This window comes from Coregonus lavaretus (genome assembly GCF_964263955.1).
Source record: "Coregonus lavaretus genome assembly, chromosome: 8".
NCBI lineage: Eukaryota > Metazoa > Chordata > Actinopteri > Salmoniformes > Salmonidae > Coregonus > Coregonus lavaretus.
This window is the reverse complement of record NC_139995.1, coordinates 1108993-1253171: the sequence shown is the minus strand read 5'-3', so window position 1 is coordinate 1253171 and position 144179 is coordinate 1108993. Positions and strand designations below refer to the sequence as shown.

Genomic DNA, 144179 nt, shown 5'->3' with positions numbered 1-144179 from the left:
TCATCACACACTCATGTTTGACTTAGATTCTTCCGTGCAATAATTACAGAGATAGTATACAATGCTTCACATCCATGTACATTATGCTTCACATAATTGTAGCTTATGGGTTTTAAGTGGTATTAAACCTTTTTTCTTTTAAGAAAATGAACATACAAGCAGTAAATCAGCATGGCAATTAAGTTTCATGAACTCATTCCGATGTGTTTTGAATCATTCATCACCCTCATTGTATATCTCTGTTGTAATTCCTTGAGGAACATACCAAGGTTTCCTGTCTGCTCTATGGGATGACTGATGAGGAATTCATCCCAATCCTTTTTATCATTAATTTAACGACACAATACCAGACATAATTCATCATCCCAATTCCCTCTGGTTTTGCAACTGGATGCCAAGATTGGTGGAAATATGTCAATGTTTGTTTACTGGAAACTGATATATGGTTCATTTTACAAATCCAATGTGAAAGCTCTTTGTTTGGCCACACCAGAATTTTCACAAACTAGACACACGCACGCACACACACACACAAGAACTCATTTATCATGGTATCTTTCTGGATTGGGGGTGGGTATATGCATTCTGGCCAAAAAAGAAATCTTGACTGAAAAATTATTAGCCTACAGTGAGGGAAAAAAGTATTTGATCCCCTGCTGATTTTGTACGTTTGCCCACTGACAAAGAAATGATCAGTCTATAATTTTAATGGTAGGTTTATTTGAACAGTGAGAGACAGAATAACAACAAAAAAATCTAGAAAAATGCATGTCAAATGTTATAAATTGATTTGCATTTTAATGAGGGAAATAAGTATTTGACCCCCTCTCAATCAGAAAGATTTCTGGCTCCCGGGTGTCTTTTATACAGGTAACGAGCTGAGATTAGGAGCACACTCTTAAAGGGAGTGCTCCTAATCTCAGTTTGTTACCTTTATAAAAGACACCTCTCCACAGAAGCAATCAATCAATCAGATTCCAAACTCTCCACCATGGCCAAGACCAAAGAGCTCTCCAAGGATGTCAGGGACAAGATTGTAGACCTACACAAGGCTGGAATGGGCTACAAGACCATCGCCAAGCAGCTTGGTGAGAAGGTGACAACAGTTGGTGTGATTATTCGCAAATGGAAGAAACACAAAATAACTGTCATTCTCCCTCGGCCTGGGGCTCCATGCAAGATCTCACCTCGTGGAGTTGCAATGATCATGAGAACGGTGAGGAATCAGCCCAGAACTACAAGGGAGGATCTTGTCAATGATCTCAAGGCAGCTGGGACCATAGTCACCAAGAAAACAATTGGTAACACACTACGCCGTGAAGGACTGAAATCCTGCAGCGCCTGCAAGGTCCCCCTGCTCAAGAAAGCACATTTACATGCCCATCTGAAGTTTGCCAATGAACATCTGAATGATTCAGAGGAGAACTGGGTGAAAGTGTTGTGGTCAGATGAGACCAAAATGGAGCTCTTTGGCATCAACTCAACTCGCCGTGTTTGGAGGAGGAGGAATGCTGCCTATGACCCCAAGAACACCATCCCCACCGTCAAACATGGAGGTGGAAACATTATGCTTTGGGGGTGTTTTTCTGCTAAGGGGACAGGACAACTTCACCGCAACAAAGGGACGATGGACGGGGCCATGTACCATCAAATCTTGGGTGAGAACCTCCTTCCGTCAGCCAGGGCATTGAAAATGGGTCGTGGATGGGTATTCCAGCATGACAATGACCCAAAACACACGGCCAAGGCAACAAAGGAATGGCTCAAGAAGAAGCACATTAAGGTCCTGGAGTGGCCTAGCCAGTCTCCAGACCTTAATCCCATAGAAAATCTGTGGAGGGAGCTGAAGGTTCGAGTTGCCAAACGTCAGCCTCGAAACCTTAATGACTTGGAGAAGATCTGCAAAGAGGAGTGGGACAAAATCCCTCCTGAGATGTGTGCAAACCTGGTGGCCAACTACAAGAAACGTCTGACCTCTGTGATTGCCAACACGGGTTTTTCCACCAAGTACTGTTTTTCCACCAAGTCATGTTTTGCAGAGGGGTCAAATACTTATTTCCCTCATTAAAATGCAAATCAATTTATAACATTTTTGACATGCGTTTTTCTGGATTTTTTTGTTGTTATTCTGTCTCTCACTGTTCAAATAAACCTACCATTAAAATTATAGACTGATCATTTCTTTGTCAGTGGGCAAACGTACAAAATCAGCAGGGGATCAAATACTTTTTTCCCTCACTGTAAGTGTTGATCAAGTCTGTTTTTCTTATGGTCAATGCCAAACTTAAATGTGCCAGAGTAAGTCAAGGCTGCATGGATCTGGAGGGAAAGAAAGAGTAGGATGAGAGTCATGTGATGTGACTGAGAGACGTGTTGCATCGACACAGACGTGGCTGTACATGTTGCCGTCTCTCCACACAAAAGAACAACAAATCTTACCCATAACCACTTCCATCTTATCATCTTCCACTAGCTGATGGCAAATCCTAAAACTGCTCCATCTCTCCACCAAAACACCTTGACACCGTGGGCAGTTAAGTTTGAACCTCATATGTTTTATGTTGTTATGTGTCTTGTATATACCAATTCGGCACCACACAGAAAGTTCCCTCAGGGAATTTGAATTGAAACACTTTGACTAACGCAAGGGCCTTCTTTGTTCCCCCATTCCTCCTGTCTGTCAGTTCCTAAGGTGCCCAGGCACATACTGGCTCTCTGTACCCCACCCCCACCTCCTCTTCACCCAGCTTATCATACAGTCTTCACAGCTGGTGTCTTTCACAAAAACACAGCCATTGCTGTAGATATTTTACCCAATTGCACAATTCTAAACCAAATTAGAACAGACAAGTGATTACTGATTAAAAGTAATCGTTAATTTCTTTTTCATGAATAAATAATTATTGTTTTGACCAGAAACTTCATAAATTCATACATTCATACTTATCCCATTTTAAGAGCAATATTTTGTATTCATCACCACTTATTAATAATAATCATCTTTCTCTGCGGTCTCAATATTTGTTTAGTGTCAGTCTTTCCTTAGAAATTTGTTCAGAGGCACTGCTAATGACTATCGAAGCAATGCATTCAGTGACCAGGTTGATGACATTGACAAAATGTAAGAACCAAATGACTATGACTGGAGCCCCATTTATACCTGGTTCTAACTTGATTGTGCCCACATTTTTAGACAGGTGTAGACAATCAAAAGACACATTGTGATATGATTGTGATCAGTTCTTCCTGCCTACCTCTGGAGGTAGTCAGGCACACATTGTGTCTGGATATCTTACAAGTGTAGACGGATTTGGACAGTGAAACCATTTAAATCATAATTATTCCGCCCTCTAAAATCATTGACAGGTGGCACCATTGACTTATGGCATCAATATGTGTCAAAATAGATATTATTTTGAAAGAATATCTGTGAAATTATTTGCATACAGGGAGGGACCAGGAAATCGGGTCACAATGCGGACACATTGGACGGATAAGAGACACATTTTAATACCATGTGTAGACGCATGTCTGAAAATGTGGCCACAATCAGAATGTGGACAAGATCTGGACAGAGGACACATATTAGAACCGGGTATGAATGAGGCTTGGGACTGGGAAGTGCATTAGTCTTTTGAAAGTGAACTAAAGTGGACAAAAAAAATCTCTGCTCCACCTCTTTGGATAGAAAAAAAGAGCCTCTTACATACTGACATGCCCCCTCACGTCATAATCTAAACCATCTTGTGCAGATTACACTCCCCCACAGTGCAAGGAATGGGAAATACAGCCAGACTGGAGCTACAGCCAGGACTCCCATTCTCAGGCTTCAAACAAGGTAACCATGCCTCTCTTTTTCTCTCGTTCTCAAACTAAAAGAGCAGTTATTTTTCTTTCTTTTGGCATTCTATACATATATTCATATTGATTAGAATTAATCATACTTTCACATTGTCTCTCTCACTCAGACAAACTGACTAAAAAGCATGTCTGTTCATTTTGAACATGAGTAATTTCCTGTGTATTGCTCTCTTCTTGGAAAAAACAGCCAAACCACCCAAAGTTTCATTATAGAAGTACACTGAGGTTTTGGTCCAGGTGCTATTTCTTGCTAAGGGGCAAAGACAAAATCTCTATTAGATGGTGCATTTTCAACCATTTCCATTTCTGTTATGGTGAAGCTGGCATTTTGATTGTAATATGATTCATATTATTAGGACTTATTTGGATTTTTCAAAATACTCAATACCAGATGTTTTTTTGTGTCAATTCAATTCAAAAGTCTCCTTGTGTGACTAAGTTACTCAACACAGAAAACAGACAATGATTATCATCATATTCGTTCACTATATCATTGTCAATCAAAACAGGGGCCAAGTGTGGACGCGACATAACAGTGTTATCCCTAGGTAGTCATTTATCTCATTTGAACGTTTTCAAAGTGTCCCATCCAATGTTAAAATTGTGCTTTATTTGTTTTAAGAGAAAAAAGTATTTGTGAAAAGGCAGGGGTCCAAAAATATAATTTGGACAGCAAAAAGGACAATGCTAGTGGGATTTGAGTTCTATTAGATTTTTTTATTTCTAATCATAAAGCTCTGAGAAAGAACATTTCATTGAAAACATCCTGTTAACCAGTGTGTAACAGCTGTATGCAAATCAAAGTTAAACACAAAGAACAGTATATGATGTCCCAAAAAATGTAATACAAAACCCTATGTGCCCCAAACTCTATGGCATGGTACTACATTACAGAGAAGATGTACAATGTTTTGCAAAAGTATTCATCCCCCTTGGCGTTTTTCCTATTTTGTTGCATTACAACCTGTAATTTAAATTTATTTTTATTTGGATTTCATGTACCATGGACATTGGTGAAGTGAAATGAAAAAAATTACTTGTTTATATTGTGCATATGTATTCACCCCCTTTGCTATGAAGACCCTAAATAAGATATGGTGCAACCAATTACCTTCAGATATCACATAATTTGTAAAATAAAGTCTGCCAGTGTGCAATCTAAGTGTCACATGATCTGTCACATGATCTCAGTATATATACACCTGTTCTGAAAGGCCCCTGCGTCTGCAAAACCACTAAGCAAGGGGCACCACCAAGCAAGCGGCACCATGAAGACCAAGGAGATCTCCAAACAGGTCAGGGACAAAGTTGTGGAGAAGTACAGATCAGGGTTGGGTTATAAAAAATATCAGAAACTTTGAACATCCCACGGAGCACCATTAAATCCATTATTAAAAAATTGAAAGAATATGGCACCACAACAAACCTGCCAAGAGAGGGCCGCCCACCAAAACTCACGGACCACGCAAGGAGGGCATTAATCAGAGAGGCAACAAAGAGACCAAAGATAACCCTTAAGGAGCTGCAAAGCTCCACAGCTGAGATTGGAGTATCTGTCCATAGGACCACTTTAAGATGTACACTCCACAGAGCTGGGCTTTATGGAAGAGTGGCCAGAAAAAAGCCATTGCTTAAAGAAAAAAATAAGCAAACACGTTTGGTGTTCGCCAAAAGGCATGTGGGAGACTCCCCAAACATATGGAAGAAGGTACTCTGGTCAGATAAGACAAAAATTGAGCTTTTTGGCCATCATGGAAAACACTATGTCTGGAGCAAACCCAACACTCTCATCACCGCGAGAACACCATCCCCATCATGAAGCATGGTGGTGGCAGCATCATGCTGTGGGGATGATTTTAATCTGCAGGGACTGGGAAACTGGTCAGAATTGAAGGAATGATGGATGGCGCTAAATAAAGGGAAATTCTTGAGGGAAATCTGTTTCAGTCTTCCAGAGATTTGAGACTGGGACGGAGGTTCACCTTCCAGCAAGACAATGACCCTAAGCATACTGCTAAAGCAACACTCAAGTGGTTTAAGGGGAAACATTTAAATGTCTTGGAAATCCAATTGAGAATCTGTAGTATGACTTAAAAATTGATGTACACCAGCGGAACCCATCCAACTTGAAGGAGCTGGAGCAGTTTTGCCTTGAAGAATGAGCAAATATCCCAGTGGCTAGATGTGCCAAGCTTATAGAGACATACCCCAAGAGACTTGCAGCTGTAATTGCTGCAAAAGGTGTTTCTACAAAGTATTGACTTTGGGGGGTAAATAGTTATTCACACTCAAAGTTTGTTTCACCCTAGAAAATATTTTGCATCTTCAAAGTGGTAGGCAAGTAGTGTAAATCAAATGATACAAACCCCCAAGAAATCCATTTTAATTACAGGTTGTAAGGCAACAAAATAGGAAAAATGCCAAGGGGGGTGAATACAAGCCACTGTATATGGCCGGACGTTTCACTGTATTTTTTAAAATTTGTATCATGTTAAATATTAGCCAATGTCATTTATACCCACTTGGGCCTACATTTATAACTGTCACTGACTTTAGTGTTAGTTTCCTTACATTTTGCATAATTCCATTAGCCTACATCGTTAGTTTACGTTTCTTTCCTCTGTCACGTTCATGTGGTTGTTCCTGAGGATCGCTAGCAATAGTGGATCATATTAGGCTAACGTATTACAAGTTGTGCAATGATTTGGGACATGTAGCCTATTAGAATCATTATGGAACGCAGACCATACATAGCAGTTGTCACGGCTGTCAGTGAGATGCGGTTGAAGAAGTCAGGCGCAGGACACGGAACTCTCGGAAACATACTTTAATCCGATATTGAAAAGATGAACACAGAATAACTCCACACAGGGAGGAAAATACCCGCTCACAAACGACATACGTGAAGGGAAACAATCACACACAAGATAACGATGGAGACAGGGGTAATTATAGGGCAACAATCAAACATAATGATGAACAGGTGTAAACAATACAGACAAGACTAGACAGACACCGATAACATCGATCGGCAGTAGCTAGTACTCCGGGGACGACGAACGCCGAAGCCTGCCCGAGCAAGGAGGAGGAGCAGCCTCGGCAGAATCCGTGACAGTACCCCCCCTTGACGCGCGGCTCCAGCCGTGCGCCGACCCCGGCCTCGGGGACAGCCAGGAGGACGCGGAGCAGGGCGAGTCGGATGACTCCGGTGGAACTCTGTCAACAGGGAGGGATCTAGGATGTCCCTCCTAGGGACCCAGCACCGTTCCTCCGGACCGTACCCCTCCCACTCCACGAGATACTGCAGACCCCCCATCCGACGCCTCGAATCCACGATGGACCGGACTGAGTACGCCGGAGCCCCTTCGATGTCTAGTGGGGGCGGAGGGGCCTCTCGTATCTCATTCTCCTGGAGTGGACCAGCTACCACCGGCCTGAGGAGAGACACATGGAACGAGGGGTTAATGCGATAATTAATAGGCAGTTTTAACCTATAACATACCTCGTTCAATCTCCTCAGGACTTTAAATGGCCCCACAAACCGCCGACCCAGCTTCCGGCAGGGCAGGTGAAGGGGCAGGTCTCGGGTCGAGAGCCAGACCCGATATCCCGGTGCATAAACCGGACCCTCACTGCGGTGGCGATCGGCGCTCGCCTTTTGCCGTCTGATGGCCCGCTGCAGATGGACATGCGCAGCGTTCCATGTCTCCTCCGAGCGTCGAAACCATTCACTGTCACGGTTTCGGCCGAGGCGGCCCCTCCTCCTTGTTCGGGCAGGTTTTGGCGGTCGTCGTCTCCGGAGTACTAGCTGCCACCGTTCTATGTTTCATGTTTGATTGGTTTTGTCTGTTTGTCACACCTGTTTTGTGTTATGTCTCATTAAGCACCCTATTTAGTTCCTTGTTGTGAATTTAGGTGTTGTGTGTAATTGTTCCCGTTGTCGTGTTGTTGCGCTACCCGTTTCGGTGCGCTATTTGTAGCTTTCCTCCTTGTTTATTTTAGGAGAGGATTTTCGCACATGTTTTGTGCGCTCGTTTGTTTACGCCTGTGTGCGCTTTTCTCGCCTCCGGGCTGTTTGGATTGTATTTTTGTGTGCTCTACTAAAAGTCTTTGTTGGACTTAACTTCTGCGTCCTGCGCCTGATTCCACACCACACCAATTTACAGTAACACCTGACAGAATTACACACCATCGCATGGAATCAGCAGGAGCACCCACCGACATCATGGAGGAGCGTCTCCGTGGTCAAGACGATCGGATTAACCAGATCGGGCACGCCCTGGACCGGGTGATGAACATTCTCCATCGATGGGAGACCAGCGATGTACCCACACCTCCACCTACCGCACCATCACCATCGGTCAGCCCGCCCGTCCAACAACCGGAACCCAGTGGGATTCGGCTCTCGCTCCCGAGGGCGTACGATGGCACCGCTGCCGGGTGTCAGGGGTTCCTGTTACAGGTGGAACTCTACCTTGCCACCGTACACCCGGCGCCCTCGGGACACGAGAGCGTTTCCGCCCTCATCTCCTGTCTCACCGGCAAGGCGTTGGAGTGGGCCAACGCCGAATGGAGGAGAATAGACGCCGCCACTGTCACCTATGCAGAGTTCTCCCGCCGCTTCCGTGCGGTCTTCGACCATCCACCAGAAGGGAAGGCGGCGGGGGAGCGTCTATTCTACCTCCGGCAGGGGATGAGGAGCGCTCAAGAGTTTGCGCTGGAGTTCCGGACTCTAGCGGCAGATGCAGGGTGGAATGAGCGGGCCCTCATAGACCACTTTAGATGCAGCCTTCGGGAGGACGTCCGCAGAGAGTTAGCGTGCAGGGATACTACACTATCATTTGACCAGTTGGTGGACATGGCCATTCGGCTGGACACCCTGCTCGCGACCCGCGGACGTCCCAGGTGGGGGTCGCCCATTCCACCCTCCAGCGCCTCCGAGCCGAGCCCGATGGAGCTCGGAGGTGCTGGCGCTAGAGGGGGGAGAAGAAGGAGCCCGAGGGGGGCGGTCTCCTGCACCAACTGTGGCCGCGGAGGGCACACCGCGGCTAGGTGCTGGGGAGGGTCCCCTGGTGAGGGAAACGGCAGGTCACACATTGGGGAGTCCTCCCAGGTGAGTAGGCGCCCTACTTACCCAGAGCTTTCTGTCGTACACATAACTATACCTGTTTGTTTTCCACAGGTTGCACCTCGTTCCCAGCATAAGGCGCTAGTCGATTCAGGCGCAGCTGGGAATTTTGTAGATCGTAAATTCTGTGTTGAGTTAGGGATTCCCCTCCTTCCGGTTGATAAGCCTTTCCCTGTACATGCCCTAGATAGTCGTCCGTTGGGATCTGGGTTGATTAGGGAGGTCACGGCGCCACTTAGGATGAAGACGCAGGGGGGTCATGATCTGATCGACTCTCCTGCGTATCCGGTGGTACTGGGGCTTCCCTGGTTGATTACCCATGATCCTACGATTTCGTGGCGAGAGAAGGCTCTTAAAGGGTGGTCTGCTCAGTGTGAGGGGCTATGTCTGGGTGTTTCCGTAGGGGCGACTTCGGTGGAGAGTCCGAACCAGATGCCAGCACTGCACATTCCGCCTGAGTATGAGGATTTGGCACTCGAGTTTAGTAAGACTAGAGCGGCACGGTTGCCGCCTCATAGACAGGGGGATTGTGCGATAGACCTCCAGGCAGGAGCTGCGCTCCCGCGGAGCCATGTGTATCCTTTGTCACAGGAGGAGAAAGGGGCAATGGAGACATACATTGCCGAGTCTCTGAGACAGGGATACATACGGCCCTCCACTTCTCCCGCGTCCTCAAGCTTCTTTTTTGTGAGGAAAAAGGATGGAGGTTTGCGTCCGTGTATTGATTACCGCGGTCTCAATCAGGTGACTGTGAAATATAGTTATCCACTCCCGCTGATTGCGACCATGACGGAGTCCTTACACGGGGCACGGTTCTTCACAAAATTGGACCTCAGGAGCGCATATAACTTGGTGCGCATTAGGGAGGGCGATGAGTGGAAGACAGCATTTAGTACTACCTCCGGCCATTGCGAGTATCTCGTCATGCCATATGGTTTAATGAATGCTCCATCAGTCTTCCAATCTTTTGGAGATGAGATTTTCCGGGACATGCAGGCGCAGGGAGTAGTGGTGTACATAGATGATATTCTAGTATACAGTTCTACTCGGGCCGAGCATGTAGCCCTGGTGCGCAGGGTATTGAGGAGATTGTTGGAGCATGACCTGTATGTCAAAGCCGAGAAATGTCTGTTCTTTCAGGAGTCAGTCTCCTTTTTGGGTTATCAGTTGTCTGCGTCAGGGGTGAGAATAGAGGTTGACCGTGTGTCTGCCGTGCGTAATTGGCAAACCCCAACTACGGTTAAAGAGGTGCAGCGGTTCTTGGGTTTTGCAAATGACTACCGGAGGTTTATCCGGGGTTTTGGACAGGTGGCAGCTCCCATAACGTCTCTTCTGAAGGGGGGTCCTGTGCGCTTGCGGTGGTCGGCTGAGGCGGACAGGGCTTTTGGGAGACTGAAGGACCTGTTTACCTCGGCTCCAGTGCTGGCGCACCCGGATCCCACTTTACCCTTCCAAGTAGAGGTAGACACGTCTGAGGCCGGTATCGGGGCAGTTCTTTCACAACGGTCCGGCACACCACCTAAACTCCGCCCCTGTGCTTTTTATTCTAAGAAGCTCAGTCCGGCGGAGCGGAATTATGACGTAGGGGACAGGGAGCTGTTAGCCGTAGTACAGGCCCTAAAGGTGTGGAGGCATTGGCTTGAGGGGGCTCAACACCCTTTCCTCATTCTGACTGACCACCGTAACCTGGAATACATTCGGGCAGCTAGGAGACTGAATCCTCGCCAGGCTCGATGGACTATGTTTCTCGCCCGGTTTGTGTTCAAGATCACTTACATCCCTGGGTCCCAGAACGGGAAGGCAGATGCCCTGTCTCGGCGGTATGACACGGAGGAGAGGTGCGTGGAACCCACTCCCATACTACCGGAGTCTTGTCTGGTTGCACCGGTGGTATGGGAGGTCGATGCGGAGATCGAGCGGGCATTACGCACCGACCCTAGCCCTCCACAGTGTCCGGTGGGTCGGACGTACGTCCCGCTCGAGGTCCGGGATCGGCTGATTTATTGGGCTCACACGTCACCCTCCTCTGGACATCCAGGTATTGGCCGGACAGTGCACTGCCTTAGTACAAAGTACTGGTGGCCAACGTTAGCCAGGGATGTGAGGATTTATGTCTCCTCCTGCTCAGTGTGTGCCCAGTGTAAGGCGCCCAGACACTTGCCCAGGGGTAAATTACAACCCCTGCCCGTTCCACAACGACCCTGGTCTCACCTCTCGGTGGATTTTGTTACCGACCTTCCCTCCTCACAAGGGAATACCACCATCCTGGTCGTTGTGGATCGGTTCTCGAAGGCCTGTCGTCTCCTTCCCATGCCGGGTCTTCCTACTGCCCTACAGACCGCTGAGGCTCTATTTACTCACGTCTTCCGGCATTACGGGGTACCCGAGGATATAGTGTCTGATCGAGGCCCCCAGTTTACCTCCAGAGTCTGGAGAGCCTTTATGGAACGGTTGGGGGTTTCGGTGAGCCTTACCTCGGGTTACCACCCGGAGAGTAATGGGCAGGTCGAACGAGTCAACCAGGATGTGGGTAGGTTTCTGAGGTCATATTGTCAGGGCCGGCCGGAGGAGTGGGCGAGATATGTGCCCTGGGCCGAGATGGCACAGAACTCTCTCCGCCACTCCTCCACTAAACTAACCCCTTTCCAGTGTGTGTTAGGGTACCAGCCGGTTCTGGCACCTTGGCATGAGAGCCAGATCGAGGCCCCTGCTGTGGATGAGTGGGTACGGCGCTCGGAGGAGACGTGGAACGCTGCACACGTCCATCTGCAGCGAGCCATCCGTCGACAGAAGACGAGCGCCGACCTCCACCGCAGTGAGGGGCCAGTGTACGCACCTGGAGATCGAGTCTGGCTCTCAACCAGAAACCTGCCCCTCCGCCTGCCCTGCCGGAAGCTGGGTCGGCGGTTTGTGGGGCCTTTTAAAGTCCTGAGGAGATTGAACGAGGTGTGTTACCGGTTACAACTGCCCATTGATTACAATAATATTAACCCCTCGTTCCATGTGTCTCTCCTCAGGCCGGTGGTAGCTGGTCCACTCCAGGACTTTGAGATAGAAGAGACTCCTCCGCCCCCGTTGGACATCGAGGGGGCTCCGGCGTACACTGTTCGGACCATCCTGGATTCGAGACGCCGGATGGGGGGTCTCCAATATCTCGTGGAGTGGGAGGGGTACGGCCCGGAGGAGCGGTGCTGGGTGCCGAGGAGGGACATTCTGGACCCGTCCCTTCTGACCGAATTCCATCGTGGTCATCCTACGCGCCCTGCTCCGCGTCCTCCTGGTCGTCCCCGAGGCCGGGGGCGGCGCACGGCTGGAGCCGCGCGTCAAGGGGTGGGGTACTGTCACGGTTTCGGCCGAGGCGGCCCCTCCTCCTTGTTCGGGCAGGTTTCGGCGGTCGTCGTCTCCGGAGTACTAGCTGCCACCGTTCTATGTTTCATGTTTGATTGGTTTTGTCTGTTTGTCACACCTGTTTTGTGTTATGTCTCATTAAGCACCCTATTTAGTTCCTTGTTGTGAATTTAGGTGTTGTGTGTAATTGTTCCCGTTGTCGTGTTGTTGCGCTACCCGTTTCGGTGCGCTATTTGTAGCTTTCCTCCTTGTTTATTTTAGGAGAGGATTTTCGCACATGTTTTGTGCGCTCGTTTGTTTACGCCTGTGTGCGCTTTTCTCGCCTCCGGGCTGTTTGGATTGTATTTTTGTGTGCTCTACTAAAAGTCTTTGTTGGACTTAACTTCTGCGTCCTGCGCCTCATTCCACACCACACCAATTTACAGCAACACCTGACATTCATCCACCGCAGGGGCCTCGATCTGGCTCTGATGCCAGGGTGCCAGAACCGGCTGATAGCCCAACACACACTGGAAAGGCGTAAGATTAGTGGAGGAGTGGCGGAGTGAGTTTTGGGCTATCTCTGCCCAGGGAATATACCCCGACCACTTCTCCTGCCGGTCCTGGCAATAGGACCTCAGAAACCTACCCACATCTTGGTTTACTCTCTCCACCTGCCCATTACTCTCAGGGTGAAAACCCGAGGTAAGGCTGATCGAGACCCCTAAACGTTCCAGAAACGCCCTCCACACTCTAGAGGTGAACTGGGGACCCCGATCAGACACTATATCCTCAGGCACCCCGTAGTGCCGGAAAACGTGAGTAAACAGGGCCTCGGCTGTTTGTAGGGCTGTAGGAAGACCTGGCATAGGGATGAGACGGCAGGCCTTAGAAAACCGATCCACAACGACCAAGATCGTGGTATTCCCCTGGGAGGGGGGAAGGTCCGTGACAAAATCCACCGACAGGTGAGACCACGGCCATTGTGGAACGGGTAGGGGTTGTAACTTCCCTCTGGGCAGGTGTCTAGGCGCCTTACATTGGGCGCACACCGAGCAGGAAGAAACGTAAACCCTCACGTCCCTGGCTAAGGTGGGCCACCAGTACTTCCCGCTAAGACAGTGCACCGTCCGACCAATACCAGGATGACCAGAGGAGGGTGACGTGTGAGCCCAATAAATCAGTCGGTCACGGACCTCGAGCGGCACGTACCTCCGTCCCTGGGGACACTCTGGGGGAGTAGGGTCGGTACGTAACGCCCGCTCGATTTCCGTGTCGACCTCCCACACCACCGGTGCCACTAGACAAGACTCCGGTAGTATGGGAGTGGGCTCAATGGACCTCTCCTCTGTGTCATATCGTCGGGACAGGGCGTCTGCCTTAGCGTTCTGTGACCCTGGGATATAAGTGATCTTAAATACAAACCGGGCAAGAAACATGGCCCACCTAGCCTGACGAGGGTTCAGTCTCTTCGCTGCCCGGATGTACTCCAGGTTACGATGGTCAGTCAGAATGAGAAAAGGGTGGTTAGCCCCCTCAAGCCAATGTCTCCACAACTTCAGGGCGTGGACCACCGCTAGCAGCTCCCTGTTAACCACGTCATAATTGCGTTCCGCCGGACTGAGCTTCTTGGAATAGAAAGCACAGGGGCGGAGTTTTGGAGGCGTGCCCGAGCGCTGAGACAGTATAGCACCAATCCCCGCCTCGGACGCATCCACCTCCACTTGGAACGCCAAAGAGGGATCCGGATGTGCCAGCACCAGAGCCGAGGTGAACAGGTCCTTCAAATGACTAAACGCCCTGTCCGCCTCAGCCAACCACTGCAAACGCACCGGGCCCCCCTTTAGCAGGGAGGTAATGGGAGCTGCTACCTGTCCAAAACCCCGGATAAACCTCCGGTAGTAATTGGCAAAACCCAAAAAACGCTGCACCTCCTTTACCGTAGTGGGAGTCTGCCAATTACGCACGACTGAAACGCGGTCAACCTCCATCTCCACCCCTGACGCAGACAACCGGTGCCCCAGGAAGGAGATGGACTCCTGGAAAAACAGACATTTCTCTGCCTTCACATACAGGTCATGCTCCAACAGTCTACCCAGCACCCGACGTACCAGGGACACATGCTCGGTACGTGTAGCGGAGTATATCAGAATGTCATCAATATACACCACTACCCCCTGTCCATGCAAATCCCGGAAAATCTCGTCCACAAATGATTGGAAGACTGAAGGAGCATTCATTAGACCGTATGGCATGACGAGGTACTCATAGTGACCCGAGGTGGTACTGAATGCTGTCTTCCACTCATCTCCTTCCCGAATGCGCACCAGGTTGTAAGCGCTCCTGAGATCCAATTTTGTGAAGAAGCGCGCCCCGTGTAATGACTCCGTCATACTAGCAATCAGAGGGAGAGGATAGCTGTATTTAATAGTGATCTGATTGAGACCACGGTAATCAATACACGGGCGTAAACCCCCATCCTTCTTCTTCACAAAAAAGAAACTCGAGGACGCAGGGGAAGTGGACGGCCGTATGTATCCCTGTCTCAAGGATTCGGTGATGTATGTCTCCATAGCGGCCGTCTCCTCCTGAGACAGAGGATACACATGACTAAGAGGGAGCGCAGCGCCAACCTGGAGGTCTATCGCACAATCCCCCTGACGATGAGGTGGTAATTGAGTCGCCTTCTTCTTACAGAAGGCGCGTGCCAAATCGGCATACTCAGGAGGAATGTGCATTTTGGGCAATTGGTTCGGACTTTCCACCGTAGTTGCCCCTACGGAAACACCTACACACCGCCCCACACACTGATCAGACCATCCCTTGAGAGCCCTCTGTTGCCATGAAATGTTGGGGTCATGAGATGTTAACCAGGGAAGCCCCAACACCACAGGAAATGCAGGAGAGTCAATTAAATACAACTGTATAGTCTCCTCATGACCCTTCTGCATCTTCATCTTCAGTGGCGCTGTGACCTCCCTAATCAGGCCGGCTATCCAGGGCATGGATAGGGAAGGGCACATCGACTGGTAATATAGGGATTCCTAACTTATAAGAGAAATGGCGATCGATAAAATTCCCAGCTGCGCCTGAATCGACTAGCGCCTTATGCTGGGAGTAAGAAGAAACCTCTGGAAACATAACTTGAATACACATATGAACAACAGAGAGCTCTGGGTGAGTTGGGGCCTTACTCACCTGGAATGACTCATCAGTGCGTTGCCTGCTGCCTCGATTCCGAGGAGACCCTCCCCAGCACCGAACCGCCGTGTGTCCTCGGCGGCCACAGTTGGTGCAGGGGACAGCCCCTCTCCTGGCCTCCCTACTACCAGCACCCCCGAGCTCCATAGGGCTCGGCTCGGAAGTGCTGGGGGATGGAATGGACGGCCCCAGCTCCGGACGTCCGCGGGTAGCCAACAGGGTATCCAGGCGAATCGACATGTCCACCAGCTGATCGAAGCTTAGGTTGGTGTCCCTGCAGGCCAACTCTCGACGAACGTCCTCTCTTAAGCTACACCTGTAGTGGTCGATGAGGGCCCTCTCATTCCATCCCGAATTGGCAGCCAGAGTCCGGAAGTCCAGTGCGAATTCCTGCGCGCTCCTCCTCCCCTGTCTGAGGTGGAACAGACGCTCACCCGCCGCCTTCCCCTCCGGGGGATGATCGAACACCGCCCTGAAGCGGTGGGTGAACTCCGCATAGTTCACAGTAGCGGCGTCTATTCCTCCCCACTCGGCGTTGGCCCACTCCAGTGCCTTGCCGGTCAGACAGGAGATGAGGGCGGACACGTTCTCGTATCCCGAGGGTGCCGGGTGAATGGTTGCCAGGTAAAGTTCCACTTGGAGCAGGAAACCCTGACACCAGGCTGCGGTGCCATCATAAGCCCTCGGGAGCGAGAGCCGAATCCCACTGGACTCCTGATGTGAGACGATAGGAGTGGCCGATGGTGGTGGTATCGTTGGAGGAGGTGTGGGCAAACCTCCTCTCTCCCATCGTCCCAAGGTGTTCATCACCCTATCCATGGCGGCACCAAGATCTTGAAGTATAGCTGCCTGTTGTAGGACGCGCTCCTCGAGTGATCCGGTCGGTGCCGTCGCTCCTGCTGACTCCATGTTGTGGTGTGTGATTCTGTCACGGCTGTCAGTGAGATGCGGTTGAAGAAGTCAGGCGCAGGACACGGAACTCTCGGAAACATACTTTAATCCGATATTGAAAAGATGAACACAGAATAACTCCACACAGGGAGGAAAATACCCGCTCACAAACGACATACGTGAAGGGAAACAATCACACACAAGATAACGATGGAGACAGGGGTAATTATAGGGCAACAATCAAACATAATGATGAACAGGTGTAAACAATACAGACAAGACTAGACAGACACCGATAACATCGATCGGCAGTAGCTAGTACTCCGGGGACGACGAACGCCGAAGCCTGCCCGAGCAAGGAGGAGGAGCAGCCTCGGCAGAATCCGTGACAGCAGTTTAAACCTGGAGCCTGGCGCACGGTTCACACGACTGGACCGTTGTCATCACAGTTCCATGATTAGTGAAGATTATTTGGGTAGATTTATAGGACTACTGTTCAACCCCTATTGTACACTTTTCTCACCTTTCATTATTTCATGAATTAAACAATTGAATATGGCAACTTTCAAGATGAATCAAACCACTGTACTTTTGATTCACCAATATATTTTGTGCGTAAAGGCTCTCCAAACGTATTTTTCTTATTATTCATAAATACTTTCCTAACCCTAAATAATGTACAAGATCAGAGTATTTTTTAATCTACCAATTGGTGCTGAAAAGGAGACGAATATGCTCGTATTTACATGGCTTTCTTTCATTGATCCCTAATGTTCTGAACCGTTCTCTCCATATATTCTAGGGAGTCTGTCGAGAAAATTGTAATTAAAGGTATACCAAACTTAAAGTAATGTTTTTACATAAATGTACTGAAAACCCTATTGAATGAAAACTCCACAAGAAAATCTGTTGGCCAGCAAGTGGGAGGGTTTTCAGTGGTTTAAACAAATGTATGCTGCGTGCGCAAGGGTACCACACCTGCAAAGCCCATTATGTACTTGCATAAGGTAAGTCTGAATACCAACTACTAAGAGGTGTGTAGGAAACGCGTACGTAGGAAATGTGTACATTTCCTAAGTCTGAATCGGGCCACCTGGGCCATCTAAATATATGCATATATTAAAATACTCTGATATACACACAAAAAAAATTTATGCACGCACGACTGTAAGTCTCTTTGGATAAAAGCGTCTGCTAAATGGCATATTATTTATTTATTATTTATTTTATTTAGGCACATTTTGGGTTAGGAAAGTATGATTCATAAAAAACAGGGTTTGCGAGCCTTTACCACAAAATATATTGATGAATAAAAAATACAGTGGTTTGATTCACCCTGAAAGTTGCTATATTAAAGTTCAATGCATGAAATATTTGAAGGTGGAAAAAAGTGTACAATAGGGGTTGAACAATAGTCCTATAAATCTACCCTAATTCTCGCTAATCATGGAACTGTGCAACGGTCCAGTCGTGGTGAACCGTGCGCCAGGCTCCAGGTTTAAACTGCTACGTGTCTTCTGAGTTCCATAATGATTCAAATAGGCAACATGTCCCAAATGATTGTACAACGTCAGCCTAATATGATCCACTATTGCTAGCATCCCTCAGGAACAACTACACGGACGTGACAGAGGAAAGAAAGGTAAATGGAATGGAATGGAATAATGCAATGTAAAATATAATAAGCACGGGTTTCCAAATTTCATCCCTGCAAATTATGAGGGCATACAATTCAAATTATGAATAACGGCACAGCTATTTATAGTCTACTTCACTGTGGAAAAGGGGCTGCAATACGTCATGTTGATATGATTTTCAGTTTGCCTCCATATGACTGGTTTCACATTCCTCTCCAGGGATCATTAGGAAAAATCATCTAAAACAATTGCTATGTGTATTTACAATACCCTTCTCCAAACAGATTACTCATTTACCTCTTATCCATTTGGACCCAGCAGGTTCGCTTGACCTTATTCATGGTTTCCTCACGCGTATAGGTGGCGGAATGAAGTCAAGGTCAGAATATTGTGTATCTGTAGACACACCTCGGCCACAATAATAATTTCTTAACTCTCCACCCCAAACTAATAAGCGGGTGAATAGCATGCTATTTGCATTTTCTATAGATGGTTAAAGGACAAGTTTGGTATTTATATTTTATATTTCTTGTTTTACATTGAAATTAGTCTACGGACCACGAGAAACTGTAACCCGCTGTTAGAATTTGTTCCAATAGCCACTGCTAACCTGAGCTATGACCAGCTCCATTGCTTACATAGTGTAGGTGTGCAAAACGAGCAGAATGAAATGTTGACCCTTTTTTTGTGAACATTAAATTGCATTTCTCATTGTATTGATTGGTATGGGTGTGGCTAATTGTTCCAGAAGCCCATTAGGCAATTTATACCCTCCCGGTAGCAGCTATATGCTTTTTACTGTAAGTCTGCAGTATTAAAAGAAACCAAATGTTTTATTTTAAATTACCCTAAGATCGGTCAATGAATCTATGTAAAGATGATAAAGCCTTTACATTTGTGCTTCATGACATACAGTACCAGTCAAAAGTTTGGAAACACCTATTCATTGCAGGGTTTTTCGTTATTTTTACTATTTTCTACTAGGATAATAGTGAAGACATCAAAACTATGAAATTACACATATAGAATCATGTAGTAACCAAAAAAGTGTTTTATATTTAAGATTCTTCAAATAGCCACCCTTTGCCTTGATGACAGCTTTGCACACTCTTGGCATTCTCTCAACCGGCTTCACCTGGAATGCTTTTCCAACAGTCTTGAAGGAGTTCCCACATATGCTGAGCACTTGTTGGCTGCTTTTCCTTCACTCTGCGGTCCGACTCATTCCAAACCATCTCAATTTGGTTGAGGTCGGGGGATTGTGGAGGCCAAGTCATCTGATGCAGCACTCCATCACTCTCCTTCTTGGTCAAATAGCCCTTACACAGCCTGGAGGTGGGTTGGGTCATTGTCCTGTTGAAAAACACATGATAGTCCCACTAAGCCCAAACCAGATGGGATGTCGTATCACTGCAGAATGCTGTGGTAGCCATGCTGGTTAAGTGTGCCTTGAATTCTAAATAAATCACAGACAGTGTCACCAGCAAAGCACCCCCACACCATAACACCTCCTCCTCCATGCTTTATGGTGGGAAATACACATGCGGAGATCATCCGTTCACCCCCACGCGTCTCACGAAGCCAAGTCTATTCTTCTTATTGGTGTCCTTTAGTAGTGGTTTCTTTGCAGTAATTCGACCATGAAGGCCTGATTCACACAGTCTCCTCTGAACAGTTGATGTTGAGATGTGTCTGTTACTTGAACTCTGTGAAGCATTTACTTGGGCTGCAATTTCTGAGGCTGGTAACTCTAATGAACTTATCCTCTGCAGCAGAGGTAACTCTGGGTCTTCCATTCCTGTGGCAATCCTCATGAGAGCCAGTTTCATCATAGCGCTTGATGGTTTTTGCGACTGCACTTGAAGAAACGTTCAAAGTTCTTGAAATGTTCCGTATTGACTGACCTTCATGTCTTAAAGTAATAATGGACTGTTGTTTCTCTTTGCTTATTTGAGCTGTTCTTGCCATAATATGGACTTGGTCTTTTACCAAATAGGGCTATCTTCTGTATACCAACCCTACCTTGTCACAACACAACTGATTGGCTCAAACGCATTAAGAAGGAAAGCAATTCCACAAATTAACTTTTAGAAGGCACACCTGTTAATTTAAATGCATTCCAGGTGACTATCTTATGAAGCTGGTTGAGAGTATGCCAAGAGAGTGCAAAGCTGTCATCAAGGCAAAGGGTGGCTATTTGAAGAATCTCAAATATAAAATATATTTTGATTTGTTTAACACTTTTTTGGTTACTACATGATTCCATATGTGTTATTTCATAGTTTTGATATCTTCACTATTATTCTACAATGTAAAAAAAAATTAAAAATGAAGAAAAACCCTTAAATGAGTAGGTGTGTCCAAACTTTTGACTGGTAGTGTAGGTATAAGCTAATCACGGTTGACTCAAAAGCCATTCCAATTGCCCATTGTAACACAATGTATAGTAGGATACTAACTACAAGGGTCTTTAAATCCCGCCCAAAATGTGGAAGATGTGATACACTTTGTTGTGTAACCTACCTACCATGAAAAGAGTATAGACAAAGTTACAATGTATCAACTTTGAGTTGCACTAGCTGTGCCACTAGAGATCCTGGTTTGAATCTAGGCTCTGTCGTAGACGGCTGCGACCGGGAGACCCATGGGGTGGCGCACAATTGGCCCAGCGTCATCCAGGGTAGGGGAGGGAATGGCCGGCAGGGATGTAGCTCAGTTGGTTGGGTTCAATTCCCACGGGGGGGCCAGTATGAAAAAATGAAAAAATGATGTATGCACTCACAAACTGTAAGTAAGAGCGTCTGCTAAATGACAAAAATTTATAAATGTAAATGTATTTGGGGAGTTTCTCCCATTCTTCTCTGCAGATCCTCTCAAGCTCTGTCACATTGGATGGGGAGCATCGCTGCACAGCTATTTTCAGGTCTCTCCAGAGATGTTCGATTGGGTTCAAGTCCAGGCTCTGGCTGGGTCACTCAAGGACATTCAGAAACTTGTCCCGAAGCCACTCCTGCGTTGTCTTAGCTGTGTGCTTAGGGTCATTGTCCTGTTGGAAGGTGAACCTTCGCCCCAGTCTGAGGTCCTGAGCGCTCTGGAGCAGGTGTCGTATCGAGTGAGTGGTGGCAATTATTGCTGATAAACAAAGGAGTCCGCTCATACTGAATCCCTGATCATAAGTTTATTCAGATCACAAGCTTTAGCATGAGTGACAGATGTCATGACATCCGGAGAACGGCGCCTCAGATTGGAATGGCCGTTCTGCCCTTTCTGTGTCTAGCCCCTATTTATAAACAATGCAAAAAGATGGGTGGCTCCCTCTTCTGGCCAATCACCAGTCTCCCCTGTCTACAACACTCTTCCTGTCTGTTGTATGTGGCGTTACACTAAAACATTCCCTCTTGATACTAAAATCAACATTCTTTCAGTTCCACTTAAAAACATTTAACAACAGCATAATCCCAATACACGACACAGGTTTTCATCAAGGACCTCTCTGTACTTTGCTCCGTTCAACTTTCCCTCGATCCTGACTAGTCTCCCAGTCCCTGCTGATGAAAAACATCCCCACAGCATGATGCTGCCACCACCATGTTGTCATGTGCCTTTTACTGAGGAGTGGCTTCCGTCTGGCCACTACCATAAAGGCCTGATTGGTGGAGTGTTGCAGAGATGGTTGTCCTTCTGGAAGGTTCTCCCATCTCCCCAGAGGAACTCACCTCCCTGATCAAGGCCCTTCTCTCCTAATTGCTCAGTGTCACGATCGTCAGGGAGAGACCAAGGCGCAGCGTTGAATGCGAACATTATATATTTATTTAGAATGATCACACGATCAAAACAACAACGATAACGTGACGTCTACAGTATAACACAAACCAAATCAGAACAAGAAACCACAAACACAAAGTGAAAGACAGACAGTTAAATATGGCTCCCAATCAGAGACAACCAGCTGACACTCGTTGCCTCTGATTGGGAGTCACTCAGGCCAACATAGATAGACAACGACTAGAACCTAAACAAAATAAACACCCTGGCTCAACATACGAGAGTCCCCAGAGCCAGGGCGTGACAGTACCCCCCCCCCCAAAGGCGCGGACTCCGACCGCGCCAACCAACCACAACAGGGGAGGGACCGGGTGGGCACTCCGCCTCGGCGGCGGATCCGGCTCCGGACATGACCCAGGCACGGGTTGTGCTGGACTGACGACGCGCACCCCTGGCTTGGTGCGTGGAGGAGGAACGGGCCTTACCAGGCTGACGACGCACACCGTAGGCTTGGTGCGTGGAGCAGGGACAGGCCGGACTGGGCTGACGAAGCACACCACTGACTTGGTGCGGGGAGCAGGAACGGGCCGAGCCGGGCTGACGAAGCGCACCACTACTTGGTGCGGGGAGCAGGAATGGGCCGGACCGGGCTGACGAAGCGCACCCCTGACTTGGTGCGGGGAGCAGGAATGGGCCGGACCGGGCTGACGAAGCGCACCCCTGACTTGGTGCGGGGAGCAGGAATGGGCCGGACCGGGCTGACGACGCACACCACTGACTTGGTGCGGGGAGCAGGAATGGGCCGGACCGGGCTGACGACGCACACCACTGACTTGGTGCGGGGAGCAGGAATGGGCCGGACCGGGCTGACGACGCGCACCACTGACTTGGTGCGGGGAGCAGGAACGGGCCGCGCCGGGCTGACGAAACGCACCACTGACTTGGTGGGAGTGGCAGGAACAGGCCGGACCGTACTGGGAACACACACCACTGGCCCTACGTGGGGATCAGGAACAGGCCGGACCGGACTGGCAACACACGCCAGTACCTCTCGCCGTGCCTCTACAACCTCCTTCCCCCTGGTGACCAGTGACTCCCGTAACCTGGCGGCCTCCTCTGCCAACCCGCTGGACCGCTCTATCGCGGCCTCCTGCTGCCCCGACGTCGTGAGCCCCCCCCTAAAAAATTTCTGGGGGTCTCTCCTCCCCGTGGGCCAGGCCTCCATCGTTCTCGCCCAACTCTCGCTCCTCTGTCTCCAACTCCCGCCATTCAGCTCCTCAATGGGCTTGACCCAGTCGAAGCTCTTCCTCAACTGGTCCCAAGTCCACCCTCTCTGCTCCTCACTAGGCTTGACCCAGTCGAGGTTGCCACGGAGATCTGCTAGCGATGGCTCCTGGACACGCTGCTTGGTCTGGTTTTGGTGGTTTCTTCTGTCACGTTCGTCTAAGGAGGGAGAGGACCAAGGCGCAGCGTTGAATGCGAACATTATATATTTATTTAGAATGATCACACGATCAAAACAACAACGATAACGTGACGTCTACAGTATAACACAAACCAAATCAGAACAAGAAACCACAAACACAAAGTGAAAGACAGACAGTTAAATATGACTCCCAATCAGAGACAACCAGCTGACACTTGTTGCCTCTGATTGGGAGTCACTCAGGCCAACATAGATAGACAACGACTAGAACCTAAACAAAATAAACACCCTGGCTCAACATACGAGAGTCCCCAGAGCCAGGGCGTGACACTCAGTTTGGCGGCCAGCTAAACAGGATGCACCTGAGCTCAATTTCGAGTGTCATAGCAAAGGTTCTGAATACTTATGTAAATAAAGTATTTCTGTTAAAAATATATATACATTTGCAAAAATGTCTAAAAACCTGTTTTCGCTTTGTCATTATGGGGTATTGTGTGTAAATTGATGAGGAAAAACAATTATTTAATCAATTTTAGAATATGGCTGTAACGTAACAAAATATGGAAAAGGGGAAATGGTCTGAATACTTTCCGAATGCACTGTAGTCTGCAAAGTAGGTATGCCCTTGCAGATTAACGCTAATCAGAACTGTATAAAGTATTTTAAATATAATAGTACAGTGTAGTACAGTGCCTTCAGAAAGTGACTTTAAAATGGATTACATTTAGATTATTTGTCACTGGCCTACACACAATACTCCATAATGTCAAAGTGTAATTACGTTTTCATTTTTTATGAAAAATGAAAAGCTAAAGTGTCTGGAGTCAATAAGTATTCAACCCCTTTGTTATGGCAATTCTAAATATGTTCAGGAGTAAAATTTTGCTTAACAAGTCATAATAAGTTGCATGTGTTTAACATGATGTTTGAATGACTACCTCATCTCTGTACCCCACACATACAATTATCTGTAAGGTCGCTCAGTCGAGCAGTGAATTTCAAACACTCTGCGGTGATGCCCTGTGTGTATCCCTATGTGGGTGTTTTCTCTCTTGCCCTGTCATTGTAATTCAGGGTTACCTGCCTTCATTTGATTGAATAATTAATGTGAAGTGTCTGGGCCTGGGCCTACCGGTTGAGCCTGGGCCATTTGTTCTGCTGTTCTGAGGATAAGATGCAGGGATGTTTGGTCTGCAGCAGGACCAGAGAGGCAGACAGACAAGCAGGCAGGGATACACCGATATGATCTCATCTCATCTAACAGAACTCTTCCACAGCATCAGCTGATCCCTGGGAATTCTCCCTCCAACCCCTCCTCTCTCGGATCCTTTAACCACTGTGGCTTTAGCTTGGCAGCCAGGTGGGGAGTCTCTGTTGTTAATATCCAGAGGCAGCAGCAGCCCAGTGAGGGAAGTCAGCAGGCTTGCTTATTTCAATGCAAGTGATTCTGCATCCCTGATATCACTGAGTCTGGCCCCAAAGGAAGGGGGGGGAGGGTTTCTATGTGTGTTTCCTGACGGCTGTAGCTACAGTTTATGCAGGCAGTGTATCTATGGGAGATGCATTAATGCAGAGCCAGCGTGTGACTTTATTTATTAACTTTTGTGTTGCAGAATGGACTCAGTCGTGTTCCTGAGAGAGGCTACAGTTGTTCTGGCTTTCCACTCCTTCGATGGTAGTGTTGTGCTCTGAGAACTCAAGGTGAAGAAAAAAAGGCTGCACGTTAACAGTTCTGTTGGATTTCCTCTTTCTGTGCCACACACATGAAGAGGGGTGCTAACAACAGAAGGTTCACAGCCAGTAGGGTGACTCTGTTACATTTGTGCAAGCTTTGTTATCGATCGTGCTGATATGAAGTGGAGTTAGTACTGAGCGCCTATATTAAGTGCAAATACTGTAAATACCAGATGGCCATCCACACAGTATAATTTTGATGGATGTTTTCAAGATACTGTATGAATTTTGCCCTACATCGATGGGCAGTTTATCAAAAGCTGCTGTCTTTCTGTTCAGTATGTGGCTCTTGGAGTATTGGTTTCTCTCCCAATCTCCTATATGTTACGTAAGCAGCTTGGTTGAGTATGAAAATGTATGCACTCACTAACTGTAAGTCGCTCTGGATAAGAGCGTCTGCTAAATGACTAAAATGTAAATGTAAAATGGTTGACGTTTATTTAGTTTCCGAATCATTGCGTTGATGCTGATATCTGTGTATGTTTGTGTCTTCTAGAAGCAGGAAGCTATGCAGCGTGCGCAGACCAGAGCTCTGGAGAGAAACATGGAGGTTGAACCAATGAGAGGCCTTCTTTAGGCTGGTTAGGAAGGCTATTTCCTTCCTCTTTTTCTTTCCTCGCCGATTGCCTTGAACAGAGCAAGGCAGTCTCCCTCGTAAGCGGCAGACAAAAGTATTTGGTCGAATGTTTTCCTGGGACTTATTCTCCTCGATCAAATGGGACGCATCAGGCCAGGGTCACAATCCAGCTAACACCCTCTTTCCATTATAAACTCAGGTATCAACCAATTCTTCTGCATGTTTGTGTTACCTGTGATTTTAGGAAGTGTGCCATCTCTCTGGCTGGAACAGCAGGGAGATAAAACATTAGGAAGTAGTTGCTGAATGTTTCTGGTTCTTACGCTTGAATCCGGAAGCACTAAGGATATAAAGTCAAGGAGCCAAGACAATACCACTGGACTGCCTAAGTTGGGTTGCACCACTGGAACTCCTGGTGCCGACGCCTGTTGTCTTATCACTGGACTGCCTTTTACCCAGGGCACTGACTGTACCTCAAAACATCCAGTCATGCTCTTCAAGAGGAAGTTGTGCCTGTTTTCTCTGTTTGGTGGGATTCTCTTTGTCATGATCACCATTCAGAAGAACAACATCCTGTCTATGACTTTGATGAAGACCCATGCCACCTCCAGGACTGTTCCAGGGCCCGCTGTTAACCGAACATGGGCAACACACAGTGCCACGGTGCCCAGTCCGGACAGGATATGTGAGTGCCCGTCCTGCATAGCGGACATGGAGGTTTCTGCGTGGTTCGCTCAGCACTATGACCCCCAGCAGCAGCCCTTCCTCACAGACAGAGACAACAACATGGACCCCCTGGCCCTGAAGTGGTGGCTGGTAAGACCATTACTATTGATGAGAATACTGTGGCCATGTATGTGGCCAAATACTGTCAGCTTATTGTTAAAGGTGTATGATTATACAGCAAAAATTCTGTATATTGTAACAAAAATTACAGAAAGGAATCTCTGACACTTTCCCAAATAATATGTCTGTACATTATTAGTAGTACATCAGTACAATGTAACACATTTCTACTTAGTAATAATAATAATAATGTAGTATTACATTGTATTACTATATATGTGACCAACCAGCTCGATTCGGTCTTTTGTAGCAAAATTTGAAATTGTGTTTTTTACATTGGATAAAAGTAGAGACTCATAGCTAGAAAATAGTATATCATAGGCTATAACTAGCAAAGCAAATGGCTCTGAGATATGAATAATATTACTACACAGATCATACACGTAAGGTTAGCTAGCGAGCCAGCCAGCTAACGTTAGCTAGCTAGCTAACAGTACACTTTAACTTGAAATGAAAACGACTTTCTGATAAAATTAGAAACGTGTAATATCTGAAAATGTAGCTATCTAAACTATCTAATCCGAACTCATCTCTCGGCATGTCCAGCCCACTCATTATCTCAGCCAATCATGGTTAGCGGGAAGGTTGCTGTCTTTTTCTGTGGTTAAAACAACTAGGCTCGTAATTTAACAATTGTATTCGTATTTACAGATGGCATACAAGTTTGTTATTAAGGCACATGAAAGTTCACATGTTCCAGAAGGCATTTCTGTCAAAAAACGCATTTTGATTTTTAAAAAAAGTTTACGTTCAAATTTGTATTTGTGTTTATTAGGGATCCCCATTAGCTCCTGTGAAGTAGTGATGCGTGACAGACACCTAGTTTCCTGAAACGAGTCACTTTTTTTTTTGCGAGTTAATATTTGACGGAAGGACCTTTGGCAACAATTACAGCTGTGAATCATTTTCAATATGATTTTACCAACTTTGCACAACTCTTAAGGCAACATATATACATCGTTTTTGTCAAAATTGCTCAAGTTCAGTAAATTTGGTTGGGAATCATTGATGGACAGCAATATTTAAACTTTGTTTTTAAGCAGATTTAAGTCAGGACTCAGACTGCACCATTCAGGAACACTTGAGTGTTCTTGAATGGTCCAGTCTCAGTCCTGACTCTTGCAAAGCCATTCTGGTGTGTATTTTCATCATGTTCTGGGTATGCTTGTCATCGGCATGGACTGGGGAGTTTGTCAGGATCAAAAGAAATATGAAAGGAGCAAAGCCCAGGTAAAAAGTTAGAGGAAAACCTGACTCAGTCTTCTGAAAACCTAACCATGGGATACAGTTGTATTTTTCAGAGTGACAATTAGACTAATTGGAATGCCAAAGACACAGCAGAATGGCTTTCTAATAGGTGTTGAGTGTTCCTAAGTGGTCTAGTCTCAGTCCTGGCATGAAAATCAGAGACAAAGTTTGAATATTGCTGTCAATAAATGATTCCCAACCAAATGTACTGAGCTTGAGCAATTTTGACAAAAACAATGGAAAGTATTCATATCCCTTGACTTATTCCACATTGCAGCCTGAATTATAAAAATGGATACAATCGATTTTTTTTCTCACCCATCTACACACTATACCCCATAATGACAAAGTGAAAACAAGTTTTTAGAACTTGTAGCAATTTAAAAAATAAATAAATACAGAAATATCTAATTTACATACAGTGGGGAGAACAAGTATTTGATACACAGCCGATTTTGCAGGTTTTCCTACTTACAAAGCATGTAGAGGTCTGTAATTTTTATCATAGGTACACTTCCAGAAAATCACATTGTATGATTTTTAAGTAATTAATTTGCATTTTATTGCATGACATAAGTATTTGATACATCAGAAAAGGGGGCGGCAGGGGCGGCAGGTGGCTTAGTGGGTAAGAGCGTTGTGCCAGTAACCGAAAGGTCGCTGGTTCTAATCCCCGAGCCGACAAGGTGAAAAATCTGTCGATGTGCCCTTGAGCAAGGCACTTAACCCTAATTGCTCCTGTAAGTCGCTCTGGATAAGAGCGTCTGCTAAATGACTCAAATGTAAATGTAAATGTAAAAGCAGAACTTAATATTTGGTACAGAAACCTTTGTTTGCAATTACAGAGATCATACGTTTCCTGTAGGTCTTGACCAGGTTTGCACACACTGCAGCAGGGATTTTGGCCCACTCCTTCATACAGACCTTCTCCAGATCCTTCAGGTTTCAGGGCTGTCGCTGGGCAATATGGACTTTCAGCTCCCTCCAAAGATGTTCTATTGGGTTCAGGTCTGGAGACTGGCTAGGCCACTCCAGGACCTTGAGATGCTTCTTACGGAGCCACTCCTTAGTTGCCCTGGCTGTGTGTTTCGGGTTGTTGTCATGCTGGAAGACCCAGCCACGACCCATCTTCAATGCTCTTACTGAGGGAAGGAGGTTGTTGGCCAAGATCTCGTGATACATGGCCCCATCCATCCTCCCCTCAATACGGTGCAGTCGTCCTGTCCCCTTTGCAGAAAAGCATCCCCAAAGAATGATGTTTCCACCTCCATGCTTCACGGTTGGGATGGTGTTCTTGGGGTTGTACTCATCCTTCTTCTTCCTCCAAACACGGCGAGTGGAGTTTAGACCAAAAAGCTCTATTTTTGTCTCATCAGACCACATGACCTTCTCCCATTCCTCCTCTGGATCATCCAGATGGTCATTGGCAAACTTCAGACGGGCCTGGACATGCGCTGGCTTGAGCAGGGGGACCTTGTGTGCACTGCAGGATTTTAATCCATGATGGCGTAGTGTGTTACTAATGGTTTTCTTTGAGACTGTGGTCCCAGCTCTCTTCAGGTCATTGACCAGGTCCTGCCGTGTAGTTCTGGGCTGATCCCTCACCTTCCTCATGATCATTGATGCCCCACGAGGTGAGATCTTGCATGGAGCCCCAGACCGAGGGTGATTGACCGTCATCTTGAACTTCTTCCATTTTCTAATATTTGCGCCAACAGTTGTTGCCTTCTCACCAAGCTGCTTGCCTATTGTCCTGTAGCCCATCCCAGCATTGTGCAGGTCTACAATTTTATCCCTGATGTCCTTACACAGCTCTCTGATCTTGGCCATTGTGGAGAGGTTGGAGTCTGTTTGATTGAGTGTGTGGACAGGTGTCTTTTATACAGGTAACGAGTTCAAACAGGTGCAGTAATGAGTGGAGAACAGGAGGGCTTCTTAAAGAAAAACTAACAGGTCTGTGAGAGCCGGAATTCTTACTGGTTGGTAGGTGATCAAATACTTATGTCATGCAATAAAATGCAAATTAATTACTTAAAAATCATACAATGTGATATTCTGGATTTTTGTTTTAGATTCCGTCTCTCACAGTTGAAGTGTACCTATGATAACAATTACAGACCTCTACATGCTTTGTAAGTAGGAAAACCTGCAAAATCGTCAGTGTATCAAATACTTGTTCTCCCCACTGTAAGTATTCAAGGGGAGTCAATCCATGTTAGAATCAACCTTGGCTGTGATTACAGCTGTGAGTCTTCCTGGGTAAGTCTAAGAGCTTTGCACACCTGGACTGTACAATATTTGCACATTATTCGTTTAAAAATTCTTCAAGCTCTGTCAAGTTGGTTGTTGATCATTACTAAACAGCCATTTTTAAGTCTTTCCATAGATTTTCAAGCTGATTTACATTACCAGTCAAAACTTTGGACACACCTACTCATTCAAGGTGTTTTTTTTTATTTTTTAAACTATTTTCTACATTGTAGAATAATAGTGAAGACATCAAAACTATGAAATAACACATATGGAATAATGTAGTAACACAAAAAGTGTTAAACAAATCAAAATATATTTTATATTTGAAATTATTCAAATAGCCACCCTTTGCCTTGATGACAGCTTTGCACACGCTTGGCATTCTCTCAACCAGCTTCACCTGGAATGCTTTTCTAACAGTCTTGAAGGAGTTCCCACATATGCTGAGCACTTGTTGGCTGCTTTTCCTTCACCCTGCCGTCCGACTCATCCCAAACCATCTCAATTGGGTTGAGGTCGGGGGATTGTGGAGGCCAAGTCATCTGATGCAGCACTCCATCACTCTCCTTCTTGTTAAAATAGCCCTTACACAGCCTAGAGGCCTGAAGAATGTAAGAATGCTGTTCATTGACTATAGCTCAGCATTCAACACCATAGTACCCTCCAAGCTCATCATTAAGCTCGAGGCCCTGGGTCTGAACCCCGCCCTGTGCAACTGGGTCCTGGACTTCCTGATGGGCCGCCCCCAGGTGGTGAAGGTAGGAAACAACATCTCCACTTCGCTGATCCTCAACACTGGGGCCCCACAAGGGTGCGTGCTTAGCCCCCTCCTGTACTCCCTGTTCATCCATGACTGCGTGGCCAAGCACGCCTCCAACTCAATCACCAAGTTTGCAGACGACACAACAGTAGTAGGCTTGATTACCAACAATGACGAGACCGCCTACAGGGAGGAGGTGAGGGCTCTGGGAGTGTGGTGCCAGGAAAATAACCTCTCACTCAACATTAACAAAACAAAGGAGATGATCGTGGACTTCAGGAAACAGCAGAGGGTGCACCCCCCTATCCTCATCGAATGGACCGCAGTGGAGAAGGTGGAAAGCTTCAAGTTCCTTGACGTACACATCACCGACAAACTGAAATTGTCCACCCACGCAGACAGTGAAGAAGGCGCAACAGAGCCTCTTCAACCTCAGGAGGCTGAAGAAATTTGGCTTAGCACCTAAAACCCTCACAAACCTTTACAGATGCACAATTGAGAGCATCCTGTCGGGCTGTATCACCGCCTGGTACGGCAACTGCACCGCCCGCAACCGCAGGGCTCTCCAGAGGGTGGTGCGGTCTGCGGAACGCATTACCGGGGGCAAACTACCCGCCCTCCAAGACACATACAGCACCCGATGTCACAGGAAGGCCAAAAAGATCATCAAGGACATCAACCACCCAAGCCACTGCCTGTTCACCGCGCTATCACCGCGCTATCATCCAGAAGATGATACACATTAGAGGCTGCTGCTCCCTATTGAAATCACTGGCCACTTTAAGAAATGGAACACTAGTCACTTTAATAATGTTTACATATCTTGCACTACTCATCTCATATGTATATACTGCATTATATTCTATAATATTCTACTGTATCTTAGTCCATGCCGCTCTGTCATTGCTTGTCCATATATGTATATATTCTTAAATCCCATTCCTTACTAGTTTTGTGTGTATTAGGTATATGTTGTGAAATTGTTTGATACTACTTGTTAGATATTACTGCACTGTCGGAGCTAGAAGCACAAGCATTTCGCTACACCTGCTATAACATCTGCTAAACACGTGTATGTGACAAATAAAATAAAATTTGATTTGATTTGATTTGGTCATTGTCCTGTTGAAAAACAAATGATAGTCCCACTAAGCCCAAACCAGATGGGATGGCGTATCGCTGCAGAATGCTGTGGTAGCCATGCTGGTTAAGTGTGCCTTGAATTCTAAATAAATCACAGACAGTGTCAACAGCAAGCACCCCCACACCATAACACCTCCTCCTCCATGCTTTACGGTGGGAAATACACATGCAGAGATCATCCGTACACCCACACCACGTCTCACAAAGCCACGGCGGTTGGAACCAAAAATCTCCAGTTTGGACTCCAGACCAAAGGACACATTTCCACCGGTCTAATGTCTATTGCTCGTGTTTCTTGGCCCAAGCAGGTCTCTTCTTCTTATGGGTGTCCTAGTAGTGGTTTCTTTGCAGCAATTCAACCATGAAGGCCTGATTCACACAGTACCCTCTGAACAGTTGATGTTGAGATGTGTCTGTGACTTGAACTCTGTGAAGCATTTATTTCCTAGGCTGGTAACTCTAATGAACGTATCCTCTGCAGCAGAGTTAACTCTGGGTCTTCCATTCCTGTGGCGGTCCTCATGAGAGCCAGTTTTATCATAGCGCTTGATGGTTTTTGTGACTGCACTTGAAGAAACCTTCAAAGTTCTTGACATTTTCCGTATTGACTGACCTTCATGTCTTAAAGTAATGATGGACTTTTGTTTCTCTTTGCTTATTTGAGCTGTTCTTGCCATAATATGGACTTGGTCTTTTACCAAATAGGGCTATCTTCTGTATACCCCCCCTCTACCTTGTCACAACACAACTGATTGGCTCAAACACATTAAGAAGGAAATAAATTCCACAAATTAACTTTTAAGAAGGCATACCTGTTAATTGAAATGCGTTCCAGGTGACTACCTCATGAAGCTGGTTGAGAGAATGCCAAGAGTGTGCAAAGCTGTCATCAAGGCAAAGGGTGGCTATTTGAAGAAACCTAAATATAAAATATATTTTGATTGATTTAACACTTTTTTGGTTACTACATTATTCCATGTGTTATTTCATAGTTCTGATATCTTCACTATTATTCTACAATGTAGAAAATAGTAAAAATAAAGAAAAACCCTTGAATGAGTAGGTGTGTCCAAACCTTTGACTGGTACTGTATGTCAAACCTGTAACTATGCCACTCAGGAACATTCAATGTCTTCTTGATAAGCAACTCCAGTGTATAATTGTGTTTTGGGTTATTGTCCTGCTGAAAGGTGAATTTGTCTCCAAGTGTCTGTTGGAAAGCAGACTGAACCAGGTTTCCTCTAGGATTTTGACTGTGCTTAGCTATATTATGTTCACTCTGTCATTTAGGTTAGTATTTTGGAGTAACTACAATGTTGTTGATCCATCCTCCGTTTTCTCCTATCACATCCATTAAACTCTGTAACTGTTTTAATGTCACCATTGGCCTCATGGTGAAATCCCTGAGCGGTTTCCTTCCTCTCCGGCAACTCAGTTAGGAAGGACGCCTGTGTCTTTGTAGTGACTGGGTGTATTGATACACTATCCAAAGTGTAATTAATAACTTCACCATGCTTAAAGGGATATTCTGCTTCTTCTTTTTTTTTACCCATCTACCAATAGGTGCTCTTCTTTGCGAAGTATTGGAAAACCTCCCTGGTCTTTGTGGTTGATTCTGTGTTTGAAATTCACTGCTCGACTGAGAGACCTTACAGATAATTGTATGTGTGGGGTACAGATATGAGGTAGTCATTCAAAAATCATGTTAAACACTATTATTGCACACAGAGTGAGTCCATGCCACTTCGTATGTGACTTGTTAAGCACATTTTTACTCCTGAACTTATTTAGGCTTGCCATGACAAAGGGGTTGAATTTTTATTGGCTCAAGACATTTTAGCTTTTCATTTGTATTATTCCACTTTGACATTATGGGTTATTGTCTGTAAACCAGTGACACAACATCTCAATTTAATCCATTTTAAATTCAGGCTGTAACACAACAAAATGTGGAAAAAGTATATACTTTCTGCCCTAAGAGTTGTGCGAAGTTGGTAGAATCTTATTTCAAATTATTCACAGCGGTAATAGCTGAAAATAGTGCTTCCACTAAGTATTAACTCTGGGATGTGAAGACATCCACAATCAAGACATATTAGTTTTTAGATTTTGTATTCATTTAAAAAATGTTCAATAACTTTAATTCACTTTGAAAATGTGGAGTAGGTTGTGTAGGAAAAAATATCAAATGTAAATTATGAAGACTATGCAAGGGGTGAGTAGACTTTCACTAGGCACTGTATATGGATGTGTAATGTGTGTATTCCCAGATATACTCGCCAGTCATCATTTTATTCCTATGAGGGATTTAGGGCTCTATTCAATCTTTATCGCTGAAGCGTTAGAAATTTAAAGGCAATTTCCAATTGAGCCGACATATGCAGCGTTTACCGTGAATGCAGTCTTCGCTAATGCTGAACATTGCCTTTAAATGTCAATCACGCTGTAATGCTGAACTTCCGTGATATGGATTGAATAGAGCCCTTAGTAGTCCTACTCTCTTGTCTCTCATGCATGCTGCAAATATCAAAGTTTGAAGTCAAAAAATAATTGTGGCAAATGGAGAATATCTCAAAAAGACAGCTTCTGTGGTGCACAGCAAAAACTAAACGTGCTCTGTTTCTACCATCATTTCCTGGCCAAATGTCATTAAAACCTACTGCGGTGGATTTCTTGCACTGTAATCGTCAGGGTGATTACTTTCCAAAATAAACTCCCTGAAGGAGAATTCTGCCTCAGTTAGCCTTTCTCCAGTCTGAGCCTTTGTTTCAATACGTTTTAATTTAACGTAATTAGAGGCTTTTGAGGTTTCGCAAGCAACACTGTAAGTGGGCTAAGATAAGCTTGGCAGTGTGGCACTTAAATGCAGTGGTCAGGACACACACACACACACCGACTGTTAATAAGATTACCACAAAGAGGCTGGCTGGTAATGAAGGGGCACATTTAACACATGGCCTCCCTCTGGAGCTGCCAACATTAGAATCTATTTAGGCTGGTGATTCCCTGAGTACTGAATATTAAAAGGACCCTTGTATATTGCCCTGTTTTTGTTTGTTGGTAGTCAAAGGTGAGCGCAGGCATTATTCCTGTGAGATATTGTTGTTCCACATCTAAAGTGAGTTTTTAACATTCCCGTCAGGCTTTGCAGCAGTCCACCGATGAGCGTACGATATACGAGGTGATCCAGAAGATGTTCCAGGTCATCACTCCCCCTGCCATGGATGTACAACCCAAACAAGCTCAATGCAGGAAGTGTGCAGTGGTGGGGAACTCAGGAAACCTGCTGGGCTCTCAATATGGCTCCTTGATAGACTCCCATAACAGTGTCATAAGGTATGTCCCAGAGAAAACATGGCCCAACGCAGACAACACAAACAATCAAACAGTCAAAACAACCATTAACAGACATAACAACGGCAGTACATAGTCCAAACAACCATGATTATCACCAACATAGTCTAAAAAGCGAGAGCAGGCATTACACAACCCCATCGCTGCCATGATCCAAACAACCTACAGCCATTCACATTGGCAGGATTAGGCAATAGTGAGCTTGATGAACCGCAGTGACCAGGCTTCAGTTCCAGACACGCATCAAACCACCTGACCCAATTACCTCATCCCCTGAAACCAGTGAGGTATGCCAAATGAGCTCAATCAAGACCATAATTAGTTAACTATTGGTTAAGTCAGGTGGTTGACTGACTGTCTGGAATGAATGCACACATACACTACCGGTCAAACGTTTTAGAACACCTATTCATTCAAGGGTTTTTCTTCATTTTTACTATTTTCTACATTGTAGAATAATAGTGAAGACATCAAAACTATGAAATAACACACATGGAATCATGTAGTAACCAAAAAAGTGTTAATCAAATCAAAATATATTTTATATTTGAGATTCTTCAAATAGCCACCCTTTGCTTTGATGACAGCTTTGCACACCATTGGCATTCTCTCAACCAGCTTCATGAGGTAGTCACCTGGAATGCATTTCAATTAACAGGTGTGCCTTCTTAAAAGTTAATTTGTGTGTATACAGAAGATGGTATTTTACCAAATAGGGCTAAGTCCATATTATGGCAAGAACAGCTTAAATAAGCAAAGAGAAATGACAGTCCATCATTACTTTAAGACATGAAGGTCAGTCAATTTGGTGCATTTCAAGAACTTTGAAAGTTTCTTCAAGTGCAGACGCAAAAAACATCAAGCGCTATGATGAAACTGGCTCTCATGAGCACCGCCACAGGAATGGAAGAGGATAAGTTCATTAGAGTTAGCAGCCTCAGAAATTGCATCCCAAATAAATGCTTCACAGAGTTCAAGTAACAGACACATCTCAACATCAATTGTTCAGAGGAGACTGTGTGAATCAGGCCTTCATGGTCGAATTGCTACAAAGAAACCACTACTAAAGGAAACCAATAAGAAGAAGAGACTTGCTTGGGCCAAGAAACATGAGCAATGGACATTAGACCGGTGGAAATTAGTGCTTTGGTCTGGAGTCCAAATTTGTGAGACGCGGTGTGGGTGAACGGATGATCGCCGCATTTGTATTTCCCAACATAAAGCATGGAGGAGGAGGTGTTATGGTGTGTGGGTACTTTGCTGGTGACACTGTCTGTGATTTATTTAGAATTCAAGGCACACTTAACCAACATGGCTACCACAGCATTCTGCAGCGATACGCCATCCCATCTGGTTTGGCTTAGTGGGACTATCATTTGTTTTTCAACAGGACAATGACCCAACACACCTCCAGGCTGTGTAAGGGCTATTTGACCAAGAAGGAGAGTGATGGAGTGATGCATCAGATGACCTGGCCTCCACAATCCCCCGACCTCAACCAAATTGAGATGGTTTGGGATGAGTCGGACCGCAAAGTGAAGGAAAAGCAGCCAACAAGTGCTCAGCATATGTGGGAACTCCTTCAAGACTATTGGAAAAGCATTCCAGGTGAAGCTGGTTGAGAGAATGCCAAGAGTGTTCAAGGCAATCATCAAGGCAAAGGGTGGCTATTTGAAGAATCTCAAATATAAAATATATTTGGATTTGTTTAACACTTTTTTGGTTACTACATTATTCCATATGTGTTATTTGATAGTTTTGATGTCTTCACCATTATTCTACAATGTAGAAAATAGTAACACCCTGGAATGAGTAGGTGTGTCCAAACTTTTGACCGGTAGTGTAGACTACAGCCCAGTAGCTGCAGGGTTACCATGTTAAATCTAATACAGTGTCTGATTGTTAACTCACACGCCATACATGACATGCCTGTGAACTGAAGCAATGTTCTCGCTTTGCTGTCAAGGATGAATAAAGCCACCACAGCAGGGTTTGAGGTGGATGTGGGCAACAGAACGACACACCACTTCATGTACCCTGAGAGTGCAGTGGACATCGCCCCTGGGGTCCACCTCGTCCTGCTTCCCTTTAAACTCCGCGATCTACAGTGGGTGGCCAGCGCCCTGTCAACGGGAGAGATCAAAACGTAGGTCCACTCTATGCCAATTCCAAGCTTTTTACTGTCACTCCACAACATGCAGTAGCTGCATTTGTGCACTCAACTGACTATTGCATGGTATGCATCTGACTGACTAAAACAGATGGCATAGTTAATTGTTGACCTTGACCTTGTCCTAGGGCTCTATTCAATCAGACCCGCTTAAGCCAACATTTACATAGCAGTTGTTTTGCCGGTGTCTGAGGTGGAACTGCTTTAGAGCTATCAAATCCACAAAGCGGACATTGCCTTTGGCTGCACGGATTCGCATTAAGAGAAATCCCATGCAGTCTTGTTGACAAGTTCGAACACTGGAATGTGAGCTGTAATCGACACCTCAACTAGGCTGATATGAATCCTCATAATTTAGTTGAATGTCATTATTTCTATATAGTCTACACTACCTCATTCTGAACTTCTAACGTGAGTGGGACAGGTGTGGCTTCGTGACAATGATCAAGACCAGCTGCTCACCAATTTGACAGCTCCAACGCAGTCACACCTCCGACACCACCAAAACATCAGCTAAAGTATGCGGGTGTAGGCTATCACCGGTTAACACTTGATCTGATTGAATCTAGGCCCTAGTCTGTTTTTTAATGTGACAGTTGTCTTTTCTGTGTACATTTTTACTGTTCCGTTTCTATCGTGACAAATGTTTGTCATTGTAGATGAGAACTGGTTCTCAACTCACCTACCTGGTTTAATAAAGGTAAAATAAAATAAAACAATTGTATTGTTGTTTTTCTTTCATGTTTCTTCAGAACATACATGAGGGTGAAAGATCGAGTACAGGCTGACAAGGACAAGGTAGGTCTTGACATTTAGTTGAGGACAAAAATACAGGTTGCAAAGTAGTTGGGAAGAGATTTTTGATGATTTATGAACTGATACACAAAACAACACTTGATTCAAAACTTAGAGTTTTTCAATTTAAATTATTATACAAAATTCTTGCACAAACAGAATGTTATGTATATGAGGCATACAACCATCTCAGCTCTGCATATGTTGCTTGCTATGAAGAGACAGAATCATTAGATCACTTATTTTGGTATTGCCCCTATGTAGCTTGTTTCTGGTCACAGGTTCAGGAATGGCTGAAAAATTAACCCTACAAATAGCACTGTTGGGAAATTTGGAAAACCTTAGTCAATCAATCAACAATATAATAATACTTTTGGTAAAAATATTTACAGTACCAGTCAAAAGTTTGGACACACCTACTCATTCAAGGGTTTTTCTTTATTTTTACTATTTTCTACATTGATGAAGACATCAAAACTATGAAATAACACACATGGAATCATGTAGTAAGCAAAAAAGTGTTAAACAAATCAAAATATATTTTATGTTTTAGATTCTTCAAAGTAGCCACCCTTTGCCTTGATGATAGCTTTGCACACTCTTGGCATTCTCGCAACCAGCTTCACCTGGAATGCTTTTCCAACAGTCTTGAAGGAGTTCCCACATATGCTGAGCACTTGTTGGCTGCTTTTCCTTCACTCTGCGGTCCAACTCCTCCCAAACCATCTCAATTGGGTTGAGGTCGGGTGATTGTGGAGGCCAGGTCATCTGATGCAGCCCTCCATCACTCTCCTTCTTGGTCAAATAGCCCTTACACAGCCTGGAGGTGTGTTGGGTCATTATCCTGTTGAAAAACAAATGATATCCCATCTGGTTTGCGCTTAGTGGGACTGGCGTATCGCCACAGAATGCTGTGGTAGCCATGCTGGTTAAGTGTGCCTTGAATTCTAAATAAATCACAGACAGTGTCACCAGCAAAGCACCCACCCACCTCCTCCTCCATGCTTCACGGTGGGAACCACACATACGTTCACCTACTCTGCGTCTCACAAAGACATGGCGATTGGAACCAAAAATCTCAAATTAGGACTCATCAGACCAAAGGACAGATTTCCACCGGTCTAATGTCCATTGCTCGTGTTTCTTGGCCCAAGCAAGTCTCTTCTTCTTATTGGTGTCCTCTGAACAGTTGATGTTGAGATGTGTCTGTTACTTGAACTCTGTGAAGCATTTATTTGGGCTGCAATTTCTGAGGCTGGTAACTCTAATGAACGTATCCTCTGCAGCAGAGGTAACTGTACATGTAACATAAAAAAATCTGTAAAAAGCTGTAATTTTATTTATTGTCATGTTGGATGAAAACATTTAATTATTAACACTTTATGTGTGTTGCATTACAGCTAATCACCCTCTCGTTTGCAGGTAATAGTAGTAAATCCAGCATTCTTTAAGTACACCCACGACCGGTGGACAGAGCACCATGGCAGATACCCATCCACAGGCATGCTGGCCATCATATTTGCCCTGCACATCTGCGATGAAGTGAGTATCCTTTGACATCAAGAGCCTAATCTTTAGAATGAGAAGCCTGGTTGAAAGTAAACAGAATACTAATAACACTAGTAATGCTAACGCTAAACATTGCTGTCCTTCTCCAGGTGTCTGTATTTGGCTATGGAGCTGACCAACATGGGAACTGGCACCACTACTGGGAGGAAAACAAGTATGGTGGCGCGTTTAGGAAAACCGGGGTCCACCATGCCGATTTTGAGACGGAGGTTATCCAAAAGCTCGACACGGTGGGCAAAATTAAGCTGCACAGGAGATGAGAATGAGCAGGGGTGGTGTGTACAGGATGAAGCCATTAAAGTGTAGTGGTCTGGTGGACAGAAACGGTCAGAGATTTGCCCTGCTCTCTGCAACTAGCGCCTGTGAGCAACACATACAACCAAAACCACAAACGGGAGTCCTCAAACAAAAACAAAAACTTGAATAATGTACAGTGCCTTCAGAAAGTATTCATACCCCTTGACTTATTCCACATTTTGTTGTGTTACAGCCTCAGAGATCTACAGACAGTTGTGGGATCTTATATAGACAGGTGTGTCTCTTTCTAAATCATGTCCAAACAATTGAATTCGCTACAGGTGGACTTCAATCCAGTTGTACTGACATCTCAAGGATGATCAAATGAAATTGGATGCACCTGAGCTCAATTTGGATTTCATGTAATGGACATACACAAAATAGTCCAAATTGGTGAAGTGAAATGAAAAAAATAACTTGTTTCAAAAAATTCAAAAAAATAAATAAGGGAAAAGTGGTGCGTGCATATGTATTCACCCCCTTTGCTATGAAGCCCCTAAATAAGATCTGGTGCAACCAATTACCTTCAGATATCACATAATTTGTTAAATAAAGTCCACCTGTGTGCAACCTAAGTGTCACATGATCTGTCACATGATCTCAGTATATATACACCTGTTCTGAAAGGCCCCAGAGTGTGCAACACCACTAAGCAAGGGGCACCACCAAGCAAGCCCGACCATAAAGACCAAGGAGCTCTCCAAATAGGTCAGGGACAAAGTTGTGGAGAAGTACAGATCAGGGTTGGGTTATAAAAAAATATCAGAAACTTTGAACAACCCACGGAGCACCATTAAATCCATTATTTTAAAAATTGAAAGAATATGGCACCACAACAAACCTGCCAAGAGAGGGCCGCCCACCAAAACTCACGGACCAGGCAAGGAGGGCATTAATCAGAGAGCCAACAAAGAGACCAAAGATAACCCTGAAGGAGCTGTAAAGCTCCACAGTGGAGATTGGAGTATCTATCCATAGGACCACTTTAAGCATTCACTCCACAGAGCTGGGCTTTACGGAAGAGTGGCCAGAAAAAAGCCATTGCTTAAAGAAAAAAAATAAGCAAACACATTTGGAGTTCGCCAAAAGGCATGTGGGAGACTCCCCAAACATATGGAAGAAGGTACTCTTGTCAGATGAGACTAAAATTGAGCTTTTTGGCCATCAAAGAAAACACTATGTCTGGCGCAAACCCTACACCTCTCACCACCGCGAGAACACCATCGGCAGGGACTGGGAAACTGGTCAGAATTGAAGGAATGATGGATGGCACTAAATACAGGGAAATTCTTGAGGGAAACCTGTTTCAGTCTTCCAGAGATTTGAGACTGGGACGGAGGTTCACCTTCCAGCAGGACAATGACCCTAAGCATACTGCTAAAGCAACACTCGAGTGGTTTAAGGGGAGACATTTAAATGTCTTGGAATGGCCTAGTCAAAGCCCAGACCTCAATCCAATTGAGAATCTGTAGTATGAATGGTTATGCACGCTCAAGTTTTCTGTTTTTTTGTCTTATTTCTTGTTTGTTTCACAAGAAAAAATATTTTGCATCTTCAAAGTGGTAGGCATGTTGTGTAAATCAAATTATACAACCCCTCCGGGTTGTAAGGCAACAAAATAGGAAAAATGCCACTGTATATAGACAGGTGTGTGCCTTTCCAAATCATGTCCAATCAATTGAATTTACCACAGGTGGACTCCAATCAAGTTGTAGAAACATCTCAAGGATGATTAATGAAAACAGGATGCACCTGAGCTCAATTTCGAGTCACATAACAAAGGGTCTGAATACTTATGTAAATAAGGTATTTCTGTTTTGTTTTTTAAAGAAATTTCCAAAACTTTCTAAAAACCTGTTTTTGCTTTGTCATTATGGGGTATTGTGTAGATGGGTGAGAGAAAAAAATATATTTAATCCATTTTGAATTCAGCCTGTAACACAACAAAATGTGGAATAAGTCAAGGGGTATGAATACTTTCTGAAGGCACTGTATTTCCTTCCCTGTTCTGTACATGTTGTCATGCTGCGCTGAACTAGCCTTATACTGAAGGACCCTTCAAGAACTTGAGAGCCTTTGACTGACGGGGTAAACCACAGAATCAGCATTAAGGACAAAAGCCCTGTGTTAGCGAGAGTATAAAAAAACATATCTATGTGTATTTTTCTTCTTTGTGAGGACAGAAAAGGGCAATGTTTGAGTCAAATTAATTCAAGCACTTTTACTGCAATAGAACCATACAGATTGATTTAATAAGGAGTTTTACATTTACGTCATTTAGCAGATGGTCTTATCCAGAGCAACTTACAGTTAGTGAGTGCATACATTTTTCATACTGGCCCCCCGTGGGACACGAACCCACAACCCTGACATTGCAAGCACTATGCTCTACCAACTGAGCTACAGGAGGCACAGGAGCTACAGGAGGCAGTTTAATGTCTTTGTAGAGACAGTTTTGAGCTTCCATTAGTAGTCAATCTATACCATATTAATTTACAGCATTCATAATCAGTTTCTGTATTCCAGAGAAATGTACCCAATTACAGTATGTTGCCCAGTATTATGTTGACCTTAATTTTATCTAATAACATGCGTTTTAAACTATGGAAACTTCACTCGTGTTGCCATCCCAAAGAATACAAATGTTGAGCTGTCAAATCCACAAGCGGCTCCTGGCATTATACTTAAAGCGAACATTGCCATTGTTTGCATGGAGTCACATGCATGGTAGATTAGCTTTAATATTGCAGATAGATTGTGGCTTCCATCAATGTAATTGTCTGCATCATTTCCATGCCTTGTTTATAAGTTTGAAACACTGGAATGTTAGATGTAATCTACACCTCGATTAGATTGACAGAAATCCTAATCAATTTGTGCTTCCTTATTTCTGTATAACTTACACTTTCTCATTCTGCACTTCATACGCAAGTGGGATGGGTGTAGCTTCATGAGCAGCTGCTCACCGATTTGTCAGCTCCAACGCAGTTACAGTACACCTCCAAAACATCAGCTATGCGGGTGTCGGCTATCACCGGTTAGCGCTTGATCTGATTGAATCTAGGCCTTAGTGTAAGGAGGGAACACAGGATGTGGTCATGCACAGTCTGGTTTATGTTGCACCATGATACAACATTCTTGTTTGGGGCTGTGCGGGGTGGGCTAGCCAGACTTATTCTTTGATTCATTTACTAAATATAATTAATGCTTTAATAAGATGTGCCTTCTGAGCCAGTTTAACAGGGAGTTTTAATAACTTTTTTATATGGATGTATGAACCTTTGGCTTGTGTCAATTAAAGAGTGCATCCCACTGTTATTACAGAGTCTGTGATCTATGAGCACTGATGGACAGTTATGTGACCCGATTAGTAAAAAAAGAAAAAATCAATTTTTCAGCTTTAATATCATAATTGATACTACTGTAAACTAACAGACACTAACAGTATAGGAAGTTTGTTTCACAGTCAAAAAGTAAATTGGTACCCAATACAATACTTTCAATAATTCATCAGATAGCATAATTATTTTATAATTATGAAAAATAACAAACCACTCATTTCCAGCCTTGAGAACATACCAAAACAACTTACAAGTCCATCTCGGAAATAGATGTAACAGCAATCAACCACATACATAACTATCTTTACCTAATCTCAGGCATTTTTTATGCAAATCAGTAGACAAATAATGAGATCACTTTGAACTGTGGTGTGGGAACACGTACACATGGATTTTGTATTGTAGATATGTGGTAGTAGAGTAGTGGCCTGTGAAAAGTGTTATGAAATATAATGTAATGTAATATTTTAAATTGTATATAACTGCCTTAATGTTGCTGGACCCCAGGAAGAGTACAAAATCCATGTGTACGTGTGTGTGGAGTGCGTGGTGAATCATGTTAAACTGTGTGGGGTGAATCATGTTCAACTGTTCCCACACCACAGTTCAAAGCGATCTCATTATTTATCTACTGATTTGCATAAAAATGCCTGAGATTAGGTAAAGATAGTTATGTATGTGGTTGATTGCTGTTACATCTATTTCCGAGATGGACTTGTAAGTTGTTTTGGTATGTTCTCAAGGCTGGAAATGAGTGGTTTGTTATTTTTCGTAATTATAAAATGGGGATCCTTAATAAATACAAATAGAAAAATACAAATGAATAATTTAAAAACAGTGTGGTATAATTCTATTTACAATATTATTACTCTTGGACCATGGTGTGACCCCAAAGACTTGGACATGGAACACACATTCATACACACATCGAAATACAGGAATACTGAACACTGATTTTAAAGAAATGTTACCTTATGAAGCAAATGTGACAAGAGCATACTGTATGTATTATTTTGAGTAGTTATCTTCCTTATTACTCAATGCACTTTCATACTTTACATTTTAATGTCCACGTTGACCATGTGTAACCTAGTGTGAAAATGTACATGAACATTTTTATTTGTAATGCATTTTTATTTGTAATGCAGAGTCCCAAATGTATGTGTGTATCTCTGTGTGAGTGACAGAAAGTTGTATTTGTGAGTACATATGGTTGGATTTTGTGTGTGTGTGTGATTGACTATAATCAAGCTGTGTTGTTATTTTTGTTTTGTTTAATAAAAGCATAATTACCAATCACCACACCGCCTCCCTTTAATTCTGAAACATTCTCGAAGGGTCAAAATCGTGGCCACCACCAAGTATATTTCTCCAATGAAGGCAGTAGGATCTGTGCATTATTAACTGTGTCTTAGCAACAACCATTATTCATGTTTGTTTGTACCTTTCCTCTTCAGCATGATCTTCCAGCAGCAACAAAGACTGACAACCAATAGGAAAGGGCTAGATTCAATCAGTACCGCTAAAGATCTGCATTATATGCTATTGAAATTTAAGGTAATTTCCAATTGAGCCGTCACATGCAGCGTTTACCGTGAATGCAGTCTCCGCGAACACAAGAACATCGCCTTTAAATTTCAATGGCGCTATAGCGCGGATCTCAAGTGCACATTACTGGGCTGTCCCTCAGAGCGAATCTCAGAGCGCATCGTAATGTTCCTTCAGATTCACACACATTGTTCAAAGGTAAACGACTCAGACAGATGAAAATGCACATGATTTACTTACTTAGTCCTATTCAGTTATCAATTAAATAGGTTAATAAATAGCTTTATGCATGGCTGACCACTACTGCCTGCATTTATTCCAGACGCAGATTTATATGAAGGTAAGCTAATTCGCTTGGCCCATATATTGTTTCACTTTCGAGAGGTGCCACATTTGTACAATCAAAATAAACGATCTACATTTGTAATTTATATTCTAATGATCTGTCGCTCGGAAAACATGCCTGGGCGAGAATTAATAATAAAAGCAAGCATGGGCTTGGATCACGACATAACAGACATCGTCAGCAATGGAATAATTATACGGACAGACAAAGTAGGCCTACTAAACAACCCCAAGTAGACAGACAAAAACAACCATATGGCCTCAGCAAAGTCGACAGGAAATAACTAGATTGAACAATGACTAGCTACAGATTCTGATTCATACACAACGTTTGGAGAAGGGGAGACTTGTGCCCTGGGATGAGTGACTCAGTGAGTGAAACAGAGTCGAGCGTGTCTGTCTGGGGAAATGAGAGCAGAGGGAGAGTGGCTAGTTCTAATCCAATCATTGCAGCAGGCTCAACCGATACCCCGCCCATTTCTTTACAGACAGAAGAACTAGCCAATAGTTGTTTAGCGCACATTGCGCTTCACACTGTTTGAGTGAAAGAGAGATGCATGCTGCCAGCTGAAAATTACTTTTTTACAATCACGGATAATTACAAAAAATACTCATGTCATAATCGTATTCGGAGAAATTCTACATATCCGTTACGATACTCGTTTTGTCCGAGTATTCGGCACACCCCTAACAGGAACATTGTCTTCAAAAGGTGCATTGCGGACAAAGCGCGATCGGATTGAATCCCGGCCTAAATTATTATCACATCATGTGAAATGCTTATTTGTAGGTAAATACAGTGACCCCCTTGACTGGCAGTGCAATTTGTAATTTGACACAATATTTTTGGGCAAAACTGCCATCTAAAGGTTTTGCAGGTGACAGTACTGTATGTGCTCTTCACAACAAAGGGAAAAAAAACTATTCCGGTGGCATGCATTGAAAAAGCATAGCCTTTTCGTGGCTTTCTTTTGCAAATTACTATGAATTAACGGACATCATAAGACAATGATGAGAACACCCCTCATGTTTGGGTACAAGGAACAATATTACTATTATTGCTGAGCATTGAACTTATTATAATGATATTGCCTAAGGTCCAGGACATTTACACAGTGATGACACCACACCAATTAATGAACAAGATATGTACGTACTGGAACTCTTTTCTTGTGTGGCTACACCGCATTGAATCCATTTGGGCTAAATACTGTAGGGCAATATAAGTTGGTAGCTATCCCCTTACAAATGTTTTGTTACTGGCAAGGAGAGATGTCCAGTCCCATGGGCTACTACTACACAATTGCTTTTTTTGTTATTTTTTCTTCCTGTTGATTCCTGTCCCCCTCTGTTTAAGCTACTGAATTTATCTCCCAGGGAGATCTTGCCCTACAGGCAATGATTAATTATTAAATATGAGTATATCTAGAGTATAAACTTTTCGCAAATACCCTCTTCTTCTATTTATTTTTACATAATATACAGCACTTAAAAGAGGGCAAATTGAAGTTTAAGGTCATTTAAAGCATATTGCTAATAATAAATGAGAGGGAGACGGGGGCTGGGGAAGGGAAGGGGGGGCAGTGAAGGGTTTATAGAGAGGGTCTTCTGGGTGGGGAGCGATCAATGGGTGTTTCCCTGTGAGTTCTGCGTTTTATTTTACATCCATCAACACTTAAGATAACAATTACGTTTTTGAAAAAAATGGCAACACTAGCTATTCTCTCATGGAATTTGAAAAGCTTTAATAGTCCTATTAAACGTTCCAGCTGTCTTGATATTCTAGCAAGAAACCATATTGATATAGCAATTCTCCAAGAAACACACCTGCTCCAAAAGGATTGGTACAAACTGGCTGCTTTTTCATCAGCCTAAAACAAACTAAGTGTGTAATCATAATGATATATAAGAAACTCAAAATCACCATCCTTGTTAAAAGCGAAGACCAAGGCAGAATCACTTCCCTTAAATGTATCCATACTGAAAATTGCCTTTATTAATGTGTATGCTCCAAATTCATATGATCCTAAATTGTTTTATTCTCTGAACAGGATATTGTTAGAATTAACTAAATTCCAACTGGTTATTGGGACAGATATGAATGCCATTCTGGACATGCGAGACAAATCTAATAAGACCAACTACAATCCACAGGCAACCAAAGCTCTCCAACATATACACTCCGATTACCACCTCATTGATGCCTGGCGAGCACATAACCCTAAAGCAAAATAATACACTTTCTATTCAAACAGGCACAAAACATTCTCCCGAATGGATTTCGTACTATCATCTGCTCCTCTATTTTCTTTAATCAAGAAAACAGAAATTCGACATATGACCCGATCTGATCATCATGCTTACTACTGCCAGATACATCTTTCAGAATCTCCTAAAAGAGCTACAAGATGGCGCTTACATTTTTCCTTACTACAAAATCCTACTGTCTGTGAACAATTTAAAACTGAATTGAATTAATGAATAATAATTAACAAAAATTCTGTCGATAATCCTTCGATTTTATGGGACACCATCAAAGGTTTTATTAAAAACAATGCAACTGCATTTGCATCTAGGATGAATAAATCCCAATTAAAGAAGATATCGGAATTGGAAAAGTTGTTATTGACATTAGAGCGTTCTCAACAAACACATTTCAGACCAGGTAGAGTCTACTCTCTCCAAAGTCAAGACAGAACTAAATCTATCGATAAGACAGAGAGCAGAATTTGCCATCCATTGAGTTAGACTTAACCATTACTTCCATGGTAAATCAACCAAGTAATATACTGCCTAACAAGCTTTGCCGTAATGATCAATTAGCAGATATTGCAACTATTGAATCGGAATCAAGTGAATTTGTATTTATTAACCCTCGTGTTGTCCTCCCAAATGCCTTACGCCTTTTGTCCTCTGGGGTCAAAAATGACCCCGCCTGGTTTGACTGTTTATAAAGCATACAGTATACATTTTCAATCAATTCTGTGTTACATCTTTATTCTTACTTCTGTTCAACCCATTACTATAATTTTTTTCATTTGTTTTGGAATTTAGAGCCAATAGACCTTGTTTACATAAAAGTATACCCTGTTTTTAAGTAAAAATACAATGAAACTATGAATTATTTTGACCTATTATTATTTTGACTATTTCACTTATCACTGAGTGGTATTTGTAAAAGTTTAGTGAGGATGCTGTTTTTGAATCATTTAATTTTTATTAATGACAGCCCATAATCACACCTTTTGTCCTCTGGGGTCAAAAATGACCCCGCCTGGTTTGACTGTTTATAAAGCATACAGTATACATTTTCAATCAATTCTGTGTTACATCTTTATTCTTACTTCTGTTCAACCCATTACTATAATTTTTTTCATTTGTTTTGGAATTTAGAGCCAATAGACCTTGTTTACATAAAAGTATACCCTGTTTTTAAGTAAAAATACAATGAAACTATGAATTATTTTGACCTATTATTATTTTGACTATTTCACTTATCACTGAGTGGTATTTGTAAAAGTTTAGTGAGGATGCTGTTTTTGAATCATTTAATTTTTATTAATGACAGCCCATAATCACACCTTTTGTCCTCTGGGGTCAAAAATGACCCCGCCTGGTTTGACTGTTTATAAAGCATACAGTATACATTTTCAATCAATTCTGTGTTACATCTTTAGTCTTACTTCTGTTCAACCCATTACTAGAATTTTTTTCATTTGTTTTGGAATTTAGAGCCAATAGACCTTGTTTACATAAAAGTATACCCTGTTTTTAAGTAAAAATACAATGAAACTATGAATTATTTTGACCTATTATTATTTTGACTATTTCACTTATCACTGAGTGGTATTTGTAAAAGTTTAGTGAGGATGCTGTTTTTGAATCATTTTATTTTTATTAATGACAGCCCATAATCACACCTTTTGTCCTGCCTGGTTTGACTGTTTATAAAGCATACAGTATACATTTTCAATCAATTCTGTGTTACATATTTAGTCTGAAAATAACGGTAGTTGTTTAATACTATGCTCTTTATGATTCAAACAAATTTGAAGTAATTTGATTGAATTATGGGTGTTTTACTAAATGTAATAACTTCTGTTGTCCTCTGGGATCAAAAAGACCCCGCAGCACAAAGTTTACATACTGCTTGGCAAAACATCTTTGATCATGTTTCTTTGATGTGTGGGGTCAAAACATCTTTGATCATGTTTCTTTGATGTGTGGGGTCAAGCAATGGTTATGACAACAACAACAACAAAAAAAGTATTTTCTCACAGGTGTTTGGGCATTTCACATTTTAGTCTGAGAGAGACAGGCAGCACAATGAGGAGGCAGAAGTTTTATAATGCACAGGAGGCTTGCAAGATAATTTTTGAAATAAAAGAAAATAATGACCAGGAGGACAATGCTGCACATAATGAGGATGAATCAACTGATGAAGAGGGTTCAGGGTCAGCTGGGTCCTCTTCCTCAGATTCTACCTCATCTGTTGATTCTTCGTCTTCATCATAATAGATGATGTCCTCCACTTCTGACACTTCTTCCATTTCAACTTCAGATTCTACCTCATCTGTTGATTCTTCATCATAATAGGTGCAGTGCTCCACTTCTGACACTTCTTCCATACCAGCTTCAGATTCTACGTCATCATCACGTTCATCCATTTCCTTATATTCATAATCATCTTCCATTTCTGCAGCAGGAGATGTGGGGGAATCTTCGGAGGAAGAAGTAGCATGCTGTCTGTATGTTGGATCTATCACCTCATCATTATGTTCCTCCTCTTCTGACCCTGAACCCTCTTCATCAGTTGATTCATCCTCATTATGTGCAGCATTGTCCTCCTGGTCATTATTTTCTTTTATTTCAAAAATTATCTTGCAAGCCTCCTGTGCATTATAAAACTTCTGCCTCCTCATTGTGCTGCCTGTCTCTCTCAGACTAAAATGTGAAATGCCCAAACACCTGTGAGAAAATACTTTTTTTGTTGTTGTTGTTGTCATAACCATTGCTTGACCCCACACATCAAAGAAACATGATCAAAGATGTTTTGCCAAGCAGTATGTAAACTTTGTGCTGCGGGGTCTTTTTGACCCCAGAGGACAACAGAAGTTATTACATTTAGTAAAACACCCATAATTCAATCAAATTACTTCAAATTTGTTTGAATCATAAAGAGCATAGTATTAAACAACTACCGTTATTTTCAGACCAATTGATGAATAAAAAACATATTTTGTCGGCAAAATATTTAATTTGGGGTCAGAATGACCCCAGGACAACAAAGGATCACCTGACAGCAGCTACTCTTCCTGGAGTCCAGCAAAATTGATGCAGTTATATACAATATAAAATATTACATGACATTGCATTTCATAACACTTTTCACAACACATTAAGTGTGTTCCCTCGGGCCACTACTCTACTATCACATATCTACAATACAAAATCCGTGTGTACAGTGGGTGTCTTATCATGTGTATGTGTGTCTGAGTGTGTGTCTCTCTTCACAGTCCCTGCTGCTCCATAAGGTGTATTTTTATCTGTTTCTTTATCTGATTCTACTGCATGCATCAGTTACCTGATGTGGAGGAGTTCCCTGTAGCAATGGCTCGATGTAGTACTGTGCGCCTCCCGTAGTCTGTTCTTGACTTGGGGATTGTGAAGAGACTTGGTGGCATGTCTTGTGGGGTATGCATGGGTGTCCGAGCTGTGTGCTAGTAGTTTAAACAGCATTCAGCATGTCAACACTTCTTACAAAAACAAATAATGATGAAGTCAATCTCTCCTCCCCTTTGAGCCATGAGAGATTTGCATGCATGTTAATAATACTGTTAGCTCTCTGTGTACATTTAATGGCCAGCCGTACTGCCCTGTTCTGAGACTAATTGTAATTTTCTGAGGTCCCTCTTTGTTGCACCTGACCACACGACTGAACAGTAGTCCAGGTGCGACAAAACCAGAGCCTGTAGGACCTGCCTTGTTGATAGTGAGGTTAAAAAGGCAGAGCAGTGCTTTATTATGGACAGACTTCTCCCCATCTTAGCTACTGTTGTATCAACATGTTTGGACCATGACAGCGTTACTCCAAGCAGTTTAGTCACCTCAACTTGCTCAATTTCCACATAATCTATTACAATATTTAGTTGAGGTTTAGGGTTTAGTGAATGATTTGTCCCAAATACAATGCTTTTAGCTTTTGAAATATTAAGGACTAACTTATTCCTTGCCACCCATTCTGAAACTAACTGCAGCTTTTTGTTAAGTGTTGCAGTGATTTCAGTCGCTGTAGTAGTTGACGTGTATAGTGTTGAGTCATCCACATACATAGACACACTGGCTTTACTAAAAGTCATGAGTAAAGGCATGTCGTTAGTAAACATTTTTAAAAGTAAGGGGCCTAGACAGCTGCCCTGGGGAATTCCTGATTCTACCTGGATTATGTTGGAGGCTTCCATTAAAGAACACCCTCTGTGTTCTGTTAGACAGGGAGCTATTTATCCACAATATAGCAGGGGGTATAAAGCCACAACACATACGTTTTCCAGCAGCAGACTAGGATCGATAATGTCAAAAGTAGCAATGAAGTCTTAACAAAACAGCTCCCACAATCTTTTTATCATCAATTTCTCTCAGCCAATCATCAGTCATTTGTGTAAGTGCCGTGCTTGTTGAAAGTCCTTCCCTATAAGCGTGCTGAAAGTATGTTGTCAATTTGTTTACAGTAAAATAGCATTGTACCATGTCAAACACAATTTTTCCCAAAAGTTTACTAAGGGTTGGTAACAGGCTGATTGGTCTGCTATTTGAGCCAGTAAAGGGGGCTTTACTATTCTTGGGTAGCGGGATTACTTTTGCTTCCCACCAGGCCTGAGGGCACACACTTTCTAGTAGGTTTAGATTGAAGATATGGCAAATAGGAGTGCCAATATCGTCCGCTATTATCCTCAGTAATTTCCCATCCAAGTTGTCAGACCCCGGTGGCTTGTCAATTGTTTATAGACAAAAAATATTTTTTCACCTCTTCCACACTCACTTTACAGAATTCAAAATTACAATGCAATGCTTGTCTTTCTTAATTTGATCAGTTATATTTGGATGTGTAGTGTCAGGTAAGTGTCATAGAAACTGCAGAATATGACTTTCTGATACTATATAGAAATCAAAACATTTAACCTGCATGTGACTGAAGGAGGATTTGATAGTGCATCTGTCAATTACAAGATGCGACCATCTCTTCATGTACAATTTGACAACTGATAATACTGTCACTCATCAGACTATTTCCAATTTAATCTTGTCTATAGACTAACTCTTATTATGTGTGAAATTAGTTTCAGTATACCGTAGGTGTAGTTTCGATGGGCCGGCTGTGCAGGCTGACTGGCATCGTTTGTTTCCCCTTGCTCACCAACTTGGATAACAAGAGTCAAGGATATGTTTTGCATTATTCTAAAGGCCTACAGCAACACGTAGCATGTTTTCGTTTTGACCTTACAATAATTTTGATTAGTAATAGTCCCGTAACAGCTTCTTTTAACAAAGTAAAACGTAAAAGAAACATAAAATAAAATGATTTGCTATAAAGCTGATAAATAGGCATTACACAGTCATTACACTACTGTCTTTCTCAATTAAATCAACCTCTTCACGCTCCTTATCATTCAGCTAAACCTAATATAAATTCAATTGTGAAGTAACGTGCACAATTATCACCCATTCATTCAGTGAGGAGAGAGAAACGCATTAGTGCCAAGCTGGGTACCAACGTCCTAGTGCATTGTCTTGCGTGTTAAGTTGGGAATAGGTGTGAAAAAAAACAGGTAAAAAGGCTACAAATACTTTTCTGTTTGTGATTTCAAAGTTCTGACAAATGAGCAATGTAAAATACAAACATTTAGGAAAAGTCAGGGAAGGAGCAGGACATAGCTTTTTTGGGGCGTGATTTTTTTTATTTACGAAATCAAACGTCAGTGGCCTATGGGGGTTCTAGTGTTAGTCGGCAGAATATCTATTGTCAAAATAAATGTATTGCCATGGCTGAATTTCTGTAGATCAATGCTTACCTTGTCTCCCCCTTCTGGCTATTGTGTGGATGGCAAGGTAAGCGATTCCAGATAAAATTAACAAAATTACAAAGAGGGAAAGATGTAGGTGGACTATCCATACCAAATGTTCAATTGTATTTCCAGGCATTAGCATTTCATCCCATCCTAAATTGGTTTAGACATGATTCTTCCGCCCCCTGGCTGAGTATAGAGAGAAATATGTTGTCTCCTATTGCCCTGGAAGAGGTGGTCTTCACTGATTTATCCCTTAACTACTCTTTGGTCCTATTATTAATCACACAATCTCTATTAAGCGCAAAACGTTTTAAAAAATGATCTAAAACAACGTTGGAGGCGGTTTATGGTAGAGAAATGAACATTAAATTATCTGGAAACAGCTCTGGTGGACGTTTCTGCAGTCAGCACAAGGTGCACCTGTGTAATGATGCTGTTTAATCAGCTTCTTGATATGCCACACCTGTCAGGTGGATGGATTATCTTGACAAAGGATAAAATAGGTCACTAACAGGGATGTAAACAAATTTGTGCACAGAAATGAGATAAATATTATTTTTGTGCGTATGGACAATTTCTGGGATCTTTTATTTCAGCTCATGAAACATGGGACCAGCACTTTACATGTTGCATTTATATTTTTGGTCAGTGTAACTGGGAATCAAAATGTTATGCCCATACTCCAATATTTCACAATAATGCCTTGCGATCTGGAGGGCAGCCTTTTGCATTCCCCCAAAGGTCCAAAAGTGGAATCCGTACCCTTGCCGATATCATGGACATTAATGGTTTGAGAATATTCCAAGATTTGAAAGATATACACATTACCAGGTAACACATTTTTTTCTGTTTTTACAATTTAGGTCAGCTATGCTGGTCTATGGAGTCCCTTGGGAAACCCAACTACCGAACCATCCAATAATGGTATTTATGAATAAATGATCTGGGCTCCCGAAAGGACTGATCTCTCTATATCATACAGTGCATTCGGAAAGTATTCAAAGCCATTGACTTTTTCCACATTTTGCTACCTTACAGCCTTATTCTAAAATTGATTTTAAATTTATTACAAATAAAAAACAAATATACCTTTTTTACATAAGTATTCAGACCCTTTGCTATGAGACTCGAAATTGAGCTCAGATGCATCCTGTTTCCATTGATCATCCTTGAGATGTTTCTACAACTTGATTGGAGTCCACCTGTGGTAAATTCAATTGACTGGACATGTTTTCAAAAGACACACACACACACACCTGTCTATATAAGGTTCCCCAGTTGACAGTGCATGTCAGAGCAAAAACTAAGCCATGAGGTCGAAGGAATTGTCCGTAGAGCTCCGAGACAGGATTGTGTCAAGGCACAGATCTGGGGAAGGGTACCAAAAAAAGGCACAGATCTGGGGAAGGGTACCAAAAAAGTGGCCTCCATAATTTTTAAATGGAAGAAGTTTAGAACCACCAGGACTCTTCCTAGAGCTGGCCACCCGGGCAAATTCAGCAATCGGGCGAGAAGGGCCTTGGTCAGGGAGGTGACCAAGAACCCGATGGTCCCTCTGACAGAGCTCCAGAGTCCTCTGTGGAGATGGGAGAACTTTCCAGAAGGACAACCATCTCTGCAGCACCACCAATAAGGCCTTTATGGTAGAGTGGCCAAACGGAAGCCACTCCTCAGTAAAAGGCACCTGACAGCCTGCTTGGAGTTTGCCAAAAAGCACCTAAAAGACTCTCAGACCATGAGAAACAACATTATCTCGTCCGATGAAACCAAGATTTAACTATTTGGCCTGAATGTCAAGTGTCACGTCTGGAGGAAACCTGCCACCATCCTAACGGTGAAGCATGGTGGTGGCAGCATCTTGCTGTGGGGATGTTTTTCAGTGGCAGGGACTGGGAGGCTAGTCAGGATTGAGGGAAAGATGAATGGAGCAAAGTACAGAGAGATATCCTTGATGAAAACCTGCTCCAGAGCGCTCAGGACCTCAGACTAAGGCGAAGGTTCAACTTCCAACAGGACAACGTCCCTTAGCACACAGCCAAGACAATGAAAGAGTGGCTTCTAGACAAGTCTCTGAATGTCCTTGAGTGGCCTAGCCAGAGCCCGGACTTGAACCCGATCGAACCTCTCTGGAGAGACCTGAAAATAGCTGTGCAGCGACGCTCCCCATCCAACCTGCAGAGAAGAATGGGAGAAAATCCCCAAATACAGGTGTGCCAAGCTTGTAGCATCATACTCACTCGAGACTGTAATCGCAGCCAAAGGTGCTTCAACAAAAGTACTGAGAAAAGAGTCTGAATACTTATGTAAATGTAATATTTCAGTTTTTTATTTGTAATACATTTGCAAAAATGTCAAAAAACCTGCTTTTGGTTTGTCATTATGGGGTATTGTGTGTAGATTGAGAGGAAAAAACTATTTAATCAATTTTAGAATAAGGCTGTAACATAACAAAATGTGGAAAAAGTCAAGGGGTCTGAATACTTTCCGAATGCATTGTATAAACAACTTTTGGAAAGCTCATATTCTGAGCTAGCCATTAAAAAAGTATTGTCCACAGATCTAAGTGAATTTGAACAACCCTTTGACTGGAACAGAATATGTAAAAATATGACCTTGGCATCCTGTAATCCAAACCATCAATTTATACATTTTAAGTTTGTTCACAGACTGTATTTAACACCAAGGAAACGTTTTATGATGAAAGGCCCCAACTCTCAACTGTCCACTATGTCCCCTAAATCAGGTAGGCACATTCCTTCATATGATGTGGGAGTGCCCTGCAGTTAAATGCTGCTGAGACCAAGTTACAAAATTAATGTGCATGAATGTAAATATTCAATGCTTTGCATCTACTATGTTTCTTAACGATGATAGCTCCTTGAATCTCTCAATAAATCAGAGACGATTACTGCTGGCATGCAGCACTGCCGCAAAAAAGATGTTGGCTCCTAAATGGCAATCACCTCACTCTCTCCTAATTCGCCAGAAGACACAGTTACTATTAGAAGTTATAACATTAGAATGATCTACAGTAAGAATTAATGGTGCTAATTAAGAAACAATTGAGGCCTGGACAAATACACTTGACTCTGTAAAGAATAACCTCAGCTAAAGCCTAACACATACAAATAAACAATCTATAAAGTCCAAACATATAAACAGGCTCAATTATTTATTATTTTCTTTTTTACGATCATGGTGATTCATACTTCGTATTTGTGTTGCTTTTTAAAATGTTTTTCTTATTTCTACGTGGCAGCCCACAGGTGGATGCGAGTTAACTATTCAATAATATGAATTTATGTATTGTACAAGATTTGGTCATGCAAAAAATGTAAACATATGGCTTCCACAAGATGAGGAAAACTTGAGCAGTGATCTTCAAACAATGTTCTCTCCAACGGCGTACATTCATGATCAGAACCAAAGTTACAGAGTGCCCCATGATCCTCTAGTATTTTATTTTAACCTCTATTTTGACAGGGAGTCATGGCTGAAACCAAGGTCTCTTTTCCAGATGAGCCCTGTACAGCACAACAATACACATCAAAATACAATAAACACATTAAACTACACATTTATATACACATGTAAAAAACCCATTATTTACACAACGACACACGAAAAGCAAAACACAAATCATAAAAAAACAGACATTGTTCAGTAAAAAAGGTCCCCTAACAACTCAGTGGAGATCGAAAGGATCTCCAGAGTTAGCCATCCCTGAGCCCCGGGTCCGGTAGCCCGTACATCTATAGGTTAACAATTAGGTAGGGAGAAGTTTGAGCCTGGTCCTGAAGTCCTTGGGAAGGGTGGCAGGTTGCTAGGTTACAGAACATGTGCTCCAGCTTTTGGCTTGTGTCAGTCAGACAACGCATGGACGAAAGATGAAGGGAACAGGCCTTTCTTGTTTGGCTGGCCGTCAACGTATCCATGCTGTGAGGACAAAAGAACGAAATCTTGATGGGAAGTATTTGAAAATACTCAAATATACTGACTCAAATACACTCCAATGCTTTTAACCCATTTATTTGTTTTTACAAATAACCATTCAAAAACTCAAATAAAAGTATTTGTTTTCGGGCTGTGTATTTGAAAATACTAAAATACACAGAAAAAAGTATTTTGAATACCGGATCCTCAAATACACATGTATTTGAACCCAGGTCTGTATCCTGTATGAAAGGGGATCTTTGGGTTGGTCTAGACATGCTATAATTGTCTTTCCATCTTACGTTTATTGTTTTCTTTCGTAACTATTCAATCCACATTGCGGAAGTTCAGCTTTACACGGTAAACTCTGCATATGTTGGCTCAAATCGGAAATGACCTTAACATTTCTATTGCGGAATCTGTAACGCTTCTGTTTTACAGATTGAATAGAGCCCTAACTTTGTTTCACTGTGCTCATTCTCTTCCTCTATCTTCTGCTGTCTCTTTCCCCTTCGCTCTCACACAGTTTGTCTCTCCCTGCTGCTCTACATCTTGTGAGATGTACGCCAAAAGTATGTGGACACTCCTTCAAATTAGTGGACACCCCTTCGGCTATTTCAGCCACACCCGTTGCTGACAGGTGTATAAAATCAAGCACACAGCCATGCAAGCTCCGTAGACAAACATTGGCAGTAGAATGGCCCATACCTAAGAGCTCAGTGACTTTCAACGTGGCTCCATCATAGGATGCCACCTTTCCAACAAGTCAGTTCGTCAAATTTCTGCAATGCTAGAGCTGCCCCAGTCAACTGTAAGTGCTGTTATTGTGAAGTGGAAACATCTAGGAGCAACAACGGCTCAGCCGCGAAGTGGTAGGCTACACAAGCTCAGAGAATGGGACCGCCCAGTGCTGAAGCACGTAAAACACTCCAAACTGCTTCTGGAAGCAAGGTCAGCACAATAACTGTTAGTCGAGAGCTTCATGAAATGGGTTTTCATGGCCGAGCAGCCGCACAGAAGCCTAAGATCACAATCCGCAATGCCAAGCGCCAGCTGGAGTGGCGTAAAGCTTGCCGCCATTGGACTCTGGAGCAGTGGAAGCGCGTTTTCTGGAGTGATGAATCACGCTTCACCAACTGGCAGTACGACGTACGAATCCGGGTTTGCCGGATGCCAGGAGAACACTACCCTCCATTTGCATAGTGCCAACTAAAGTTTGGAGGAGGAATAATGGTCTGGGGCTGTTTTTCATGGTTCGGGCTAGGCCACTTATTTCCAGTGAAGGGAAATCTTTAACGCTACAGCATACAATGACATTCTAGACGATTCTGTACTTCCAACTTTGTGGCAACAGTTTGGGGAAGGCCCTTTCCTGTTTCAGCATAACAATGCCTCCGTGAACAAAGCGAGGTCCATACAGAACTGGTTTGTCAAGATCGGTGTGGAAGAACTTGACTGGCCTGCACAGAGCACTGACCTCAACCCCATCAAACACTTTTGGGATGAATTGGAACGCCGACTGCTAACCTGGCCTAATTGCCCAACATCAGTGCCCGACCTCACTAATGCCCTTGTGGCTGAATGGAAGCAAGTCCCCGCAGCAATGATCCAACATCTAGTGGAAAGCCTTCCCAGAAGAGTGGCGGGACCAACTCCATATTAATGCCCATGATTTTGGAATGAGATGATGATACTTTTGGCCATGTAGTGTATTTCTTCGCCAGAGCCATCTGAAGGATATTGACGAGGGTAAAAAACCTAATCTGGAAGGCATTATGAGGGCCTGGTTGGAAGTCTTGTAGACGACTCATTGATGCAGATATGGAGCCTGAATTAAACAAGGTCAACGGTGAGGAATCTGGTCCGGACCAATTCCAGCTGTCCCGCTGTCCGTCTGCCAGAGTTCAGACTGCTGTGTGAACTATTCACCTTTTTCTCGCAAACTGACAAGCATGTCTTTTGGCTGTCCATCGCCTTACTCAATCAGTACATGATTCTGTCAATTATCACGCAGATACTCTAGCTAACAGGAAGGGGAAACTATTATTTGAACAGGGATTTCTGTCGCAATTCACAAGGAGGAGGATTTACTGTAAATCAGATAACTTGTAGACCATTTAGCTTTTTACTGAGAGAGACAGACGAGATATGATACTGGAGGTAACAACAGTAAAAGTCATTGAGGGCCCAGTGTTTTGATACAGATGTGACAGAGTGTTACGGTTTGGAAACAAGATTGACCGCCCTGGCTCTCTAATGGTGCATGTTGGCTTGTAAACCTTGGGATTATTTACACAACAGAAACAGAAGAGCAGACCCAATCCTGTGGCTATGCACGATTTACCAGCCTGGACAACACAGAATGTATGAGTCCCTTCATAAACACTGATCACTAAATGGTTTACCCCTCCAATGAATGGTTAAGGTCAGCGCCAATTGCAAGCAGCTGAGTTAATTGTGTCTGTTTTTCCCACATGTTTTGTAATTTTGTATATTGTATTTGTTTGATGTATTTATGCAGGGCTCATCTGTAAAAGAGACCCTAGTCTCAGTACGACTTCCATGTCAAAATAAAGGTATTTTTTTTGCACATTTTGTTTACTATATCAATTAAGGTGTTGCCCCAAGACTTTGAATCTACACACTGAAGGCGGCCTACTGCCAAAACAGATTTGTGGAGGGTAATCTGTTACTAAATCTGTGTCTGAGGGCAACTTCTACCTGTAACCGAGAGATACCTACCCACCAATCAGCATTGTCCTCCCCAAGCACAACCAATACCTCGCCCTCGTTGAAAGTGAGCTCATCATGGTGGTCACCCACACAGTCATAGATGGCTTGAACCCGCATTACTTTTGGCTTGGGCTGGAAAACAAGCAGATAGAGACACCACACCAGTAAGGAAATACAAATATTACACCATCCCTAAGGGTGACTAAGCCAAACCTGTGCTAAACCAAAATAACATATTTGCTCTGAGGGGGGAAACACCCATATCAATGGAGAAAAATAGGTGTATGCCCCACAGTAATGATTCAGGGAAAACGTCAAAATACTTATTTCTCTGTCATCAGAGTAAGAAAAGATTTCAAACTGAGTATTAAGGGAACTAATGCTGCTGTGTTGACTAAGATTTGGAGTTGCCAACTACTTGCCGGAGCCTAGCAGATAGAGCTATTTGAAGTATCCAAGGGCTGCTTGTCTAAAAAACACAGATTATCGAAACAGAATAAAAATGCCCGGCCTTTAGAAGGAAAACAACTAAATACAGCAATATTCAAACTGAAATTTAGTCTGCTATGCCTTGGCCTCTACTAAATTGAAATACCAAAGAAATAATATCAAACAATTGATGATGAAAATGAATTGTTGTCCTCTCTAACAAAAAAGAATGTAAGGAAGAGAGTCAGTCTGCCCCCTCTCACCAGTACTCTCCTGGGCAGGGGGTGCGGGGGATCGCCATAGTGGGAGGAGGCCCCATTGGACTGCAGGCTAAAGGAGCCAGGGGCCATGGGGGAGTTTAGGGGAGGGTGTCTGCTGCTGGGCTGAGGCATCTGATAGACAAAATGGGACGATTTGCTCTCTCCATCTGCGCGGAATCCTGGGGGAGAGAAAGCAATAAAGGCCTGTTATGTCTGTGAAATAAATGTGGTTGAATTCTATGTAGAGAGCATACTATGGAGAATGATCATGTGTGGTTTTACAACTACCAAACACTTCAAGAAACAGGTGTTACCCAATGTTGCTACTGAAAAGGATGTGCTTTCACATGTGTGATACAAACATGAGTAAAATAGATTAAATCTGTAAAACATACAGTGGGGAAAAAAAGTATTTAGTCAGCCACCAATTGTGCAAGTTCTCCCACTTAAAAAGATGAGAGAGGCCTGTAATTTTCATCATAGGTACACGTCAACTATGACAGACAAAATTAGAAAAAGAAATCCAGAAAATCACATTGTAGGATTCTTAATGAATTTATTTACAAATTACGGTGGAAAATAAGTATTTGGTCAATAACAAAAGTTTCTCAATACTTTGTTATATACCCTTTGTTGGTAATGACACAGGTCTTCACAAGGTTTTCACACACTGTTGCTGGTATTTTGGCCCATTCCTCCATGCAGATCTCCTCTAGAGTAGTGATGTTTTGGGGCTGTCGCTGGGCAACACATACTTTCAACTCCCTCCAAAGATGTTCTATGGGGTTGAGATCTGGAGACTGGCTAGGCCACTCCAGGACCTTGAAATGCTTCTTACGAAGCCACTCCTTCGTTGCCCGGGCGGTGTGTTTGGGATCATTGTCATGCTGAAAGACCCAGCCACGTTTCATCTTCAATGCCCTTGCTGATGGAAGGAGGTTTTCACTCAAAATCTCACGATACATGGCCCCATTCATTCTTTCCTTTACACGGATCAGTCGTCCTGGTCCCTTTGCAGAAAAACAGCCCCAAAGCATGATGTTTCCACCCCCATGCTTCACAGTAGGTATGGTGTTCTTTGGATGCAACTCAGCATTCTTTGTCCTCCAAATACGACGAGTTGAGTTTTTACCAAAAAGTTATATTTTGGTTTCATCTGACCATATGACATTCTCCCAATCCTCTTCTGGATCATCCAAATGCACTTTAGCAAACTTCAGACGGGCCTAGACATGTACTGGCTTAAGCAGGGGGACACGTCTGGCACTGCAGGATTTGAGTCCCTGGCGGCGTAGTGTGTTACTGATGGTAGGCTTTGTTACTTTGGTCCCAGCTCTCTGCAGGTCATTCACTAGGTCCCCCCGTGTGGTTCTGGGATTTTTGCTCACCGTTCTTGTGATCATTTTGACCCCACGGGGTGAGATCTTGCGTGGAGCCCCAGATCGAGGGAGATTATCAGTGGTCTTGTATGTCTTCCATTTCCTAATAATTGCTCCCACAGTTGATTTCTTCAAACCAAGCTGCTTACCTATTGCAGATTCAGTCTTCCCAGCCTGGTGCAGGTCTACAATTTTGTTTCTGGTGTCCTTTGACAGCTCTTTGGTCTTGGCCATAGTGGAGTTTGGAGTGTGACTGTTTGAGGTTGTGGACAGGTGTCTTTTATACTGATAACAAGTTCAAACAGGTGCCATTAATACAGGTAACGAGTGGAGGACAGAGGAGCCTCTTAAAGAAGAAGTTACAGGTCTGTGAGAGCCAGAAATCTTGCTTGTTTGTAGGTGACCAAATACTTATTTTCCACCATAATTTGCAAATAAATTCATAAAAAATCCTACAATGTGATTTTCTGGAAAAAAAAATCTCAATTTGTCTGTCATAGTTGACGTGTACATATGATGAAAATTACAGGCCTCTCTCATCTTTTTAAGTGGGAGAACTTGCACAATTGGTGGCTGACTAAATACTTTTTTTCCCCACTGTAGATAGAATAGTTTACCTCTCTCTGGCAGTTCAGATAGGGAGTTGAGGGCAGTCACAGAGTATTTTGGAGAACCTGAGCTGAAATGGACGGGGCAAGACAATGTATACAGTAGTTGGCACAGTGTTATGAGAGAATAAACTGATGTATCTGGTGACAGTTACTGGATGTAGTTTACGATGGCTCAATCAGTAAGGCTGGTCTGAATGTCTTGCTCCATTTAAGTTCATACAGTAAGCATAATATAATTGACATAATTTCCTATTCTACGGGCATAGTGGGAATGTATACAAATGTATCATCAGCATAGCGTAATGTCTCTTCTCTTCTATTAGCCACGTGTGGAATGTCATTCACCTATTTACCTTATAGCCTACGAGCACCGCAAAATAATGTACATTCCTCACGCTTTCTGTTTAACCTATGGGTACACTCTTGCAATTATCACCTTTCTCTCTCTCTACCAATGGGCGTAAATCTTGGTATATATTTACAGTGCATTCAGAAAGTATTCAGACCCCTTGACCTTTTCCACATTTTGTTACGTTACAGCCTTATTCTAAAATGTATTTTAAAAAATCCCCTCATCAATCTACACACAATTCCCCATAATAACAAAGCAAAAACAGGTTTTTAGAAATGTTAGTACTGAGTAAAGGGTCTGAATACTTATGTAAATATGATATTTCTGTTTTTTATTTTTATAATAAATATCAAAAACGGAAATATCACATTTACATAAGTATTCAGACCCTTTACTCAGTACTTTGTTGAATCACCTTTGGCAGCGATTACAGCCTTGAGTCTTCTTGGATATGACGCTACAAGCTTGGCACACCTGTATTTGGGGAGTTTCTCCCATTCTTCTCTGCAGATCCTCTCAAGCTCTGTCAGGTTGGATGGGGAGCGTCGCTGCACAGCTATTTCAGGTCTCTCTAGAGATGTTAGCAAGGGTTCAAGTCCGGGTTCTGGCTGGGCCACTCAAGGACATTCAGAGACTTGTCCCGAAGCCACTCTTTCGTTGTCTTGGCTGTGTGCTTAGGGTCATTGTTCTGTTGGAAGGTGAACCCTCACCCCAGTCTGAGGTCCTGAGCGCTTTGGAGCAGGTTTTCATCAAGGATCTCTCTGTACTTTGCTCCGTTCAGCTTTCCCTCAATCCTGACCAGTCTCCCAGTCCTTGCCGCTGAAAAACATCCCCACAGCATGATGATGCCACCACCATGCTTCACCGTAAGGGATGGAGCCAGGTTTCCTCCAGACGTGACGCTTGGCATTCAGGCCAAAGAGTTCAATCTTGGTTTCATCAGACCAGAGAATCTTGTTTCTCATGGTCTGAATACTTTAGGTGCCTTTTGGCAAACTCCAAGTGGGCTGTCATGCACCTTTTACTGGGAGGAGTGGCTTCCGTCTGGCCACTCTACCATAAAGGCCTGATTGGTGGAGTGCTGCAGAGATGGTTGTCCTTCTGGAAGGTTCACCCATCTCTACAAAGGAACTCTGGAGCTCTGTCAGAGTGACCATCGGGTTCTTGGTTACCTCCCTGGCCAAGGCCCTTCTCTCCCTCTAGGAAGAATCTTGGTGGTTACAAACATCTTCCATTTAAGAATGATGGAGGCCACTGTGTTCTTGGGGACCTTCAATGCTGCAGACATTGTTTGGTACCCTTCCCCAGATTTTTGCCTTGACACAATCCTGTCTCAGAGCTCTACGTGCAATTCCTTCGACCTTATGGCTTGGTTTTTGCTCTGACATGTACTGTCAACTGTGGGACCTTATATAGACAGGTGTGTGCCTTCCCAATCATATCCAACCAATTTAATTTACCCCAAGTAGACAATCAAGTTGTAGAAACATCTCAAGGATGATCAATGGAAACAGGATGCACCTGAGCTCAATTTCGAGTCTCAAAGCAAAGGGTCTGAATATTTGTGTAAATAAGGTCTTTCTGTTTTAAATGTTTTTACATTTGCAAAAGTTTCTAGAAATATGTTTTCAATTTGTCATTATGGGGGTTGTGTAGATTGATGAGGGGGAAAAACAATTTAATCAATTTTAGAATAAGGCTTTAACGTAACAAAATGTGGAAAAAGTCAAGGGGTCTGAATACTTTCCAAATGCACTATATATGTCAAACACACCCATGTTCTCTTACTTGCTGTTTTACAGCAAAAGCTACCGAAAACCTTCCACCTTTCCACCAGCAGCTAAGACCCGTAATTGGAACTCCTTTCTCCCATAAGTTTTTTTTAATGCCAGCTGCCCCACATAGGAGGACATTCCCTTGGAGCCGAGGCCACTCCCCAAACTATTTTAATAAACTTTCATATTGCATTTTGTCACTGCTGTTCATTCAGTTAAGCCTTAAAAACTCAATTGAACTACATATCATATCTGATGCCGCATCATGTATTGCAACACCCATAATTCATATACTATTAATTGGAAACACTCTTCAAACTAATTTCAGGCAGTTCAAGGTCAGTCTTACTCAGTAATTACCGACAAAATGAATAGTGAGGATACGCCGTACCGGTTAAACATGAGCCTATCACAACAATTAAAACAAAGATGCCAAGAAAACTGTTGGCTATTACACAATTATTTATCATTACTGCATGACATTTGCATGAAAAATGTGCGAATGGACTTGAAAACGTATGGAATACGCTCCAAAATCTGGTGTGGTTTGAAGATAACAGTGACATTTTGAGAAGGCATGAGATGAGTGGCCGAGACCAAGATGCGCGCAGATGGCAGTGGACGCATCAATTTAGGTTGCAAGTGTAGACCTAATGAATAACAAATCACAGAAATGTAATTCATTACACTTTTTGATGTTTTGTAACAGATGTCTCTTTCCATTCATTAAATGGTGGGTGAACAGCGCACTGTATAGATGCGAGATTTATTTTAGAGTGGACGAACGTAGGCAGTAGCCAGGCTTACAGGAGCCTTTTGAAGTGATTGTTTGACAAATCAGACGAAAACATCATGCTGGTTGTGTTTATGCCACATTGAAAAGGTAAAACATTTAAAAAGATACATGTTTTTATTTGACCTTTATTCATTGTTTTATTTTCGTTTTTATTTTACTATAAGGCCCACAGAGATCCTATTAAATTAATAGGGACTCTATATGTAATTCTATCAGTGGAGGCTCCTCAGAGGAGGAAGGGGAGGACCATCCTCAGTGAATTTCATAAAAAAATATATTTTTAAACATTTAAAAAGTAATACTTTTTAGATTAAACTATACTAAAATATATTCACGCCACCAAATAATTGATTAAAAAACACTATTTTGCAAAGAAGGTCTACAGTAGCCTCAACAGCACTCTGTAGGGTAGCATCATGGTGTAGCCGGAGGACAGCTAGCTTCCGTCCACGTCTGGGTACATTGACTCCAATACAAAACCTACAGTGGCTTGTGAAAGTATTCACCCCTCTTGGCATTTTTTGGGGGTTTGTATCATTTGATTTACACAACATGCCTACCACTTTGAAGATGCTAAATATTTTTTATTGTGAAACAAACAAGAAATAAGAAAAAAAAAACAGAAAACTTGAGCGGGCATAACTATTCAACCCCCCCCCCCAAAGTCAATACTTTGTAGAGCCACCTTTTGCAGCAATTACAGCTGCAAGTCTCTTGGGGTATGTCTCTATAAGCTTGGCACATCTAGCCACTGGGATTGTTGCCCATTCTTCAAGGCAAAACTGCTCCAGCTCCTTCAAGTTGGATGGGTTCCGCTGGTGTACAGCAATCTTTAAGACATACCACAGATTCTCAATTGAATTGAGGTCTGGGCTTTGACTAAGCCATTCCAAGACATTTAAATGTTTCCCCTTAAACCACTCGAGTGTTGCTTTAGCAGTATGCTTAGGGTCATTGTCCTGCTGGAAGGTGAACCTCCGTCCCAGTCTCAAATCTCTGGAAGACTGAAACAGGTTTCCCTCAAAAATGTCCCTGTATTTAGCGCCAGCCATCATTCCTTCAATTCTGACCAGTTTCCCAGTCCCTGCCGATGAAAAACATCCCCACAGCATGATGCTGCCACCATCATGCTTCACTGTGGGGATGGTGTTCTCGCGGTGATGAGAGGTGTTGGGTTTGCGCCAGACATTTTCCTTGATGGCCAGAAAGCTCAATTTTAGTCTCATCTGACCAGATACATTCTTCCATATGTTTGGGGACTATCCCACATGCCTTTTGGCGAACACCAAACGTGTTTGCTTATTTTTTCTGGCCACTCTCCCGTAAAGCCCAGCTCTGTGGGGTGTACGACTTAAAGTGGTCCTATGGACAGATACTCCAATCTCCGCTGTGGAGCTTTGCAGCTCCTTCAGGGTTATCTTTGGTCTCTGTTGCCTCTCTGATTAATGCCTTCCTTGCCTGGTCCGTGAGTTTTTATGGGCGGCCCTCTCTTGGCAGGTTTGTTGTGGTGCCATATTCTTTCCATTTTTTAATAATGGATTTAATGGTGCTTCGTGGGGATGTTCAAAGTTGCAGATATTTTTTTATAACCCAACCCTGATCTGTACTTCTCCACAACTTTGTCCCTGACCTGTTTGGAGAGCTCCTTGGTCTTTATGGTGCCGCTTGCTTGGTGGTGCCCCTTGCTTAGTGGTGTTGCAGACTCTCTGGCCTTTCAGAACAGGCTCAATGCATACAGTGAGGGAAAAAGTATTTGATCCCCTGCTGATTTTGTACGTTTGCCCACTGACAAAGAAATGATCAGTCTATAATTTTAATGGTAGGTTTATTTGAACAGTGGGAAACAGAATAACAACAAAAAAATCCAGAAAAACGCATGTCAAAAATTTTATAAATTGATTTGCATTTTAATGTGGGAAATAAGTATTTGACCCCTCTGCAAAACATGACTTAGTACTTGGTGGCAAAACCCTTGTTGGCAATCACAGAGGTCAGACATTTCTTGTAGTTGGCCACCATGTTTGCACACATCTCAGGAGTGATTTTGTTCCACTCCTCTTTGCAGATCTTCTCCAAGTCATTAAGGTTTTGAGGCTGACGTTTGGCAACTTGAACCTTCAGCTTCCTCCACAGATTTCCTATGTGATTAAGGTCTGGAGACTGGCTAGGCCACTCCAGGACCTTAATGTGCTTCTTCTTGAGTCACTCCTTTGTTGCCTTGGCCGTGTGTTTTGGGTCATTGTCATGCAGGAATACCCATCCACGACCCATTTTCAATGCCCTGGCTGAGGGAAGGAGGTTCTCACCCAAGATATGACGGTACATTGCCCCGTCCATCGTCCCTTTGATGCGGTGAAGTTGTCCTGTCCCCTTAGCAGACCCCCCCCCCCCCCCCAAAGCGGGCGCTGCAGGATTTCAGTCCTTCACGGCGTAGTGTGTTACCAATTGTTTTCTTGGTGACTATGGTCCCAGCTGCCTTGAGATCATTGACAAGATCCTCCCGTGTAGTTCTGGGCTGATTCCTCACCATTCTCATGATCATTGCAACTCCATGAGGTGAGATCTTGCATGGAGCCCCAGGCAGAGGGAGATTGACAGTTATTTTGTGTTTCTTCCATTTGCGAATAATCGCACCAACTGATGTCACCTTCTCACCAAGCTGCTTGGCGATGGTCTTGTAGCCCATTCCTGCCTTGTGTAGGTCTACAATCTTGTCCCTGACATCCTTGGAGAGCTCTTTGGTCTTGGCCATGGTGGAGAGTTTGGAATCTGATTGATTGATTGCTTCTGTGGACAGGTGTCTTTTATACAGGTAACAAGCTGAGATTAGGAGCACTCGCTTTAGGAGTGTGCTCCTAATCTCAGCTCGTTACCTGTATAAAAGACACATGGGAACCAGAAATCTTTCTGATTGAGAGGGGGTCAAATACTTATTTCCCTCATTAAAATGCAAATCAATTTCTAACATTTTTGACATGCGTTTTAGCTGGATTTTGTTGTTGTTATTCTGTCTCTCACTGTTCAAATAAACCTACCATTAAAATTATAGACAGATAATTTCTTTGTCAGTGGGCAAACGTACAAAATCAGCAGGGGATCAAATACTTTTTTTCCCCTCACTGTATACTGAGATCATGTGACAGATCATGTGACACTTTTTGCACACAGGTGGACTTTATTTAACTAATTATGTGACTTTTGAAGGTAATTGGTTGCACCAGATCTTATTTAGGGTCTTCATAGCAAAGGGGGTGAATACATATGCATGCACCGCTTTTCCTATATTTATTTTGTAGATGTTTTTGAAACATTAATTTTTTTCACTTCACCAATTTGGACTATTTTGTGTATGTCCATTACATGAAATCCAAATAAAAATCCATTTAAATTACAGGTTGTAATGCAACAAAATAGGAAAAACGACAAGGGGGATGAATACTTTTGCAAGGCACTTTATGAGGCTCATGGTTCTCACCCCCTTCCATAGACTTACGCAGTAATTATGACAACTTCTGGAGGACGTCCTCCAACCTATCATAGCTCTTGCAGCATGAGCTGACATGTTGTCCACCCAGTCAAAGGATCAGAGAATGAATCTAATACTGAAAGCATAAGCTATAGCTAGCTAGCACTGCAGTGCATAAAATGTTGTGAGTAGTTGACCCAAAGAGAGAGAAAGACAATAGTTGAAGAGTTTTAAACAAATTAATTTATTCCAAAATGAAGGAGAAGCAAGAGAGAAATAGAGAGAGAGATTGTCTTTTTTTTGTTGTTGTTTACTTTCAGTTTCACTTACTTAGCTAGCAAATGCAGCTAGCTAGCCTACTGAAACACCCTGCTCAAACAGAGGGATGCTATGTTAGCTAGCTGGCTATGACTATCCAACACAACACTGGAACTTCTCCAAGCTTTTGTTTACTCATTTATTGCCCCTGGGGCCCGCTGGTGTAACTGCTTACTGACTGTACACTGTAACGTTACTGCATGATTGTAGCGGGTTTACTAATGCGTTAGTTCTATTAGCGATGCTGACTATGATATTACTTGAGCTAATATGGTGGCAACGATGTAGGCTGTGTGTAGCGGTTTGGCTTGGAAAGGTTTTTTCGCCTGGTCACATACAGCTGATGTATTGTGCATTTAAGTCCACAAGCGAAGGGATGAGGTGAGAGGAGGAGAGCGCATAGATGCGAGAAGGAACACAACGTGGCTGCTATGAAAGTGAACTGTGTTTACGCGTGATTAGGGGTGTATTCATTCCGCCGATTCTGTTGAAAAATGTTTCTTAAACGGAAGCAAACGGAACAAAATGGGTATAAACATACCTGAATTTGTCTAATAGAAACTCTCATTTGCAACTCTTGGACTAATGATTACACCCTATATCAGCTAGACGCAGGCAAGAGTGTGCAAGGCGGTTTTGAATGTCCATATGTCACTCTCTGTCACCTCAAATTTGTCTCTTGACCTGTGTGCACCTACGTTGTAAACTTTCATTCATAGGCTAGGTTGTAGCAAACTCATGAGTATCATGTAGTAGCCTAAACCTATCGCTGCTACATTGAACTGAGTGAATGGAATATGAATGACAGACATCCAATATGATGTAATAGAAATAAGGCCATGCTCATAAAAATATATATATTCCTCCCTCATCTTAAACGGCACTGATTTCTATGATTACACCCAAAAAGGTTTTTCAAACATATGAGGTCCGTACCGGGAAGAAATTAAATCTACTTTCACCCCTGGTCTATATCTAAACAAAATATCTAAATGAAATTGGCATACTCACTTCTGAAAGGATGACTCTGGATCACTGTAGCCTGTTGAATTTGATGGTACCCTATAATCTATACAGAGGATTAAAATATCACATTTAACACTAAGTCAGAGTCCACCATTCTTTCCCCACAGGTCCCTGCCCCAGAGATAAAAAAAAGTAGAGATCAACGGACATAATGCCTATAATAAATGTAATCTTACAAGACTATTTCCAGTGAGTGCAGGTATTTTCCCTATTATCATATGCTTTTTAGCACCGTACACCCAAAGAGACTTTCTATCATTCAGAAGTGAGCATACTGTTTACACAAGACGGAAGGTGCTGCTGTGATGTGACGTACCTGCGTGGCTCTGTCGGGAGGAATGGGGGCTGTGGGGCACCTGGGGGGTGGGCTCTGAGTAGGTGCGCTTGTGGCGGATAACCAAAGGCGGAGGGGGGGTCCTCTTCTTGCTGCTACTGGTGGTGGGGATGATGACATCACTCCAGCCCTCTGGTGGGATAACCGGGGGAGGAGGGGGAGGGACATTTGGAGCTGGAAAACACAAGTTTTATAATAACGGTTTTAGCATTGGCAATCCATAAAAAAGACAGAGGATCAAATGAAGAGCAGATTGAAGCAGAAACCATCTGGAATAGAAGTGAAGAAAACTGCACAAGACGGTTTGAGTGTTGAAGCACTTTTTTGCACTAGGAGCTAAAAGGACTAAAGTACATCCCATTTTTTATGCCCCTGTGACAATAATATTGTCTTATCTCCTGTGAGGAGTTTTAAATGATGTCTTTCAACGAAGCACATTTGTGTACTGTCTAGATCAGGGGTGGCCAAAGTAAGGCTCACAAAGCCGATTAAATGCGGTCCACAGTGGATTTTTTTTATTTTTAAAGGCTACACTTGAGCGTCTAAAACCAGATAGAAAGTATGAAGAAATTATAATAGACCTACAATAACTAAACTTTTTCCGGCCCGCAAATTTATTTTGATGAACAAATAGGCCAACTTTTTTTTTATTGTTTGACCCTCCGTTCAATTTTGAAACCCTGATTTATTTCATTATTGCCCACCCCAGGTTTAGATAAAAAATGTTGTGCTTTATTTTCACAGGGATTCCCATTGAGACCAATGCCTCATTCACGAGGGAGACCTTCATATACACACTTTATACAATTTACAATTACATCATAATAAAACAGGATTTACAATCACATTCCTCAGCAAATAAGTCAACTATTTGAACTGCCCCAGAGGTACCAGAACATAAAGTTGCAGGGAACTCTGTAGATCATTCCATACATGGGGTGCAAAGAAACAAAGCAGATTTACATAACTCAGTGGAGATCGAAGGGAACTCACAACAAGATCATTATTTACAAGTTAATTACAGAAAATAGCTTACGGTTGTGAGTGTTACGAAATAAAAGCAGGGCATTCTACCTGAGAATTTAAGAACTTGGAAACTGTCTCGTTGGCCTAACATTATATCCTAATTTGACTTTGGTGCAGGTCATGTTGTTCTTCACAATACCGTCTCTGGTAAACACACACTATATCAAATACAATCAAAGTTTATTTGTCACATGCACAGGATACAGAAGGTGTAAACGGTACAGTGAAATGGTTACTTGCATAGTGGAGTATTTTGTTTAGGCATGAAGCTAACTAGCTAGCTAGCTAAACAATGAACCATAATCCCAACTCATAATGCTACTACCCTGCATGAATCTGCTGGTAGCTAAAGCTAACCAACTAGCTAGGTTCAATGTTAGCGAGCTAGCTAACATTACGCTATAACAAGCAATGCAAATGGCTCTGAGATACGAATAATATTACTACACAGATCATACACGTAATGTTAGCTAGCGAGCCAGCCAGTTAAAGTCAGCTCGATAGCTAACAGTACGCTTTAACTTAACTTAACAATAAAAATGACTGACAAAAAAACGTATAATATCTAGACTCTCTTACCTGTATACATGGATGAACGATTCTCACTCTCTGTCATGGATGCCATACAGTGGGGAAAAAAGTATTTAGTCAGCCACCAATTGTGCAAGTTCTCCCACTTAAAAAGATGAGAGAGGCCTGTAATTTTCATCATAGGTACACGTCAACTATGACAGACAAAATGAGAAAAGAAAATCCAGAAAATCACATTGTAGGATTGTTAATGAATTTATTTGCAAATTATGGTGGAAAATAAGTATTTGGTCAATAACAAAAGTTTCTCAATACTTTGTTATATACCCTTTGTTGGCAATGACACAGGTCAAACGTTTTCTGTAAGTCTTCACAAGGTTTTCACACACTGTTGCTGGTATTTTGGCCCATTCCTCCATGCAGATCTCCTCTAGAGCAGTGATGTTTTGGGGCTGTCGCTGGGCAACACAGACTTTCAACTCCCTCCAAAAATCCAGAAAATCACATTGTATGATTTTTAAGTAATTAATTTGCATTTTATTGCATGACATAAGTATTTGATCACCTACCAACCAGTAAGAATTCCGGCTCTCACAGACCTGTTAGTTTTTCTTTAAGAAGCCCTCCTGTTCTCCACTCATTACCTGTATTAACTGCACCTGTTTGAACTCGTTACCTGTATAAAAGACACCTGTCCACACACTCAATCAAACAGACTCCAACCTCTCCACAATGGCCAAGACCAGAGAACTGTGTAAGGACATCAGGGATACAATTGTAGACCTGCACAAGGCTTGGATGGGCTATAGAACAATAGGCAAGCAGCTTGGTGAGAAGGCAACAACTGTTGGTGCAATTATTAGAAAATTTAAGAAATTCAAGATGATGGTCAGTCACCCTCGGTCTGGGGCTCCATGCAAGATCTCACCTCGTGGGGCATCGATGATCATGAGGAAGGTGAGGGATCAGCCCAGAACTACATGGCAGGACATGGTCAATGACCTGAAGAGAGCTAGGACCACAGTCTCAAAGAAAACCATTAGTAACACACTACGCCGTCATGGATTAAAATCCTGCAGCACACGCAAGGTCCCCCTGCTCAAGTCAGCGCATGTCCAGGCCCGTCTGAAGTTTGCCAATGATTATCTGGATGATCCAAAGGAGGAATGGGAGAAGGTCATGTGGTCTAATGAGACAAAAATCTAGCTTTTTGGTCTAAACTCCACTCGCCGTGTTTGGAGGAAGAAGAAGGATGAGTACAACCCCAAGAACACCATCCCAACCGTGAAGCATGGAGGTGGAAACATCATTCTTTGGGGATGCTTTTCTGCAAAGGGGACAGGACGACTGCACCGAGAGAGCTGAAAGTCCGTATTGCCCTCAAGGATCTGGAGAAGGTCTGTATGGAGGAGTGGGCCAAAATCCCTGCTGCAGTGTGTGCAAACCTGGTCAAGACCTACAGGAAACGTATGATCTCTGTAATTGCAAACAAAGGTTTCTGTACCAAATATTAAGTTCTGCTTTTCTGATGTATCAAATACTTATGTCATGCAATAAAATGCAAATTAATTACTTAAAAATCATACAATGTGATTTTCTGGATTTTTGTTTTAGATTACGTCTCTCACAGTTACAGACCTTTACAGACCTCTACATGCTTTGTAAGTAGGAAAACCTGCAAAATCGGCAGTGTATCAAATACTTGTTCTCCCCACTGTATATATACACATATACAGTGGGGGAAAAAAGTATTTAGTCAGCCACCAATTGTGCAAGTTCTCCCACTTAAAAAGATGAGAGAGGCCTGTAATTTTCATCATTGGTACACGTCAACTATGACAGACAAAATGAGAAAAAAAATTCCAGAAAATAACATTGTAGGATATTTTATGAATTTATTTGCAAATTATGGTGGAAAATAAGTATTTGGTCAATAACAAAAGTTTCTCAATAATTTTTTTTCTCAATTTGTCTGTCATAGTTGACGTGTACCAATGATGAAAATTACAGGCCTCTCTCATCTTTTTAAGTGGGAGAACTTGCACAATTGGTGGCTGACTAAATACTTTTTTCCCCCACTGTGTGTGTGTGTGTGTGTGTGTATATATATATATATATATATATATATATATATATATATATATATATATATATATATATATATATATATATATATATATATATATATATATATATATATATATATATATATATATATATATATATATATATACACACACACACACACAGCTCAAAAAAATAAAGGGAACACTTAAACAACACAATGTAACTCCAAGTCAATCACACTTCTGTGAAATCAAACTGTCCACTTAGGAAGCAACACTGATTGACAATAAATTTCACATGCTGTTGTGCAAAAGGAAAAGACAACAGGTGGAAATTATAGGCAATTAGCAAGACACCCCCACTAAAGGACTGGTTTTGCAGGTGGTGACCACAGACCACTTCTCAGTTCCTATGGCAAGAAGGTTTGCTGTGTTTGTCAGCGTAGTGTCCAGAGCATGGAGGCGCTACCAGGAGACAGGCCAGTACATCAGGAGACGTGGAGGAGGCTGTAGGAGGGCAACAACCCAGCAGCAGGACTGCTACCTCCGCCTTTGTGCAAGGAGGAGCAGGAGGAGCACTGCCAGAGCCCTGCAAAATGACCTCCAGCAGGCCACAAATGTGCATGTGTCTGCTCAAACGGTCAGAAACAGACTCCATGAGGGTGGTATGAGGGCCCGACATCCACAGGTGGGGGTTGTGCTTACAGCCCAACACCGTGCAGGACGTTTGGCATTTGCCAGAGAACACCAAGATTGGCAAATTCGCCACTGGCGCCCTGTGCTCTTCACAGATGAAAGCAGGTTCACACTGAGCACATGTGACAGACGTGACAGAGTCTGGAGACGCCGTGGAGAACGTTCTGCTGCCTGCAACATCCTCCAGCATGACCGGTTTGGCGGTGGGTCAGTCATGGTGTGGGGTGGCATTTCTTTGGGGGGCCGCACAGCCCTCCATGTGCTCGCCAGAGGTAGCCTGACTGCCATTAGGTACCGAGATGAGATCCTCAGACCCCTTGTGAGACCATATGCTGGTGCGGTTGCCCCTGGGTTCCTCCTAATGCAAGACAATGCTAGACCTCATGTGGCTGGAGTGTGTCAGCAGTTCCTGCAAGAGGAAGGCATTGATGCTATGGACTGGCCCGCCCGTTCCCCAGACCTGAATCCAATTGAGCACATCTGGGACATCATGTCTCGCTCCATCCACCAACGCCACGTTGCACCACAGACTGTCCAGGAGTTGGCGGATGCTTTAGTCCAGGTCTGGGAGGAGATCCCTCAGGAGACCATCCGCCACCTCATCAGGAGCATGCCCAGGCATTGTAGGGAGGTCATACAGGCACGTGGAGGCCACACACACTACTGAGCCTCATTTTGACTTGTTTTAAGGACATTACATCAAAGTTGGATCAGCCTGTAGTGTGGTTTTCCACTTTAATTTTGAGGGTGACTCCAAATCCAGACCTCCATGGGTTGATACATTTGATTTCCATTGATAGTTGAATGTGCTGACAACAAAATCACACAAAACTTATGTAAAGAAAAAAGTATTTAATAAGATTATTTAATTCATTCAGATCTAGGATGTGTTATTTTAGTGTTCCCTTTATTTTTTGAGCAGTGTATATATACACACACACACATACACATACATACATATCCTTTAAAAATATATATATATATTCCCCTTTATTACTTTCCAACCCCGCCACCCTTTCCCCACTTGGAGTAAACTAGTGAACAACAACGCCTAGGCCTCTACTTCCAGCCCATACCCACTATCTACATTTTATGGACACAGTCAATTTTACAGTAATTACATTTTGTTTGTTCTTTCTCCTGAACTACTTCTACTCTCAACCTCTCCGATCATTTTCATGATGTCCATCCGGTTTGCTTCTATATGCCATATCTTTCTAACTGTGCTCCTTCACAAAAGCTCCCAACCTACAACCCATACACTTATTATGGACACAGCGTGCCTTTATTATTAGTTATCTTGTTATTGTTTGTTGTTAATTGTTATTAGTCCCATCCTTCAATTCCATTCAACACCTCCCATCTATCTTTTAACACCATCCATATAGGATTTCTATTTGCCATATATATTTCAACTGTACTGTGATGTTTTACAAAAGTTCCGAACCCTTCTATTCTAATTGTTTCTACAGATTGTGAATTGAAAATAAACATTTTTGCTAATAGTATTATTATGTTATTGATCGATTGACTATGACTTTTCAGATCACCCAGTAGTGTTATCTGCAGGGTTAGCTCCAGGTAAATATTGCAACGCTTTAGCCATTCCTGGACCTGTGTCCAAAAACAAGCTACAAATGGACAGTACCAAAACAAATGATCTAATGATTCTGTCTCTTCGCAGCAAAATCTGCAGAGCTGGGAAGCTTGTCTCCCCCATTTAAATAACATTCTATTGGTAGCAAGAATTTTATATGGGACGGCTGTCAATCCTTTGGTCCTTAAATGAAACTGATATACTTTTTTATTTATCACAGTTTTCCTTAACCAATTATGTTCTTTAATGCAAGGCCGACAGACAAGTTCCTTACTTTCTCCTTCTTCCACTTTCCTCTTCCATTTTTGCGATAAGACTGCAATTATTTGGTTGTAATTTTGGGTAGAGCAGACATTTCCATATGTTTTTGTTAGCTGCATGTGCGACATAACTCCACCAGTCCTACCGATGATATCATTTACAAAGATTATACCTTTTTTAAACATTTTGTCAAAAAAAAAAGTTTTTTGGGTCAATTAGTATATTTGAGTTTAACCACAATATTTGTTGCATTATTTGTTCTGTCGTTTCTGGAGGATTAAATTGAAATTGCAACCAACTTTCTATGGCTTGTTTTAGAAATAGTGATATCTGGGAGATGATTTCCTTTTCAAATAAGTGAGTGGTTGTAATCTGAATAAAGGGAAAAAGGCAATCTTACTAATTTGCTAGAGAACCAGTTCGGATTTAAGTATACCTTTTGTATGACTGAAGCTTTCAGTGATAGATCTAATGCTTTAATATTTAAAAATGTCTGTCCTCCGAATTAATATTAATTATATAAATAGGCCCGTTTAATTTTGTCTGGCTTGCCGTTCCAAATAAAATGGAATATTGTTTTCTCATATAATTTTTTAAAAAACTGTTCGCTAGGCGTAGGCAAGACCATAAGCAAATAGGTAAACTGGGATAATACTAAAGAGTTGATCAGGGTGATTTTTCCACAAATTGGCAGGCACCCACCTTTCCATGGTAGCAAGATCTTATCTATTTTTGCTAACTTTCTATTATAATTTATTGAAGTGAGATCATTTATTTCCGTTGAGATATGTATTCCGAGTATATCCACATCACCATCAGACCATTTTATTGGTAAACTACATGGCAATGTAAAAATTGTATTTTTTATTGATCCAATACGTAATATAGTACATTTGTCATAATTTGGTTGTAATCCAGAGAGGTTAGAAAATGTATCTAGATCCTCTATGAGGCTGTGGAGTGATTCTAGTTGTGGATTTAAAAGAAAACATGAATCATCAGCGTACAATGACACCTTTGTTTTTAAACCCTGGATTTCTAATCCCATGATATTATTGTTGGATCTGATTTTAATAGCTAACATCTCGATGGCCACAATAAATAGATATGCCAATAGTGGACAATAATGAGATCAGACCTTCTTCTTGAGTGTCAGATAATCTACCATTTACATAGGAGTGGTTAAAACATGCTAATAACGGTCCTCTTAGTATATCAAAAAAGGTTTGGTATACTTCGACTGGTATGCCATCCAACCCTGGAGTTTTCCCGGATTTAAAGTCTTTAATTGCATCCAGAAGTTCCTCCTCTGTAATTTCCCCTTCACATGAGTCTTTCTGTTTGGCTGTTAATTTTACATTATCAATAGAACAAAAATCTCTACAATTAGCTTCAGTTAGAGGAGATGGAGGTGACTGAAACGAAAACATATGCTTAAAGTACCTTGTTTCCTCCTTCAAAATATAATTAGGTGAATCATGGGTTACTCTGTCAATTGTAACCCGTTTCATTAAATTATTTTTGGTAGCATTCCTATGTTGAAGATTAAAAAATTATTTGGTGCATTTTTCCCCATATTCCATCCAGTTTGCTTTATTTTTATAATATATTACACTTGATCTTTCTTGAATAAGTTTCTCCATTTCTATTAGTTTTTCCTCTAATTTATTCTGAGCCTCTATGTTACAGTTTTTATTGCCATCTATCTGTTCTGTTAGACTTTCTATTTCCTTTGTTAGTATAAACTCTTTTCACCTAAATTGCTTTTGTTTTCGAGATGAGTACTGATGAGCATGGCCTCTAAAGGCACATTTAAAGGTGTCCCATACAATAAGGGGATTTGCTATACCTATGTTATGTCGGAAAGAGTCAGTTATAAATTCCTTTGTCCTAGTTAAAAATAAATTATCATCCAATAGGCTTTGATAAAATTTCCAATATCCTCGCCCACGTGGAAATTCAGTAAGAGTAATGTATATGCCAATTACATGATGGTCCGACCGCATTCTGTCCCCTATCAACACTTTTTAAACTTTTGGTGCCAACAAGAATGAGATAAGAAAGAAGTCAAGACGACTAGCTTGATTGAGTCTCCTCCATGTATATCTCACTAGATCAGGATATTTAAGCCTCCATATATCTACTAGTTCTAATGTATCCATGACATTCACGATTTCCTTAAGAGCATGTTGGTGATTGTTTGTGGTGTGATTTCCTTTACGGTCCATTGAGCTATTTAAAACAGTATTATAATCCCCCACCATAATAATATTGTCTTGAATTGCTTGGAGGGTTGATAATGTATTATATATATTGTCAAAGAAGTGTGGATCATCATTATTTGGTCCGTACATGTTAATGAGCCATATCTGTTTATTGTCCAATAACATATTTAAAATAATCCATCTACCTTGCGTATCTATTTGGACAATTTGCACATTCAGATCGAAATTACTATTAATTAATATCATCACCCCTTTTGAATTTCTTTGCCCATGGGAGAAGTATATTTCACCCCCCCCATTCCTTTTTCCACGCAACTTCATCTAGAATTGTTGAATGAGTTTCCTGTAAACAATAGATATTATATTCATCTTTGAGCCATGTAAATATTGTTCTTCTTTTGTTATTATCAGCTAAGCCATTACAATTATAATTGGCTATACTTATTTCACCATAATGAGATACAAGTTTCAAGTCTATTTATCATTATATATGTTTGTACATTTACCAATAAAAAATACCGTAATGATTGAGTGTCCATATAGCTGTACCATGATATTTGCATTGCTACTAAGTAACCCTCCAATTGTTCTCCACTAATTCCCCCGCTAAAGCCCCTCCCCATCCAAGGTTGAGCCGTCGTCCCAGTGATCGGCATCCCACCCACATCCCTCCGGATCCCTATGGCCGAGAGGCCAGGACCCATCCATCGAAAACAGCACACAGTGCCACGCACAAAACAGAAGCAGATTAAACGCCAAAATGTCACCTCTATATATAACTATTTTTAAAAAACAGATGCCGGACAAACACACATGCACATACTCACATACTCCAACACACTCAACCCCCCTCCTCCACCATCCACCATAAAATCAGATACTCAACGGTTGTTATATCCCAGAGGCCAACTCAAGAAAGGACCTGATTTACAAGTGCACATACAGTTACAGCTGATTGAGAAAGCATGCAAGATTGAGCAGAAATTGACAACAATATGAGATTTGATTCATCTACTTAATCTATGTCAAGTCCTAGGTGATGGAGATCAGATCCACCCTCTTCACCTGAGACACAAACACTCTGGTCCCCCGTTGTAACCATTTTTCCCAAGCATCTCCGTGCAGTCAGACCTTTGATTATTTTGTGCCACCTGGGCCACAATGATAAATCCTAGAAAACTACAGTCTGGGTTGAAGGAGAGAAGACTGAGTGGGACTCACCTTTGATTCTAGGAGGGAGAGATGGGGCAGGTGAGGAGGGTGGAGCGGGCGGGGGGCTGTCCAGGCTGTGCGTGTGAGAGCTGGGACTGGCGTACATCTCCCGCTTGTAATTGTGGGCCAGGGCCAGCCTGCGACCCACACTGAAGAGACCACCTCCTCCTCCTCCTGCTAGTCCTCGGTCCAGGATCTGGTACAGACTTAAGGACCGAGAAGAGCGGTCCTTCTTCACTGGACCTGTCTAAGTGAGTAGCAACCAAACAAAACACTCTCTCGGTCTCGCTCTCTAAACTCAGCAGTCATAACAGACAGTCATAAAATACTGCTACAAACAATCTGTTTCTGATTAACTAACACCTCAGAAAACATTTAAAAACATTTAATAACGAGAAATAAAGTGCTAATTGACTAAATAGTTCCTCCCAGTTTTACTCCGTTTTTTTCCTCTGTTTGGTACCAAATGAACACGACCAAGACGGAGCATAATGTTGCTGACCTTGTCATCCAGGTCATCATCACTCTCGTACAGATCATCCTGACGCAGCTGCCACTCGTATTCCACATGCACGTGCATGTTGAACTGGTTACTCTGGGACTGATTGATCTGGTACACAACACACAACCGGAGAATTGCTGTGTGTCAACCATCATATATCATACTATATAGAAACGCAGCCACTGCGTACTATATATATCATATTGGTGATAGCATGAACTGCCTCTGCACTGAGCACTTTATAAATTTTTTGTCTACGCTATGGAAATCAATCTATCAATACAAAAGAAATCAGCTTCCTTTGGTGTCCACAGACTAAGGACCAAAAAAATATATATTGACAAGGACGTGCTGCCGGATATGAATAACAAGTTAATTGGTTTAGTTAATTACTTTAAGTGCCTAGTCCTAGAACAGTGTAGCTGTGAGTCAGTTGTAGTCAGCGTGGACTCACCAGCTCCTCACAGTGCGTGTTCTTTAATCTGCTAGCGATATCCAGTCCAGTCTCGCCCAGCTCATTCTCTGAGAGAGAAACAACAACAAAGAGCACAGCTGGGATCATCATCAAGCACTAAATGGCCAGCACAACAACCACTTGCATGCAGAGCAACAACATATGAAGCCTTCATGGTCACACTGTGGCACAACACAACAATGCCATACATTACAATTAGTCCAAGTTTTTCCTCATGATTTTCGTCATTGTTTCTCCTTTCCTGAAGCGCGAAGACCCACCTGAACTCTTACCTATTTATTGGCATTTTGACAGTCAATCTGGCCTGACGCAGCTCACATAAAGGAGGATCTACCACAATTGCTAGAATATACTTTTATTAATGAAGAATGACTTAGTTTTCTGAAATCAGAGCTAATACGACAGAATGCTCAGAACCTTTATGTGTAAAGCTTGCCGCCATTGGACTCTGGAGCAGTGGAAACGCGTTCTCTGGAGTGATGAATCACGCTTCACCATCTGGCAGTCCGACGGACGAATCTGGGTTCGGCGGATGCCAGGAGAACGCTACCTGCCCCAATTCATAGTGCCAATTGTAAAGTTTGGTGGAGGAGGAATAATGGTCTGGGGCTGTTTTTCACGGTTCGGGTTAGGCCCCTTAGTTCGAGTGAAGGGAAATCTTAACGCTACAGCATACAATGACATTCTAGACGATTCTGTGCTTCGAACTTTGTGGCAACAGTTTGGGGAAGGCCCTTTCCTGTTTCAGCATGACAATGCTCCCGTGCACAAAACAAGGTCCATACAGAAATGGTTTGTCGAGATCGGTGTGGAAGAACTTGACCTGGCCTGCACAGAGCCCTGACCTCAACCCCATCGAACACCTTAGGGATGAATTGGAACGTCGACTGCGAGCAAGGCCTAACATCAGTGCCCGACCTCACTAATGCTCTTGTAGCTGAAAGAAAGTCAGTAACCCACAATTTCCAAGTTTTTTTTAAAGATCAAGAAAACTCTGCAAATTAATTCAAATTAAAACACAAAAATACCCTATTTGGATTAGTGAACACCCCCCTGAGTTAATACTTGGTGGAACCACCTTTGCTTGAATTACAGCCATGGGTCTCTTTGAATACGTCTCTACTAACTTTGCACACCTAGACTGTGCAATATTTGCCCATTCTTCCTTGCAGAATTATTCAAGCTCAGTCAAATTGCACGGTGACCGCTCATGGAATGCACTCAAGTAATTCCACAGATTCTCGATGGGATTTAGGTTGGGGCTCTGACAAGGCCACTCAAGGACATTCACCTTCATGTCCTTCAGCCACTGTATGGTTGCTTTGGCGGTGTGCTTTGGGTCATTGTCATGTTGAAACGTGAACCATCTTCCCATTTTCAACTTCCTGGCAGAGGGCTGCAGGTTCTCCTCAAGAATCTGTCGGTATTTTGCACTGTCCATTTTCCCTTCTATCCTGACAAGTGCTCCAGTCCCTGCTGAAGAGAAACACCCCCACAACAGGATGCGGCCACTGCCGTGCTTTACTGTAGGCATGGTGTTCTTTGGGTGGAAATATGTATTGGGTTTTCGCCAGACAAATAGTTTTGCGTTCAGGACAAAAAGTTCAATTTTGGTCTTATCTGACCACAGCACCGTTTGCCACTTGGCCTCAGAATCTACAATGTGCTTTTTGGCAAAGCTCAAACGAGACTTGATGTGGCTTTTTTTGAGGAGTGGTTTTTATCTTGCCACCCTCCCATAGAGGCCAAATTTGTGGAGCGCTTGTGATATTGTGGTCACATACACACATTAACCAGTCTTTGCCATAAAGGCCTGAAGCTCCTTCAAAGTCACCATTGGCTTCTTGGTAGCCTCTCTGATCAGTCTCCTCCTTGCCCGGTCATCCAGTTGGGAGGGACGGCCTGATCTATGCAGGGTCTGGGTGCTGCCATACGACTTCCACTTCTTAATAATGGTCATAACTGTGCTCCGAGGGATAGACAAAGCCTTTGAAATATTTTTATATCCATCCCGACTTGTGCCTTTCCACAACTTTATCTCGTAGATCTTTTGAAAGTACCTTTCCACCCATAGTGGCTTCCTTGCTTTGAATTGCACTACTAAGCAGTGGAGTCCTCCATGAACAACTGCTTTTATTCTGAAATAATCCCCCGACCTCAACCCAATTGAGATGGTTTGGGATGAGTCGGACGGCAGAGTGAAGGAAAAGCAGCCAACAAGTGCTAAGCATATGTGGGAACTCCTTCAAGACTGTTGGAAAAGCATTCCAGGTGAAGCCGGTTGAGAGAATGCCAACAGTGTGCAGAGCTGTCATCAAGGCAAAGGGTGGCTATTTGAAGAATGTCAAATATAAAATATATTTAGATTTGTTTAACACTTTTTTGGTTACTAAATGATTCCATACGTGTTATTTCATTGTTTTGATGTCTTCACTATTACTCTATAATGTAGAAAATAGTACAAATAAAGAAAAAGCCTTGAATGAGTAGGTGTGACCAAACTTTTGACTGGTACTGTATATGTGATGGGATATATAGACAATACGGACAGTATATGGATAGAATATGTAGTATATCTGAAGAATAGTGTATTTACAGCAATAGCTAAATAGGATAGGCCTGGACTCCATTTTGCTCTACGACCCCCACAAGGATCTTGGGACTGGTCTGAAGTTGGCACAGCTGATCTGCCAACTTCTTTCTGTAGTGTCCGAAGAGTTTGGACTACACACTAATATGTATAAAGGTGAGACTCTCACGAACACGTAAATGTCGGTTGTTTTGCTCTAGGACGCCCACAGGCCTTACAAGACTTGTCTGAAGGTCCCACGGTAACAGTTGAAAAAATGAATGGAAGTATATATGGAGACTGTTTAGTGTAAACAAATAAGGGGTTAAATACTTTTTTTTAAGTTTTAAAAAATGTTTTAAAAAAATATATATTCCTTATCTTTCTTATATCTCTCAGATATAGGACAGACACTTTCAGAACCAATTTCCTTAAGATTTTTTTCCCTGCCACATACGTCTCGTGTCTGAGCCGTTGAATTGCGACTCCACTGCCTGTTTTATTGCCTTATGAAGGGCATAACTGGACTGTTTGTACTCTGCCATATTCCCAGTCACCTTGCTGTGGTTAAATGAGGAGTTTTGCATGAATGCTGCCATCTATCCACGGTTTTTGGTTTGGATAGACTTCCTGATTAACTCAGTCACTGTGTCATTGTATACGTCAATGTTATTGCCAGAGGCAACCCGGAACATATCCCAGTCCGCGTGATCAAAACAATCTTGAAGCATAGATTACGATTGGTCAGACCAGCGTTGAACAGTCCTTACCATGGGTACTTCCTGTTTGAGTTTCTGCCTATAGGAAGCGAGGAGCAGGATGGAGGCGTGATCTGAATTGCCTGAAGGGAGGGCAGGGGAGGGCCTTGTAGCCGTTCCGGATGGGAAAGTAGCAATGGTCGAGAGTTTTTGATGCGAGAGTGGCGCAGGCAATGTGTTGAGAAATCTTTGGTAGCGTTCTCCTAAGATTTGCTTTATTAAAGTCCCCAGCTACAAATAGAGAGTTCTTTATTCCTGTCTGTGCAATGTACTGAGAACCCAGCTGGCTGTATGGACGGGGACAGTATATCCGGAGAGAGACATGATTCCGTGAAACAGAGTATGTTACAGTTCCTGATGTCTCTCTGGAAGGAGATTCTCGCCCTGAGCTTGCCTACTTTATTGTCCAGGGCCTGAACATTAGCGAGTAATATACTCGGAAGCGTTGTATGGTATGCACGCCTCCTGAGTCTGAATACCTCTTCTCCACCGGCGGCGTCTTGGAGCAATCTCTGGGATAAGTGGAATTGCCTTGGGGGGTACGAACAAAGGGTCCATTTCAGGAAAGTCGTATTTCTGGTCGAAATTCTGGGGAGTTACAGCCGCTCTAATATCCAAAAGTTATTTCCGACTGGAAGTAATAGTGCACAGGATGTTCTGAGCTAATAATGTGAGAAATAACACACAAAAAAACGAAATACTGCGAAGTTGCTTAGCAGCCATGAACAGGACGACCATGTCTATCGGTGTCATTTTGTTAGGTTTGGCCCTCTCAAGTCTCGTAGATCAATGCACTGCTCTCTTTTCATTTATACGGCCATCTTGTGCAAACTTCCGTCATACCTTACTTCATTGTTAAATTACAGACATACGAGTCACCAGACCCGATCACAGGGATGGCTAACGCTGGAGATCACTTAGATTCCACTGAGTTGGGTAGATCTGCATTCTGTTTTTTTGCACCTTGTGTGTGGAATGATCTCCAAAGTACTCTAAAATTTGAGGAATTGTTGCCTTTAGGGCATTTCAGACAATACATTTCATAGATAGGGCATTCCAGACACGGCCCAACATTAAAAGATCCTTCAAAGTCAACTCTGATTTATCTTGTTTTAACGAATACACCAGATAAATATGTTTCTACTGGTGTCTTCGCCCAAGATATTAGTGACCATTGACCAGTTGTTTGTGTTAGAGAGCCTCGTGTCTTCACAAAGAGGAACTTTAAAAACTTCAGGTGGACAGGCTTTTTTACATTATCTTTTTTAATGACCTGGATTGTATTTCAGCTATCCCTGAACCAGATTTAGCGGTCAGCCTTTTTGCAGATGTCTTCTATGCTATTGTGGATAATTATACTCCCTCCAAAAAATTAAGGGCTAAAGGTAGATCGAATGCGGGGTTCTCTCCGAAATTATCAGAAGTCATTCATAAAAGAGATGATGCTTGGGTCAAGGCCAGGAACACAGGCTTAGGTCTGGACTAGCAAGTGTTTAAGCAATTGAGGAATCATTGTGTAAGAAATCAGAAAGGCTAAATCTGATTATGTAACCGCTCTTTCGGATTTGTAATGGGAACCTGGCTAAATTCTGGAAAACTGTCAAATCCTTGAAGGGTTCTACTTACTCCTCTCTGCCACAACACATTAATTCATTTACATCCATTGTACATCTACATTTGCACACACTGTATATATATTTTCTGTGGTATTTTTTACTTTATGTTTTGTTTTACCCCAGTGGCGCAGTGGTCTAAGGCACTGCATCTCAGTGCTTCAGGCATCACTACAGAACCCCTGGTTCGATTCCAGGCTGTATCACAACCGGCCGTGATTGGGAGTCCCATAGGGCGGCGCACAATTGGCCCAGCGTCGTCCGGGTTTGGCCGGTGTAGGCCGTCATTGTAAATAACAATTTGTTCTTAACTGACTTGCCTAGTTAAATAAAGGTAAAATAAAAAATAAAAAATATGTAACTCTGCGTTGTTGTTTTTAATCGCACTGCTTTGCTTTATCTTGGCCAGGTCGCAGTTGTAAATGAGAACTTGTTCTCAACTGGCTTACCTGGTTAAATAAAGGTGAAAAAAAAAAGACACGGGACTCATTACAGAAAATTATTTCATCAGGTTCTCTCTTTGAAATAACTTCTAAGTCTATTCACAATGATACTGGGCTGGATGCTGATAGGTGACACTATAGTCAAAACTTTTCTTTTAGGCTATTTACAGAAGAAGAAAAAAGTCCTAGATGGTTTGCTTAAGTGTGCAGTGCCCATCATTGTTGGCTCAATAACCCAAATGTTTTATTTAACATTGTTATCAGGAAATATTCCTAAAAGTATGGATATCAGCTCGCGCTGCCACTTCATAAGGGCGGGGAGAGTAGTGATCTTAATTATAGCCCCATTTCAAGGCTTCCTTGTCTAGCTAAGATTCCTGAATCCTTGGTAAATGTACAACTTTGCTCTTTTTTATCTGAGAAATGTATTTCAGCGTTTGGGCCTGGGCATAGCACTATTACAGCAACCACTTTAGTTGTTAATGATCTTATCAATGCTTTAGACACTAAAATGAAATGTGCTGCGTTGTTTGTGGACCTGTCAAAAGCTTTTGATACTGTTGAACATGCTATTTTATTGAATACGTTTTCCTCGATAGGCCTGAGCTCTTACACATGTTCATGGTTTCATGATTATCTTTGTGACAGAACTCAGGACATCGTGATTGATTGGGTTAAGTCAGAATTTCTTGAAGTACATAAATGTGTTCTGCAGGGTTTGATGCTAGAACGTTTTCACTATTTATATAAATGCTATTGGTCAATCTGTATTAAAAATAAAAAATAAAAACATCTATATGCAGCTGATACTATTATGTATGCAATTGCCCCAACTGCTGACCTGGCTGTGACAAGGCTACAATCTGATTTTGCAGTTGTGCAGGAAGCCCTTACTGATTTAAAACTCGTACTTAATACGGGCAAAATACATGTTGTTTTCAAGTTCTCGTAAGATTGTCTCAGTTGGATTATATCTTTACTCATCGGATGGTTATATAAATCGAACGAGTGCCTGCATACAAAAACCTTGGTATTTGGAATGAATGATTTATCGTTTAAAAAACATATGACTGAGCTTGTTAAGAAACTAAGATTTAAAGTGGGCTTTTGTTTTTACAGAAACAGATCTTGCCTCTCTCTAGTCAGCAGGAAGCAGATTGTGCAGTCAACCTTTCTAGCTGTTCTTGATTATGGTGATACTATTTATCAAAGTGCAGCTGCCACTGCTCTTAAACCTTTGGATACCGTTTTTCATAGCGCCCTTCCTTTTATCACAGGAGACAGTTTTATTACCAAACACTGTATTTTTTACCAAAAGGTTGGCTGGACCTCTGTGAAGTCACGTAGATCACATCCTTACGCTCTTTTTGTTTACAAAGCCCTGCTCCACAAACTTCAGACTTACCTAACATCACTGTTAAGATTTAAAATGACTAGTTATCAAACCCGTTCACAGGGTTGGTTAACTCTGGAGACTCCTTTGGTGTCTAGAGAGTGAGGTAAATCAGCCATTAATTTCCTTGCACCTTATGTGAGGAATGATCTACAACACACTTTAAAATTGGATGAATTGGTGCCTCTAGGGCATTTCAGACGGTTGTTAGGGGACGTTTTTACTGAAGAATGTGTCTGTTTATGATTGTGTCTTGCTTTTCGTGTATTGTTGTGTTTAATAACATGTATTGTGTATATGAATGTGTAGTTTGATGTGTATATTGTATTTTGATGTGTATTGTTGTGTTATACAGGGCTCATCAAAATCTATTTTTTTTTTTAAAGATCAATTCAGAGATTAGATTAATTCACAGTAAACATTATTTCACTTAGTCCCATTGACATCAATGCATGACATTGACTTCAGTCAAAGTGAATATGCCTCACACTGAGCAGCATGGATGGAACATGGATAGACATTGAACAGAGCAGGCATATCTGATCTCAGGAGAGGACCACTAGGGTGCAGCCCTGTTCTTTACAAAGGGACTACTCATAGCACTCACTGTCATGTATGTTGGCCTTGGCTCGGAGAAGCAGTTTAAGGCACTCTGTTTTGTTGTGCAGACAACAGTAGTGCAACGCACTGTTTCCTCTGGCAGTCTGGATATCCAGACTGTTGCTGTAACAAAATCAAAACACAACACAGTTATACTCATACAATACACTGGGATATAAAGCTTTTACATGTTAGACTGAATAAGGAGAACACAGGAGATACTGTCTGACAAATCCATGATGAATACCAACTATCTACTCAGCATGTTTGGCTAACATCCTTGACATGGTCCCATAACTTAAAAGACATGCAGTAGATCTAATCTATCTGCCGGGGGGCTAGGGTCAGTCTGTCCTATCTGGTGAAATTCTCCTGTCTTATCTGGTGTCCTGTGTGAACTTAAGTATTTCTCCCTCTCTCGCTCGCCCTGAGCCCTGAACCCTGGGACAATCCTCAGGACTACCTGGCCTGATGACTCTTTGGTGTCCCCAGTCCACCTGGTCGTGCTGCTGCTCCGGTTTCAACTGTTCTGCCTGGAACCCTGACCTGTTCACCGGATGTGCTACCTGGTCCCGGACCTGCTGTTTTCCACCCACTCGCTCCATCTCCCTCCTCACCGCACCTGCTGTCTCGACCTCTGAATGCTCAGCTATGAAAACCCAACTGACATTTACTCCTGAGATTATTATTTGACCCTGCAGGTCATCTATGAACGTTTTAACATCTTGAAGAACGATCTGACCTTAATGGCCATGTACTCTTATAATCTCCACCCAGCACAACCAGAAAAGGACTGGACAACACTCAGAACCTGGTTCCTCTCTCGGTTTCTTCCTAGGTTCCTGCATTTCTAGGGAGTTTTTCCTAGCTACCGTCCTTCTACATCTGCATTGCTTGCTGTTTGGTATTTTAGGCTGGGCTTCTGTATAAGCACTTTGTGACATCTACTGATGTAAAAAGGGCTTTATAAATACATTTGATTGATTGATTGATTGAACATCTGCCAAAAGTCTCCCAACAGTTGTGAGACCCAGTCGTCACTGATTTTCCTTAAAGACATGCTCCGGTACTTTGGCGACTAAGAAAGTATCTTTTAAACCTCCCATTTTGGGCTGGATGTGTCAACGTGTAGTTCATACATGCATAATCTATGAGCAGAGTTACTGTCTTACTTTAATTAGCCACGAAATCAACAACAACAAAATTGTCACATGCAGAGTTAAAGGTAAAAATGTACAAATACAGAAATAGTGACATTTGTCTGTCGGCCCTGTATTAAAGACCAAAATCGGTTAAAGAAAATTGTGATAAATAAAAAAGTATACCAGTTTCATTTAAACTGCGCCATACAGGTTGCAAAATAGTTGGGAGAAGATTTTCCATGTACCGATTCCATGGCACATGATTTATGAACTGATACACAAAACGAAGCTGGATTCAATACTTAAGAGTTTTTCATTTTAAATTCTTATACAAAGTTCTTGCGGTATATGGGGGATACAACCATCCCAGCTCTGCATATTTAGCTGCAAAGAGACAGAATCATTAGATCACTTGTTTTGGTATTGCCCATATGTAGCTTGTTTTTGGTCGCAGGTTCAAGAATGGCAAACAAACTGCAACATTTACTTGGAGCTAACTCCACAAATAGAACTGCTGGGTGATTTTGAAAAGTCATAGTCAATTGATCAATAATATAATAATACTCTTAGTAAAAAATGTCTATCTTTAATTTACAATCTGTAGAAACTATGAGAATAGAAAGGTTCAGAACTTTTGTGAAACATCACAGCACAGTGGAAAATACACTATCTATGCAAAAGTATGTGGACACCCCAGGAGAACGCGACCTACCCGAATGCATAGTGCCAACTGTTAAGTTCGGTGGAGGAGGAATAATGGTCTGGAGCTGTTTTTCATGGTTCGGGCTATGCCCCTTAGTTCCAGTGAAGGGAAATCTTAATGCTACAGCATACACTCTAGACAATTCTGTGTTTCCAACATTGAGGCAACAGTTTGGGGAAGGCCCTTTCCTGTTTCAGCATGACGATGCCCCTGTGCACAAAGCGAGGTCCATACAGAAATGGTTTGTCGAGATCGGTGAGGAAGAACTTGGCTGGCATGCACAGCGCCCTGACCTCAACCCCATCGAACACCTTTGGGATGAATTGGAACGCCAACTGCGAGCCAGGCCTAATCACCCAACATCAGTGCCCAACCTCACTAATGCTCTTGTGGCTGAATGGAAGCAAGTCCCCTTAGCAATGTTCCAACATCTAGTGGAAAGCCTTACCAGTTATAGCAACAAAGGGGGAACCAACTCCATATTAATGCCCATGATTTTGGAATGAGATATTCGACGAGCAGGTGTCCACATATGGCAGTGTATATAGCAGCTATAAAATCATAACTGGATGGTCTTCAAAGATAGATGGGAGGGGTTGAGGGTAGCTGAACTCTGGGACAAAAAACAAACAAAAGATAACTAATATAAATATACTGTCCTTAAAATGTATATAGTATGTATAAACTGGAAGTAGACACCTAAGTATTGTTGTCCATTAGTTTACTCCAATTAGGGGAGGTGTGGTAGAGTTAGGGGAAAATAATAAAGAAGTGAAAAATATTTTAAATAATATATATATACACTGAACAAAAATATAAAACGCAACATGCAACAATTTCAAAGATTTCATATAAGGAAATCAATCAACTAAAATAAATTCAGTAGGCCCTAATCTATGGATTTCACATGACTAGGCAGGGGTGCAGCCATAGTCGGCCCTGGGAGGGCAGGCCCAGCCAATCAGTTTTTCCCCGCAAAAGGACTGCTTGAAACAAGTGGGCAAGCTCATGGCTGGGTTTCCCTTTGTAATCGTGATAGTTTGCAAGCCCTGCCACATCCATCGAGCGTCAGAGTAGGATTCAATCTTAGTCCTGTATTGACACTTTGCCTGTTTGATGGCTCGACGGAGGTCGTAGCGGGATTACTCATAAGCGTCCAGATTAGGGTCCCGCTCCTTGAAAGTAGCAGCTCTAGCCTTTAGCTCAGTGCAGATGCCTGTAATCCATGGCTTCTCGTCGATGCACTTATTAATGAAGCCGGAGACTAATGTGGTACACTCCTCAATGTTATTGGATGAATACCGGAACATATTCCATATAGCAAAATAGTCCTGTATTTTAGCATCCGCTTCATCGGACCACTTCAGTATTGAGCATGTCACTGGTACTTCCTGTTTGAGTTTTGCTTACAGGAGGATAAAGCTGTGGTCTGATTTGCCAAAGGGAGGGCGAGGGAGGGCCTTGTATGCACTTCTGTGTGTGGAGTAAAGGTGATCTAGAGTTTTGTCGCCTCTAGTTGCACAGATGAAACTCTGGTAAAAATGAGGTAAAACGGATTTCAGAGAAACGGCACCTCTGAATGTGCATTTTCTTGTTTGCTTATGGCCTTACACAGCTCGTTGAGTGTGGTCTTAGTACCAGCATTAGTTTGTGGTGGTAAATAGACAGCTACGAAACAGTATGGTCTGCAGCTTATCATGAGGTATTCTAATTCAGGCAAGCAAAAACTAGAGACTTCCTTAACATTAGAGATTACGCACCAGCTGTTGTTAACAAAGAGACACAACCCTCCTCCCTTCGTCTGCCCTCCGTTCTTGACGATGCATACAAAAACCAGTGAGATGTATATCCATGTCCTTGTTCAGCCACGACTCTGAGAAACATTAGATATTACAGTTTTTCAGGTCCTGTTGGTTGATAGGATAGTCTCGAACAGAGCTCATCCAGTTTGTTCTCCAGCGATTGCACGTTCACCAACAGAATGTTCCCCTTTCTACTGGATTCTACTGGTGTCTTCGCCAAAGACATTAGTGACCATTGCTAGAGCTGTGGCGGTCATGACATTTTGTCAGCCAGTGATTGTCAAGCAAATAACTGCCGGTCTTACGATAATTAACATAAATACATTTAGCATCTCCACGCATTGCCTACAAGCCACTGATGCAGACCTTTAGAACATCTACATTTTAAAAAGTCTAATAAATCCATGTAATATAGCCTACACAATCATAATAAATCCATTATTTATTTTAGACAGGTCTAAAGAAACATGATATGAAGAAAATGTAGTCTATTTCAGAAGAACAGAATAGCATACTCGGAGTTGTCCTTATGTTAGGCCCTGATCTGGCTATGCCATATGGCTGTGGGCTACACTAGTTCATTTAGCAGACAAGATTTGCTTAGAATTCCGTGGCATTCTTTTATATAATTTTATATTATGAAGAATACGATTGAACATAGCTGAATAAAATAGAACATATATTTTCTCCAAACGATTTGAGGGAGTGTGCACATGCGGCAATTCTGTGTTGAGCGGTTAACAAAGAAACAGGTCCTCCTATATGCTTAATTTAGAGTTATTTACGTAACTTTAGTTGTGATACAAACATTGGGCTATATGTTTAGATTTTTAATACATTCTAAGGCTGCATGATGCAACTCTAATGATGATTTGAAAAAAGTTGCATGAAAGGCAAGAGCTCTGCTTTGTTTTCTTGCGCAGGCTGCACACACTTCATCAGTCTCTCATTCACAATTTGACAAGCACTTGATAATGCCTTGAATTTCCGGGCGGCATCCCCTTTGTGTGGCCGTAGAAATCCATGGCTTTTGCGGCCAGTGGCTGTTGTGCCCTTGGGCTAAATACAATAATTGTAATTCCCTTTTCCCGGCTGCGTGCTCCGAAACACCTCTCACTCACATCTCAATTCTTATTAGCCAATGCCTGTCACGTGATCGGGTCCTTCTCACAGGCAAACTCATATCCTTTTCACAGGCTACAAGTGAAGACAGACACATCGGGGCGCACGTAACAGTAACAGCCCTAACCATTGCCCAGTTGTTTGTGTTAAAGATGTGAGAATACAAAAATCTAAGCCTCACAAAGAGGAACAGGCTTTTCTTTTTTTTAGCTATCCCTGAACCTGATTTAGCTTTGAGCCTTTTTTCAGATGTCTTCAATACTATTGTGGATAATCATGCTCCCTTCAAATAATTAAAAGTTAAAGGTAAACTCAGCAAAAAAAGAAAACATCCTCTCACTGTCAACTGCGTTTATTTTCAGCAAACATGTGTAAATATTTGTATGAACATAACAAGATTAAACAACTGAGACATAAACTGAACAAGTTCCACAGACATGTGACTAACAGAAATTGAATAATGTGTCCCTGAACAAAGGGGGGGGGGGTCAAAATCTAAAGTAACAGTCAGTATCTGGTGTGGCCACCAACTACATTAAGTACTGCAGTGCATCTCCTCCTCATGGACTGCACCATATTTGCCAGTTCTTGCTGTGAGATGTTACCCCACTCTTCCACCAAGGCACCTGCAAGTTCCCGGACATTTCTTGGGGGAAAGGCCCTATCCCTCACCCTCCGATCCAACAGGTCCCAGACGTGCTCAATGGGATTGAGATCCGGGCTCTTCGCTGGCCATGGCAGACCACTGACATTCCTGTCTTGCAGGAAATCACCCACAGAACGAGCAGTATGGCTGGTGGCATTACCATGCTGGAGGGTCATGTCAGGATGAGCCTGCAGGAAGGGTACCACATGAGGGAGGAGGATGTCTTCCCTGTAACGCACATCGTTGAGATTGCCTGCAATGACAACAAGCTCAGTCCGATGATGCTGTGACATACCGCCCCAGACCCTGACAGACCCACAACCTCTAAATCGATCCCGCTCCAGAGTACAGGCCTCGGTGTAAAGCTCATTCCTTCAACGATAAATGCGAATTGACCATCACCCCTGGTGAGACAAAACCGTGACTCTTCAGTGAAGAGCACTTTTTGCCAGTCCTGTGTGGTCCAGCGGCCTTACAACAGGCCTACAAGCCCTCAGTCCAGCCTCTCTCAGCCTATTGCGGACTTCCACTGATGGAAGGATTGTGCGTTCCTGGTGTAACTCGGGCAGTTGTTGTTGCCATCCTGTACCTGTCCCGCAGGTGTGATGTTTGGATGTCCCGATCCTGTGCAGGTGTTGTTACACGTGGTCTGCCACTGCAAGGACGACCAGCTGTCCGTCCTGTCTCCCTGTAGCGCTGTCTTAGGCGTCTCACAGTACAGACATTGCAATTTATTGCCCTGGCCACATCTGCAGTCCTCATGCCTCCTTGCAGCATGCCTAAGGCACGTTCGCGCAGATGAGCAGGGACCCTGGGCATTTCTTTGTTTTTCAGAGTCAGTAGAAAGGCCTCTTTAGTGTCCTAAGTTTTCATAACTGTGACCTTAATTGCATACCGTCTGTAAGCTGTTAGTGTCTTAACAACCGTTCCACAGGTGCATGTTCATTAATTGTTTATGGTACATTGAATAAGCATGGGAAACAGTGTTTAAACCCTTTACAATGAAAATCTGTGAAGTTACTTGGATTTTTACGAAATATCTTTGAAAGACAGGGTCCTGAAAAAGGAACGTTTCTTTTTTTGCTGAGTTTAGATCAAAAACGTGGTACTCTCCGGAATTATCAGAAGTTATTCATAAAAGAGATGATGCTTGGGTCAAGGCCAGGAACACAGGCTTAGACCCGGACTTGCAAGCTTTTACGCAACTGAGGAATCATTGTGTAAGACAAATCAGAAAGGCTAATTATGATTATGTAACCACTCTTTCAGATTTTAATGAGAACCCGGCTAAATTCTGGAAAACTGTCTAATCCCAAAAGGGCTCTACTTCCTCCTCTCTACCACAACAAATTAATTCAGACACTTGCCCACACTGGCCTCATTATGGAGAAAAATGCCATCATTGATGCATTTAATCATTTTATTTCAGCGGGCTATTTCTTTTAAAGAACTTCTAAGGCTGTTCACAATGATATTGGGCTGGTTGCTGATAGGGGAAACTTGCTGAATGAACAGAGAAATGATAGTCATAGCTTTTCTTTTAGGCTATTTTCAAAAAAATAAGTCCTGAACGGTTTGCTAGCAATAGACAACAAGAAATCCACAGGGGATGACCAATTGGATCCCGGTCTGCTTAAGAGTGCAGCGCCCATCAATGTTGGCTCAATAACCCACATTTTTTATTTAACATTGTTATCAGTAAATATTCCAAAAGTATGGAAATCAGCTCTTGTGCTGTCACTCCATAAGGGTGGGGACAGTAGTGATCTTAATAATTATCGCCCCATTTCAAGGCTTTCTTGACTCGCTAAGATTCTTGAATCCTTGGTAAATGTACAACGTCGCTCTTTTTTATCTGAGGAATGTATTTAGAATGTAAACCAATCAGGTTTTAGGCCTGGGCATATCACTATTACAGCAATCACTTTAGCTGTTTATGATCTTGTCAATGCTTTAGACACTAAAATGCTTTTAATACTGTTGATCATGCCATCGTGATTGCTGGGGTTAAGTCTGAATTTCTTGAAGTACATAAAGGTGTACACCACAGGGGTCGATTTTGGGACCTGTTATCTTCACTATTTATATAAACACCATTGGTCAATCTGTTAAAAAATAAAATAAAATAAACGTCTATAAGCGGATGACACTATTACGTATGATATTGCCCGGACTCAAAACTACAATCAGATTTAATGCTGATTTAAAACAAAATACATGTTGTTTTCAAACTCTCGTAAGAATGATTCAGATGAGCTACAGTGCATTCGGAAAGTATTTAGACCCCTTGACTGATTTTGTTAAATCACAGCCTTATTCTAAAACGGATTAAATGAATTTAAAAAATGACAAAGCGACAGGTTTTTTGAAATGTTTGAAAATGTATAAAAAATGAACAGAAATACCTTATTTACATAAGCATTCAGACCCTTTGCGATGAGACTCGAAATTGAGCTCAGGTGCATCCTGTTTCCATTGATCATCCTTGAGATGTTTTTACAACTTGATTGGAGTCCACCTGTGGTAAACTTAATTGATTGAAAACGATTTGGAAAGTCACACACACCTGTCTATATAAGGTCCCACAGTTGACAGTGCATGTCAGAGCAAAAACCAAGCCATAAGGTCGAAGGAATTGTCCGTAGAGCTCCGAGACAGGATTGTGTCAAGGCACAGCTCTGTGTAAGGGTACCAAAACATTTATGCAGCATTGAAGGTCCCCAAGAACACAGTGACCTCCATCATTCTTAAATGGAAGAGCTGGCCGTCCGGCCAAACTGAGCAATCGGGGGAGAAGGGCCTTGGTCAGGAAGGTGACCAAGAACCCGATGGTTACTCTGACAGACCTCCAGAGTTCCTCTGTGGAGATGGGAGAACCTTCCAAAAGGACAACCATCTCTGCAGCACTCCACCAAATCAGGCCTTTACGGTAAAGTGGCCAGACGGAAGCCACTCCTCAGTTAAAGGCACATGACAGCTCACTTGGAGTTTGCCAAAAGGCACCTAAAGGACTCTCAGACCATGAGAAACAAGATTCTCTGGTCTTATGAAACCAAGGTTGAACTCTTGAAGGCTGAATGCCAAGCGTCACGTCCGGAGGAAACCAGCACCACTCATTACCTGGCCAATACCTTCCCTACGGTGAAGCGTGGTGGCAGCATCATGCTGTGGGGATGTTTTTCAGCGGCACGGACTGGGAGACTAGTCAAGATCGAGGGAAAGATGAATGGAGCAAAGTACAGAGAGATCCTTGAATATAAACCTGCTCCAGAGCTCTCAGGACCCCAGACTTGGGCGAAGGTTCACCTTCCAATAGGACAACGACCCTAAGCACACAGCCAAGACAACGCAGGAGTGGCTTCGCGACAAGTCTCTGAAATGTCCTTGAGTGGCCCAGCCAGAGCCCGGACTTGAACCCGGTCGAACATCTCTGGAGACACCTGAAAGCAGCTGTGCAGCGACACTCTCCATCCAACCTGACAGAGCTTGAGAGGATCTGCAGAGAAGAATGAGAGAAACTCCAGAAATACAGATGTGCCAAGCTAGTAGCGTCATACCCAAGAAGACTCAAGGCTGTAATCGCTGCCAAAGGTGCTTCAACAAAGTACTAGGTAAAGGGTCTGAATACTTACGTAAATGTGATATTTTCATTTTTTATTTTTAATACATTTGCAAAAATGTCTAAATCTATTTTTGCTTTGTCATTATGGGGTATAGTGTGTAGATTGATGAGGGGAAAAAAACAATTTAATAAATTTTAGAATAAGGCTGTAACGTAACAAGATGTAGAAAAAGTGAAGGGGTCTGAATACTTTCCGAATGCACTGTACATGCATGTTCACTCAGATGGTTCTACAATCAAACGTGTTCCCGCATATAAATACTTAGGCAGCTGCATTGATATGGATTTGACGTTTTAAAAAACAGAGATGAGTGGGTTAAGAAGCTAAGATTTTTCTACAGAAACAGATTGTGCCTTTCTCTAAGCAGTAGGAAGCAGATTATTCAGTCAACCTTTTTATCTGTTCTTGATTATGGTGATATTATTTTTCAAAGTGCAGTTGCTACTACTATTAAACCTTTGGATGCTATCTACCATCCTGCCCTTCGTTTTGTTACAGACGACAGTTTTGATACTCATCACTGCATTCTGTATCAAAAGGTTGGCTGGACTTCCCTAATGTGTATATTTATGTTGTATATACAGGGCGCATTTGTAAAAGAGACCTAGATCTCAATAGATCTTCCCTGTTAAAATAAAGGTTAAATAAAAAAAATTAACAGCGGGCAATGGCGGTCTATTTGCTCGCCGACGTAGTCTCGTCAGGATGCAGGCTCGCTTGCTTTTCTTTCGCTGCCCTTTCGTCTTTCGAGTCCCGGGGATTAGGGCCTGGTCTGGAGAAAGCAGAATGTCTATAGCTGCCGACTCGTTGAAGTAGACATTTCTGTCCAAATCGAGGTTAGTGATCGCGGTTCTGATGTCCATTAGTTATTATTGGTCATAGGAAATGATGGCAGAGACATTACGTACAAGAAAAGTTAAGATCAGCGTAAAATAACACACAAAATAGCAGAGTTGGTCAGGAGCCCGAAAGACTGCTGCTACCACTGCAGCGCCATCTTGCATGAAGTCCTTAGTTGGAAAGCATCTGTTTTCTTGAAGCAGTGTGGCACTAGTTTCCCTACACGTTGGCCAGCCCCCTAGCAATTAAAGTTCTAGCCAATGAGCTTCAGCAGCTCACATTTGAGTGACAGCTAACAAGAGGCCTGCCCAGCGTTATCCAGTGAGGTGGCATGGCGGGCCCAATGGCAACACAGACAGACAGACAGAGACAGAGAGAGACAGAGAGACAGAGAGACAGAGAGACAGAGAGACAGAGAGAGAGAGAGAGAGAGAGAGAGAGAGAGATGACGTGGTGCACATATCTGCACATATGTGACGTAGTACGCAATTTTCATGGACCACCTTTGGCTCACGGGTGCTACTTTCAGAACTACTGTCTACAAAGTATACAAAAGTACCAGAGAATCTCTTTAAAGCCACAACAAACATCATGCAAGAGTTCAGAGCACAGCTAAATCTGTATTAAAGCTGCATAAAATTACTCACCAGTTGTGAACCAGAAAGTCCACAATGTGAAGCGAGGTCCTATCAGCCAGTAGGACAGCCAGGTGGAGTGCAGTCTCTCCTTTCTCCTACAAACATGGGAGGGTTGAGTTATGGTTAGGGTTATGTTAAGAGTCTGGGGCCCTATCCAGAACCAACCCCTAGCCCCTACCCCCTCGACACAGAGGGTAGGATAGGTGTAAGCAATATTGCTAAAATCCCACCTAGCCTATCAGAGGGCAGGGTGGCGCTATCACCATATATGCAAACCTATCAAATACTTTCAGATCTCCACAGGTGTCTAGGGGTTAGGGGCTAGGTGTTGTTTCTGGACAGGGACTGGGTCTACATGCACAGGGGTATGGAGTGAGGTTTAGTCTAGGGTTATGGTTAGTCATTGGGTAAGTATACTTATGTACTGTCCCTACAGGGACTGGATGAGGTCAGTGTTAGGTACTAAGGTTATCAGGTTAAAGTTTGGATTAGTCATTGGGTGTACCTGCACAGGGCTGGCCAGAGGCTGGCTGAGGTCCAGTCTCTCGGCATAGAGCTGGAGCAGGCTGAAGATGTCTCGGCTGCACACAGCCTCCTGTAAATTCCTTCTCAGAGTGGAAGGGGAGCTGCTGCTGTGCTGGGCAAACTGACACTCCATGTACTTACACAGGATGAAGTCCTTACGCACCGCCCTAATGATACAGAGTGGCAGGGTGGACGCACTCATTACACATGACACGGATGGGTATTGCAATAGGGAAATCAGATAAGAGCCATATGAAGAGTAAAAGAACAGCCATTATGCATTTATACATTTCAAGCAACATGCTCTTGTTTATTTATAAAGCACTTCTTTTAAAACTACCTCCATATATATCATCATTAATTTCCACTAGATATACTAATTTTAAAACCAGATCACAGATGTGGATTACATTAGAGACTTCTGTGGTCTCCACAGAGTTGGGTAGGACTGCCTTCAGTTCCTTTGCACCTTATTTATGGAACAAACTGCAGATCCAACTTAAGTTAGACACTCTGGTGTCCCTTGCCCATTTTAAAAATGTTATGGAGGATCAATATGATGTTGTCTGTGATTGTTTCTGTTGAATTGTGTTTTTGTTTTGTATGTTTGAAATGTTCTTGTCTGTATGTCTAAAACTGTACATGTCAACATGTTTACACAGGGCACAGCCGTAAAAGAGATCCAGGTCTCAGTCTGTTTTTCCCTGTTAAAATAAAGATTACAAAAAAAAAAGAGAGAGATATAGTAGGTTACTATGACCAACATTTAAGACAATAAGCAGTAAATCTGTTGAAACTACTATTTCTTAAAAGCACTGAAAGAATGACATTTTCAGTTCATGGGTCCATTCACTAATGCAGACATGAACATCAGTGTGTGAGTCAAAATTCTGCCATTAATGTTAAGACTAACAGAAGGTCAGTACTGTATAGTGCCTACACCAGGTCCTTGTTCTGTCAGCAAATTGTTAATCTGTCCCTGTGTAGCCCCATCTCCGGCCCTTGCTCTGAACAAGCAGCAAGGGCTGTGTTCTCTGTGTGATAAAAGTCCACTTGGGAAACATTAAGGGTACAGTGAGAAGTGGCTCCAGCTGTTCTGATGCAGTGAGAAAGTGGCTGACAGGCTACCATTACAAAAGCAGCCAATGCCATTTTGTGAGAGAACATACTGTCAACTTGCAGATTTCTCCCCATATAAAAACGCTGGCCAGCACAGAGAGGGAGTGTCACTCTCTTAATGGGAATGGATTGTGCTTATGGCGCATGTCCACATGTAACAAGGTTGTAGTTATGCTTCTCTTACACACAGTAACCACTAGACAGGACCTTATTAATAAGGGGTTCAGAGATATGTCAAGCATTTTTGTGTTATCAGAGCACACTGTCCCATCTTAATTATTTTCCATAATTTGAAATAGTAAATATCAAAACAGCTGTAGGTGATTGGCTGCAGTGTGAGGATTGAGGAGTAATTCCAGCCCAGCTCATCACTCACATGTCACTTTCTGCCGTGGGTTTCAGTGAGGGACTCAGGACATTGGCTTCCACTATCTCATTGAAGCCTGAATTGCCCATGTTCTTTGCCAGCTTAAAAAGAGAAGGGGGAAAAATCCATGAGAGGAGCTTGACCAACTACTAAAACAGATTTCATGTCAAACAAAGAAGCATTTAGGACACTGATCCTGTTGGTGACAATCACTGAGTTGTTTAGATTTAAAAAAACAACTGTAAAATGTAAAAATCACTTGAATTTATTTGTCTTGAAAGCATGCAACCAATGCCATGTGTACTGCATACTTAATTGAGTTTAAATCACTGTTACATTCTACCTCATCATCACATATTGAGGAGAGTAATGAACACAAGTCACACCCTTGGGGAACTCCTATTCTAACAATTTATTCTGAGAGTACTTTTCAGATTCACCCTTCACCTATTCTTACCCTTCATATGGTATTCTTAACATTCATAGTTGTTTTGTCCAACTAAAGCTTCAGAGGCACTCACCAGTAGCTCTGAGGTACCCAGCTTGTCCAAGGAGAGGGACTTGATCCGGGAGTAGCGCACGCCCATCTCTCTGTGGATCCCAGAGCACTCGATACACGTCAGGATGCCCAGGTTTGTGGAGATCCAGGTTGGGTCTAAAGAGAGCAACGTGGACATAGTTTATAGTATGCCGACAGTATATGGTTTGTCATTTGCAAAACTATGCCTGTGGATGACAGTTGCATGGTAACACTTGTGAGAAACCATTTACAGTGTTTCTCCAAGGTTATTTTTCTGGTCAGGGTGCAAAGGCCCATGAAGCAACATTTAGAAACACCAACATTTTAAATCCAAACCAATAGAGGTCAGTTCTTAAGCAGGGTCAACAGAGCTAGGTGCACATCTTCCTCTGACAGCACACCAGAGCTGGGGTCAATTCCATTTCAATTCAGGAAGTAAACTTCTGTATGAGAAATTGTACTTTCAGTTTACTTTCCCAATTGACTGATTTGAAATAGAATTGACCCCAACCCATCTGCAGCACACTGTAGGCATGGTCTGACCTGGCGCCCCACAGTCACAGCACATGTTGTTGCCAGGCATGCGGCGGATATCCTCGGTAATGGCCCTGGTCAGGTCCTCAACACTGTTGTCTCCACTGGGCCTCCGCTCATCCAGAGCCACGTTAAGGGCTTTCTGCTTACTGTTGGTCAGCACTGAGATCCACCTGCACAATAAAAAGAAGAGTGAAAGTAAATAGTTTATTCCATAGTCCCAGTCGGTATTAGATAGAATGTCGTGGCCCGCCCGCCTGTGGGGAAAACAACTTGTGGTTACCTAGGCCCACAGCAAAAAATTGACCTTTTCCAAACGCAATTTTCTTGTTTTAGTCAAACTACATTCAAGAAAAGTACAACATGTCTAAAGATTACTTTTCAACATTGCCTGCTCCCGAGCGTTCTCACTATTTAGAAAAACGTAATATTGTAGGGCTTCCGTCATGCCCCTTTTCACGATGGTGGAGCCAAGTGAGTGAGTACTAGCTAGCTACCAACTGGAACATTAAGATAGCCAGACCAACATCACAAACAAACGGACTACACTAAACAAGTTAAATGTCTTACCTGTGATTAAATGTTTTCTACACACATAGCAACGTGTAGCCTAATTGGACATCAGGCCCCCACATTTCCAATAGCCTGAAGTCACAGGGATTGTAAGCTCTATTTCTCTACGTGGGAGCATTGCCAACCGTAGGTCAGGATTTTTGTGGTCAATGGGGAAGAATGCTTATTTTCCCCAAATTGTGGGTGTGGTCGAGGGGAATTCCTTCGTATGGCGTGAATATCAACTCTGAGTATTCTAAAATTTCTCAGTCTATGCTATACACATGTAGACCTAAAGATCCAACAATGTAGACCTTTATCCCCTCTCTGATGGGGTCTATGGCGATTTAACCCCCTAAGATTGATGTCTGCGCCCCCTAATTATCTAATTAGCATAGTAAAAAAATAAAATATATATATATATATATATATATATATAAAAACCTGCCAGTTTAAGCTAGAGACGCAGTATCTTTTTTTGTGTGCATTGAATGTGTCTCAATCTACCGCATCTGCCTATGTAATACTTCCCCATCTGCGGTGAAAGATAACAGAGCTAGAACGGTGTTTGTCAGACCATGAGACATCCCGAAAATCGGTCTTCTCACAAAATCATGTGTAGCATCCGAATGGTTTGGCCTACAAACTATTATGACCCCTCCATGGAAAGATGAGACTCTCACAAACACGTAACATTTTTGGAAGTATATATGGAGACTGTTTTGTTCCATGTAGTGAATCTGTTATTTAATGCATTTGTATGGGCTAATAGTAGTAAGACCACATTTTATAAAAACATTTGTTTTTTATTTTTTATACTTCAAGGGGTCTTAAAATTCAAAATGAAATAGCAAAATGATCCTTGGTATGACCTTCTTAAAACAATTCCATATAGCTTAGTAGTTGGGGGTAGAAGCTGTTGAGAAGCCTTTTGGACCTAGACTTGGCGCTCCGGTACCGCTTGCCGTGCGGTAGCAGAGAGAACAGTCTATGACTAGGGTGGCTGGAGTCTTTGACAATTTTGAGGGCCTCCCTCTGACACCGCCTGGTATAGAGGTCCTGGATTGCAGGAAGCTTGGCCCCGGTGATGTACTGGGCCGTACGCACTACACTCTGTAGTGCCTTGCGGTCGGAGGCCGAGCAGTTGCCATACCAGGCGGTGATGCAACCAGTCAGGATGCTCTCGTTGGTGCAGCTGTAGAACTTTTTGAGGATCTGAGGACCCATGCCAAATCTTTTTAGTCTCCTGAGGGGGAATAGGCTTTGTCGTGCCCTCTTCACGACTGTCTTGGTGTGTTTGGACCATGATAGTTTGTTGGTGATGTGCACACCAAGGAACTTGAAGCTCTCAACCGGTTCCACTACAGCCCCGTCGATGAAAATGGGGGCGTGCTCAGTCCTCTTTTTTTTTTCCTGTAGTCCACAATCATCTCCTTTGTCTTGATCACGTTGAGGGAGAGGTTGTTATCCTGGCACCACAAGGCCAGGTCTCGGACCTCCTCCCTATAGGCTGTCTTATCGTTGTCTGTGATCAGGCCTACCACTGTTGTGTCGTCGGCAAACTTAATGATGGTGTTGGAGTCGTGCCTGGCCATGCAGTCATGGGTGAACAGGGAGTACAGGAGGGGACTAAGCACGCACCCCTGAGGGGCCCCTGTGTTGAGGATCAGCGTGGCAGATGTGTTGTTACCTACCCTTACCACCTGGGGGCGGCCCGTCAGGAAGTCCAGGATCCAGTTGCAGAGGGAGGTGTTTAGTCCCAGGATCCTTAGCTTAGTGATGAGGTTTGAGGGCACAATGGTGTTGAACGCTGAGCTGTAGTCAATGAACAGAATTCTCATGTAGGTGTTCCTCTTGTCCAGGTGGGAAAGGGCAGTGTGGAGTGCAATAGAGATTGCATCATCTGTGGATCTGTTGGGGTGGTATGCAAATTAGAGTGGGTCTAGGGTTTCTGGGATAATGGTGTTGATGTGAGCCATGACCGGCCTTTCAAAGCACTTCATGGCTACAGACGTGAGTGCTATGGGTCGGTAGTCATTTAGGCAGGTTATCTTAGTGTCCTTGGGCACAGGGACTATGGTGGTCTGCTTGAAACATGTTGGTATTACAGACTCAGTCAGGGACATGTTGAAAATGTCAGTGAAGACACTTGCCAGTTGGTCAGCACATGCTCAGAGTACACGTCCTGGTAATCCATCTGGCCCTACGACCTGCTTAAAAGTCTTACTCACATCGGCTACGGAGAGCGTGATCATATAGTCATCCGGAACAGCTGGTGCTCTCATGCATGCTTCAGTGTTGTTTGCCTCGAAGCGAGCATAGAAGTCATTTAGCTCGTCTGGTAGGCTTGTGTCACTGGGCAGCTCGCGGCTGTGCTTCCTTTTGCAGTCTGTAATAGTTTAAGCCCTGCCACATCCGACGAGCGTCAGAGCCGGTGTAGTACGATTCAATCTTAGTCTGGTATTGACTCTTTGCCTGTTTGATGGTTTGTCTGAGGGCATAGCGGGATTTTTTATAAGCGTCCGGGTTAGAGTCCCGGTCCTTGAAAGCGGCAGCTCTACCCTTTAGCTCAGTGCGGATGTTGCCTGTAATCCATGGCTTCTGGTTAGGGTATGTACGTACGGTCACTGTGGGGACGACGTCATCGATGCACTTATTGATGAAGCCAGTGACTGATGTGGTGTACTCCTCAATGCTATCTAAAGAATCCCGGAACATATTCCAGTCTGCTAGCAAAACAGTCCTGTAGCTTAGCATCTGCATCATCTGACCACTTTGTTATTAACTGAGTCACTGGTGCTTCCTGCTTTAGTTTTTGCTTATAAGCAGGAATCAGGAGGATAGAGTTATGGTCAGATTTGCCAAATGGAGGACGAGGGAGAGCTTTGTATGCGTCTCTGTGTGGAGAGTAAAGGTGGTCTAGAGTTTTTCCCCCCTCTGGTTGCACATTTAACATGCTGGTAGAAATTAGTTAGAACGGATTTTCCCTGCATTAAAGTCCCCGGCCACTATAATAATAATAATATGCCATTTAGCAGACGCTTTTATCCAAAGCGACTTACAGTCATGCGTGCATACATTTTATTATTTTTTATTTTTTGTGTATGGGTGGTCCCGGGGATCGAACCCACTACCTTGGCGTTACAAGCGCCATGCTCTACCAGCTGAGCTACAGATGACCACTAGGAGCGCTGCCTCTGGATGAGCGTTTTCTTGTTTACTTTTGGCCTTATACAGCTCATTGAGTGCAATCTTAATGCCAGCATCGGTTTGTGGGGGTAGAGAGACAGCTACGAAAAATATAGATGAAAAGTATCTTGGTAAATAGTGTGGTCTACAGCTTATCATGAGATACTCTACCTCAGGCGAGCAAAACCTCGAGACTTCCTTAGTATTCGATGTTATGCACCAGCTGTTGTTTACAAATATACACAGACCGCCACCCCTTGTCTTACCGGAGTCAGCCGCTCTATCCTGCCGATGTAGCGTATATCCCGTCAGCTGTATGTTGTCCATGTCGTCATTCAGCCACGGCTCGGTGAAACATAAGATATTACAGTTTTTAATGTCCCGTTGGTAGGATAACCGTAATCTTAGGTCGTCCAATTTGTTCTCAAATGATTGAACATTGGCTAATAGGATTGATGGAAGAGGCAGTTTACTCGCTCGCCGTCGGATCCTTACAAGGCACCCGACCTACGTCCACGATATCGCTGTCTCTTTCTCATGCGAATGACAGGGATTTGGGCCTTGTCGGGTATCTGTAGGATATCCTTCGCGTCCGGCTCGTTGAAGAAAATATCTTCGTCCAATACGAGGTGAGTAATCGCTGTCCTGATATCCAGAAGCTCTTTTTGGTCATAAGAGACGGAGGCAGAATCTTTATGTACAGAATAAATTGCAAATAACGCGAAAAAACACACATAATAGTACAATTTGTTAGAGGGCTGTAGAACGGCAGCCATCTTCTCCGGCGCCACTTCAAGATATGTACGCTTGGCTAGGTACCCTTGGCTAGGTAAACACACTGCTCTTTTTCACCAGGGTCTCTTTAGTATCATCTCTTTGTCAATTCTGTTTTGCTTTGACAGGAGTGCAAGCCACCGTTTTCTAATAGAAAATGGTAATGATTAAACAATGGGATTACTCGTTATTTTTCAGCAATTAAAGTGACCAACAGTGAAAAAATGCTGCTTTCAATGACACTGAAATGCTGTTTCATGGCTGGATATTGTGAACGCTATAGAGCAGGGATGAGCAACTGGCGGGCTGCAGCCCACCTTTTGAAGGATACAGATGAGCTAGTTAAAAAGCTAAGATTTAAAGTGGGTTTTTTAAAAATAAATAGTTATTGCCTCTCCCTAAATAGCAGGAAGCCGATTGTACAGTCAACTTTCCTGCCAGTTCTTGATTATGGCGACACCATTTACCAGATTGCAGCAGCCACTACTCTTAAACCTGTGGATGCCGTCTACCATAGCGCCATTCGTTTTATCACTGGTGAGTTTTAATACTCACCACTGCATCCTGTATAAAAAGGTTGGCTGGTCCTCATTAAAGGCCCATAGACCAATTCATTACTCCCTCTTTGTGGTGGTTTATTTGTTGAAATTGTGGTGTTGAGCCCTTTTTGAAGGCCCTCGGATCAATCCCCCCCCAAAAGAAGACTCAGTCGGGGTCTCAACTTGCACAGACCCGCGGCCCCTCATGATGAGTTAAGATTTTTTGTGGCCCCCACCCCCATCAAAGTTGCCTGTTCCTGTTATAGAGAGAGGTTACTCACGCGACACACACTGGCTCGTCATCAGCAAGAAAGTGATATGTGCGATTATCTAGAACACAAGAGAAAATACGTTAATCTGAATGTCTGCAACCAAAGAACATGTTTCACATTTAAATTAAAGGAAGTCTCATGACAAAATGTGTGTGTGTTTATTTTACACGGCATATGCAATAATTATGACCTGAATAATGAAAATAGGCCATGGTTGGCAGGCGTGATTATTTCAAACAGAGATGTATCCACATTATTTGGACTAAAACATCATTATTATTGACTTTTGGCTGTTAGACTAACTGATAGGAGAACAAATTTCAGAAGCAAATTGGACAGTAAAGTTACATTGTAGATATATTTTCAAGACTTGTCAGAGGCTGACTTACGAGAAATTAGGTCAAAGCACTTCTTGTCCTCCAGACTGGGCTTGATTTGGCAGGTGAGCAGGTTGAGTTTGGCTGGTGGTTTGTTGGGCTGAGGAAAGGATAGCCTGGTTACTCCTACGAAAGTCCCTCTTGCAGACGACACTTATGTATGCCATTGCCCCAACTGTTGACCAGGCTATGTTAGAGCTGCAATCTGACCTTGTTACCTTACAGAAAGCCCTAGTTGGTTTAAAACGTGTACTTAATGCGAGCAAGACTAAATACATGTTGTTCTCTAGTTGTCGCACTGCTCTTTTTCACCAGGGTCTCTTTAGTATCATCTCTTTGTCAATTCTGTTTTGCTTTGACAGGAGTGCAAGCCACCATTTTCTAATAGAAAATGGTAATGATTAAACAATGGGGTTACTCGTTATTTTCAGCAATTAAAGTGACCAACAGTGAAAAAATGCTGCTTTCAATGACACTGAAATGCTGTTTCATGGCTGGATATTGTGAACGCTATAGAGCAGGGATGAGCAACTGGCGGGCTGCGGCCCACCTTTTGAAGGATACAGATGAGCTAGTTAAAAAGCTAAGATTTAAAGTGGGCAGCAGCCACTACTCTTAAACTTTTGGATGCCATCTACCATAGCGCCATTCGTTTTATCACTGGTGAGTTTTAATACTCACCACTGCATCCTGTATAAAACGGTTGGCTGGTCCTCATTAAAGGCCCATAGACCAATTCATTACTCCCTCTTTGTAGTGGTTTATTTGTTGAAATTGTGGTGTTGAGGTTGTGCCTTGTGGTTATTTTTCTTCATCTTCTTTTAACTGTAATGTAAATTGTTCTTCCTCTTGTTAGAAAATGTTTGTACTCAGGGCACCATTGGGAATGAGACCCTGGTCTCAATTGGGCTACCCTGAATGCCAACAAGCCATTCTGTCCAATCTGTTGACTCATCCTCTCCCTGTTAGACTGCCACACAACTACCATCCGTCTCTCCTGGATAATACAAGTGCACTCTGCTTATAAGATTTGATTTGATTTAAAGTGGAACTGACAGCGTTATAACTAATTTGCAGATATGAAACAAACAGACAATCATAATATCAGGTAAAAATCTCAAATTCCCCGTTTATACTACAAAACAAACTTCATAAGAGGTTTTAAAAATACGTTCTATTTGACTCAACATTCCATGACGTACACTAAGGCATTGTTTGCAGAATAGATGGATGCAGTTCAATGCATGATTAATATAATTAATCAATACATTTGTTCGTAGTCCAAAAGATATTGCTATCAGGTTGTAAATCACAGCTGGCCTGGTATATTGTTTCCTGCCTCCATTCGGGATGCACTGTTTCAGTTTCAATTATTCAATATTTTGGACAAAAATTGACGAATGTAACTAAGGCTGGGAATATCAATACAATCAAACTAGCAAGGGCAATGATCACAAGTCAGTCATAACATGGCTAATAGGCTAGCATATCTATTTATGTAGCAAGCTAAAAACACAGCGCCTAACGTTAGCTACATAGCTAGGTAGCTAGCTGCTAGGATGACATGTCATTGGAGGAGTGGGTGATTGACTGACTGACTATTTCTCCTCGTATAGTTTTTCGGTGGCTACACAGCTAAAGATGCACGTGTCATTTGGATGTGAATCGCATTGCTAGCTAGCTATGCTGAACGACTGTTATCCAGTTAGCATATCTCTTGCGTTCGCAAATTCACTCTGGCTAGTTATTTACTCCGATTTCAGAGCACACTTGTCGGAGTGTGCCAGAGCGCAGAATAACTGATGAATTTACAAACACGCAAGACCCGCTGAATATGACTGGTGTCAGTAAACGTAGGCAAAGAAAAGTTATAGTCACAAACACTCTCGATCCCACTGATGTCAACAACTACAGACCAGTATCCCTTCTTTCTTTTCTTTCCAAAACTATTGAGCGTGCCGTCTTTAGCCAACTCTCTTGCTATCTCTCTCAGAATGACCTTCTTGATCCAAACCAGTCAGGTTTCAGGACTGGTCATTCAACTGAGACTGCTCTTCTCTGTGTCACAGAGGCTCTCCGCACTGCTAAAGCTAACTCTCTCTCCTCTGCTCTTGTCCTTCTAGACCTGTCTGCTGCCTTTGATACAGTGAACCATCAGATCCTCCTCTCCACCCTCTCCGAGCTGGGCATCTCCGGCGCGGCTCACTCCTGGATTGCGTCCTACCTGACCGGTCGCTCCTACCAAGTGGCGTGGCGAGAAGCTGTCTCCGCACCACGTGCTCTCACCACTGGTGTCCCCCAGGGCTCAGTTCTAGGCCCTCTCCTTTTCTCCCTATACACCAAGTCACTTGGCTCTGTCATATCCTCACATGGCCTCTCCTATCATTGCTACGCTGACGATACACAACTAATCTTCTCCTTTCCCCCTTCTGATAACCAGGTGGCGAATCGCATCTCTGCATGTCTGGCCGACATATCAGTATGGATGACGGATCACCACCTCAAGCTGAACCCTGGCAAGATGGAGCTGCTCTTCCTCCCGGGGAAGGACTGCCCGTTCCATGATCTCGCCATCACGGTTGACAACTCCGTTGTGTCCTCCTCCCAGAGTGCGAAGAGCCTTGGCGTGACCCTGGACAACACCCTGTCGTTCTCCGCCAACATCAAGGCGGTGACCCGATCCTGCAGGTTCATGCTCTACAACATTCGGAGAGTACGACCCTGCCTTACACAGGAAGCGGCACAGGTCCTAATCCAGGCACTTGTCATCTCCCGTCTGGATTACTGCAACTCGCTGTTGGCTGGGCTCCCTGCCTGTGCCATTAAACCCCTACAACTCATCCAGAATGCCGCAGCCCGTCTGGTGTTCAACCTTCCCAAGTTCTCTCACGTCACCCCCCTCCTCCGCACACTCCACTGGCTTCCAGTTGAAGCTCGCATCCGTTACAAGACCATGGTGCTTGCCTATGGAGCAGTGAGGGGAACGGCACCTCCGTACCTTCAGGCTCCTTCTACCCCCCCCCCCAAAAAAATAAATAAAAAAGTATAATTGTAAAGTGGTTATCCCACTGGCTATAGGGTGAATGCACCAATTTGTAGTCGCTCTGGATAAGAGCGTCTGCTAAATGACGTAAATGTGCCCTTGAGCAAGGCACTTAACCCTAATTGCTCCTGTAAGTCGCTCTGGATAAGAGCGTCTGCTAAATGACTAAAATGTAAATGTATAACATGTAAACAGCCTAACCAACTCTGCTAGGGCGAGTAAAATGGTCAGTGAGATGTTCTCTCATTTGTGTATGAAAGTAGCTAGCTAGCAAGCTAGCCAACTTTAGCCAGTTAGCTTGGGTGCTTGGTTGAGACAACGCATGCATTGACACGCAAGCTGCAGAAGGACAAGCAGGCTATTCTCCATCGTTTATCAGTGCAATTTTGATGGCCAACTAGCTGAAAAAGTTTGGAAAAGTTTGTTACGTTACAGCCTTATTCTAAATGTTCCTTTGTTAGATTTTAGCTCATCTTGCTCTGGCTAGCATTAGTTGTTGATCTTGTTGTTGTTGATGTGCATATAGGGAAAGATAGCCTACCTTTTTATGGATGTTTAATAAATAGGACTGTAAAATTCCCAAATGTAAGAGGACTCCTGTGGTATTTAGCTACATATTTGCAGAAATCCATTCAAGTGTATTTTCTGACTTTTGTCGAATGCATTGTAATGATCTAAAGTTGAGATGTTGCAACTGCGAGAGAATGATGGCAGGCCCTTGTCGCAAAAGGCTTGTTTGCATATAGGCCTACTGTACATCTAATTGGCTATGGCACTCCGGTCCTGGACGAGACAGATGTTTGTATTAGGTTTTATTTACTGCAGTGTCTATTAATTGTCCAAACGCACGGCCGCTTTCCACTCTATATTGCTATAGAATTTTCACAACATTCCAAGAATTTATGAAAACATGAAAATGACCATATCTATGTGCTAAAACATGTCAGAAAATGTTCTTCCTGGTGGTGTATATGAACAGATTTGTATAATAGTTAATGTTGCTAAAATGCTGTCAGTTCCACTTTAAGCATTAAAGTTGAACTTTTTTTTATGGTACAGAAATCTCCAGGTATTTACTAAGAGATAACATGGTAAAATGGTTATCACATAGTAATAACCTATCACGTTTGGTTCTTTGGGATTCATTAAAAAAGCCCCACCAGGCACTATTTGGTACCAGGTTATCATCAATTGTGTCAGAAGGTAATCCACAACACTGAACAAGACTGAACTCACAGTTCCATGTGCAATAGTTAGGTAGCAGTTCTGCACAGTGCAATTCCTCTTCTGCCACATCTTTCTCAACCTGCGGGGGACAAACACCAAGGGTGAAAACAATGCCAGCACCTCTTTCAGCCTCCAAACTGACTGAGGTACTGTGATGTAACTGTATGGAAGCTCAAATGAAATTCTCACTATGAACATAATAATACTACATCCGTCTAGTGTAAATAGGATTTAACTTGCAGGTATGACAATTCTGCTTGGGATAATGACTTTCACACAGATAAAGTGTTCATACCCGTCACTTCTCTTGTAGAGGTATCCCGCTTTCTCTGTGCCATAATATTTGTTGCCTTCCAGCTGGTGCATGCTGTAGAATGTCTGCTTGCTCAAGGAGTCCTGGGTTTGACAAAGAGATAGAGGTAATTTACAAGATTCCCTACCACGTCGTCCATTATTTTCTATAATGTACAGAACGTCACCGTTTATCCCTTTCATATTCCACATGAACAGATCATGAGTCAACTTGCGATTTCTAGATCCTGTGACTCAAGCAGTGAGATGGACACGGAAAGCAGAAATATGATGTCACAAACAAGACAGATTAACGTAAGCATGCAATTAACGTATGCATGCAAGTACAGTAGTAGCAGAGAAATGTGTGGTAGGTCAGACAGACAAGCTCTTCTTGTCAAATACCATGAAGAGCAGCCATAACATCATGACACATACTATACAAAAGTTTCTAAAAAGGGTGATTTATAAAAATTACAAATAGCCCTTGAATGTAAAACATTTTGCTTGCTGCACAAGGACTGAATAGAACCACCACAGGAAAAGTATTCAGACCCCATTACTTTTCCACATTTTGTTACGTTACAGCCTTGTTCTAAAATGGACAAAATATATATTTTTTCTCATCAATCTACACAAAATACCCCATAATGACAATCAAACATAATCCAGGTACAATCAGGAATTCCCCAGGGCAGCTGTCTAGGCCCCTTGCTTTTTTCATCTTTACTAACGACATGCCACTTGAGTAAAACCAGTGTATCTATGTATGCGGATGACTCAACACTATACACATCAGCTACTACAGCAACTGAAATAACTACAACACTTAACAAAGAGTTGCAGTTAGTTTCGGAATCGGTGGCAAGGAATAAGTTAGTCCTGAATATTTCCGAAACGTAAAGCATTGTATTTGGGTCAATTCATTCACTAAACCCTAAACCTCAACTACATCTCGTAATGAATAATGTGGAAATTGAGCAAGTTGAGGTGTCTAAACTGCTTGGAGTAACCCTGGATTGTAGACTGTCATGGTCAAAGCATATTGACACAACAGTAGCTAAGATGGGGAGAAGTATGTCCATAATTAAGCGCTGCTCTGCCTTCTTAACAACACTATCAACAAGGCAGGTCCTACAGGCCCTAGTTTTGTCGCAGTAGTGTGGTCAGGTGCCACAAAGAGGGACTTGGGAAAATTGCAGTTGGCTCAAAACAGGGCAGCACGGCTGGCCCTTAAAAGTAAATGGAGAGCTAACATTAATGACATGCATGTCAGTCTCTCCTGGCTCAGAGTGGAAGAGAGATTGACTTCATCACTGCTTGTTTTGTAAGAGGTGTGGACAAGCTGAATGTACCGAGCTGGAATACTGGCACACAGCTTGGACACCCATGCATACCCCACAAGACATGCTACCAGAGGGGGGGAGCACTTGGCAGCAGCTAATGGGGATCCCTAATTAATACAAACAAATACAAATGACAAAGCAAAAACAGGTTTTTAGAAATGTTTGCACATTTATAAAAAAAATTAAACAGAAATACCTTATTTACACAAACATTCAGACCATTTGCTATGAGACTCGAAATTGAGCTCAGGTGCATCCTGTTTCCATTGATCATCCTTGAAACGTTTCTACAACTTGATTGGAGTCCACCTGTGGTAAATTCAATTGTTTGGACATGATTTGGAACGGCACACACCTGTCTATATAAGGTCCCACAGCTGACAGTGCATGTCTGAGCAAAGACCAAGCCATGAGGTCGAAGGATTTGTCCGTAGAACTCAGAGACAGGATTGTGTCAAGGCACAGATCTGGGGAAGGGTACCAAAAAAATTCTGCAGCATTGAAGGTCCCCAAGAACACAGTGGCATCCATCATTCTTCAATGGAAGAATTTTGGAACTACCAAGACTCTTCATAGAGCTGGCCACCCGGCCAAACTGAGCAATCGGGGGAGAAGGGCCTTGGTAAGGAGGAACCCGATGGTCACTGACAGAGCTCCGGAGTTCCTGTGTGGAGATGGGATAAAACTTCCAGAAGGACAACCATCTCTGCAGCACTCCACCAATCAGGCCTTTTTGGTACAGTGCCCAGATGGAAGCCACTCCTCAGTAAAATGCACATGACAGCCCACTAGGAGTTTGCCAAAAGGCACCTAAAGACTCTCCGACCATGAGAAACAAAATTCTCTGGTCTGATGAAACCAAGATTGAATTATTTGGTCTCAATGCAAAACATCACGTCTGGAGGAAAACTGGCACTATCCCTACGGTGAAGCATGGTGGTGGCAGCATCATGCTGTGGAGATGTTTTTCAGCGGCAGGGACTGGGAGACTAGTCAGGATTGAGGGAAAGATGAACGGAGAAAGTACAGAGAGCTCCTGCTCCAGAGCGCTCAGGACCTCAGTCTGGTTCACCTTCCAACAGGACAACGACCCAAAGCACAGAGCCAAGACAACGCAGGAGTGGCTTCGGGACAAGTCTCTGAATGTCCTTGAGTGGCCCAGCCAGAGCCTGGACTTGAACCCGATCGAACATCTCTGGAGAGACCTGAAAATAGCTGTGCAGCAACACTCCCCATCCAACCTGACTTGAGAGGATCTGCAGAGAAAAATGGGAGAAACTCCCCAAATACAGGTGTGCCAAGCTTGTAGCGTCATACCCAAGAAGACTCGAGGCTGTAATCGCTGCCAAAAGTGCTTCAACAAAGTACTGAGTAAAAGGGTCTGAATACTTAGGTAAATGTCATATTTCCGTTTTTTTATTTATAAATTTGCATAAATGTCTAAACACCTGTTTTTGCTTTGTCATTATGGGGTATTGTGTGTAGATTAATGAGGGGGGGGGGAAACAATTCAATACATTTTAGAATAAGGCTGTAACGTAACAAAATGTGGAAAAGGTCAAGGGGTCTGAATACTTTCCGAATGCACTGTATTTACAGCTTTATTGTTATAACTTTATTTTTTAATCACATGCAAGTACCGTACATATCAAGCATATCAAATTCAACTTACTCTCCTTGACTGAACGATTTGCAGGATTGAAATAAAACCACAATGTTAATACTTCACTATAATGAATTACATCATCCACATTTAGTGAGATGTTACTCACCCCATATGAGCATGGAAGAGAAATGCTTTACTCTAGAAGTATTTCAAAAATATATTTTACTTAAAAAAAACTAAAATGTCAAATTTTGAACATAGACAGGCACATTTTGAATTTCAATCAAACCTGTGTGTGTGTGTGTGTGTGTGTGTTTGTGTGTGTGTCCTCACCTCTTTGAGCTCAGGCTGCAGTGAGGGCCGGAGCTGGTCTCTGAGAGAGCAGAGTTGTCTCTTCTCCTCGTCCTGTCTGTGTTTGATCTGGACAGAGAGAGCACATTCAATAATACCCTCATCATCACCTCCCAACACACACACACACACACACACACCTCCAAATACACTCTACACCTCTCATACACACACACCCACACATACCCCACTCACCCCTTGCATCCTTTCCCTCCAAACACATTCCAGGTCGCACAAATTGATTTTGATGTCTTAACGCAGCCATTCACACAATCTCAATTTTAATAGTATCGTTGAACATTAGATTGCTATTGACTCAGCATTGCAGAAATGTGGAGCATATAAATCTCCCTTTAATACCCACTGGTTGTGAACATTTATGAAATCAACTCATTGCTTAAACCTATCCAAACGTTTCAGGTCTACAGCAGTGTTTAGGGGGTAGGAGCTAGAGACTAGGGGTAAAACATTTGTAATTCAGCACAAGGCAATCCGCCAATACAGGTGTTCCGACAGCAAAAGTCCTCATAGCCCTTCACCGTGCACTCTGCAGGATAGGGAAGTCATAAACGGAGCACATTTGGTTGTTTACTGGATCACTATGCTTTATATGAACACCCATTGTGCAGTGTCTACTCTGATGGATTTGATCCAGTCGGTTGTTGATCAAAGGCTGTGCTGCCTGTGTGAGCTGTAGGGTGGGGAGAGTGTTCAGAATGCAGATGACCCGCTTCAGGCACATGTGTAAGTTTGCTGCCCATAGGGCAGCTGTGGATGGCTCTCTGAATAGAGCTGTAGCGGTTCGAGGCTAACTGAGCTGATTATCTCCATCTACTCTAGTTGTGAGCACAAGGCTAATGGCTAACAGCGTGGGCTGTTTATCTCAATAGAATCTTAATGGAACCCAACAGCTGGGAGAGAGGACAGTCACTGACTACTGATGACAGGAATAAAACATTTAACAGTTCAGACTACATTTAGTATCTGGTTTCTGGAGAGAATCATTACATTTGTTCAAGGCGGTTTTGTATTAAAACTGAAATCAATCAATCAGTTGTGTGGGGGATGGTTGCAACAGAAAAGCAAAACCACAGGTGATTGCAAATGGCTGCTGGTTTGAGGAGCTCATTCTGAGACTGCAGTAGGTGGAGTTTGTGGTGAATGTCACCTTTTCAAGTTGCCATTTGATCGAACACCAGAATGTGAAGGGCTCATTTGTGAAAGAGACCGTGGTCTCAGCATACTCCCTACTTAAATAAAGGTTCAATGAAACGAATCAGACACACAGACATTGTGGAATGTCACTCACAGTGCCCAGCGTTCCTGTGAGCTCATCAATATACTGCTTGAGCTTCTCGGTGGCCACCAGGCACTCCTGAAAGAAACTGACAAAAGGAAATATCAGTTTATTGCCGCATTAGAAGCAGAAGGTGCGTGAGACTGAGTGAGTGAGTGAGTGTTTGGGTGTGTTGCAGGATGGGCTAGCATGTTTCCTGACTCTTTTCACATATGATGGTGCATGGCGGCCATAGAGGGGAGGGGGCAGTCAGTCACAGGGGATATTGTGTTTAACATCTGATGTCTTTGGCACACGCAATTGGAGCTCTACTGAAAGATGAAAATGACTTCTATAATAGGCTGGTTCTCATCTGGTTATCTGTATATGATCATGCCGTCAAACTGCTACTGCATGACCCTCAGGCAAATCTAAAACCGCAACCATTACATTTACATTTACATTTTAGTCATTTAGCAGACGCTCTTAACCAGAGCGACTTACAGGAGCAATTAGGGTTAAGTGCCTTGCTCAAGGGCACATTAACATCATTTAGCAGACGCTCTTAGCCAGAGCGACTCACAAATTGGTGCGTTCACCCTATAGCCAGTGGGATAACCACTTTACAATTACAGTGGGGAAAAAAAGTATTTAGTCAGCCACCAATTGTGCAAGTTCTCCCACATAAAAAGATGAGAGAGGCCTGTAATTTTCATCATAGGTACACGTCAACTATGACAGACAAAATGAGAAAAAAAATTCCAGAAAATCACATTGTAGGATTTTTTATGAATTTATTTGCAAATTATGGTGGAAAATAAGTATTTGGTCAATAACAAAACTTTCTCAATACTTTGTTGTATACCCTTTGTTGGCAATGACACAGGTCAAACGTTTTCTGTAAGTCTTCACAAGGTTTTCACACACTGTTGCTGGTATTTTGGCCCATTCCTCCATACAGATCTCCTCTAGAGCAGTGATGTTTTGGGGCTGTCGCTGGGCAACACAGACTTTCAACTCCCTCCAAAGATTTTCTACGGGGTTGAGATCTGGAGACTGGCTAGGCCACTCCAGGACCTTGAAATGCTTCTTACGAAGCCACTCCTTCGTTGCCCGGGCGGTGTGTTTGGGATCATTGTCATGCTGAAAGACCCAGCCATGTTTCACCTTCAATGCCCTTGCTGATGGAAGGAGGTTTTAACTCAAAATCTCACGATACATGGCCCCATTCATTCTTTCCTTTACACGGATCAGTCGTCCTGGTCCCTTTGCAGAAAAACAGCCCCAAAGCATGATGTTTCCACCCCCATTCTTCACAGTAGGTATGGTGTTCTTTGGATGCAACTCAGCATTCTTTGTCCTCCAAACACGACGAGTTGAGTTTTTACCAAAAAGTTATATTTTGGTTTCATCTGACATTCTCCCAATCGTCTTCTGGATCATCCAAATGCACTCTAGCAAACTTCAGACGGGCCTGGACATGTACTGGCTTAAGCAGGGGGACACGTCTGGCTCTGCAGGATTTGAGTCTCTGGCGGCGTAGTGTGTTACTGATGGTAGGCTTTGTTACTTAGGTCCCAGCTCTCTGCAGGTCATTCACTAGGTCCCCCCGTGTGGTTCTGGAATTTTTGCTCACTGTTCTTGTGATCATTTTGACCTCACGGGGTGAGATCTTGCGTGGAGCCCCAGATCGAGGGAGATTATCAGTGGTCTTGTATGTCTTCCATTTCCTAATAATTGCTCCCACAGTTGATTTCTTCAAACCAAGCTGCATACCTATTGCAGATTCAGTCTTCCCAGCCTGGTGCAGGTCTACAATGTTGTTTCTGGTGTCCTTTGACAGCTCTTTGGTCTTGGCCATAGTGGAGTTTGGAGTGTGACTGTTTGAGATTGTGGACAGGTGTCTTTTATACTGATAACAAGTTCAAACAGGTGCCATTAATACAGGTAACGAGTGGAGGACAGAGGAGCCTCTTAAAGAAGAAGTTACAGGTCTGTGAGAGCCAGAAATCTTGCTTGTTTGTAGGTGACCAAATACTTATTTTCCACCATAATTTGCAAATACATTCATAAAAAATCCTACAATGTGATTTTCTGGATTTTTTTTTCTCAATTTGTCTGTCATAGTTGACATGTACCTATGATGAAAATTACAGGCCTCTCTCATCTTTTTAAGTGGGAGAACTTGCACAATTGGTGGCTGACTAAATACTTTTTTTCCCCACTGTATGTAAACTCATTTCGCAAGCACTTATCTTGTTCAAAAGCACTTTTTAATAATCACCCTTTACTCAATATAATGCATCAATACGGCTTTTATCAACCCTCTGGAGTCTAAGCCTGAATTTCCCCAATTCCACTCCTACATGTTTTATTATATCATCATCTATATAAAACATGAAAGTGTTATGCATTTTCTAAAACACTTAGGGCTAGCACTGTCATACAGTATGTGTGTGGGAGGGGCATTATTTCCATATTTCAATAAGATATCCAGTCATATGCTTTAAAAAGTTATTGGATTTTCCAGTCCTTACAGTACAGTAAACAATGACTCCACTCCCCCCATTGTTTTTACCACCTAAGGTTCTCCTTTCGCTCAGTAAACCTCAGAGCAACAGAGAAACACACTCACGTTTAGCTGAGATGTTCATTTCTCCCCCTAACTTTTAGTTAGACAGAGACCACATTGCCTTACTTGCACTGGGAGTGATAGTGCTTGATGAGATTCTGAAGCAGGTCGACACCTTTCTTAGTCTTGATTTCGTTCACTTTGATGAGGTACTACAAGAAACACATAGAGGAGAAGCAAACGGTTTTATGGTTGAGTTATTCATCCATTGAATAAGTCAATGTGTCCATCGAGCAATCATTAAAAGCAAGGCTGTGCATTCACGTCACTGAATGGACAAAGACACAAAGGCAATATCACAAGTCATTCATTCATGATTTAAACGGAGAAACTACAGATTCCAATGGAAGACCTTGGAGCTATTCAGAAAGGTTTCATCTCTAAAACTATGTCATTACGGGATAAGAGGTAAACCTTGAGGTAACACCCCATTCTCAGGAGGCCCAAATGTTGGCCAAAGCTCTAAGCCAGAACTGTTAATCAGATGTCAAAGCTTTGAAACTCCCCCATAGAATTTGAATAAGAATCACTCTATACAGTAGATCTCACTCACCTCACACATCTGTAGCTGGAACATCCTGCGCTCCTTCTCCAGCTCCTCTGCGATCTCTCCCCCGCTCACCTCTGTGCGCACCATGCCGTACTGCTTGGCCAGCTCCCGCTTCTCCTTCTCGATCTTGGTGCTGAGGGATACAATATAACACTAGTTCATCTCAGGTCAGTCAGAGATAAACACACTGGTACCGCTCATTATGGTTGGTTGATTCATACAGCTGAGAGAATTGGACAAAATTGCTATTCTATATGTTTTCGATCATACCATAGGGAAGAATGGGATATTGATAAGGGATACTGAATGTATTTCACATGATGACTACTATTAACGCAAAAAAAATAATATGAATGGTAAATCATTATCTAAGGATCAGGGAGGAGCTTCTTAGTATGCGTTGTAAAGGGTGCTGGGCTGTCAATGTTTTTAATACAGTATTTGTGGTCATTCGCATCGAATATCACAAGATTGGATTCAGGCCTTGGGGAAAACAAGTCTGTGGGGAGCTTGAACAAGAATGGCTTGTAGTAAAAGCATATAGAGAATCATTGAAATGATGCACGGCTCAACCACTGTTTCCAGTACAGGGGATGTGAATGTGGTGTCAAGGGCAGCTGTGCCTCTGACCCTGTTATTGGGAACAGACACACAGACTAACCCACCATGGACAAATTGCCCCACTGAAAACAGCCCCACAGTGTACAGTAATTCAAAGCTGGTTGCTATGACACTTAAAACCTTATTTAAACAGGAACAGATCCATTTCGTATTGTTGGTGGAGAATGTGAGGATATAACTTCTGTCTCTTGGACCAAATTTGTGACATGAACAATAACTCTTGCACCACAAATCAAAACAATACCCTCCACCCCATTGGCCTGGCAATCAACCAGCTGGTTGTTTCTGATTAATTAAAACAGCTATACAGAATAAAAAAAAGCAGCATTATTTCAGTTGACTGTTGGAAGTATGAATGCAATGCATCATTTGGCACTGGTGTGAAATTTTTAAAGCCAGGTAAAATCATTACGTTCCCTCACCAGGACCATTTAGCTGTTGGGCAGATGTACACTCACAATTTATTTTCATAGTCCCTCCATGCTTTGTCAAACGGCTTTTTCAAATCCTGAGGGAGAAGAGAATAGAAAATGTGCATGATTTTAGAGAGTGGTCATCACAGATATGCAATTCGACAAAGATATTTGAGCGAGGCAAGATCAGCTATTTGACATTTTAGACTTACCCCTTTGACCTCTTTCAGGTCTCCTTTTACTAGAGAATCCAGGAAGAAGTTGATGTTGTGCAGCATGCTCTTTAACTGAAGGGAAGACACACAGTTGTGGTGGGTTACAATACGCACAATGTCAGACTGTCACTGAGGAGCTTTGATGTACACTACCGGTCAAAAGCCTTAGAACACCTAATCATTCAAGGGTTTTTCTTTATTTTTTACTATTTTCTACATTGTAGAATAATAGTGAAGACATCAAAACACATATGGAATCATGTAGTAACCAAGACAGTGTTAAACAAATCAAAATATATTTTATATTTGAGATTCTTCAAATAGCCACCCTTTGCCTTGATGACAGCTTTGCACACTCTTAGCATTCTCTCAACCAGCTTCACCTGGAAGGCTTTTCCAACAGTCTTGAAGGAGTTCCCACATATGCTGAGCACTTGTTGGCTGCTTTTCCTTCACTCTGCAGTCCGTCTCATCCCAAACCATCTCAACTTGGTTGAGGTCGGGGGATTGTGGAGGCCAGGTCATCTGATGCAGCACTCAATCACTCCTTCTTGGTCAAATAGCCCTTACACAGCCTAGAGGTGTGTTGGGTCATTGTCCTATTGAAAAACAAACGAGAATCCCACTAAACCCAAACCAGATGGGATGGCCATGCTGGTTAAGTGTGCCTTGAATTCTAAATAAATCACAGAAAGTATCACCAGCAAAGCACCCCCACACCATAACACCTCCTCCTCCATGCTTTACGGTGGGAAATACACATGCAGAGATAATCCGTTCACCCACACCGCGTCTCACAAAGACACAGCGGTTGGAAACACAAATCTCAAATTTGGACTCCAGACGAAAGGACATATTTCCACCGGTCTAATGTCCATTGCTTGTGTTTCTTGGCCCAAGCAAGTATCTTCTTCTTATTTGTGTCCTTTAGTAGTGGTTTGCAGCAATTCGACCATGAAGGCCTGATTCACGCAGTCTCCTCTGAACAGTTGATGTTGAGATGTGTCTGTTCCTTGAACTCTGTGAAGCATTTATTTGGGCTGCAATTTCCTAGGCTGGTAACTCTGGGTCTTCCATTCCTGTGGCGGTCCTCATGAGAGCCAGTTTCATCACAGCGCTTGATGGTTTTTGCAACAGCACTTGAAGAAACTTTCAAAGTTCTTGAAATGTTCCATATTGACTGACCTTCATGTCCTAAAGTAATAATAATAATATTGACTTGGTCTTTTACCAAATAGGGCTATCTTCTGTATACCCCCCTACCTTCTCACAACACAACTGATTGGCTCAAACGCGTTAAGGAAAGAAATTCCACAAATGAACTTTTAAGAAGGCACACCTGTTAATTGAAATGCATTCCAGGTGACTACCCCATGAAGCTGGTTGAGAGAATGCCAAGAGTGTGCAAAGCTGTCATCAAGGCAAAGGGTGGCTATTTGAAGAATCTCAAATATAAAATATATTTTGATTTGTTTAACACTTTTTTGGTCACTACATTATGTCTTATTTCATAGTTTTGATGTCTTCATTATTATTCTACAATGAGAAAAACCCTTGAATGAGTAGGTGTTCTAAAGCTTTTGACCGGTAGACACAACAGAAGCACATTCTAATTGATCGTTTTTTCATACTCTCGAAAGCAACTCTCTCTCTCTTACCAAGTTCTTTATTGGCGTCAGCAGCTCTTTGGAAAATTCAGCAAACTTCGTGAAGGCAGAGGCCACTTCCTTCTCTCCATTGGAGCGGAAATTCACAGCCAGTTTCTCCATGGAACTGATGTACAGCTCCAGATGGGAGATATGGTCTACAGGGGGAAAGGGACGATACATTTACGGATGTTCGCAAGCACACATACATAACAGCAGACAACACTGATCAAGTGAAACCTGTCAACAACAGGCCCACATGTGTCCTACATGGTACTCTAGGTAATAGCTACCATTTTTGCTACAGATCTTGGATAATATGTGCTATTATATGTAGATCAGGTAGAATAATAGGCACAATTGTTTTGCAGTGTTCTCCAGTTCTATTAAAATGTACCAAACAAAATGATCTGCTGTGGGTTTTCTTCATTATGAATTTAACCAGGTAAGCCAGTTGAGAACAAGTTCTCATTTACAACTGCGACCTGGCCAAGATAAAGCAAAGCAGTGCCATAAATACAACAACACAGAGTTACATATGGAATAAACAAAAAGAAAACATACAGTCAATAACACAATAGAAATCTATATACAGTGTGTGCAAATGTAGTAAGTTATGGAGTTAAGGCAATTAACAGGCCATAGTGCAAAATAATTACAATTTAGTATTAACACTGGGGTGATAGATGTGCAGAAGATGATGTGCAAATAGAGATACTGGGGTGCAAATGAGCAAAATAAATAACAATGTAAATAACAATATGGGGATGAGGTAGTTGGGTAGGCTAATTACAGATGGGCTGTGTACAGGTGCAGTGATTGGTAAGCTGCTCTGACAACTGATGCTTAAAGTTAGTGAGGGAGATGAGTGTCTCCAGCTTCAGAGAATTTTGCAGTTCTTTCCAGTCATTTGCAGCAGAGAACTGGAAGGAATGGCGGCCAAAGGCGGTGTTGGCTTTGGGGATGACCAGTGAGATATACAGTGGGGAGAACAAGTATTTGATACACTGACGATTTTGCAGGTTTTCCTACTTACAAAGCATGTAGAGGTCTGTCATTTTTATCATAGGTACACTTCAACTGTGAGAGACGGAATCTAAAACAAAAATCCAGAAAATCACATTGTATGATTTTTAAGTAATTAATTTGCATGTTATTGCATGACATAAGTATTTGATCACCTACCAACCAGTAAGAATTCCGGCTTTCACAGACCTGTTAGTTATTCTTTAAGAAGCCCTCCTGTTCTCCACTCATTACCTGTATTAACTGCACCTGTTTGAACTCGTTACCTGTATAAAAGATACCTGTCTACACACTCAATCAAACAAACTCCAACCTCTCCACAATGGCCAAGACCAGAGAGCTGTGTAAGGACATCAGGGATAAAATTGTAGACCTGCACAAGGCTGGGATGGGCTACAGGACAATAGGCAAGCAGCTTGGTGAGAAGGCAACAGCTGTTGGCGCAATAATTAGAAAATGGAAGAAGTTCAAGATGACGGTCAATCACCCTCGGTCTGGGGCTCCATGCAAGATCTCACCTCGTGGGGCATCAATGATCATGAGGAAGGTGAGGGATCAGCCCAGAACTACACGGCAGGACCTGGTCAATGACCTGAAGAGAGCTGGGACGACAGTCTCAAAGAAAACCATTAGTAACACACTACGCCGTCATGGATCAAAATCATGCAGCGCACGCAAGGTCCCCCTGCTCAAGCCAGCGCATATCCAGGCCCGTCTGAAGTTTGCCAATGACCATCTGGATGATCCAGAGGAGGAATGGGAGAAGGTCCTGTGGTCTGATGAGACAAAAATAGAGCTTTTTGGTCTAAACTCCACTCGCCGTGTTTGGAGGAAGAAGAAGGATGAGTACAACCCCAAGAACACCATCCCAACCGTGAAGCATGGAGGTGGAAACATCATTCTTTGGGGATGCTTTTCTGCAAAGGGGACAGGACGACTGCACCGTATTGAGGGGAGGATGGATGGGGCCATGTATCGCGAGATCTTGGCCAACAACCTCCTTCCCCCAGTAAGAGCATTGAAGATGGGTCGTGGCTGGGTCTTCCAGCATGACAACGACCTGAAACACACAGCCAGGGCAACTAAGGAGTGGCTCCGTAAGAAGCATCTCAAGGTCCTGGAGTGGCCTAGCCAGTCTCCAGACCTGAACCCAATAGAAAATCTTTGGAGGGAGCTGAAAGTCCGTATTGCCCAGCGACAGCCCCAAAACCTGAAGGATCTGGAGAAGGTCTGTATGGAGGAGTGGGCCAAAATCCCTGCTGCAGAGTGTGCAAACCTGGTCAAGACCTATAGGAAACGTATGATCTCTGTAATTGCAAACAAAGGTTTCTGTACCAAATATTAAGTTCTGCTTTTCTGATGTATCAAATACTTATGTCATGCAAATTAATTACTTAAAAATCATACAATGTGATTTTCTGGATTTTTGTTTTAGATTCCGTCTCTCACAGTTGAAGTGTACCGATGATAAAAATGACAGACCTCTACATGCTTTGTAAGTAGGAAAACCTGCAAAATCGGCATTGTTTCAAATACTTGTTCTCCCCACTGTACAAATGGGGTAAAAAATAAATAAATACAACAGAAAATATATATACAGTGTGTGCAAATGTAGCAAGTTATGGAGGTAAGGCAATAAATAGGCTATAGTGCAAAATAATTACAATTAGTATTAACACTGGAATGATAGATGTGCAAGAGATGATGTACAAATAGAGATACTGGGGTGCAAATGAGCAAGGAGTGAAGGAGGCTTTGTTGCGAAATAGGAAGCCGATTCTAGATTTAACTTTGGATTGGAGATGCTTAATGTGAGTCTGGAAGGAGAGTTTACGGTCTAACCAGACACCTAGGTATTTGTACTTGTCCACATATTCTAAGTCAGACCCGCCGAGAGTAGTGATTCAAGTCGGGCAGGCGGGTGCAAGCAGCGTTCGATTGAAGAGCATGCATTTAGTTTTAATAGCGTTTAAGAGCAGTTGGAGGCCACGGAAGGAGTGTTGTATGGCATTGAAGCTCATTTGGAGGTTTGTTAACACAGTGTCCAATGAAGGGCCAGATGTATACAAAATGGTGTCGTGATTGTGATTTTACCTTGACCTGAAGCATGCTTGGCTTTAGCAGCCTTCTTCATTTTCTGCAAGACTGTTCTGTCACAATCCAAAGCCTGTAAAACATACACAGAATTGTATTTTATGTTTCTGAAAACAGTTCCAAATATGTTTTATGAGCAGTGCATGACCCTAGGATGGCAACAAATGAATTCTTAGTGGTTGTAATGGGCTTTCTCCATTCCGATTAGTTCTCAACCAAACTAGGCTAAAACTGACAATGAAGTAGTCCAATTTGTAGAACTTTCATTTATTTAGCACTGTATCAAAATATCATTATGATGGTATTGTAAAAATCCATACCGGTATGTGTATCCATACTGGTATACCTTTAGGGGCAGTTTCCCGGACACAGATTAAGATTAGTTTTAGACTAAAAAACATTTTAAATGGAGATTCTCTATTGAGCTTGCTTTTTAGTCCAGGACTAGGATTTATTCTGTGTCCGGGAAACCGTCCCTAAAGGTATAGTGCAAGATTTGGCAATTAAGCCCCTTTTCTACTTACCCATAGTCAGATGAGCTCATGGATACCATCTTTATGTCTCTGCATGCTTTGAAGGTAGTTTCGTGAGCATGCTAGCGGTAGATTTCCAGTCATTGCGCTAATGCTAGTTAGCAACGGTTCGTGAAACTACTGTCAACTTCATTCAAACTGCACGCAGAGACATACAAAAACGGTATCCATGAGTTCATCTGACTCAGGGTAAGTAGAAAATGGGCTTACTTGCCAAAATCTCGCACTATCCCTTTAAAATAATAGCGCCCAGCCCTACAAGAATTCACTGCTCTTTTCCCCTTTTAACCATGAATTTCACCATATCACTATATATAAGCCCAACAATAAACCAGCGCAGCTAATCTGTGCATGGCTTGAAGATTGATGGCATCCGTATTCCCCAATCCCTGGGAAAAAAGTGGTGGCTGTGCAGAGGCTCGTGAACAGAAGGCTATGGTCAATGAAACATGTTTCTACCATTGCTTTTCTGCTCTACACAGCAAAATACAACCAATAAAAAAAGAGGCAATTTAACATGTCATAGCCTAATTCAGAAGACCAAACACATATTAGATTGTATTAGACTGGCCCAAACAAAAACATACACATGCACTAAGAATGTGACATAGTACGGTGTGTGTAGTATATTATTGTTTAAGATAAAACAATTCACCAAAAGACATGAGTCTGGCGGTGTGGCAAGATATTTACACTGCTCAAAAAAATTGAACACTAAAATAACACATCCTAGATCTGAATGAATGAAATAATCTTATTAAATACTTTTTTCTTTACATAGTTGAATGTGCTGACAACAAAATCACACAAAAATTATCAATGGAAATCAAATTTATCAACCCATGGAGGTCTGGATTTGATCCAACTTTGATGTAATGTCCTTAAAACAAGTCAAAATGAGGCTCAGTAGTGTGTGTGGCCTCCACGTGCCTGTATGACCTCCCTACAACGCCTGGGCATGCTCCTGATGAGGTGGCGGATGGTCTCCTGAGGGATCTCCTCCCAGACCTGGACTAAAGCATCCGCCAACTCCTGGACAGTCTGTGGTGCAACGTGGCGTTGGTGGATGGAGCGAGACATGATGTCCCAGATGTGCTCAATTGGATTCAGGTCTGGGGAACGGGCGGGCCAGTCCATAGCATCAATGCCTTCCTCTTGCAGGAACTGCTGACACACTCCAGCCACATGAAGTCTAGCATTGTCTTGCATTAGGAGGAACCCAGGGCCAACCGCACCAGCATATGGTCTCACAAGGGGTCTGAGGATCTCATCTCGGTACCTAATGGCATTCAGGCTACCTCTGGCGAGCACATGGAGGGCTGTGCGGCCCCCCAAAGAAATGCCACACCACACCATGACTTACCCACCGCCAAACCGGTCATGCTGGAGGATGTTGCAGGCAGCAGAACGTTCTCCACGGCGTCTCCAGACTCTGTCACGTCTGTCACATGTGCTCAGTGTGAACCTGCTTTCATCTGTGAAGAGCACAGGGCGCCAGTGGCGAATTTGCCAATCTTGGTGTTCTCTGGCAAATGCCAAACATCCTGCACGGTGTTGGGCTGTAAGCACAACCCCCACCTGTGGACGTCGGGCCCTCATACCACCCTCATGGAGTCTGTTTCTGACCGTTTGAGCAGACACATGCACATTTGTGGCCTGCTGGAGGTCATTTTGCAGGGCTCTGGCAGTGCTCCTCCTGCTCCTCCTTGCACAAAGGCGGAGGTAGCAGTCCTGCTGCTGGGTTGTTGCCCTCCTACGGCCTCCTCCACGTCTCCTGATGCACTGGCCTGTCTCCTGGTAGCGCCTCCATGCTCTGGACACTACGCTGACAGACACAGCAAACCTTCTTGCCACAGCTCGCATTGATGTGCCATCCTGGATGAGCTGCACTACCTGAGCCACTTGTGTGGGTTGTAGACTCCGTCTCATGCTACCACTAGAGTGAAAGCACCGCCAGCATTCAAAAGTGACCAAAACATCAGCCAGGAAGCATAGGAACTTAGAAGTGGTCTGTGGTCACCACCTGCAAAACCAGTCCTTTATTGGGGGTGTCTTGCTAATTGCCTATAATTTTCACCTGTTGTCTATTCCATTTGCACAACAGCATGTGACATTTATTGTCAATCAGTGTTGCTTCCTAAGTGGACAGTTTGATTTCACAGAAGTGTGATTGACTTGGAGTTACATTGTGTTGTTTAAGTGTTCCCTTTATTTTTTTGAGCAGTGTATAAAGCCTTGTTTATACCTGGTGCTAACGTGCGTCCTTTGTCCTGATCTTATCGTTGCAACTACACATGGTAGTAAAATGTGTCTCTTACCTCTCCACTGTGTCCGCATTGTGACCATATATCCCGGTCCCTCCCTGTATGCAAATTATTTGACAGCAATTCCTTCAAAATAATATTTATTTATTTATTTTAAAGACACATATTGATTCCATAAGTCAATGGTGTCACCTTTTAATGATTTTAGAAGGTGGGGTAATGATTTAAATGGTTTCACTGTTCAGGTCTGTCTATACTCGTAAGACATCCAGGCATAATGTGTGTCTATAGACTACCTCCGGAGGTGATCAGAAAGATCTGCAGACTGACCAAGGGCTGCAGACTGACTAAGGGCTACTACATTAAGGTGTCTGTAATAAAATAAATGTGGCAAAATGTAATGTAGACATGCATATCTACAGCTTCCAAAATATTTTTTACAATGGTGGGGGAGTGCCAAGATGGAGACAAGGTGGCTTCGACACAGCGCCCCCTATCAGTCATCTAGTGTATATATATAAATCATTGGTCATCTTTTTTTTATTTTTGTCATTTAGCAGACGCTCTTATCCAGAGCAACTTACAGTTAGTGAGTGCATACATTTTCATACTGGCCCCCCGTGGGAATCGAACCCACAACCCTGGCGTTGCAAACGCCATGCTCTACCAACTGAGCTACACAGGACTACTATTTTTAATGTAATTTTTATTTTATTGTATTTGTTTTTACATTTTTTTGTCATTTGGCAGACGCTCTTATCCAGAGCGACTTACAGGAGCAATTAGCGTTAAGTGCCTTGCTCAAGGGCACCAACAGATTTTTCACCTAGTCGGCTCAGGTATTAGAACCAGCGACCTTTCGGTTACTGGCACAACGCTCTTAACCACTAAGCTACCTGCCGTCATCTCTCAGCAGATATATATATATATATATAGATATATATATATATATATATATATATATATATATACACACACACACACACACACACACACACACACACAACCAGTCAAAAGTTTGAACATACCTACACATTCCACCTACACATCAAAACTATGAAATAACACATATGGAATCACGTAGTAACCAAAAAAAGTGTTAAACAAATCAAAATACATTTTATATTTGAGATTCTTCAAATAGCCACACTTTGCCTTGATGACAGCATTGCACACTCTTGGCATTCTGTTCTTCGGGACCTTCAATGCTGCAGAAATGTTTTGGTACCCTTTCCCCAGATCTATGCCTCGACACAATCCTGTCTCGGAGCTCTACAGACAATTCCTTCGACCTCATGGCTTGGTTTTTGCTCTGACATGCACTGTCAACTGTGGGACCTTATATAGACAGGTGTGTGCGCCTTTCCAAATCATGTCCAATCAATTTATTTTACCACAGGTGGACTCCAAGCAAGTTGTAGAAACATCTCAAGGATGATCAATGGAAACAGGATGCACCGGATTTCAATTTCGAGTTTCATAGTAAAGGGTCTGAATACTTATGTAGTATTAGCTTAATTGATCAGAAATCTAATTATATTCAACAAAATAATGTTGCAGGAATGCTAATCTTATCTGTTTCTAACAACAGAAACGATTTCAGAACAATCTGAGATGGTGGGTGTCATGGCTTGCTGAAATGACATGGAACGACACTCATTATACCTAGCTAGGTAACAACCTGTTAACTTGACAGTAGGTCTAGGCAAAGTTGATTGGCACAGGAAGAAAGGAAAAGGGTTTGCTACTCATGAGGCCTAATTATGTAATCTCTTTCTGGTGCTCCTTACATTCTGTTTGGTGTCTAACGTTTTTTTAAATTGGGAGCAGTGTGTGTGTGTGCGTGTGTGTGTGTGTGTGTGTGTGTGTGTATGAGAGTGACCGACAGAGAGAGTGTGTGAACTGAAGATTACATTTTGTACTGCCACAATGACATGCATTTATATCCTTCCTCCTGCCAAATCACAGGTAGGCCAAATCAGCCATTCTATGCAGTATTCTATTATACAGCCTTTTCTGCTTTGTGTTTCCTTTTTTGCCAAGGAAAATCTGGTATTGTAGTATCGCGATACTGGTATCATGACAATCCTACACTGGAGGCAATTTATGAACGCACCCTACATAACACGTGTCAAACTGATTCCATGGAGGCCCGAGTGTCTGCGGGTTTTCGCTCCATCCTTGTACTTGATTGATGAATTAAGGTCACTAATTAGTAAGGAACTCCCTTCACCTGGTTGTCTAGGTCTTAATTGAAAGGAAAAACCAAAAACCGGCAGACACTCGGCCCTCAGTGGAATAAGTTTGACACCCCTGCTATATAACATGATCAAATAATCCCCCTGATTATGTCATCTGCCAACCCACCATCCAAGCATTCCCCATTTAACCGGGGAAATCAAGGATTAGATGCCCCATACGCTTAAGGCCAGCCAAAACAACAGTCTTCACTGACAATAGCTGACAGCCACTTCTGACACATCTATGAGCAGACAAATGGAAATGCTGATCTGGGCTACAGTATATGCACATTAGATCCTGTGTCTATGAAAAAGATTATAAAAAGCATAAAAATAGCCTCTGATTTAGAGTGGAGATTGGATTCTGCAGACATTTTGTAGCGGAATGCCATGCCTGTTCCTGTGAATGAGTTCTATTGTTCCCCAGAGGCGGGCAGGAGGACAGTCCCGTCTTAACGGCATTTGTTTCAATTACTTCGTGACTGCACTAATCTAAAATGACCCAGAATGTCAGTGCAGGAAAGTCATGCTTGAGTTACCCCCTAGTCCCTAAGCTCCCCCTCAGGCAGTGGAAGTGAGAAGCTCTCCACACTTCCTAGGGTTCGGCTTGTCAAATGGTGCCTAAAACATTCAGCCAGGCCATGGAACAAGTTACACTGGTTTTCACTGCCTGGGTAAAATCAATGAGGAAGCCAAGCCCGAAAAAAAAAAGCCATGTTACAACCTGTGTGTTGTGATAATTGCATTGCTTGCTCTATAACCTGTTAGTTCATATGCCTTCAGAAAGTATTCACACCCCTTGCCTTTTTCCACATTTTGTTGTGTTACAGCCTGAATGTAAAATAGATTCCATTTAGTTTTTACAAATTACTAAAAAAGGAAAAGCTGAAATGTCTTGAGTCAATAAGTATTCAACCCCCTTGTTATGGCAAGCCTAAATGACTTCAGGAGTAAATATTTGTCACATAATAAAATGCATGGACTCACTCCCTCTGCAATAATAGTGTTTAACATGATTTTTGAATGACTACCTCATCTCTGTGCCCCACACATATAATTATCTGTAAGGTCACTCAATCGAGCAGTGAATTTCAAACACAGATTCAACCACAAAGACCAGGGAGGTTTTCCAATGCCTAGCAAAGAAGGGCACCTATAGTGGATGAGTAAAAATAAAACAGCAGACAGTGAAAATCCCTTAGAGCATGGTGAAGTTAGGAACTACACTTTGGATGGTGTATCAATACACCCAGTATTTGTATTTATTAGGGATCCCTATTTGCTGCTGCCAAGGCAGCAGCTACTCTTCCTGGGGTCCAAACATATTAAAACACTTACATTACATATAAAACAAAATATAAAACAGTACATCATATAACATTATTATACCACTACCTATCTACAATACAAAATGTTTAATACCACCATACAACAACATCACAATGTGTGTGTATGCATGTGTCTATACCTTTGTGTGTGTCTCTTCACAGTCCCTGTTGTTCCATAAGGTGTATTTTTACCTGATTTTTTAATCTGATTCTACTGCTTGCATCAGTTACCTGATATGGAATAGAGTTCCATGTAGTCATGGCTCTATGTAGTACTGTGCGCCTCCCATAGGCTGTTCTGGACTTGGGGACTGTGAAGAGACCTCTGGTGGCATGTCTTGTGGGGTATGCATGGGTGTCCAAGCTGTGTGCCAGTATTCCAAAACAGACAGCTCAGTACATTCAGCTTGTCAACACCTCTTACAAAAACAAGCAGTCAATCTCTCTTCCACTCTAAGCCAGGAGAGACTGACATGCATGTCATTAATGTTAGCTCTCCATGTACTTTTAAGGGCCAGCCATTCTGCCCTGTTCTGAGCCAACTGCTATTTTCCCAAGTCCCTCTTTGTGGCACCTGACCAAACTACTGAACAGTAGTCTATGTGCGCAAAACTACGGCCTGTAGGACCTGCCTTGTTGATAGTGTTGTTAAGAAGGCAGAGCAGCGCTTAATTATGGACATACTTCTCCCCATCTTAGCTACTGTTGTGTCAATATGCTTTGACCATGACAGTTTACAATCCAGGGTTACTCCAAGCAGTTTAGTCACCTCAACTTGCTCATTTTCCACATTATTCATTACGACATGAAGTTGGGGCTTAGGGTTTAGTGAATGATTTGACCCAAATACAATGCCTTTAGTTTTAGAAATATTTAGGACTAACTTATTCCTTGCCACCCATTCCGAGACTAACTGCAACTCTTTGTTAAGTGTTGCAGTTATTTCAGTTGCTGTAGTAGCTGACGTGTATAGTGTTGAATCATCCGCATACATAGACACACTGGCTTTACTCAAAGCCAGTGGCATGTCGTTAGTAAAGATGGAAAAAAGTAAGGGGCCTAGACAGCTGCCCTCGGGAATTCCTGATTATACCTGGATTAAGTTTGAAAGGCTTCCATTAAAGAACATCCTCTGTGTTCTGTTAGACAAGTAACTCTTTATCCACATTATAGCAGGTGGAGTAAAGCCATTACACATACGTTTTTCCAGCAGCAGACTAGGATCGATAATGTCAAAAGTAGCACTGAAGTCTAACAAAACAGCACCCACAATCTTTTTATCATCAATTTCTCTCAGCCAAATCATCAGTCATTTGTGTAAGTGCTGTGCTTGTAGAATGTCTTTCTCTATAAGCATGCTGAAAGTTTGTTGTCAATTTGTTTACTGTAAAATAGCATTGTATCTGGTCAAACACAATTTTTTCAAATAGTTTACTAAGGGTTGGTAACAGGCTAATTGGTCGGCTATTTGAGCCAGTAAAGGGGGCTTTACTATTCGTAGGTAGTGGACTGACTTTTGCTTCCCTCCAAGCCTTGGAGCACACACATTCTAGTAGGCTTAAATTGAAAATATGGCAAATATGAGTGGCAATATCGTCCGCTATTATCCATCCAAGTTGTCAGACCCCGGTGGCTTGTCATTGTTAATAGACAACAATAATATTTTCACCTCTTCCACACTCAGTTTACAGAATTCAAAATTATAATAATTGTCATTCATAATTTGGTCAGATATACTTGAATGTGTAGTGTCAGCAATTGTTGCTGGCATGTCCTGCCTACGTTTGCTAATCTTGCCAATGAAAAATCATTAAAGTAATTGGCAATATCAGTTGGTTTTGTGATGAATGAGCCATCTGATTCAATTAATGAGTTTGCCTTTTTTCCCAAAATGTCATTTAAGGTGCTCCAAAGCTTTTTACTATCATTCTTTATGTCATTTATCCTTGTTTCATAGTGTTGTTTCTTCTTTTTTTTTCCTGTACTGTTTGTAACTACCCTGGTAGGTTGACTGATAACCTGAACCAGGTTGCAGGCACTGGTTATAGTTTGAAGCGTTCTCTTGAGTGGTCAGCCTGATGAAAGCTAGTCAATATTTAAAATCACCCTGAAAGTATACCTCTCTATTGATATCACATACATTATCAAGCATTTCACACGTTATCCAGATACTGACTGTTAGCACTTGGTCTATAGCAGCTTCCCACCAAAATGGGCTTTAGGTGAGGCAGATGAACCTGTAGCCATATTACTTCAACAGTATTTAACATGAGATCCTCTCTAATCTTCACAGGAACGTGGTTCTGAATATAAACAGCAACACCTTCACCATTGGCATTTCTATACTTTCTGTAAATGTTATAACCTTGTATTGCTACAACTGTATCAAAGGTATCATCTAAGTGAGTTTCAGAGATAGTCAGAATATGAATGTAATCTGTTACTAGCAAATTATTGATTTCATGAACCTTGTTTCTTAAGCTACATATGTTAACGTTGGCTATTTTGAGCACTTTTCTTCTGGGATGCTTACTTGTTTTTATTGCTTTACTGGGAAGCTTAGCAGCAGTAGATGTGCTCATGTTCTTTATGTTAGTGCAGGGTGAGTTGCACACAGTGGACTTCCTCCTCAGGCACACCGGCTAAGTGCTAACAGTATAAATCTGGTTCTTAGGCACATGATTACTGCAAGCTGGGCTTGGGTCATTGCTAAGTCAATGTCTCAACGCAGCCTTATAATGCTGTGGAATCATTTGGGTTCCTGGATTCTTTGGGTGGATCCCATCCTCCTTATAAAACGTGTTTTGTTTCCAAAAGGTATCGGAATTGTCAACAAAAGTTACACCCATTGAGCTGAAATAATCACGTAGCCTGTTGTGAAGAGCAAGAATCCTGCTAAAGCGTTCAATGCCACGATTCAGAGCGGGCACAGGGCCAGATATTATGTTTTTTTTGTTCATGTCTAGCAGAGAGTCAATCAGCTCTTTAAAATCCAGTTTCAACTGTTCAGAGCTGCCCATCATAATGTCATTAAAACCCACATGGACTACGATAGAATCGATTTCCATGTCCTGACGTAGTACATTCGGGAGCAGCTTAGTAATGTAATTTACTCAAGCTCCGGGATAGGACATTGTTTTTGCACCAGGAACGGTCACATTTCTTACCATGGAGTTTCCCAAAATCACGGCTGGCGAGAAGGATGAGGAAATCCGCCCACTCCCACGCTTCACAGGGTGCAGGCCTCCGACAGATGGAGAAGCCCCGCTCGATCCAGAGCAGGGACGGAAGGTTGCCGACGTCGACTTCGAAATCGTAGTAGTAGGCACTGCGGCCGCAGACACCCCCAGCAACGAAGGTGCAGGAAGATCAGGCTCCAGGATGGCGACACTATTCATTGTTTGTATCCGCTCCGGGCCTCTCGTTGGGAGTGTAGACTGCTTTGCGGGAGGTCGCTGTCTTCGGCTTCCACGGCTCGTGACATGCGACCATCGTTAATTGCCTTTCTCCTCATGATGTGCTCCTTCGACGGCGCTATCAGATGGGGGAGCTCCGGGCAACCCTGGCCGGTCGGATAACGACAAACGAGAAGGCGGAGATGCATCCAACAAGCGTGAACGCCGTCCAGCCACCAGCGCAGAAAATGTCAACATTCCACTCTGCGTTTTCCCCAGTTTCTTACGTAGGCTGGCGACCTGCGTGATCAAGGAAGCCACCTCAAGCCTATAATCCTCGGTAAGCAAACAATTGCTGCATTGGAACTCCGAATGATCCGGTTTGTCCCAAAACAAAGCGTAATTGATACAGCTCCTACAGCGCTGGAACCGTTCATTTAGTTCTCCAGACAAAGAGGGCTCCATTGCAAAACTCATCTGGTACCAACTTTGTTAGCTTGATGGCTAGCAGCTTAGCGTCTCTGTCAAGCAGGCTTAAACCTCTCTCTTAAATGGGATTCCAGGACAAGAAATAGCGGTCCTAGCTGTTAAAAGCTAACCGCATCGTGGAATTCACGCAAAAACAAGTTATGCATTCGTATTTATGAATAGCATTTTTGCTCTAATCAATAAAATAACTTGCGGTAACTCTCCGTGGTTCTACATCAATAGTTGTTTAGTAGTCCAAAAATGTCGGAAACATTAACTTGCTTGACCATGCTGTAGGTCATGTAACTGTTTGTTACATGCAATATGCTTTGTGGACTTCACCGGACAGAGGTTGCTCTGGGGTTTTGTGATGAAACAAAGGTGTGGTTGAATTTATTCTGGCAGTGTCGTCTTATTGTCTCGGCTTTAGGCCTACAGTGCCTTCATAAAGTATTCATACCCCTTGACTTATTCCACATTGAGTGTATACTGCGCATATTCATTATTTATCATTGTTGAGTTACTCCTCTGGTGCCAATCAGATAGGCTATACTGTTGTTTGCTCAATTAAGTTGAGAATTTATAACTAAAAGACAAATTGGTCTTTTCATTGTCTTCTCTTTACAGCAATAACCATATGCTTTCCAAACTATATTTTTCCTGCGATTTTACTTTGAAATATTGCGATATGCCTGGCTTGGCCTCTACATTTCACAGACAGTCGCAACTCAACTATAATCTGCCCAAAATACCTTTCCATCCAACTGTAGGCAATATGATTTAAAACAAGCCACAACTTATTTATTAACACTAAAGCAGTAATTTTGACTGCTCATTAATTATATTTGTTATATTAATTAAGTCCTAAATACAACACATTGCTGTTGTTAGAATCGTAATATTACAAACAGAACTGGAGCTTTAACCAGTTTTAGGAGAGCATGTCATTATTTGAATGGGTTTCCCCATTGCCCCTCCTCCCGACAGTAGGGCCTGCTCCGCTCATTCTCCCAACATTGGAATGTGCAGTGCCCAGTTGATAATCACGTCGATAATTGCCTCGAAACTGAACATAAACTATACAGAAACAAATTTCACACATATAACAACAGATTAAATCAATGAAAGAGTGAGAACGGGTGTGTTGATGAGCAAGGGGAAGCGAACGATGCATAATTATGTAAATCACCAATTGTGACCTTTCTATTTTATTGGTATATTCTAATTATAATCTCAAAACGGAACGTACCCTATATCAGTCCACCAAATCCAAGCAGTCTTAATAGTCTACTCTGGCCTACTTGGAGTGCACAGTGAGAACATGCGTAATTTACAATGCCAAGAATACCAAAACAAATGAAAGCACATGCTGCATTAGTGCTACTACAAGATCTGAATGAAAGCGACTCAGATGGTGGGGAAGAAAGTAATCATGACATCTCTGATGATTATTCTTCTCATTCTGAGCCTCAGCCTAAACCTACAACCCTGAGGACTAAGCACAAATAAGACAGAACGGTATGCACTGAGCAGGTGCCAGCGCCACCACCAAATTAAAGGTGAGACAGAAGAGAGGAAGGGACAGCACCATTTGGGAAAATATCCACATCAGGTAGCAGGTGAGCGAATGACAGAATGTGGTGTTGAGGCTGGTGGAACCATATGTTGGCAAGGGGAGAAATGTCACCATGGACAATTTCTTCCCTTCACGGTCATTGGCGAACAAGTTGCTTGGAAATAAAACAAGCGTAGTCGGCACCATGAACAAAGCGAGACGGCAGCCCCCTCCCGCAAAATAAGGCACCCGCACAGCCGTTGTACTCCACAATGGTGCTGAAGAATGACAACGCAACACTCACACAAATTACTGATGATTGGCTGAGAGAAATTGATGATACAATGATTGTGGGGGCTGTCTTGTTACACTTCAGTGCAGCTTTTGACATTATTGATCATAGTCTGCTGCTGGAAAAACTTGTGTTACGGATTTACACCCCCTGCTATAATGTGAATAAAGAGTTACTTGTCTAACAGAACACAGAGGGTGTTCTTTAATGGAAGCATCTCAAACATAATCCAGGTTGAATCAGGAATTCCCCAGGGCAGCTGTTTAGGCCCCTTACTTTTTATCTTTACTAACGACATGCCACTGGCTTTGAGTAAAGCCAGTGTGTCTATGTATGTGGATGACTCAACACTATACACTACTGCAACTGAAATGACTGCAACACCTAACAAAGAGATGCAGTTAGTTCTGGAATGGGTAGCAAGGAATAAGTTAGTCCTAAATATTTCTAAAACTAAAAGCATTGTATTTGGGACAAATCATTCACTAAACCCTAAACCTCAACTACATCTCGTAATGAATAATGTGGAAATTGAGCAAGTTGAGGTGAATAAACTGCTTGGAGTAACCCTGGATTGTAAACTGTCATGGTCAAAACATATTGATACAACATTAGCTAAGCTGGGGAGAAGTCTGTCCATAATAAAGTGTTGCTCTGCCTTCTTAACAACACTATCAACTAGACAGGTCCTACAGGGCGTAGTTTTGTCGCACCTAGACTACTGTTCAGTAATGTGGTCAGGTGCCACAAAGAGGGACTTAAGAAAATTGCAGTTGGCTCAGAACAGGGCAGCACGGCTGCCCTTAAAAGTACACAGAGAGCTAACATTAATAATATGCATGTCAATCTCTCATGGCTCAAAGTGGAAGAGAGATTGACTTCATCACAACTTGTATTTGTGAGAGGTATTGACATGTTGAATGCACCAAGCTGTCTGTCTGAACTACTGGCACACAGCTCGGATACCCATGCATACCCCACAAGACATGTAACCAGAGGTCTCTTCACAGTCCCCAAGTCCAGAACAGACTATGGGAGGCGCACAGTACTACATGGAACTCTATTCCACATCAGGTAACTGATGCAAGCAGTAGAATCAGATTTAAAAAACAGGTTGGGGTGGATGTTTTGGATCAGATGGCACGGCTGTACTCTGTGAAAGGAAACACTCGCAGCTGGCCTGTTGCTGCGTTCTACAACATGCTTGACTAGGGTGCTATCAACGCACACGTGTTGTTCAAGCACTGCATGAACAACACCATGCCCAGGAGAGACTTCATCATGAGTCTGGCATAAGTGCTACGTGAGAGACATATGAGGGCCAAGGCAGCAGCAAAGATTCCACACAAGCCTTTGCGCAAGTCAAATTGCGCACAGCTCCCGGGGAGGTGACAGTGCCAGGTGGCCAGATTACCAAAGAACAGAACCCAAGACACCTGTGTCGCCTGCAAGCAACCTTTTTGTGGGAAGTGTGTCAAGCAAGTGAAAGTGGCGAAGATATGTGTGGAGTTAGGCCAAGGGATAACGGCTAAATTAAATCCAACTCATGCCACTGCGTGAAAACGCACCCCTGTAAGCACGAGCTGACAATAATTAACTATTTTTGACTGCTGTCATATTGACACATTAATTATAATGCCATTATTGCTTTTGTGCTGATATTCACTATTTATCAAGCACACTTGGCGCTTATGATGTTTAGGCTACCGTTTTCATCATTTGACCACACATTTTGCTGACCGTACGTCTTTGTGGTTGGGGTATTTTGTAAAAAATCTTTATTAAAAGAAACTGTTACCATGTTCCAACACATATGGTTTCTGTTTCATAGTTGTAACAAAGGCATGCCACGAATAAAATTGATTTAACAGTTGAATTTGTGTTTTTACATATAGCCTACAGTAAAAAACTAATGAAAATGCAATTTTGTTATTTAAAATGAAAAAAAACAAATATCTTAATGTTACCTAACACCTTCATGAACAGAACCAAATAATTATTTTAGAGATAGTGTATATAAAATGTAGTAATTACACTGTTAGAATGTTGCAGTCAGAATGACTGCTCATTAGCTTGAAGGGGGGGAGGGTCCCTCGAGGCCCAGCGGTACTAATGTTAAAAGAAGCTAATAATCCTTTATGGCCACATCATGCTTTTGTAGACTATTTTGAATTATTTTATTTCTGTATAGACAAGAGTAGGCTAATTAGGCTATATAATTTTAGCAATTTAATTCAATTTACATTAGGAAAATCTTAACTTCCCCTAGCCTTATGGACACGCTGCCCATGCTTGCCTATTGAAAACGTAACTGCACGTTGCCTCCATTCGTTATTCGAGTACAGGCTACAGACAGCGTTTTTTATTGTGGGCCATTCTAAATCAAAAATAATTCCACCCATAACAAACCCATTGTTAAAAACATTACCTCTGGGGCCTCCCGAGTGGTGCAGCGGTCTAAGACACTGCATTACAGTGCTTGAGGCTTCACTACAGACCCGGGATCCCACAATTGGCCCAGCGTCGTCCGTGTTAGGGGAGGGTTTGGCCGGCCGGGATGTCCTTGTCCCATCACGCTCTAGCGACTCCTTGTGGTGGGCCGGGTGCCTGCAAGCTGACCTCGGTCGCCAGTTGTACAGTGTTTCCTCCGACACATTGGTACGGCTGGCTTCCGTGTTAAGCGAGCAGTGTGTCAAGAAGCAGTGTGGCTTGGCAGGGTCGTGTTTCGGAGGACACATGGCTCTCGACCTTCACCTCTCCCGAATCCATATGGGTGTTGCAGCGATGGGACAAGACTAACTACCAATTGGATATCACGAAATTGGGACGAAAAAGGGGTAAAAAACATTCCTCTGATGTATATGGGATGGCAAATACAGCATAGCCTAATCTCTGAGCTGGTCACAAACAGCTGTCCAGCATTTATGATCATCGACTAATCATGGATAGATATACAGTAAGCCTAAACTAAATAACTGTTTTATGATGGTTTAAGCATCTTAATCTTTAAAATAACTGCCAGATATTGTTTTAAAAAACAGCTATATGGGCCTTAATAGCCTTCTATTATGATAACTAGCTTGAATCAAAATCATAAAAACTGCAGTAGTGTTGATGACTATTATAAAAATCACTTTATTGAATTGATATCTAGGCTAGATAAATGGACTTGACAAAGTTGTGTTGTCATTTTTCAATGCCATAGGCGTATTTGCCTAAATGGTTAATTTCACCACTTTCCTAATGAATCGACTGAGCTACAGCAGTCTATTTACTGTTGAGTATAGTGGTAGAATTACGTCGTCGGTCCCACAATAAAAGCAGTGGCAATGGTTTCAATGGCAACATAAATAGGACGTTTTGCTTGTACACCATCATATAATAGTAGTGGTTAGTATTATGGTTATTGATATGGAATACATTTGAATGTTTTTCCTCGCGTTCCATATAATGACCACGAGCGCCACAAGGAATCATTTGATAAACAAAGGACATCACCACATGTAGATGTTTTTACGCATATTGGTGATCTCTGATGCAACATTGAGCCTTTCATGAGAAAAGCCATGCGAATGCATTGTTGAATTAAATTAATCCATGAACAAACGAGAAAAAAGATGCGGCCGACACAAAGAAAGCCGTCAGGCGCTTTGTCTACTACCCCAGTCCATAGATTGAGCGATAGTTGGTTGATGCCTGAATTGCATAGCACACCTTTGTACTGTGCACGTTACGTTATCCTGGCAAGCCTCCCAAAAAGTCCCATTACTGTAGTCGTTTCTGTATCGAAGTGGCATGAAAAGAGTGTTTCTCAACTGATAACAGATTATGATAGCCATAATGTAAAGAAACAATTAACTTACCTCTTCGATGTTGTTTACAGCGTTTCTACAACTTGACATTTTGGTGGTGAAGGACGAGGTTGTTGGAGAGCTATAGTCCTCCAAGGTCTCGGCGATAAACCCATCGACAGAGATAAACTCTGGCATTTTGATCTTAAAAAGAGCACGGAATTTAATCAAAAAATGTACTTGAATTCACAACGTGATAGCCTAAACATGCGCCGTTTATTAGGCTAAGTAAGTAATGTTAATGTTTATCCTTTCGACAACCCATCTGAAATCCATACAACATTTGAAAGGAGGAAGGAACTGACGCTACACTCCTCTGTGAGAGTGTGTGTGTGTGCGTGCGTGCGTGCATCATCGTCAGACTCGCATGCCCGAACACGCTCCTTCATGGTTCATTTGTGGTTGTAGGCGCTCAACGGAGTGACTAGCCTACCTTCAATATAGCATTTTTTGAGTGGAGAAAAATTCACCACAAATCACATTGTAATGACCTTGGCCTATATCATAAACACTTTCCCACAATTTCCTTTTTTCAGGCTTCTTTTGTAGACTAATCTTTGCCGTTCATTAGGTATAACTCCATTGATCATAACTCACATGATATCAAGGTAATTTTAAAGGGGAATTTCAACCTGGGGGACCCCTGGGTTTGTTTTGATCATGTCAGAGGGATTTCTAGGTCAGTGAAATGTGTTTCACACATAATTAGCCACTAAGAGGGGCTTCACATGTCTTTCAGCAAACATCGGCAGATTCATTGCTAAATATACAAGGTGAGAAAAAAAAGTCCAGTCTCTGAAAGGCTGCAATGGTGCTGAGTGCTCTGGCCTGTCCCTCCCCCAAGGCAGGCATTTTTGAAAGGGAAGCGGACACACAACCAAAAATCCTTTGGGCAAAACTGAAAGAACTGACCAGACCATAATGGCTTCAAATGATTCCTCTCATCAACTGTGGCGTGTATTCATGGAGGCCAAGGGATGCCAGGCTTCCCCAAAAAATGGACAAAGAAAAAACAAAACAAAATAATGTATCTTTAGTCTCTCTGTGTTTCATACATTTCCTTCAGTTCACAAGAGGCTGAATGTTTCTCACCGGCGAAAGCATCCGAGCGAACAAAACAGCGCCCTTCTGTCTCAGAATGTGTAGCGTATCTATCTGATGCTGTCTGTTCAGAAAGAGTATGACATTGTTGCCACCCGTAGCTTTGCGAGAATTTGGCCTCCCTTGATAAAAAATATATAAAATAATAGCCAATCAGCGTTGCATTAAACTGAGTGAGCTGAGCTGTGAATGGTCCTGGCGCACCAAAAAAAAAAGTGTCAAGAGAAGCCAGTTTGGATTAGGCTTCAGACCAATCATATCACAAGCCAAACGTTATTATTGACAGAAAAAAACTTGAACTGTTGCATCTCGTTGTGTGTTGTGGCTAGCTAGCTAGCTAAAATCGTCCCTTTCCTAAATTAACCATCAATGGAGATAGGGATTTGAACTTGTGGTATTTCTTAATTCTCCGTACTGGCCAATGATTATAACCGCGATTCTGATCCAACCATAAATTCATACATTGTGCCCCTGGCCTGAGAGGTTTGAAGTTCAACATGTAGCTAGATGTAGTATGCTAATGTTAACTAGATGGCCTGGCATTGCCCATGAAAGGAAGTTAGGCTAGTGAGCAAGTATTTTAGCCAGTTAGCCTAGGACAACAAAAACTAAAAGCATGTACTGTATGACAGAGTCCTAGACCGTTTAGTCAACATAAAAGATGAGGATGGCATTGGCATTTCTCTACAAGTAGGGTAGGTCAACATGTTTCTTCTACTTGCACGCATGCTCGCACACACACCACACAGAGAGAAATCAGTACCATGGACAGCCACATCATATTTACCTTACGTTGATTGGACTAAATCATTTTTGGTATATTTTAGTTGTCACTGTATTAGACTAAGCATAGGTGATTCGATGAAGTTG

General features: G+C 42.7%; 2 protein-coding genes across 2 annotated transcripts; one reads left to right on the top strand and one right to left on the bottom strand.

The window, feature by feature from the left end:
- Window positions 1-25554: 25554 nt before the first annotated feature.
- On the top strand, window positions 25555-40406 carry LOC311133689 (CMP-N-acetylneuraminate-beta-galactosamide-alpha-2,3-sialyltransferase 2-like). Its single transcript, XM_084167226.1, has 6 exons — window positions 25555-26363; window positions 34940-35133; window positions 37118-37297; window positions 38074-38119; window positions 39539-39658; window positions 39775-40406. The coding sequence occupies exons 1-6, from the start codon at window positions 25854-25856 to the stop codon at window positions 39943-39945; spliced, it is 1221 nt and encodes a 406-aa protein (XP_084023352.1). The 5' UTR covers window positions 25555-25853; the 3' UTR covers window positions 39946-40406.
- A 15174-nt stretch (window positions 40407-55580) lies between these two features.
- On the bottom strand, window positions 55581-142544 carry unm_sa1614 (un-named sa1614). Its single transcript, XM_084166541.1, has 28 exons — window positions 142221-142544; window positions 126283-126355; window positions 123175-123320; window positions 121514-121588; window positions 121347-121396; window positions 120271-120400; window positions 119784-119869; window positions 117119-117194; window positions 115792-115878; window positions 112511-112611; window positions 112225-112294; window positions 107958-108045; window positions 107578-107626; window positions 102252-102415; window positions 101710-101843; window positions 101198-101289; window positions 99683-99869; window positions 99187-99272; window positions 88669-88784; window positions 81265-81332; window positions 80811-80918; window positions 80318-80555; window positions 70677-70868; window positions 70346-70403; window positions 62634-62695; window positions 60641-60816; window positions 59958-60080; window positions 55581-57218 (listed from the first exon to the last, which is right to left on the bottom strand). Exons 1-28 carry the CDS (start codon window positions 142344-142346, stop codon window positions 57144-57146), a joined length of 3036 nt encoding a protein of 1011 aa, XP_084022667.1. The 5' UTR covers window positions 142347-142544; the 3' UTR covers window positions 55581-57143.
- Between the last annotated feature and the right edge of the window lie 1635 nt (window positions 142545-144179).

Excerpts from the sequence above, each read along its gene's own strand:
- LOC311133689 (XM_084167226.1), top strand. The coding sequence starts at position 25,854 with ATGTTTCTGGTTCTTACGCTTGAATCCGGAAGCACTAAGGATATAAAG. Across the intron at positions 35,134-37,117 it reads TCCCATAACAGTGTCATAAG|GATGAATAAAGCCACCACAG; the intron begins GTATGTCCCAGA and ends TTTGCTGTCAAG. Across the intron at positions 39,659-39,774 it reads CCCTGCACATCTGCGATGAA|GTGTCTGTATTTGGCTATGG; the intron begins GTGAGTATCCTT and ends GTCCTTCTCCAG.
- unm_sa1614 (XM_084166541.1), bottom strand. The coding sequence starts at position 142,346 with ATGCCAGAGTTTATCTCTGTCGATGGGTTTATCGCCGAGACCTTGGAG. Across the intron at positions 121,589-123,174 it reads TGACGCCAATAAAGAACTTG|TTAAAGAGCATGCTGCACAA; the intron begins GTAAGAGAGAGA and ends TCTTCCCTTCAG. Across the intron at positions 99,273-99,682 it reads CTCTGGCCAGCCCTGTGCAG|GAGAAAGGAGAGACTGCACT; the intron begins GTACACCCAATG and ends CCATGTTTGTAG.